The sequence below is a fragment of the Mesoplodon mirus genome (assembly GCF_964341445.2).
Source record: "Mesoplodon mirus genome assembly, chromosome: 18".
In the NCBI taxonomy this organism is placed as follows: Eukaryota; Metazoa; Chordata; class Mammalia; order Artiodactyla; family Ziphiidae; genus Mesoplodon; species Mesoplodon mirus.
Window position 1 is genome coordinate 48,993,538 of NC_138994.1, and position 139,251 is coordinate 49,132,788.

At 54.2% G+C, this 139,251-nt stretch overlaps 5 protein-coding genes across 11 annotated transcripts in view; 3 read left to right on the top strand and 2 right to left on the bottom strand.

Moving 5' to 3' along the window:
* The first annotated feature begins 2,475 nt into the window (after positions 1–2,475).
* Positions 2,476–31,552, top strand: TEKT1 (tektin 1). 3 transcript variants are annotated; one of them, XM_082605017.1, is made up of 9 exons: positions 2,476–3,014; positions 4,537–4,743; positions 8,050–8,215; positions 10,341–10,469; positions 11,021–11,164; positions 13,290–13,512; positions 18,438–18,634; positions 19,069–19,150; positions 31,306–31,552. In XM_082605017.1, exons 2-9 carry the CDS (start codon positions 4,554–4,556, stop codon positions 31,423–31,425), a joined length of 1,251 nt encoding a protein of 416 aa, XP_082461143.1. In that variant the 5' UTR covers positions 2,476–3,014; positions 4,537–4,553; the 3' UTR covers positions 31,426–31,552. The 3 variants fall into 3 exon arrangements, with proteins under 3 accessions (XP_082461143.1, XP_082461141.1, XP_082461142.1); XM_082605015.1 differs by lacking the exon at positions 31,306–31,552 and having other exon boundaries at positions 19,069–19,308; XM_082605016.1 differs by lacking the exons at positions 2,476–3,014; positions 31,306–31,552 and adding an exon at positions 3,168–3,239 and having other exon boundaries at positions 19,069–19,308.
* A 1,360-nt stretch (positions 31,553–32,912) lies between these two features.
* On the top strand, positions 32,913–35,640 carry GGT6 (gamma-glutamyltransferase 6). The gene is given in 4 exon segments (XM_082605014.1): positions 32,913–33,158; positions 33,739–33,941; positions 34,456–34,588; positions 34,590–35,640. Coding segments are annotated over 4 exon segments (1,356 nt in total). The 5' UTR covers positions 32,913–33,024; the 3' UTR covers positions 35,476–35,640.
* A 1,047-nt stretch (positions 35,641–36,687) lies between these two features.
* Positions 36,688–52,228, top strand: MYBBP1A (MYB binding protein 1a). The gene is made up of 26 exons (XM_082605006.1): positions 36,688–36,966; positions 37,162–37,260; positions 37,986–38,069; positions 38,159–38,233; positions 38,334–38,441; positions 39,344–39,519; positions 39,673–39,840; positions 39,948–40,065; positions 41,839–42,134; positions 42,762–42,872; positions 43,427–43,552; positions 43,739–43,906; positions 43,994–44,093; positions 45,708–45,804; positions 45,903–46,054; positions 46,416–46,502; positions 46,581–46,739; positions 46,825–46,995; positions 47,090–47,247; positions 48,294–48,534; positions 48,756–48,881; positions 48,969–49,037; positions 49,624–49,737; positions 49,949–50,050; positions 50,936–51,084; positions 51,260–52,228. Exons 1-26 carry the CDS (start codon positions 36,703–36,705, stop codon positions 51,849–51,851), a joined length of 4,110 nt encoding a protein of 1,369 aa, XP_082461132.1. The 5' UTR covers positions 36,688–36,702; the 3' UTR covers positions 51,852–52,228.
* On the bottom strand, positions 52,169–94,400 carry SPNS2 (SPNS lysolipid transporter 2, sphingosine-1-phosphate). 2 transcript variants are annotated; one of them, XM_082605007.1, is made up of 13 exons: positions 87,871–88,414; positions 73,262–73,327; positions 65,188–65,324; positions 59,838–59,989; positions 59,546–59,612; positions 58,086–58,228; positions 57,625–57,777; positions 57,317–57,506; positions 56,921–56,986; positions 55,078–55,176; positions 54,825–54,988; positions 54,341–54,387; positions 52,169–53,773 (listed from the first exon to the last, which is right to left on the bottom strand). In XM_082605007.1, exons 1-12 carry the CDS (start codon positions 88,238–88,240, stop codon positions 54,345–54,347), a joined length of 1,650 nt encoding a protein of 549 aa, XP_082461133.1. In that variant the 5' UTR covers positions 88,241–88,414; the 3' UTR covers positions 52,169–53,773; positions 54,341–54,344. The 2 variants fall into 2 exon arrangements, with proteins under 2 accessions (XP_082461133.1, XP_082461134.1); XM_082605008.1 differs by lacking the exons at positions 73,262–73,327; positions 87,871–88,414 and adding an exon at positions 94,383–94,400.
* Positions 94,401–97,396: 2,996 nt separating this feature from the next.
* The window catches only part of SPNS3 (SPNS lysolipid transporter 3, sphingosine-1-phosphate (putative)), a gene marked incomplete at its 5' end in the record, with an annotated part of 44,919 nt that continues 3,064 nt past the window's right edge, over positions 97,397–139,251 (bottom strand). The window contains 11 exons of one of the 4 annotated variants that reach the window (XM_082605009.1): positions 97,397–97,787; positions 98,705–98,876; positions 98,977–99,075; positions 105,712–105,777; positions 125,214–125,403; positions 130,318–130,470; positions 131,321–131,469; positions 132,181–132,247; positions 132,960–133,111; positions 133,656–133,792; positions 138,559–138,624. In XM_082605009.1, coding sequence (XP_082461135.1) covers positions 97,699–97,787; positions 98,705–98,876; positions 98,977–99,075; positions 105,712–105,777; positions 125,214–125,403; positions 130,318–130,470; positions 131,321–131,469; positions 132,181–132,247; positions 132,960–133,111; positions 133,656–133,792; positions 138,559–138,624 — 1,340 coding nt within the window. In that variant the 3' untranslated portion in view covers positions 97,397–97,698. The remainder of the gene's footprint in view (positions 97,788–98,704; positions 98,877–98,976; positions 99,076–105,711; positions 105,778–125,213; positions 125,404–130,317; positions 130,471–131,320; positions 131,470–132,180; positions 132,248–132,959; positions 133,112–133,655; positions 133,793–138,558; positions 138,625–139,251) is intronic. The other 3 variants (XM_082605010.1, XM_082605011.1, XM_082605012.1) reach the window with 3 other exon arrangements.

Below are 139,251 nucleotides of genomic sequence, written 5' to 3' on the forward strand. Positions count from 1 at the left end.
CCATTATACTGAGGTTTCTTTTCTTTATGGTTCCTCTATTTATTATGGTCATTATCTTCCTCTTTCTGGATTTTTCACTTTTGCTCTCATCTTTTTTTTTTCCCAAAAGAGTGTAAATTCAACTTTTAGAGCTGTCCAAATATATCTTTATTTTGCTCTTATACATGAGGTGTTTTGACTGGTTATAGAATTTCAGATTTAAAATCATTTCCTCTAGAATTTTTTTTTTTTTTTTTTTTTTTCGATACGCGGGCCTCTCACTGCTGTGGCCTCTCCCGTTGCGGAGCGCAGGCTCAGCGGCCATGGCTCACGGGCCCAGCCGCTCCGCGGTATGTGGGATCTTCCCGGACCGGGGCACGAACCCGCGTCCCCTGCATCAGCAGGCGGACTCTCAACCACTGCGCCACCAGGGAAGCCCTCCTCTAGAATTTTGAAGACGTTATTCTAGCATCATTTCTAGCAACCCGTGTTATAGACAAAAAGCTGTATACCTATTCATTCCTTTCTTCCTTACTCTTTGAATAAAGAAATTGCACCAGAATAGAATGTATATACATACAGAATAGATGCACATATAATGTGTATGTATGTGTGTGTGAGAGAGAGAGAAATAATTATTTCAGGTGGGTCTTTCAATCTAAAGACTTGAGTCTTAAATTCTGTATGGCATCACTTACATGTAGAATCTAAAATATACAACAAACTAGTGAATATAGCAAAAAGGAAACAGACTCACAGATACAGAGAACTAACTAGTGGTTACCAGTGGGGAGGGGGTGCAATATAGGGGTGGAGGAGTGGAAGGCACAAACTATTCGATGTAAAATGGGCTCAAGGATGTGTTGCACAACAGAGGGAATATAGCCAATATTTTGTAACAACAAAATGTAGATGGAAGGTAACCTTTCAAAATTGTGTAAATTTTTAATTAATTAAGGTAAATAAATAAAGACTTGAGTCTTTAACTCAAGGACATTTTCTCTCTCTCTTTCCTTCATCTTCTCTTCTCTATTTTTCCCCCTCTGGAAGTTCCACTTGACAAATATTAAATCTCCTGAGTCTATCCTCTCGGGCTTAATTTTCCTCCTGTATTTTCCATCTCCCAGTGGACACAGTGACCTGGAGTGTTTTGCTGAAGGCCTCTTTCCCACACCTGCACTCAGAGTTGCCCACTCAGGCCTCTCACCCAGTAGGAGGCGGGCTGGGGAAACAGAACTACAACACCTTTGCAGGAAACAACGCAGTTTGGGAAACGCAGTTTTATTCCAACCAACAAAAATCTCAAAACCACTTAAAATTTCAATGCACTTTGCCTGAGTATTCCTACTTTGAATATAAGCTTTGGTTGTACACTTCTTAATTTAGCAAATTCTAAGCTTTGCGCTGCATATCTGCTTTACATTCTAATATTATTCTCTACCCATATACTGATGCCAGATACACACTGAGTTATTATTGATAATAAGCTGTTCGATACTTCCTCTATTGGATTCCTTCCTTTGCTGGCCTGTGTGGGTGCAAAATAAGATTTTACTTTTGAAAATATTTTCAAATACTTGCAATTACACGTAAACTCCAGAATAAATAGTTGCAGAGTGCTTTTTTTTTTTTTTTTTTAAGTATATCAAGAGATGCAACAGCATCCAAGTTTAGGCCTTTCAGAGGGCAAAACCAGCAGAAGAGAGTCCAGCTGGCTGGACTCAACTACAAGCATTAGTTCTTCGGTGAGGGTCTCAAGGTTTTTCTATCTCTCTCCATGCCGTGGGGAAGGGGGAGAGGCTTAAATTTGTATACGGATGCAAAATACAATGGTGACCTATGATCATAATTCATATGGCTAATTTCATGTACTTTGGCCAACTGTATCATGTTCCCAACAGGTCCAAGAAATTTCCCCTTCTGTAACCTGAGGTGCGGGGACGCCAGGGTTGGGGCCTCCAAAGGTAACCACAGGAGTCATTCAGGGTTGGCTTGCTCCATCAGGACGCCGCCCCTTCTTCTCGCCTAAGTAGGAGAGGACGCCCACCAGCGAGCACCTCCCCTGAGGCCCAGCTGCCCCGCACGCTCAGGTGCCAGACCACCTTCTTCAACTGTCCTTGGAATGCAGTGCTGGGGCTGGGACTCCGGCCCATTCCCGCCGGCTCGCCTTCCCTGAGTGGGAAATCCGGGCTCCACGCCCTGAGTACCCATTGGTAGCCAAAACTGGCGACTCTCCCAGTGTGCGGGTGGCGGCCGAGGCCACTTCACTCCTTAAATAGCCCCTTCTCTGAGGGATGGGGAATATGAATATGCAACACGAGCTCCTCCAGACACCACTGGACAGGCGGCCTGTTTAATATTCATGACGCCTCGCGGGCCCTCAGGACGCTAACAAAGGAATCGCGAGACGTTAGGGGGGCGGGCTCCACGAGCTAAAGCCTCCTCTGATTGGTTGTTCTTAGAGGGAGGTTGCCTTCGATTGTGGGGTGTGAAAGGTGGAGCTGCAAGTTTGGCATAGGGCGGGAGATTTGAATACCCATTTTCTGTGTTCCAGGCTGTGCGGAAGTGCTTTTTTTTTTTTTTTTTTTTAACCAGCACTACAACCATAAAGAACATATTCCGAGCACTGTACTCTTAGTTTGGGAGCTCCAATCCACTCATTTTCCAGATGGAGAAACTACTCCTGACTCCTACACCTGGGTTCGGCCACCGCCCCCGGCCGGAAGCTGAGGGGCGGGCCCAGGATGCGAGACCCGACCCCTCCTCCTACCTCCTCCTATTAATTCCTCGCGGCCGGGGCAACCCTAGGAATCTCTCGCGGCTAACTCCATGCAGCGCCGGGCTTGTGGCTTAGTGGTCCCGGGACGGCCTGCGGCTGCGAGGACCTGAAGGCATCGTCCAGCCCAACATCGCTGTACACCTGGGGAGTCCGAGACCCAGTGAGAGCAGTGCGGCCCGAGGTGGCCCAGCCCGCAGCAGGACCAAGGCCAGTCGCAGGTCTCCTGACTCCCAGCTTGGTGTCCCGCGTCTTCGTGGTAGGTTGAGATGGCCGAGCATCTGGCCTGAGCGCTCCCAGGCCACATCCCCTTGTCCCCGGCGCTGGGGGAAAACACAGAACTCGCGCCTGCACAGAGCCTTCTGGGGAAAAAGCAGCTTCGCGGCAGACCCCGCCCCTTTTGCCCTGGTGACGCGTCTCCGGTTGCCATGGAGACTGCGCTGTTTACAGCCCAGTTCTGCAAGAACCCGGAGCTCCGGTTGGGGTAAGGAGGCTCCCATCCCGAAGTTGTGTAGTAGTTTTTTGTGGCGCTGAGGGTAAGCCCCGGCCCCACACCACCAACCCTTAACTGCAGCACACAGACCTACCCAATGCCTTGTGCCCATTGGTATCAGCCCGAATTTAGGTTTAACTTCGACCTCAGCCCTAATTTAGATTTCTCTGGGAGCTACTCAGACTTATCCAGAAATCTTGGGTTAAGTTTTGAGCCCCACACTCACACTTGGCCGAAGCCATAGGAGGGACTGGATTAGGAGACCCCATGTTGTCAGAGGGAGCCGGGTGGCCTGGGGCTCAGCCTGGTCAAGATTTGACTCTGGGTCGCTCCTTGTATGTTTGAAGGACTTCAGAGATCCAGAAGCCTTTAAGAGCAGGCGGTCAGATCTATATTTTGGGTGAGGATGTTGGTGGGGGCAGTTTTTAGCCCTGTCTGAGGACGGCAGTTCTCACAGAGCTGTGTGCAGATGCGATGCGGAAATGTTGGTCTTTCTGCTGCTGCTGGTCTCTGCCTGCTGCCTCCTCATGTGTCCCTCTTCTTGTTCTCTCCTTTTCTTTGTCCTGGGAAGGTGTTGTTTCTTTCATCTGCTGAACAGGCTCAATACCCAGTTGTCAGTTTACAGATGTCACAGTTGTTCTTTATTTTTTTTAAGAAAACATGTCTGGGTTCATCTGTTTGGCAATACCTACTAAAACTGAACACTGCCTTATGACCCAGCAATCCTAATGCATTATAAAAGTGCACGCATATGTTCAGCAAAAAACACATTGTCTCTAAATGAGAATATTCATAGCATTCTCATAATAGCACCAAACTGGAAACCCAAATATCCATAAACAGTAGAAGAGAGAGACAAATTTTGGTATAATCATACAATGGTATGCTACACAGGAATGAGAATGAACAAACTACAAGTATGTGAACAATACTGATAACTCTTAGAAGCATAATGCTGAGCAAAAAGAAGTCAGATATAAAAGAGTACCTAGTGATTCCATTTATATTAAGTTCAAAAATACCAAAACTAATTTATAGTGTTAAAAGTTGGAATAGTGGTTACTGTTGGGGGGAGGGGGTGAAGAATAGTGATCAGAAAGAGACGTGAGGTGCTGGTAATGCTTATTTCTTGATCTGGGTGCTGGCTGTACAGAGGTTTTCATTTTGTGTACAGATTATGATTTATGTACCTTTTGGTATGAATGTCACACTTTTATAAAAACTGACATTAAAAAAAGGACAACTTGCTTTCAATGAATCTAAAAAAAAAAATTCTGCTTTTGATCAGGACTTTAGAAACCTCAAATGGCCAGACTACTACAACATCCACCCAAGTTCTTGCCCTCAGAGTGGCACATTGCTAACAAGAACCAATACCACAGAGCAGAGGCCCAAAGGTCCCGGTCCGAACGCCTGGTGGCAGAAAGCCAGAGGCTTGTGAATGAAATTGAAAAGACCACAAGAAAATCTCAAAGCGATGTGAACAAGAAACTAGGTAAGATAACACATTTGGTATATTTGTGAACATGTTTGGATGATACTCTTGAGGTATGGCGATACTGTCATTTGCATTTCACGTTCAGGAATGGCAACGTATTATCTTGAAATATTAGGGAGAAACGTGTATTCTCTGGGCTCTGTATTTAAGTTCACTGCCCTAAGGTAGAGACATGGTAACCCAGTCTGATTTTCAGCTATTCATCAGCCATTCTTTTACTGATTCGATACATATCTGTTGAGCGTCTAAGAGCATCTATGGACTAAGCCCTGGGAATATCACAGAAGATGATCAGAGCCTCAGTTTTTGAGGGGCTTCTGGATTGAGGAGGAGAAAGATAGAAAAATGAATAATCAAAATATAACTAGATAGGAGCTGGGGGAAGGGGTACAGAAGTGAGGGTGGAGTCTGCCCTGGAGAATTGGGAAAGACCTCCTAGAGAGGAACATTTTAGCTGAGTCTTAAAGAAAGAGTAATACTCTCTTGACAATCTCATTCCTACGAACACAATGTAAAAGGTGGTGCCCTTAAATAAGCAAAACAAGAATAAAAATAAGATGAAACAAACAAAAACCCCAAATGCCAAAAAGTGATAAACCAGAGGTCACAAACTCAACAGTCTATCAGAGTTGGGCAGGTAACATAAGGGTTTGAATAAGACTCCTAAGACAATAGGGAGTGGTGGGGACTGAGGGTGCCTGGAGAACATCTGCTCCATCAAGTTCAACCCATTTTTTCCCAAGAAAGAATATGGGCCCAGTGTTGCCGAGTTCCCTGATTTTTTTTTTTATTTTATATATTTTTAGAAAATCTGGAAAGCTGGAATTTTACCCACTTTTTATTTTATTTTATTTTATTTATTATTATTTTTTTTTTTCTCTGTATGCGGGCCTCTCACTGTTGTGGCCTCTCCTGTTGCGGAGCACAGGCTCCGGACGCGCAGGCTCAGCGGCCATGGCTCACGGGCCCAGCCGCTCCGCGGCATATGGGATCTTCCCAGACCGGGGCACAAACCTGCGCTCCCTGCATCGGCAGGCGGATTCTCAACCACTGCGCCACCAGGGAAGCCCTACCCACTTTTTAAATGCTAGCAATTGATTTGATATATTTATAACACTGGGCAGGATGAAAAAACACATCTATAAACAAAACCTAGTCTAATATTTATAACACTGGGCAGGATGAACAAACACATCTATAAACAAAACCTGGTCTAAGGGCTGCTAGTTTTCAACCTCCAATGAACCAAAACTTCATTCAGGCCTGCAGGGTTAAATGTTAGGCTTCTCCTGATGGGTTGATGCTTACTCCTGATACCAGCCTATAGGTAGGCCTGATCACACTAGACAATAAAGCATGCTGGTTGACAAGCCGTGCCCCTGCAGACAGAGCTCCCAGTTAGTATTTTAGCATTTTATTCTCAAATATGACCAGATGAGGATCACCAAATATGTGAGGGAAGGTTCTAAAATGGCAAACACTGAAACAAACAAAACTAAAGAAAGTACACAGAGCAAAAGAAAAAATAACACTATAAGATCCTCAGGGAATTTAGAAAAGACATTGCATCTATGGAACAAGAAGACTCTTAAAAAAGAGAACATTCAGAGAAAAGAAAGTGTTCTTGGAAATTAAAATATGAGAGCAAAATATTTTTTAAGTCAAAAGAAGGGTTGAAAGATAGAGTTGAAGTATCTCCAGAAAGTAGAAAAAAAAGACAAAGAGATAGATAGAAAATAAGAGAGAAAAGACAAGAAAATTGGAGGATCCATCTGGGAGGCTCAATACCTATAGGAGTTCCAAACCCTCCTACACTGTTGGCAGCAATGTAAACTGGTGCAGCCACTATGGAGAACAGTATGGAAGTTCCTCAAAAAACTAAAAATAGAACTACCATATGATCCAGCAATCCCACTCTTGAGGATATATCTGGAGAAAACCATAATCTGAAAGGATATATGCATCCCAATGTTCATTGCAGCACTATTTACAATAGCCAGGACATGGAAGCAACCTAAATGTCCATTGACAGATGAATGGATAAAGGAAATGTGGTACATATATACAATGGAATATTACTCAGCCATAAAAAAGAATGAAATAATGCCATTTGCAGCAACATGGGTGGACCTAGAGATTGTCATATTGAGTGAAGTAAGTCAGACACAGAAAGACAAATTATCATATAATATCACTTATATGTGGAATCTAACACATGAACTTAGTTACAAAACAGAAGTAGAGTCACAGATGTAGAAAACAAACTTATGGTTACCAGGGGATAAGGGGGGGGGAGGGATAAATTGGGAGATTGGAACTGACATATACACACTACTTTATATAAAATAGATAACTAATAAGAACCTGCTGTGTAGCACAGGGAACTCTACTCACTACTCTGTAATGGCCTATATGGGAAAAGAATCTAAAAAAAGAATGAATATATGTATATGTATAACTGATTCACTTTGCTGTACACCTGAAACTAACACAACATTGTAAATCAACTAGACTCCAATAAAAAAAATTTTTTAAGTTGTATAAGAAAGTAAATTTATCATAGTAGCATGATATCATGGTTTGGGTATAAATAATATTTACATACCTACAATAATATAAACAAACATTAAATTATTATTTAACATGGTGACACAGCTATATTGGGAAGATTGAAAGATCAGAAGTGTGTTGTATAAGTCGTATAAGAGCAAACTCTTATCTTTCATCATAGGAAATCAATAGGTAATCTTAAAACTGATAATGAATAAATAGCAATGTAAGCAAATGCCAGAAGAAATACTAAAAGTGTTTAAAAAGCGGTTGCTTCCAGAAAGTGGGAGTGGGTAGGGATGGGTCTGAGAATTGTAATACTTGTAAAACTATTTGACTTTTCAAACAATATATATTTGTGTCTTTGACAAAATTAAAAGTTATTAAAAACAGTGGGCTTTGAAGAATTAGAGTCAAGAGTGTAGAATGGTCTTTGGATTAATTTGATGTTGAATGTAAGAAGAAATATATTCTTATTTCCTTCCTCCCCTCCCTCCCTCCCTCCCTCCCTCCTTCCCTCCTCCCTCCCTCCCCCCTCCCTCCTTCCCTCCCTCCCTCCCTTCCTTCCTTCCTTCCTTCCTTCCTTCCTTCTTCCTAATAAACTCAGAGATGTAAAGATGCCCCAAGTAGCACAACTCTAAGAAGAAAAGAAAGTATCTCGGGTAGGTTTACAATAGTCTTCAAGTTTCTAATCTAAGAGTTGGTTACATTGGAAATAGATTAATCCTGGTGTGACTTCTCTGTGTGCTTCAGAGCAGAGGCTTGAGGAAGTCAGGTTCTGGAAGAAGGAGTTAGATGACAAACTTGAGCAGCTGGTGCATGCGACCGAAAATCTACTCATCTATCAGACCAGATTGGGGAAAGCCCTGGAGAGCTTTAAAGAGCCCTTGCACATCACTGAGAAGTGTCTGGAATACAGGTAGGAGGAAAGGTTCCTCTAATGAATCATCTGTTGTAAGAAATGGATTGCAAAGAGGTAAAAGCTGACTGTGCTAGGTGATGGGTTAGAATGAGGCAAATGAGCATGTGTTCTTTTAGAGCCTGAAATTAGCTCGGCATGCCCAGGGTGCTGGGCAGTGGAAGGAGCACTGGACTTGGCTCATGTCAAAACTCTGCTCTTGACTAACTTAAATATAAGTTAGGACTGGGTTTGTCAGTGGGTAATCAGAAAAGGGCAAAATAACATTGAACTTAGATAATTTCTTTCTCTCTCACATTTAAGGAGTCTGGAGATAGTTCAGGGTTGGCATGGTGTGCCACAGTGTCAGGCTTCCAGGCCTTTCCTATCGTGTTGCTCCACTATCTTGTTGCTCCATGTGCGTGGCTTTTACTCCCAAGGTTACCTTGTGATTCACGATGGCAGCTGGAGCTCCAGCCATTATGTCTACATGCCAACAAGTCAGAATAATAAGGGTTTGGCATTCACCATTTCTACTTGTATCCCGTTGACCAGAGCTTAGTCACATGGCCACACCAATAGAAACTGGGTGATGGTGGTCTTTATTTTGGGCAGGCAGAGCAGATACAGTTACTAGAGGACAAGTCTGCTCCTATACACAGAGCCACATGGAAGCACTTTGTAATCCAGAGAGCGCTGTGCAAACATACCTTTTTACTATAATTTCCCTCCTATAAGTCCTATGAGTAGGATGATCCTTTTTGCTCTGGGGTGATGCTGATTTGCAGACCTGATGCCTGTCACAGCCCTAGGTGGAGCACTCTTCTGCCAGCAGAGCCCCCTGCAATCGAGTGCGTCCTCCATACTGGCTATTGAGCGAACCCTCCCAAATGCAGATCTTTCCAGGCCACTCCATGCTTAAAATCCTTTCATTACAATGCTTTGCCCTAGTACCTTCAAAATAAAGTTCAAACTTCTTAGCTTCAAAAACAAGGTCCATCATGGTTGGGGCCCCAGTGACCCCTCCAGGGCCATATCTCATCCCCAACAGTGGGATGTACTTAGGGGTGCTGAGCTGCTTGCAGTTTCCCAAATGCACTGTGACTCTGTCCATACTCTTCCTCCTTCCCAGAAAACCCTGTTACCTCAGTGAGCTTAGCCAGGACCCCCTCTGCAGCAACCAGGCAGCAACCTCCCAGCCAGATTTAGAGAGTTTGTGAGGCAAAGGGAAGTAGCAGGTGATCAAAGAGGCCAACATCCATTGGCTCAAGTCTACACCTAAGGGTAACTAGGATGTAGAGGACATACATGGATTGAGTACATGCTCCTCTGTGGAAGGTACAGTGCTCTCTGCTTTCTTATCTCCTTTGTCCCTTGCCACAACCCTAGGAAGTACTAATAGTTATCCCCATTTCACAGATGAGGAAACCAAGGCACAGATAAGTTATCCAGCGTGCCTGAGGTCACACAGCTGGTGAGTGGAGACTTCCTCCCTAGCACTGTCATGCAGGTGGAAAAGAATAAGCTATCAGACAGTGACTGATCAATTTTGGGAGTAAGTGGTTAAAAACATGAGTGATGCCCAGTTAGTTCTGTGGCAGGGGGTGAGTTACGTAATCTCTCTGAAACTCAGTTTCCTCACCTGTACTTGAGAGGGTACGTGAGAAGGAATATCCGCATGAAAATCTCAGCACAATGCTTGTCTCATAGTAAGTGCTCAGTGGTGGGGGTACTATTAATTTTGGCATCATTATGACTATTACTATTGTTACTATAAAGCATCTTTTTGGATCCAATCCTTGTCAGAGGACTAGGATCAAGGAAGGAAACATATGTCTTTAAAATTCTAAGTCAGAAGACAGTGTTTCCAATAAACAGGTAAAAAGTAAAAGGCTTCAGAACCGATGGCCAAATTGAGGCCAAAAAGTCCAGCTGGCATTTTTCAGACCAAGTAACCAGTCACCGATTAATTTTTCCTCATTACATTTTGGATATTTTGAAGTCGCAGAGACACCAACTAATGTACATCCCCCATCACATCCTCCAGATGGATTTGGTCCAATTGTCCAGACAGTTTTAAACGTCAGCAGATTTTGAGTTGCCTTCCTCCGCGCGTGGGATGACCATCCACCTCTCTCTCGGTCAGGGAGAAGCGAGTTGGCATCGACTTGGTCCACGATGAGGTAGAGCGGGAGCTGATCAAGGAGGCTGAGCTCATCCGGAGGGCGATGGCCCTGCTGACCCACACCCTGGAGGAGACGTCCGAGCAGATCAGGTATGGCCATGCGGGGCCTGCCCTCACATCTCCATTGGGCGTTATCTAGAAAAGGTGGTGCCCACCAAGGCCGTGCTCCATGGCCCAGAAAGAATGGGATTTAATACCCTACAAGCACTTTCCATGCCCCAAGGTGGCCCGGGAACACTCAGAATGAGACCAAGACAACCTCTCATGCGTGACAGTCACCCTCTGGTGGCGGGTTGGGGTGCGGCCAGATTTCACCCGATTGTAAACTGGAGGACACTGGAGCTGACCTCTCACAAACAGGATGCCACAGTGGTGACATCAGAAAATGTCACATTTGGAGGGAAGATCTTGAAGTCCTGGCTTGGATATGTTAATGTGTCACCAAGTGTCTAATGGTGTGTGTGTGTGTGTGTGTGTGTGTGTGTGTGTGTGTGTGTGTGTGTTGGGGGGATGGGAAGGTGGGAGGAAGTGTCGCCATATTGCACTAGACTGTCTTCATTTTCCATGGTCTCCCAAGAACCTGGTATAGGTGCCACCTAGGCATTCCAGAGGGAGAAACCCAGTTTACCTTCTCCCTTCAGGCTGAACCGCTCTGCCAAGTACAGTCTTGAAAAGGACTTGAGGGACAAGTTTACAGCCCTGACCATTGATGATATCTGCTTCTCACTCAACAACAACTCGCCAAACATCAAATATTCTGAGAACGTCGTGAGGGTTGAACCAAAGTGAGTGGGTCCCTGCTGGCCTCGCCCTGCTGGCCTCCTCCCTGCTGTGTGTCATCCTAGTGCTTCTCAGAGAGGCAGGCAGGACCTAGCACATCATCTGAATGCAGGCTGAGAGCTGGGAAGAGGCAGGCTTGGGGCAAAGGCGGGCGCTGAGCAGTGAGTACCCTGACACAGGACCCAGGGGCGCCTCGGTCCTCCGGGTTGCCCCCACTTTAAGAAAGTCTGACATAAAGAAAATTTTGGCGGGGGGGCCATACCGTGCAGCATGCGGGATCTTAGTTCCCCGACCAGAGTTTGAACCCACGCCCCCTGCAGTGGAAGCGCAGAGTCTTAACCACTGGACCACCAGGGAAGTCCCTGATATAAAATCTTTAAACCTTTCAAATTTATTCATTTACCTATTTACATTTTTAACAAGTAAAGGAATTTAAAAATGTAGAAAGGGCAAGTTAATAATTTCCCCATATCTACTCCTTTCTATCATTACACCCCCTGAGATAACCAGTGTTATCTGTATATTCTTACAAACATATGTATACACTCACCTACACAAATAAATTTTGTTTCTTTACAAAAATGGGATTGTACCATGTACCTTTTCTGTAACATCTAACTTACATTTTTCAAGTAACATTACATCACAGACCTAACTCATTCTAATTTTTAAAACGTTCTTTTTGAAGTAAAACATACATATAGAAAACTGCACAGGAGTTCCCTGGTGGTCCAGTGGTTAGGACTTGGCACTTTCACTGCCGGGGCCCGGGTTCAGTCCCTGGTTGGGGAACTAAGATCCCACAAGCCATGTGGTGCAGCCAAAAAAGAAAGAAAGAAAAGAAAAATGCACAAATAATAGTAAACGGTTTAATGAATTATTATTTTAGTTATCTTTTGCTGTATAACAAGTTACCCCAAAACTTAGCAGCTTAGAAACAATAAACGTGTGTTACCTCCCAGCTTCTGTGGGTCAGGAGCACAGGCATGGCTCAGCTGGGCGCCTCTGGATCACATCTTACGAGGTTGTAGTCAAGGGGTCTGCTGGGGCTGCAGTCTCATCTGAAGGCACAACTGTGGGGGGACCCACTTCTGATCTGGCTCGTGTGGTTATGACAGGCCTTGCCACCCGAGCTGCTCCACAGAGCTGTCCCAGGATGTGGCAGCTGGCTTCTCCCACAGCGAGTGATCCAAAAGGAAGCAAGAGAGAGAGGGCAGCTGAGACAGAAGCCACAATTTTCTTTCAACCTAATCCTAGAAATAACCTCTCATTATGTCTATTCAGGAGAGATGAGTCAATGAGTTCATCACACAACTCAAGGGGAGGGGCCTATACAGAGGTGTGAACACCAGGAGACACAGGGGGTCATTGGGGACCATCTCAGAGGCTGCCTCTAGTCACACAGCAAACAATCTCCATGTAACCATCAACCAGGCCAAGAAATAAAACATTACCACCAACACCAAAACCTCCACCCTGTCCCCTCTTGATGAATACCTCCTCTCTCCTCCCCAAAGAGAACCACATTCCTTATTTCTAATAGGTTTGTTGTGCTTACTTTTGCATTTATTAAATAGCATCATGTATCTCGTGTGTCCCTTTCCTTCCAGCCAACATTATTTTGAGATTCCTCAAGTGTTATATAAAGCAGTTCCTTGTCAAACTAGCAATTTATTCATTTCTTTATAGCATTCCAGTATGGACTCATGTTCTCCTATTTTATTCAGTGTGTTATAATCTGTTACTATTATAATTTACTTTGATACTTAAATTGTCTCTACCTATGTGATCTTGACGAAGTTACTCCATCTTTCTGAGCCTCAGTTTTCCTCATCTGTCAAATGGGGGTATGAAAGTTAGCTCACTAGGCCATCGTGAGGATTAAGTGAGAGGATGTCTGTAAAGTGCTAGCCCAGAGCCTGGCACAGAGTAAGTAGGTTTCCCCAAAGTGACAGTTATTGCCACTGACAGACCGCCATTCGCTCTGCCTAGAGACGGGGAAATGTTCTAGGTGCTTCTGATGGTGGAGGGAGGCTTAACTTCCTGTGGGTTTCCAGTAGCTTGTCCTACCCCCATACCCACACACCCAGCCCAAACATGCTATGAATGAATGCATGGGTCCTGTTTCAGCTCTGTGAGTCTGGAAGACTGGTTGGACTTCTCCAACACCAACGTGGAGAAGGCTGACAAGCAGAGGAACAACTCTCTGACGCTGAAGGCCCTCGTGGACCGAATCTTGTCCCAGACGGCCAACGACCTAAGCAGGCAATGTGACGTGGTGGACACCGCATTCAAGAATGGGCTGAAGGAGACCAAGGATGCCAGGGACAAGCTGGCTGCTCATCTGGCCAAGGTGAGCTCCCTGGGGGGGCCATGGAAGAGCACCTTCAGAAGGTTTTACCCTGTAAACCTAGAATGGCCTTCAGGGCTTGTGATCCTGTGTACTAAGGAGTAGAGGTCACTCAGCTCTCTCCATCTTAGCAGCAGGCTTTGGGCTTTGGGGGACTGGAGCGGGCCTTGGCCCCACTCTGGGCCTCCTTTCGTACTCATTGCTGCAAAGAACAGGCTGTCTCCCCTCTCTAGGCCTTAGTTCATCCTTCTGTGGAGCATAGAGATGCACCATATGCTCTTATACGTTCTTTTTTTTTTTTTAATTTATTTTTATTTATTTATTTTGGCTGCGCCAGGTCTTAGTCGCGTCAGACGGGATCTTTGTTGCGGTGTGCAGGATCTTTTAGTCACAGCATGTGGACTTAGTTGCAGCACGCGGATTCTTGGTTGCAGCATGCATGCAACATCTAGTTCCCCGACCAGGGATGGAACCCAGGCCCCCTGCATTGGGAGTGCAGAGTCTTACCCCCTGGACCACGAGGGAAGTCCCTTATACGTTCTTTATGACTCTGAAGTTCCGTGAGTTGAGTGCAACCGATTTCTCCAAACCCAGATGCAACTTTGGGATTCTGGCTTGTTGTCTGGTTATCCAGCTGTTTGCTGGTAACTGGCTCCCAGAGGAGAAAAAAGCCCCTGATTTATAGAATTTGCAGATTTCTGTGGTGTAAATTCTTCCACCATGGTCAGTTTCAAGTTACCCATTTAACACAGGTCTGGCAGAATTCCTGAATGTTTAACAACTGGAGCCCAATAAGCCGGCTCTAGCCCATGTCCCTCACCAGCAAGGACCGCTGGATCCTGAGCATATAGGACCATCCCGCAGGCTAAGCTCAGGGACACTGGGTAGAGTCCAGTGGAACAGGGGCTGAATTTGGACTGAGGATCTGTGGGCCCACATTCCAGCCCTGCGACAGACCAGCTGAGTGACTTAAGCAGATGCCTCAAGCTCTCTGAGCCTTCCGCCTCACCTGTAACACTGGGACAGCTACAGCTACCTGATGTGGCCACTGCTGGCCCACTCCTTGCTTTTCACTGATGGTGAAGCAGCCATGGAGAGCGGAAGGGACCCCAGGTGGCAGGTGCATCACTGGCAGCCTGGGACTCGAGCCCAGGCCTGTTCAACTACCAAAACCTTGTCCTTCTGCTGCATTCCTCCCTTGCCTTCCATGAACCCAGAGTCTAATTGTAAGAAAAGGTTTATCTCTGTGATGAGCAGGGCAAACCAGAATGTCATCAAAAGTTACACTGCAATAGTCCGCAAAATGACAGGTAGAAGAGCCTTGTGGGTAAGCGTGTAGAGCCTGGAGCCAGACAGCCTGGGTTCGAAATGGGGCTTCAACACTTGCTGTGTGATCTTGGGGAGGCTACTTAATGTTTTGTGTTCTTTTATGAGATGGTCAGTCAAGTGCAGCCATAAGGAGACAGGGGGCTCAGGAAAAAACAAAGTTTATATTCACAGGTCCTAGAGACAGGAGGCAGGGCCCCCCATGCAGGGCCACATGGAGAACACACTAGGGTGGTCAGGCGGCAGATGACAGGAGCAAGGGGAAGGTGGAGGCCACAGCCTTTATTGGGGTTTCCTCAGGACGGGCAAGGCAGGGCAGCGGGAGCGCTTTAGGATCAGCTAGTGTGAATAACCTCAGTGGGCCTTGGACTATGGAATGGTCCCCAGTTGCCTGGCACCCGGCCCTGGGATGACTCAGGCAGAGCAAGATGGCCTCCTGGGCTGAAAGGGCAGAGAGAGGAGGGAGGGCTCTGGGCTTGCAGATCCAAGGCCTGCTCAGGCTGGTCCTTCGCCGTCTCTAAGTATTGAAGAGCCCAGGGAGGGGCAGTTTCTCCCAGCCAGAAAGGTTTTTTATGATGTCAGAACATCATAATGTATAGAAATTTAAAAACATTTATAATACACTTAAGCTGCCTGTTCCTGGGACTTCCCTGGCAGTCCAGTGGTTAAGACTCCGCACTTCCACTGCAGGGGGCACAGGTTCAATCCCTGGTCGGGGAACTAAGATCCTGCATGCACATGCCACGCTGCGCGGCCAAAACAAAAAAAAAAAGCTCCCTGTTCCTTGGTTTCCTCATTGATAAAATAGGGACAGCAACAGTACTCACCCCCCAGAGTTGGTTAGGGTAAAATTAGACAGCCCAAATAAAATATTTAGAACAATGCCTGGCACATACCGATTTTATACACACACACATATATATACATACCTTTACATAGTTTATACGTATAACATAATAGATAATCAATAAAAACTGGCTGCCACAGCAGCGACTAATAGGAACAGCAACAACAGTAACAGTAATGATGATAAACGTAGCCAAGACCAGTCAAGAGGCTTCCTGGCGGAGTGAGGACTGAGTCCAGGCCTTGAACGATGGATCTGAGATAGGAAGGCAGCGGGGAGGAGGGTCCCCACCGTGAGAGAAGAGGCAAGAAGCTGGGCTTTGCAGAGGCCCGTGAGAAGCCCCGTCCTGCCGGAGGAGATCCTGCAGGAGCTGGGAGCTGTGTGGCTGAGGCCTTGGCAGCAACATCTAAAATGAGCACCCAGGGACTTCCCCGGTGGTCCAGTGGGTGCGACTCCGCACTCCCAATGAGGAGGCCCGGGTTCGATCCCTGCTCGGGGAACTAGATCCCACACGCGTGCCGCAACGAAGATCCTGCAACTATGAGCCCGCATGCTGCAACGAAGATCCCACGTGCCACAGCCAATAATAAATAAACATGTTTTTTAAAAGTAAAATAAAATGAGCATCCAAAATGGTCTGGACAGGCTCGAATGATGGACTAAAACAAATCAGGTGAGATTGCCTGCCCCCACCTGGAGATACCAACCTAGGCTCTATGAGAGAAGGCTCCAGCTGGCTATCACCTGGCCAGAAGCCTCCGTGGTCATGAAGAGGCTCGGCAAACGGAGGCGACTGCCTCTAAATTAAAGGGTAGGGATGGGCTTCTCTGGTGGCGCAGTGGTTAAGAATCTGCCTGCCAATGCAGGGGGCATGGGTTCGAGCCCTAGCCCGGGAAGATCCCACATGCCGTGGGGCAACTAAGCCCATTCGCCACAACTACTGAGCCCACGTGCCACAACTACTGAAGCCCACGCGCCTAGAGCCCGTGCTCTGCAACAGTAGAAGTCACGACAATGAGAAGTCCATGCACTGCAACGAAGAGTAGCCCCCACTGGCCACAACTAGAGAAAGCCCGTGCACAGCAGTGAAGACCCAACACAGCCAAAAATAAAAACAAATAAATTTATAAAGAAAAAAAAGAAACATTAAGCAAACCAGATGTAATGTGTGGACCTCATTCGAATTCTAATTTAAACATGCCAACTCTTACCGAAACAAAAAAAAGGACACTGAGGGAAATTTGAACACTAGATTTTAGATAATAATAAAGAATCCTTCTTTCGTTTGTGTGTGATAAAAAATATTGTCATTATGTTAAAAGAAAAAAAAAAGAGTCCTTATAACTTAGAAACACATACTCAAGTATTTAAGATTGAAATGATATAATATCTGGGAGTTCCTTTAAAATAAATAAGCTGATGGCAGGGGTGCATAGAGGGCATTATAGATGAAACGAGATTGGCCATGTATTGATCATTGCTTAAATTGATGATGGCTCCATGAGGTTCATTATACTACCTACCTTCATGTATGTTTGGAAATTCCCATGATGAGAAGTTTAAAAAGAAAAAAAACTTAAGGAAGAAATAAAATTTTAAACTAGTGAAATATTAATCTAAAAACCCGAGTAGCTTCAAAGGAATCTTTTCTTTGCACAAAGCTACCATCAAAGAAACCAACAAAACTTGAATTAAACTGCTCACCCTTTCTTCAGGCTTCTAGGGGGCAGAACTGGTACTGAAACAGAGCAGGACCCTATGATCCTTGCTCCCCTCCCCCCATGTCCTCAGCCTGCCATCTGTCTGTGGAAAAACTTCAGCCAAAGAATAAGTTTAATCAGAGAAGTGAGAAAATGCAGAAACAAAGGAAAACAGTCAAAGGAGACCAAATAATAATAGTTTAGTCATTGAGCATAGTCAAGGACCTTTAGTTCCTCCTCAACAGCTGTAGGTAATATTCTGAGCCATAGCCTGTGAGCTGTCTTGTACGTACTGAAACCCCCAGCAGATGGAAGAAGTTAACTACATGATGACCAGACTGTAGCCATGACATAAGCTGACACAATTCTGAGAATTGGTCTCAAGGAAATGGGAACAAACCGACCCTGGAACTGAAGATTAAATGTACTCAAAACAATCAAGATGATGCTGGTCAGACCACCGATGACCAATACCAAGGTGACTGTGCTGTTTCTGCATGTAGCCCCCTCCCTCCATCTATAAAAGCTCTTGCCCACTGATTGTCTGGTTGTGCTGGGGAGTTGGCCTTTGGACAGGCGTCTGCCCTCCCCGCCCGCCCCCCTGGTTGCCGGCATTCAAAATAAAGCAAACTTTCCTTTCCACCGACCTGGCCTCTTTAATGGTTTTTGAGCGGCGAGCAGCCGGACCCCACCTTCAGTTACAGTACTACTGGGTGGATTGGTAAGGAAATAGGCAGCATCCCACTCATGATACAAAGGTACTTTATACCAAGGTAAATGGGCAGCCTTCAGCCTTTGCTGAGGGAATCCACATATTTGGGAAGGAGAAGAGACAACAGTGGCCACTTGTGTCCATTCCATCTGTGAGGTTCTAAGGTTGGGTGAGTTACCTTGCCCATGAGCAATCACTGCTGTAGTGAAGAGGGATCAGACTCTTTCTGGGGTCCTGCTTGGGTAGATATCGGAGGTCCCCTCTTCCTAACCTCCTAAGGGCATCTGCTGTTGAGTTTTGAGGAACACACCCTGGCCTCACCTCCTCTAATCCTTTTTGTAAGGTCATGGAAGAGATTGCCTCCCAGGAGAAAAATATCACAGTTCTTGAAAAAGCCATCCTTGACCAAGAAGGACCTGCCAAGGTGGCTCATACACGCCTGGAGACCAGGACCCATCGGCCTAATGTGGAGCTGTGTCACGATGTTGCACAGGACAGGCTGATCAGGGAGGTCGATGAGATCACCCACAACGTCGCAAGGTAGGCACAGGGCTACTGGGGCTCCATTTAAACCTGGCCTGTGAGCAGGGTTAGGTGATGTCATCACGGGTGATGCCGGGTGGGCATAAAGGCCTTTGCATCTTTCATGTTTGAGGGGTTCTTTTCTAGAGGGCAGTCTCTCCTAACTCCTGCCAATTGCTGCCATGCAGGGAATGCGTCCCAATGTTTACATTTTTCTGAAGTCCAACTCCAGATGTTTAGGTAAAATCTACAGTTTTAAATATTGGCAGTTCATGGGTTTGTCTGCCTTGTGAACATGGCCCAGGGCCACCAACTTGAAATCTCTGTCTTAAGGAGGAGAAAGGAGGAAGACACATCGATTTGGATCCTGCACTGAATATATGAATACATTTTCCCCCCTGAAATAGTGATGTAGAGCCATAAATTATTCCCTCGTGTTCTTCCTCTTCTAGATTAAAGGAAACATTAGCCCAAGCTCGGGTAGTACTGCAAGGCCTGAATCGCAGGCAGCTCGCCCTGCAGGAGGAGATCCAGGTCAGAGAGAATACCGTCTACATCGATGAAGTGCGGTGTATGCATATGAGGAAGTCCATCCCTCCAAGGGACGGGGATGACCACGGGGAGTGGGCCGGGGGTCTGCATCCGGACCCTGTCTGCTGAAAGTAGGGTTCTCATTAAGCCATTCTCATTAAACAGAGTCATAAAACCGTAGAGCAGACCTCTCATTTCAGGTGGGCAGAACTTCCAGTCAGCCCACCAAAAAGTCTTGGCTGGGGTTCCAGGCCTGCTCGGGGCCTGAGATGTGGGTGCAAAGCTCTATTCTGCTACTGCTGTGGTGCTGTGGTTGTTTAAGGGTTAAGTTCCATGGATTAGCACAGGCCATTCTGATCACAGGACTTCAGGCCTGGGGGAGGGGTCCAAGACATTTTAGTTCAGATTTATTTCAGTTCAGAAGTTGGGCTGGATCCCCTACTCAGACCATGCCCATCTTACTCACGAGAGGACCGGCGAACACTTCTCCTGGCCCTCAAGATTCCTTTTCCCTAGAAAACAATGTGGTGGTTGCTGACTTAGACCCCTGGCTGGTCCACGGGATGCATGTTCAGTTCAGACGGAACTTAGATGAGAGAGGAGCAGCCCTGGGTCAGGAGTCCCCTGTAAGCCTTCCCAACACCTGTGGGTGTCTCTCTGGGCCTCTTTCTCTCGGGTGAAATTGAGACAGGCTGGGACCTGAGACCCTCTAGTGGAGTGATTGCACCTGAGCAAACAGTGGAGTGATTGCACCTGAGCAAACATCTCCCCCAGCAACAGAATACAAAGAAACTGTAAGGGACTAAAAATAACTGCATGCACAAAAAGGCCACAAACCAACTGCTATTTCTGAGGTGCCGGGAACAAAAACAGGGTACTGAGTATGATCCCTGCCCAGGGCACCACCAGGGGGGCTGGGCAGACCACCTAAGCCACCCGTCTGTCCCAACCCACTGACCCACCCCCGTTGTTACCCATTTAAGGAACCAGCTTGAGCCCCCTTGGGGAGCGAGCAAGGGCGCCTGTTACTTGCTTTCACTCCCTCGTGCTGCAGCACTAGTCCCAGTCAAGCCTCGCCTGAATATCTTATCTGGCTTCTTATTGATTTCTGTTGATTAAAGAGTCCAAGAACCTGTGTCGGTAACGAAGAGGAGGGATAGGACCCAAGGGCCCTCCAGCTCTTAGGAAGTTAGGGGGTGGGGAGCGGGTGAGCCAGGTTGCTGTTTTCTGGGGTCATGGTTACTGACTCGGGTCCCTGGACTCTTTAATCAATAGAAGTTGATAAAAGGCCAGACGAGAAATTCAGGCAAGGCTTTATCGGGCCTCATGCTGCAGCACAAGGGAGCGAAAACAAGTCACAGGTGCCCTTGCTTGAGGAGGGGCAGGCATTCAGATCCATTCAGACCTTAGTCTCGGGATTGCCAGCCTGGGAAAGAGGAAGGCGACGTTCCTGGGCTCAGTAGGTAAGCTTTTCCAGTAGGCCGTCCTGTCGCACCACCGCGTGAAAAGGATTTCTGGCTTTTGTTTTCTTTGCTGAACGTAAACTGCATTTGGCGTTGGTTTTCTGACCAGTTAGTAATCATTCGTAGTGGTTTTTTTAATACTCAAGTGACAGTAAAAGAAAAGAAAAAAAATTCCTCCCGTTCTCGCCACAGATTCAAGTCAGTGGCTAAGAGTTTGGGTTCTGGAGTCACACATAGCTCAGTTCAAGTTCTCCGGTCACACCCGCCTCCTAGGGCGCCTGTGGGTGAGACAACCCATGAGAAGCGCTTCACAGCTTCACACAGAGCCTGTCCCGGGGGTGGGGGGCGGCAAGCAGAGAAGGGACAGTCCGGACGGTCTAGGGGTTCTGGGGCTTGGGGACCGCTTGGATATACAGGGCGAGGGAGGGAGAGGGGCCAAGGACGGCTCCCCGGTTTCTGGCTTGGGTATCAGGGTGAATCGGGGTGCCTTTTGCTGAGAGGGAACTTGGGACGCAGAGAGCTGGGCAGTGAGAGTGGGGGTCAGGGAGTGAAGGTGACAAGCTCACATGTTGAGGGCGAGGACCCTGTGGTGGGGAGGAAGGTCCAGCTGCAGCCAGAGGGCGGGGAGACATTTGCAGACAGGCGGCAGTGGAAGCCAAGCAACGCGTGGGAGTTTGAAGAGCTCGGAGGAGGGGTCTGGGCCTGAGCCCCGGAAGACACCAGTACTTCCCGGTTGAGTGAAGACCCGGACCAACAAGCAGGCTAAGAAAGAACCTCCGAGGGGCTGAAGGAAGCCAGGAAAGCGTAGCATCACAGGTGCCACAGTAGGAGAACGTTTGGAGGCCCTGGTGGTCAGTGTAGGCCAAGAAAGGAAAACATGCTCTAGATCTGGCAATTAGGCAGTCGCCAATGACACTTGGCCAAAGGCAATTTCAATAGAGTATTGGAGGAAGAAGTCAAGAAGTGTAGATGCTGATTTTTGAAAGATGCTTATCTTATATCAGGATGTCTTTGAAAAGAAAATTGGTAACCTCTGCTCTCTGCTGGTACACATTCTGCCTCAGGGACCAAGAGGCCGAGAGGTGGGAGCAGAAATAGGGAAACATTTCCTCTTTTATCACACGTGAGCCGGCAGTCAACATCATAAGGCGCCATGTTAATTTCTTTCAACTTGGCCTGTGTCCTTGAAAAATCAGTGTGTCTTGGAAGTCATAAACATTGAAGCTGTGAGTGCAGACTTTGAAAGTATCTAGTCCAACTCAATCATTGTACATTTGGGAAAACTGAAGCCCAGAAAGGAAGTAGCAGAGTGCTAGACACAGCTGTCCTGCAACATTCACGCCTATTGTTGTGTTTACCTTTACACATGAATTATGTGATGAAGTTATCACAGAGAACCAGATGCTGGCTTGGTTTGAGCCTCGTTGAAGAATTGTGGCCCTGGCATGCTCTGGAAATCCTGAAGACAATTTCTTTATGAACTATTTCCCATTGCATTCCTTAGGTCATAATTGGCACTTAAGTGGATGATCTCAATTAGGTACGAAGACTCTTTAATGGGGGGAGTTAGCATCCCTCAAATTTGAGACAGTTAAAATTAAGGAAAGGATGGCTTTATGTTAACAGAGATTAACCTGTCAGTAGTAAGACAAAACAAAGAGCGCCTGTTTCTCAAGCTGGTACGCACCCTGTTCTCTCACAATCTCCTGATACCATAGGAAAATCCTTAGTATTTGAGCCCTTGAGGTCTATTCGTGGATAAGTGTCATCTGTGAGCATCATAGAGTGAAACGTGCTGGGTCCCTGAGGGCTAAGTCTTTGGCAGGAGTTGATCACTCTAAGAATCTGCTTACATTTCTCAGACCCTTCTGGGGACGCCTCAAAAGTTTAGCTACTGGGTGGTGAGTTCCAGAAAAAGAGAACGTGTGAATGGGCAGAATGTCATGGGATCCCTGTGGTCTTTCAGCCCAACTCCCCAGTTTTATAGATGAGGAAACAGGTTCACAGGGAACTGGGGGAAAGCAAGCTACTTGCCCAAGGTCCCTGTAAAGGTTCAGGCAAGGCTGAACTCCTGGCCCCAAACTCAGGGCTGTTCTCTCTATGGCCTGAACTAACTCCCCGGCTCCCAAAACCTTCTTCTCTGAGAACTGCACGCCAACATACACAGGGAGGGCTCCACAACCATGTCCATATGATAGATATACCCTGCCCTCCCCAGCCAAACTGCTCAGCAACCCATCAGGGCTGGTCAGAGTCGGCCTCCTAGGAATCGGGATTTTGAAACAGAAACGCATAGAGGCAGGAAATAACGAGAGGATCTAGAGATCTAGAGAGGAGGGTCACTAACTCCTGTGGCCGCATCCCCAGAGCTCCCCTGGGTCCTCTCATGCAAAGAGGTGAACAACCAACTCTTTCCATGAGATGCCCCAGTATAGTCCCACTCTTGGCTTTAGCTCTTAGAAGTGTTTTGCTAAGCTTGCTCAGTTAAGAACCTTAACTAATATACCTTGAAGGAGGGCTTCCCTGGTGGCGCAGTGGTTGGGAGTCCGCCTGCCGATGCAGGGGACACGGGTTCGTGTCCCGGTCCGGGAAGATCCCACATGCCGCGGAGCGGCTGGGCCCGTGAGCCATAGCCGCTGAGCCTGCACGTCCGGAGCCTGCGCTCCGCAACGGGAGAGGCCACAGCGGTGAGAGGCCCGCGTACCGCAAAAAAAAAAAAAATATATATATATATATATATACCTTGAAGGAAAGCGTGAGTGGCGTGAGTGGCCCTGCTGGGATCAGAGCCTGCGGGCGACACGCCTTCTGACTGTGCAGACGGCTCTAAGTAGGCAACAGGCTGGCCTCTTGCTTGTATTCAAATTCCTGCACAAATTCCCTTCTCAGAGACTGCCCCCCTCAACTCAATTCAGCCGGAACCACCGTATTTGCACCATCCAGCCCTGCTCCTCCACACGCCCCGCCCTGGTTGGCTGGGTCAGCAGTGAGTGCTAATGGAAGGTGGGCCAATGAGCCCCTCTCCTGAGGAATTTGGTCTTAGGACCAGGAGATTTCAGTTCCATCCGGCTGCTCTCTAGATGTAGGCTTTGGAGGGTGGGTGACAGCTGCTGTCTATCATGTGGACGGGAAACAGCCAGTTTGCAGCTAGAGAAAAAGTAGAAGCTGATGCACCAAGAGAGAGAAGAAAGTGCTCCCTGCAGCCCTCCTTTTCTGGGCTCCAGGCAGTTTCTGAGGCCCTAGGTTTCTGTGAGACACTCAGGCATCCTTACACTGCTCATTGATGCCCAGTGGTTTTTCTGTGGCTGCCACCCAGGAGAGCTGGAACTCTCACAGGCCATACCACTCAGCTGGATAAGTGGGCGGAGAAGGCTGGGTAATTAAGGGAGTTACCCTTGAGTGGGATCTTGATGAAGGAATAGATGTTTGTCGGGTGGAAAGGTGGGGCAGGGGTGGATTCCAGGCAGTGGCACGGCACACACAAACGCAAGGGGTCTCAGAGCTGAATATATTTCCCGAGGAATTGTGTGTAGGTCTCTATAAAGGATGCTACAATTGCAAAACCAAAAGGACCTATTATATAGCCTTGCAAGACAGGTCTGCCACTGGTCATGCCAACAATTATGACAACTGTTAACGTGTTGAGTGCTTATAATGAGTTTCTTATGCAAACTGTTACTATCCTCGTTTTACAGGTGGGGAAACTGAGGCTTGAAGGGGTCACACAGAATTCAGACCCAAGCAGGCTAACTCTAGCACACGTGCTCCCGAAACCATTATGCCCCATCATTTAGTAGCAAGGAGAGATTTTTTAGATGGAGTGATTCAGTCCCAGATTTAGAGACTGAGCTTAAGTTTCCCAAATCAGACCTGAGAGATTAATACCTTAATTGATCTTGGGAAGTCTGTTTCCTGTGATGACCTAAACTCTACTCTTTGCCTCTAAGTTTGTTTTTGTTTTGTTTTGTTTTTCTGCGGTACGCGGGCCTCTCACCGCTGTGGCCTCTCCTGTTGCGGAGCACAGGCTCCGGACGCGCAGGCTCAGCAGCCATGGCTCACGGGCCCAGCCGCTCCGCAGCATGTGGGATCCTCCCAGACTGGGGCATGAACCCGTGTCCCCTGCATCAGCAGGTGGACTCTCAACAACTGCGCCACCAGGGAAGCCCACCTCTAAGTTTGGGAGGGGGTTGGTGACCTCAGGTCCAAGGTGAATAATGCCCAAAGTGATCTTCTGTGTTGAGGAACCACAGCCAGGGACTCAGTTTCCCAAATGTGGAAGAGTTAGGAAAATTATGAAATCAATCATTGCCTTCTAGATCTCCTAACCACCTGCATCTGAGACTACTTGTTGAACCTGATTTGGCTTTTGGGGACACATCCTGTCAGTAAAGGGCTGGGGCCCCTGTACAGCCCCTGGACTTCGTGCTCCAGGATGATCAGCTACGCACGGTGCCCCAAGGCGGAGCACACAGGCTGCCTAACCCAACAGCCGTGCCCAGCCCCCAGCCTCTCCCTCACTCTCCTCCCTTACAGAGGATCCATGAACTACGTTTCCAGCCACCCTTGCAGCTGGCGGGGGTGGCTGTGTGACTCAGTTCTGGCCACAGAGGCAAAAGCAGAAATCGGCTGGGGGCTTCCAACGAGAACTTCCACCACTGGTGCTGGCCCTTCCTCCCCTCCTTCCTGCCAGGACAACGGCTGAGGTGTTTCAAACAGCCCCTGGATACCATGGGGAAAGACCAGGAAGGGCACATAGATAACGAGCCCCAAAGCAAAAGCAGCAGCCAATTAACTCTAAACTAGTGAGAAAAATAAGCCCTTATTTGTCCAAGCCATTGTTGGATGCACTGACACTTAGACCAGAATGTAGCCTGACTGGTAACCCCGTCTCAGAGCTAGAGTGTGGACCCAGAGACCTATCAGCTAGTGCAGGGTTTTAGTTTCTGTTTCTGTCTCTCTCTCTCTGTATCTCTGTCTCTCTCAACTGTTAGCCCCAGAAAACAGTGCCCCTTGTCTATACCACCAGGGTGGGTTGAGGAAAGATCTGTTCCCTCCCCTTCTGCAGTGGAAGAGAGAGGCAGGAGACAGGCACTCGTTATTATTAGCCTGTCATATATCAATAAAAGGGCTATAGATAACCCCTGTGTTGTGTGTTGACCCCTACGGTGTTTACTTCATAGCAGGCTGGGATCCATTAGCTCAAAAGCTCCCCCTCCGGGGGCCAAACTCAAATTTGTACACATCCAGTTGCTTTAAATATAGCCCTAATGAGCATATTTTCAGCCCCTTAGCACCTGCCTGCTTTACACACCCTGCAAAACTTCACCCAACATCTGCCAGCCATAGATAAGACAAACCCCAGAGCTACAAAAGACCCCAAGCCACTGCTGCCCTTTAGAGTTGTCTGACCCAGAGACCTACCTAGACACATAAACCCCCTCTTGGAGTCCCTTCTCCCCCGGGAGGTCCCTTGCCCTCTTCCCTTTCAGGGGGTGGCCCAGCACTGCTATCCCTAGAACGTCTCCCGCTATGGGGGACTTCCCTTGACTGCAGTCCTGTCCCAGAGCCACGCTCATATAGCTCATTGTGTGCCACTACCATCTAGTGGTCATGAGTTTTTTGTTTTGTTTTGTTTTGCTTGATCAGTCCCAAATATTTGAACTTACCACCACTTCTCACTAGGACTCCACACGATGAGGGGTGGGGAGGAATCATTCCCCAGTAGAAAATCTGTATGCTATTGGGAAGGAGTGAAGAGAGAAGGCATTCGAAAACATGACAGACCCACTACAGGAAGTAACGCCAAAGATATATGAGGCGCTCAGCACCAGGAGAAGACCGGTACCCAGAGGCAACTGGAACACTTTTTTTTTTTTTTTTCTTTTTGCGGTATGCGGGCCTCTCACTGTTGTGGCCTCTCCCGTTGCGGAGCACAGGCTCCGGATGCGCAGGCCCAGCGGCCATGGCTCACGGGCCCAGCCGCTCCGCGGCATGTGGGATCCTCCCAGACCGGGGCACGAACCCGTATCCCCTGCATCGGCAGGCGGACTCTCAACCACTGCGCCACCAGGGAGGCCCTGGAACACTTTTGACAAAGATTAAAGCAGTGAATAAAGAACTAGATGCTGCCAGGAAAGGGGCAACGGAGGTGCTTCCTGATTCAGGCTTTCTTGCTTTAGAAATATTCAGAAAAGAAATTGACCAAGTAATGACCTCTTACTGGAGCTGAACTTCCCCAATTCTAAGTCTGGCTCTAAGACATACTCTTCCTCTACTGGCAAGGGGCACACATGTGGCCTAAGCTCAGCCAGTGAGATAACTGACCTCACGTCTGTTCTTCTGCGTGAGTGACTTCAGTATTTGGAGATGAGAATCCTGGTTCTATCAAGAGACACGTCCCTGGTCCCCACTTCAAGCCGTGTAGGATGTTTGCTGCCCTCCAGGGACTCCTAGAGGTATGTGCCTCAGTCAGTGTCACTAGTTGTAAGCAAAAGACATACTTCTGCCTGAATTAAATAGAAAATAAATTTATGAAAGGTCTGTGGGCACAGAAAGTGGTTGGGTGACGTGGGGAGCTATTCAAGAACTGCCTCAGAGGCTAGGCATCCAGATCTAATGCTCAAAATCATGGGGCAGAAATGTCTGGTGAAGGCACCACTGTTTCCATCTCATCTGGGCACCAGATGCCCCAGCTTGTATCCCTGACACTGAACATTAGAAGCTGTGCTGCCATCCTTTTGAGGCTAGAAGAAGGTGAAGGTGTACTGCCATCCCTACCAGGTAAAAACAAAAGACTTCTGGATTCTCTGCTTATTGGGGTAGAGAATAGAGCATTTGCCAGAGGCTGTGTTCATTTTCCTCAATAAAGAAATACCTGGAATAGCAGCTGCAATTTGACTTAACTCTTGTTACTACACCTACTGTAATTTCCCAAGACCCATCTGTCTTCTGCATTATACAAACCACTAAATTAAGTTGAAATAGGAATCAGTACCCCTCCATTTTTCAAGTCTTTAATGGTAGCATTCATCTTTGCAATTCTTCCAGTATTGATTTGAGTATTCTGCTTATAGAGGGAGCATTGAAGAGGGAGGCTTCCACTTGGCTCTTACCACAATAGAGGCTCTTACTCTATGAATCTGAGAAATAATGTAAAGATTATGGTAGTTGCAGAGCATATTATTCCAACTGTGTACTGAGAAAGTGTGGAAATAGCTACAGAATGAGTGAAGGATTCCACCAGCTCTATCTTGGTCAAATTTCCCTTTAACTGTCATAAGTCCTCATTTTAACAGGTGGACCACAGCAATAATGATTTAGGTATTATTAGCTCAGAGCCAGCATCTAATAATCCCTGAAAGATAAAGGTATTTGTCTTTCCCAAGTGTACAGTTATCTTAGCAAGTGGCATACACCCATTCTAACACTGCCTCCTCTGTCTGTTGAGGCTGTTCCTGACTTGCTCAGAAACTCTTTTTGGTGATATCTGCAACTATAATCACCGGGGCTGATTTTCGTAATTTTTTTTTAATACCAATATTCTGGTCACATCACAGAGTCACCTTGCAAGGAAAAGCCAATTCTTCCACCCCTACCACACTTCACTGCCTCCAAATTTATAATCAGAGTCAAATCTCAGCATGTCCCAGGGTCCAATTATAAAGTCATGTGCACATGTGCATGCTCACACACAGCAGGTCTGAGCCAGAGATGATGAGCAGGAAAGTCAGCTTGAGGGGACTGGAGAAAAGCTGACTGCTGGGCCCATATCCTTCCTTGCCTCTTTTTGTAGGAGCAGCCTGGGCTGCTGGAGGACAACCAACCTCTGGCTGTTCCCAGGCTCCTCACCACCCTCCCCCAGCACAGAAGAGATACCCAGTGAATGCCTGGTAAATGCACCTATGAGGGTATTAGTAGAAGCAGCAATTCTCAATTCTCAAACCTGGCTACACATTAGAATCACCTGAGGAGCTTTAAAAACTATCCTGATAACTGAGGCTCACTTCCAGAGATACTGACTCCATTGGTGTGGGACTGGAGAGTGGGGGGGGATTAGCACATTGGTATTTTTTTTTTAAGTCCCTGGAAATGATTCCAGTTGCAGAAATCACTGAACTAGCGGGCTAGATAAGGCAGTGGTTCTCAACCCTGGCTGCACGTTGAAAACACCTGGAAAGCTTTTTAAAAAACTGATGAGGGCCTTCCCTGGTGGCGCAGTGGTTAAGAACCTGCTTGCCAATGCAGGGGACACAGGTTCGAGCCCTGGTCCGGGAAGATCCCACATGCTGTGGAGCAACTAAGCCCACGCACCACAACTACTGAGCCTGCGCTCTACAGTCCGTGAGCCACAACTACTGAAGCCTGCGTGCCACAGCTACTGAAGCCTGTGCACCTAGAGCCTGTGCTCCACAACCAGAGAAGCCACCACAATGAGAAGCCCGCGCACCGCAACCAAGAGTAGCCCCCGCTCACCGCAACTGGAGAAAGCCCGTGCACAGCAACAAAGACCCAAGGCAACCAAAAATAAATAATAAATTAATTAATTTTTAAAAACTGATGAATCTCCAACCTAAAGAGTTTGATTTAATTTTTTAACTGGTCTGCCTGGGTATTAGGAGCTTTTAAAGCTTACAGGTGATTCTAATGTGCAGAACCATTAAGATAAAGTTGAGAACTTTTAAGAGAATGAAATCATCAATATAGTCATTGTTTTGTAATAACTTTAAATGGAATATAACCTATAAAAATATTGAATCACTATGTTGTACACCTGAAACTAGTATAATATTGGAAATCATCTATACTTTAATAAAAAACTTAAAAAATATGGAATTCCCTGGCAGTCCAGTGGTTAGGGCCTGGGTTCAATCCCCAGTTGGAGAACTAAGATCCCACAAGCCGCATAGTGTGGCCAAAAATAATAATAATTAAAAAAGAAATGATGATGGGCTTCCCTGGTGGCGCAGTGGTTGAGAGTCCGCCTGCCGATGCAGGGGACATGGGTTCGTGCCCCGGTCTGGGAGGATCCCACGTGCCGCGGAGCGGCTGGGCCCGTGGGCCGTGGCCGCTGGGCCTGCGCGTCCGGAGCCTGTGCTCCGCAACGGGAGAGGTCACAGCGGTGAGAGGCCTGCGTACCGCAAAAAAAAAAAAAAAAAAAAAAAGAAATGATGAAGGCATGAATCAACCTATGGTCCTACACCTTACACTCAGAGACACCTGTGCGTGCGTGCGTGCGTGCGTGTGTGTGTGTGTGTGTGTAGTTGCAGGGATGAGGCTTATCCATTATCATCTTAGCATTGTAGATTGAGGCTCTGTGGTCAGGCCACTCAAGATGTCTTCTCTTGCTCTCTGTACATCCCCTGCTTGACCAGTCCCTGCTTAACCTACCCCCTACTCACATGACTACCCAATCCTCTTAATCATAGGGCTTAATCAGTAACTACCTACATACTTGCCCCCTGCCCCAGCCGCTGGTTTCCCTGGTAACTGATGAGTCAACCTGACGTCAATTCCCCCTATAAAAGGTAGCCTCCTTCTTCCCTGAGTAACGAAGCTTGTCGTGTCCTGCCCGCCCGCTCGCTCGCTCGCTCGCTCGCCGGCCATCCGCTATCCATGGTGGGGTGCCCCTCCAGGACTTTGCTTCAGACTTGTAAGATTCCCTACCCAATAAATCATTTTTTTTTAATTTTTTAAATTTTTTTGTGGTACGCAGGCCTCTCACTGTTGTGGCCTCTCCCGTTGCGGAGCACAGGCTCAGGACGTGCAGGCTCAGCGGCCATGGCTCACGGGCCCAGCCGCTCTGCGGCATGTGGGATCTTCCCGGACTGGCGCACAAACTCGTGTCCTCTGCAACGGCAGGCGGACTCTCAACCACTGTGCCACCAGGGAAGCCCCCCAATAAATCATTGACATCTCTGTCACTGTCTCTGGGCTCTTTCTTTGGTCTCATAGGTGGGTAATTGCAAGGCTTGTAGACCGGACTAGACCCAGGTTTCTGGAAGCTAGTTCCATTCCCAACTCTCACTGAAATGATTGGCACCATTTGCCCCTTGGCCTGACCACTATTCACCCCTGAAGCCTGTCTGGTATCTAACTGGAGCTTAGCTAATAGGCATCTCCGGAGGTGTGGGGCAGTGCTGTCCAGGCCCAGGGCTATGGGAATGAGAAAGACCACACAGGGAAAGGTCCCCCAGACCCAGTCAGTGGAGGTCTTGGTCCCCAAGAGTTTGCCAGGGCATAGTTCTAAGGACAGAGGAATGTTGGCTGGACAGGTGCCAAAGAATGTCTGCTGGACAAAGGGAGCCAGTGCTAGGAGCACAGAGGCCAGTCTGAGGATGCGGCATATAGACACACAAGGTTCCCAGCTGTGTTTTCTTAGGAGGGAAGGCCTGACCTTCATTCTGACACTATAACCTTCCCACGTTGTATTAACAGGAAGTGAAATCAAATTACTTTATGAAATGAACACAGATGGTAATTGTGACCCTCCCACACCCAAGCCATGGCAAAATAAAAAGTTGGCCACCCTATGCTGCTATCTCCAATTGGTTGGTAGGTTATTGGTCCAAGAAATCAGAAAATCTAGAAACTGACGGTTTTTCTGGTGGGTTGGGGATGGAAACCAGCTTGTAGTGGGCTGAGGGGGAAAAACTGGGAGGCAAGGAAGTGGTAACAGCAGGTGTGTATCTTTTGTAGATCAGTGCTCATTCAGGACTGGCTGCAGCAGCATCACCTGGGGGTTCCGAAAGCAAATTTCTGGTCCCTACCCCAGACCTACGAAGTCAGAACCTCTGGGAACGGAGCCCAGCAATCTGATTTTAAAAACTCCCAATGCACACCAAAGTTGGCCTCTTCACAAGCAGGTAGAGTGGTTGAGAGAAAGAAGTGGCTGGAGAGCCGAGTGAGATGAAAGGATGATTTTTGTGGCTGTGGTTTTAATGGAGAAAATACTCCAGCTTTTAAAAAAAACTTTTTATTGAAATGCAATATACCTCCAGAAAAGTGCCCGTGTCACAAATGTACAGCTGGATGCACTTTCATAATCAGGAACCCACGCAATCAACCTCAGATTGAGAAACAGCAATCACCAAGCATCCCAGAAGCCCCCTCTGCCTCCTCCCGACCTGTAATGGCAGAAACTAGTCTCACCTGTTCGTGTACTTGATACAGATGGAAGCAAATGGGATGTGCTCTTTCGTCCCTGGCTTCTTTCAGTCGTCGTGTCTTTGTAAGATCCATCTATATCACTGCATACAATTGTAGACCCCTCATTCTCACCGCTGCAGAGTATTGCACTGTGTGACTACAATCATGCTACTGATAATGGGGGTGTAAGCTTTCCAATGTGGGGCTGTTCCAACTAGTGCAGCTATGAACATTTTAGTACATGTCTGTTGGGTACATACCAAGGAGAGGAATTTCTGGAGACTCGACACTTTTAAATGTTGTTGAGAAGGAACCAGCAGAGAAGATGTGAAGCTACAGGAGAGAAGGGGTCAATGAGTGAGGTCCCTGGGGAAGCAGGAGGTAAGTGGGAGAGGTCGGGGCCAGAACCAAGAGGCAGGGAATAGGCTTTTCCATTGGAGCGGGGTGGAAGGTGGGTTTGTAGTTGGGGGTGGATATAGAGGGCTCTTTGTGTTGGCTTTGATTTGTTATGTGAAGTGGGAGGACAGATGATCTGCTGAGAGCACAGTGGAGGGTTTGGGGCGCTCACAGCAGAGCGTGGTCAGCAGAGAGATGACTGGAGAACAGATGAGACTGCAGCAGTCTTTGGAGTTCTATGATTTTCCCACAGAACTGCTTGACGTGAAACCCAGAGTGAAGGAATATGGAAACACCTGGTTTCCAGGCTGCAGCTCCTCAAGAGCCCTATGGCGCCACCTGCTGGATAAGGGCCGCATGACGTGCCCAGGGAGGTAGGTACCTTCACCACGCAAGTTGCTCCCCAGATAGGGAAACCCAGACCCCTGGGTGGCCTTAGGCTGAGCCTTGACCCAAGCCAGAGACCAGAAACCCCCATACCAGAAACTAGTTACATGCTGAGCCCTGATCCAAGCCAATGTACTGCAGTTCTCACTCAAGCTTCCCGTCCCTAGATTAGAGCCTTAACAGGACCAGATCCAAAGGCTGTATCCCGTAAAGGGAGGGGCCTGCAGGTGCCCTGGGTCTCAGGGGCTGTGGCCCTAGGACTGGGCTTCTCCTTCCCCTGACGCGGTCCCCTGCCACAAGAGCCCCTCGGGCCCTGTGCCCTAGTGGGGCAGGCTCACTCACAGCCTCCCTGGCCCCGTGCCCTGCCCAGACCTGTTCTAGATTCCATACCACCCTTCTCCAAGGGTGCCTCCACCTACCCACCGGCTCAGGCTCGGGCAGGGCCTCCCAAGACTCAGCCTGGAAGGCGGGCAGGCACCGTGGGCCATGGAACCCACAGCAGGGCCTGTGCTCTACCAGAAGCTGCTGGTCTGGGAACCAAGCTTGGAATCTGAGGAGGAAGAGGGGGAGATATTGGAGCAGCTCATTCCAGATCTCTCGGGGCCCCAGGACTCCTCTGGGTGAGTCAGGGAGGGGTCTGGGCACCCAGCAACTCAGGACTGAGGCTGGCAAGTCCCTCCCTCTGGAGCCCCTAAGGAGCGCCAGACAACCCCCTGCTTGGCCAGCTCTAGGAAACTTCTGGTTGAGTGGGGGGACCCCCGGCTGCAGCCCCAGGCCTGGCCGGTGCCAGTCAATCCAAGGTCTGTGCGTCTGAAGGAACATTGATATCAAGTCGGCCCTGCCGCCTGCTCTGCCAAAGGCTCCCAGCTCCCACCCCCTGGTGCACGAGGCACCTGCTGGGCAGGTTGGTCCTGGCTACACCTGGCCAGGCCCTGCTCCTTAAGCCTGCCAAGCCCCCTTCAGGCATCCCTCCAGACTGGCTGGACCTACCTCTCCAACCTCCTCTCCAGAGACTCAGTTTCCCCCAAGCTCTTTCCCATCTCTGTGTCTCCAGACATGCTGTGTCTTCTGCCAGGAGGCCCTTTCTCCTCAGCAAACTTATACTCCTCCTGCAAGCAAGACCAAACCTTTTGGGAATTGTTTGCTGGGTTCTTGGGCGTCTGCCTGCCTGGTCCTGGCTCGGGACATCCCTCTCTGCAGGAACAAGGCTGGCAGTCTGCCCGGGGCCTGGGCCCAACTGGTGGCTGCCCTGCTGCTGCTGGCCGTTGGCTTCTCCCTGGCCGTGAGGCAACTCCACAGCAGCGGTGCCTCTCTAGGAACCTTGGGCTCTGGGGCCCCTCCAGCCAGTGGGCACTCCCACAGGCCTGGCGTGTACCACCGTGGCGGCATCATCAGCCCTACAGGTCAGTGCTAGGAGCAGCTCGGGGGAGGGAAGGGGCCGGGGTCACAGGTCCCAGTCCCAAGACAGTCCCTTTCTTGCAACCGCGTGCTCCCACCTGGGTCGAGAGCTGTTTGCCGGGGGCAACGTCGTGGATGCTGGAGTTGGAGCAGCTTTGTGTCTGGCGGTGCATCCTCATGCCCCAGGGCTAGGTCAGTGACCCACAACCCCAGCGAGCGACCCCAACCCTGGGCATGGTCAGTAACTTGGAACTCAGGCAGTCAGTGGCCCTTAGCCTTCAAGGCTGGCTGGTGAGTAGGACGTAGGACTTGGGCAGTAGCCCCAACTCTAGGCTGCGACCCTCGATCCCAGATCAGTATGATCTTGACCTCAGGCCTGGTTATTGATGCCTGTCTCCAGGCCTAGTCAGTAACCACTAACCCCAGGCTAAGTCAGTGACCCTTCACCTGGGACTACTGAGTGCCCCTGACACCAGTCAGTGCCCCGGACCCCTGTGTGACCCCTTTGTCTCCTCCCAGGTGCCATGTTCTGGGGCCTCTTCCATAGTAGCTCCTCAGGCAACTCTACCGCCCTGACGTCAGGCCCGGTCCAGACCCTGGCCCCCGGCCTGGGGCTACCCTCGGCTCTGCCTGCCCTGCATTTACTACACATGTTTTGGCTGCCTGCCCTGGCCACACCTGCTGGTAGGCCCCACTATGCTGGCTCAAGAGGGCTTTCTGGTAGACACATCCCTAGCCAGGGCTCTGGCAGCCCAGGGCACAAAGGGCCTCTGTCCCCTACTTTGCCACACTGATGGGACTCCCCTGGGCCCTGGGGCCCGAGCCACCAACCCCAAACTGGTAGCTGTGCTCCACCGGGCTGCACTTGCCCCCGCCCCAGACCTTACTGGGGATGCTCTACTGAGTCTGCTGGTCGGAGACCTGGGGCTGGAGGGCCCCTCAGCTAGGCCCATACCCACCTTGGAGCCAGCACTGCAGCTACCTGTGCCCCAGGGCATCCTGTTCACCACCCCCAGCCCCTCAGCTGGCCCGGAACTCCTGGAAGTGCTGGAGGCAGCTCTACAGTCCGGGGGGTGCAGCCCTGCCCCCTGCCCAGCACCCCTACAAGCTGCTGTCAGCCCCGGGAGCAGTGTCCTGGCCACCGTGGACAGCAGCGGCTCTGTGCTCCTTCTCACCTCCTCGCTCAACAGTTCCTTCGGCTCTGGACGCCTGTCCCCAAGCGCCAGGGTTCTACTCAGCAACCTGGTGGCCGAGTCTGCAAACAGTGCCTGGGCCTGTCCCCTCATCCTTCTTGACAGCTCAGATGACACAGAGGCCGGCGTGTTGGGGCTCGTGCCTTCAGGGACCCCTGCAGCTGCCAGAGTCGTGACTCACACACTGCTCAGCCACTTGGCTGGGCCCCAAACCCAGGCCCAGCAAGGACCAACAGAGAGCCCCGGAGCTTGTGGCCGAGGGACCCTGCTTCAGGTGACAGCCCATGCAGAGCACGCCCATGTCTCCAGTGTCCCCAGTGGCTGCTGCTCCTTTCAGGGGTTTTAAGGTGGGGCGGTGCCTGGCAGGGTGGGTGGGAGTAGGGGTCTCAAGCCTGGAGGCCAGGGCAGAGCAGGCCCAGCAGCAATGGAGTACATGAAGAGTGTGCATCAATCATGTGCCCACTGCTGGCTTAGGCCCTCAACTTCTGGCCTGATCAGTCGCCTGGACTTGAGTTTTTTCAGCTAAGGAACCTGAGGACAATGAGGAAAGAACACCACGGCCTAGGGACAGCCCTGAGTTCAGATCCAGCTCTGGGAAGGACAGGTGGAAAAAAGCCACGCCCCTCCCTAAGCTCTGGGCCTCTGGGCAGGGCAGGCAGGGCAGGCAGGCATCTCTGTGCTCCCCTTCAGGCCACGCTCCGCTGATCTCCCTCATCTGGGCTGGAAACAAAGATCAAGCCTCCTGGACGCCACGTGCCATTCCTACTTCTTGGTTACTTTCGTATCAGCCTTTTAGGCACCTGGTGTCTGGGCTTCGCCCATGGGCAACACAGGAGACCCCTACCCAGGGACACAGAGCCGGGCTGGTGTTTTTCTGCTCACCTTCTGACTCCTGGGGCACCACACGTATCAAGGTAAACCACTTATTCTCACTTTCTGAAACAACAGAGCAAGGAAGGGGTTGAGAGGATGAGTAGTTGGGTGTCTCAGGGGATACAAAAGGGGCTGGAGCTGCGTGTGTGGAATTTCAAGGCCAGGGCTGGCCCTCACCTCCCCGCTTCCCAGAGCGCCAGGGTCTCTGAACGACAATCCTTCAGAGACAGGTTCTCAAGCCAAGAAACAGGGGTGGCCAGTCGCACTCCTCAGCCGCACTGTAAAGAGGTATCTCTGATTTAAAGAACTCAATCCCACCACCTCCCCCTCACTGCTCCCCCCAACGAAGAGAATTCTTCCCACAGCTCAAATGATACCACAGTCTACCCGCTGATGTTAGCCCCAAACCTAACATCCCTCTCTTTTCCATCACCCACTACCAGCTCCAAATTGGCTGGAATTTTCTCACATTACCTTGGTCCGATCCACCTGGTCTTCCTGCTTCTACTCTGCTCTCCTACAATCCATCCTCCACACAGCAGGATAATCTGTTTAAAAGTGTAAGTAGGATCAAGCTTTGTCCCTGCGTAAAACCCTCGGGTGATTCCCCATCACAATCAGAATAAAATCCAAACTCCTGATCTCCGTGAGAACAGAAGAGCCAGGCCGCCCCGCCCCCAGCCGACCCAATTCAGTGCGCATGCGCCGCGACCTGACCTGGAAGAGGCAGTCTTCAGAGCCCACGTGTTCGACAAGCATGGCGGAGACGGAGAGTATGGACGTCGCTGAGCCTCCGGCTCCGGGAGAGGCCCCGAAGGGTGGCGCCCGGCCTGCCGACCGTCATGGCCTGCTCAAGCACAGCCGCGAGTTTTTGGATTTCTTCTGGGACATTGCGAAGCCGCAGCAGGAGACGCGGCTTGAGGCCACGGAGAAGCTGCTGGAGTATCTGCGCGCAAGGCCAGAGGTATGGTGGCGGGACCTGGGGCAGGGGGCTGTATAGATCCCGGCAAAGATGTAGCGGCGGGCCCCAGGAGTTGGGCCCGAGGTCATGTGGTCGCGAACGTGGAGGCCCAGGTGAGCGCGCGCCGAGGAGCGGGGATGATTGGGTGCCGGGCGGTTCTTTTCACTGGCCCACCTGGGGATGTGCTTGGTTCCTCAGGGATCATCTGAGCTGAAGTACGCCCTGAAGCGCCTAATCACTGGGCTCGGGGTCGGACGAGAAACAGCCCGGCCCTGCTACAGTCTGGCCCTGGCGCAGGTGAGGTGGCGGCTCCTGGAAGGGGTCCAGCCTTGCTGGTCAAAACGGTGGGGGAGTGAGAAGGGTAGATGTCCCAGCTGCAGGAGAAGTGGCAGCCGAGAAGTTGGTGGGGTGGCATTCGAGTTGATGGGGGAGGTGTCCCCACGTGGACGCGGAGAAAACTGCATGAGCACGGCCTGTGTGCAGAGAAGCCCAGGCAGGTGCAGTGGAAGGTTGAGTTCGCTTTTGGGTACGTGGGTTGACCAGCCTCTGAGGTACATTTACTGGGGGTAGTAAGCTTTGGGGTGGGTTCTCTTACCTCTGCAGGGTTCGGGACCCTCTTCTCCCAGGGGGCACTCAACTAATTATAGGCTATCTCTAAGGAGTCTGAACAAATGGAAGGGCTGTAGAGACCTGGTCCTTGAGGATCTGCCTGGGGGGAGCTCAGAGCAGGCTGTGGGGACAGAGGGTTTGGGAATCGCAGTTGAGCAATCTAGCGGCCCAAGGAGGTACTTTCGGAACCCCAGCTGGGCATGAGGTAGGGAGGCAAGATTCAGGTCCATTCACAGCTGTGTTCTATCATCAGTACTGCTCAGAGGCGGGTAGGCAGTTTCGGAGGCATCCTTGGGGTGGGAGCGGGGGTCCAAGGCCTCTGGGCAGAAGTTGAAGGGAGAATTGGGAGGAGATGGAGGCCTTTGGGATGTGGCTGGGCCACTCCTCCGGAACCCCTCCTTTCCTCCTGGCAGCTGTTGCAGGCTTTTGAAGACATCCCCTTGTGCAGCATCCTGCAGCAGATACAAGAGAAATACGACCTGCAGAAGGTTAAGAAGGTGAGAGTTAGTGGCTCCGGGGAGGTCAGCAGCCCCGGGGTTGGGGAACGCTTGGGTCCTTCTCACCAGTGCCTGGAATCCTTTTCTAGGAGATGGTGAGACCTGCTCTCTTTGGAAACCTGTTTGGGGTGCTAGCCCTCTTTCAGTCAGGCAGGCTGGTGAAGGTAAGAGCTTTGGGGGTTTTGGGGTATGTGGACTGGCTTGGAGTGGTGGGGGGGAAAGGGCATGCCCTGCTCACACCCTCTCTGCCTCTGGGGGTACCAGGACTCAGAGGCACTGATGCAGTCGGTGAAGCTGCTGCAAGTCCTGGGCCAGCACTACAACCACTTGCAGGAACAGCCCCAGAAGGCCTTGGTGGACATCCTCTCGCAGGTACGGGGCCTGGGGTAACGCTGCCTGTTGTAGAGGAATATGGAGAAGACGTGTGTTTACGCATAGAAACGCAGTACTGTCCTGCGGAAATGTGCGTGGCACTTGACATTTTGTAGTAACTACATTTAAAAAGTGAGAAAGAAATAGGTATGGTTTATTAGACTAAATAAAACATGTTACTGTGTCTAAAGTATTAATGTGCAATCAGTACAAAAAAGCTGTAGAGGTAGTTTACATTCTTTTAAGTGTCCAAAATCCAGTGTATTGTACACTTACAGCATATTTCCATTCAGATTAGTACATTCTAAGTGCTTGGTGTCCACATGTGGCCAATGGCTGCCATATTGGATAGTGCCGTTGTAGAACAGTGCCTGGCATGTGCCTGGTGGGTTCAACATGTCTACCATTGTTTTGGGCAGAGCTGGCTCCTCGGGGGTCCCCACTGCCCTGTGTGGGGCATGGAGGTGGGCTCGTACCTAGAATCCTTTGCTGCTGAGGAAAAGGCAGGAACCGGTACATCCCAGGCCGAGGCTTTCTGCACAGCCGTGGCCACAGAGCCAGAAGGACCTTCACGTGGGGCACCTCGTATAAGAAATGGGCTAGTTCTGCAAAATCCAAGAGAGGAATAATTAAAAGGGTGGTCTAGGGCCAATTAGCATCAGTGGAGTGCTTGTTTAAAACCCAGCTTCAGGGACTTGGGAGTTTGAGCTTTCTAAGGAATACCCTCTGATTCTGATGCCTGGCAAGGTGGGTTGTGGCTGTCCCTTCTTGGGCTGGCACTGTGACAGGGGCCTCACGGGAGCCTGGCAGGTGGAACAGGGCCCAAAGGAACTCACCCCACGGGGAGAGACAAAGGGTGCCATGAGGGGCGCCCCCTCCCTCAACCCATGTCCCCACGCCAGATCCCAGAGGCCATGTTGCAGGAGGTCCTGCCGAAAGTCCTGAAGCCCGACTTGAATTCAGTACTTGGTTCCCCTGAGCACCTGGAGCTCTTCCTCTTGGCCCAGCAGAAGGTGCCCAAGAAGCTGGAGAAGCTGATGGGACCGGTCAACCTGTTCTCAGATGAGAGCATCCCCAGGTGTGAGGGAGGCGGGGAGATGGGCTCTCTGGGCCTCGGGGCTGCCTCTCCATCCACGGGTTTGCGCCATGGCCTGGGGTCGGGTGTCCACCAGGCCCCTGGCCCTATCTGTTTAGGGAGTACCCCCTGAGTCCCCTCCGCCTTCCTCTGCAGGCTGGTGACTGTGATGAAGATGGCGGCCACCTCTGTGAAGAAGGAACGCAAGCTGCCTGCCGTGGCTTTGGACCTGCTCCGCCTGGCGCTCCAGGAGGACAGCTTCCCACGGTTCTGGAAGGAAGTTGTGGAACAAGGGCTCCTGAAGAAGCAGTTCTGGCCGGCCAGGTGCGTGAGTGCTTGACCTCTCTCCATCCCTTCTCCCTGGTTTGTTAAGCAAGGGATGGGCCAGGGGTCCAAGGGCTCTGACCAGGCTCTGTCCTGTGCCCCCTTAGCTACCTGTGTTTCCGCCTGCTGGGCGCGGCCCTGCCCCTGCTGTCCAAGGAGCAGCTGCAGCTGGTGATGCAGGGGGACCTGATCCGCCATTACGGGGAGCACATGGTCACTGCTAAGGTGGGTGCGGCCCCCTGTGGCCCAGCCCTGCGAGTAAGGGCCAGGTGACTGGGCTGCTTCCAGCCAAGAAGTGGGCGGGGTGGGGGGGCCTCCTCGGGTCAGCTGGCTTCTGGAAGAGCGGGTTGCTCTCCTGCTGTCCGTGTCAGTGGTCTGCCTGGGATGGGCAAGCACAGCTGCTATTGGGAGGACCTGGGACCCGGGTGTCCCTTCTCTCTGCGTAAAGTGAGCTACGTGAGGGCTGACCCCCCCCACCCCCTGCCTCTGTATCTACACACCACTCCCCCTGCCTCTGTATCTACACACCGCTCCCCCGCCTCTATATCTACACACCACTCCCCCCGCCTCTGTATCTACACACCACTCCCCCCGCCTCTGTATCTACACACCGCTCCCCCCGCCTCTGTATCTACACACCGCTCCCCCCGCCTCTGTATCTACACACCGCTCCCCCCGCCTCTGTATCTACACACCGCTCCCCCTCCTCTGTATCTACACACCGCTCCCCCCGCCTCTGTATCTACACACCGCTCCCCCCGCCTCTGTATCTACACACCGCTCCCCCGCCTCTGTATCTACACACCGCTCCCCCCGCCTCTGTATCTACACACCGCTCCCCCCGCCTCTGTATCTACACACCGCTCCCCCCGCCTCTGTATCTACACACCGCTCCCCCGCCTCTGTATCTACACACCGCTCCCCCCGCCTCTGTATCTACACACCGCTCCCCCGCCTCTGTATCTACACACCGCTCCCCCTCCTCTGTATCTACACACCGCTCCCCCCGCCTCTGTATCTACACACCGCTCCCCCCGCCTCTGTATCTACACACCGCTCCCCCCGCCTCTGTATCTACACACCGCTCCCCCGCCTCTGTATCTACACACCGCTCCCCCGCCTCTGTATCTACACACCGCTCCCCCGCCTCTGTATCTACACACCGCTCCCCCGCCTCTGTATCTACACACCGCTCCCCCCCGCCTCTGTATCTACACACCGCTCCCCCTCCTCTATATCTACACACCGCTCCCCCTCCTCTATATCTATATACCCTGCCAGCAGTCCGTCCAGACCTCCCTCCACCCCCAGCTAGTGTTACAGCGAGAACAGCCATCATGCCTGATGCTGTTTTTTTCCCCCCGATGCTGTCTTGAGCAGTCTGCGCACCCCACACTAAGCTAAGTGCTCCACAGGAGAATCAACTGGTGCTTAAGAGCACGGAACCCCGGACCTGGGTCTGCCAGGTCCCCGTCCTGACTCCACCGCAGCTGGCTGTGTGACCTTGCTCAGCTTGCTTCCTTGCTCTGTGCTGCTCCTGCTTGCCCGCGAGATGGGAGGAGCGGGACCTTCCTGTTCGCAGGAAGTGCTGCTGGGTTTGTTGGTACCTCGTTTCATCTTCACAGCCAGCTTTGGAGAGCTGCTGTTGCCCTCTTCTGGGTGAAGGACAGGCTCAGAAAACACAGAGCAGGGGTTAAGAGCACGGGCTGGGGGGCCAGACTGACTGGAGCCGGATCCCAGCTGCACCACTTGGAGCCCTGCGACCCTCAGAAGTTACTTGCAAGCTTTCTTGTGCCTCGTTTTCTTCATCTGCAGAACAGTTAGAGGGGCCCAGGGCAAAGGGTTGTTACAGAGATTAAACTCGGGGGCGCCTGGGCAACCCAGCTGGTACAAGGGAGGGTGCGTCCTGGGCCTCAGTATAGCCTGTTGTGGACGAAGCTGGGGCGCTGTTGGGTCCCTCCTGGCTGGTGACCCCGGTGCTGTGCCCAACTCTCGCAGCTCCCGAGCCAGTTCAAGTTTGCTCCAGAGATGAACGAGTACGTGGGGGCCTTCCTGAAAGGCTGCCAAGATGACCCCGAGCGGCAGTTGGCCCTGGTGGTGGGCTTCACGTCCGTCACCAACCAGGGCCTCCCCGTCGTGCCTACCTTCTGGCGGGTCACGCAGTTCCTGAGCGCCCCCGCCCTCAAGGGCTACGTGGCCTGGCTGCGGGACATGTTTCTCCAGCCCAACCTGGACTCCTTGGTGGACTTCAGCACCAACAACCAGAAGAAAGCTCAGGACGCTTTGTTCCATGGGTGAGTGGGCCTGGTGGGGGGGGGGCCTGCTGCCCCCAAAGGCCTGGGCCCTCCCTTGCATGGTACCCTGGTTCCCCAAGCCGGGAGAGGTGGGGAAGATCCAAGCCTTCGCTCTTTTTTTTTTTTTTAATTTACTTATTTTTGGCTGTGTTGGGTCTTCGTTGCTGCGCATGGGCTTTCTCTAGTTGCGGCGAGCGAAGGCTCCTTTTCGTTGATGTGTGCAGGCTTCTCATTGCCGTGGCTTCTCTTGTTGTGGAGCACGGGCTCTAGGCGCGTGGGCTTCAGTAGTTGTGGCACGTAGGCTCAGTAGTTGTCGCTTGTGGGCTCTAGAGTGCAGGCTCAGTAGTTGTGGCGCACGGGCTTGGTTGCTTTGCAGCATGTGGGATCTTCCCAGACCAGGGATCGAACCCATGTCCCCTGTATTGGCAGGCAGGTTCTTAACCACTGCACTACTAGGGAAGCCCCCGAGCCTTTGCTCTTAAAGGCCTTGGTTTTCTCACACGTGGCCCCGTGCTGGTGATAAGAGCATTGGGGGATCTTGATTGGTTTTTCTGTCTCCAAGATGGGGCAAGGGGGCACTGTTTTCGCCATCCCTAAACAGCTTCCGGACTTGCCTCCTGCCCACAGGCCTGAGCGAGCCGTGTTCCGGCTACGGAAGTGGATCATCTTCCGCCTGGTCAGCGTCGTGGACAACTTGCACGCGGAGAAGGAGGAGGCCTTGATTGAGGAGGTGGCCAGGTACCGTCATGAGATGTGCTTGAATCCGAACTCCCCACGGGTGCAGCGGCCTCTTGTCTGGTCCTAGTTTGGGTCCCCCTGGAGCCAGGAGCCTGGGGGTCAAGTCGTCCCTGCCCCTTAGGCAGGAGGAGATTTAGGGGAATTCCTTGGGGGAACCCTCGGAAGGGGGGGTCCTCAGAGGCTTGGGCTGGCTCCACCCTCCCCAGATGCCTTTGCGCGTCGGCAGTTTTGGGGGGGCTTGCCTCTGCATCTGCCAGGCGCCCCTCCCGCCCTCCCTGCAGCCCTAAGAGAGGCAGAAGCAGTGGTGCCCTGGCTGAGGCCACACAGCCTCACATCTTGGTTCTGAGGGAGGGATGCTGGTCCTCTCCCCAGTTCGGGCTGGGCTCTGTTCTGCTGGGGATCCAGACCTGAGAAATGTCTGCTTTTTCATCGTCAGCACCTGGCACCAGGCCCTCGGTGAGGGCCCGAGGATGGGCTGGTCAGAATGGTGTCACTGACTGAGGGTAACACGGGTTATTCTCCCTCCCTCCCTCCCTCCCTCCCTCCCTCCCCAGGTTTTGTTTTTTCCACTCATTCTTCGAGACAAAGAAGCCCACGTCCCAGATCCCTGAGACCGAGCAGCACTTCTCTCACCCCCTGGACAGCCGGACCCGGGAGGTGGTGGGCACTGCCTTCTTCAGGTGGGCGCCGGGCAGCCTGGGAGAGGTTTGAGGGTGGGCAGTGGGTAGGAAGGTGGCCTCGGGGCGCTGCTCCTTCCAGTTCGAGGCTGTGGCCTAGTGAGTTCCAGTGGGTCACAGTGTGGGGATGGGGTGGGGTGTGGCCTTGTTCACCAGCCCAGCCTGTGACCCTGACCCTGTCACTACCAGCCTGCTGCAGACTCTCAGCACACAGTTCCGGCAGGCGCCGGGGCAGACACAGGATGGGCAGCCCTGGACCTACCACCTGGTGCAGTTTGCAGACCTGCTGTTGAGCCACAGCCGCAACGTGGTTTCCCTGGTGGCCTTCACCACGCAGCAGCGCCAGGCCTGGGACCGGTGAGAGGGCGCAGTTGCCACAGCATGGGTGGGACACTCGGGGGTACTGACGTTGGCCACAGTGCCTGAGGTGCCTGTCTCACCCAGGACGCTGAAGACTCTGAAAGAACTGGAGGCCCAGTCCTCAGAGGCCAAGGCCACTGCCTTCCAGCACCTGCTACTCCTGGTGGGCATACACCTCTTCAAGGTATGGCAGCCTGGGAGGGAAGGGGTTACAGACCTGGGGTCCGCGGTGGCCAGGAGAGGCTCTGGAGTGTTGAAGTTGGCAGGTTTCCTAGGCTGACTGCTCCTGGCTGGAATTACAGCCCAAGGAAAAAATCACTCCATCCACTTACTGGGCACCAGCTACACCCTGAGCTTTCCATGCAGTGTCCTTTGTTTGTAATCCCCACGGTTTTGAGGCAGGCACATCTTTTTGGCAGGTGGGGTAACAGGTAAAGTAACTTACCCTAGGCCATACAGCTGTTGGCTGGGATTCAAACAGGGATCTGACTCCACTATCCCACAGGACCTCCCCAAACTGCCTTACCAGAGGTGATGGATGTAAAGGAGAAGAGGGGGTCTGGCTCTGGGCATACCGGTCACTGATGGGGGCAGTTCTTCTGTCTGTCGGTGGTCAATTGGAAGTGGGGTCCTGATTTTTCTGTCTAACTCTCACACATCCAGACTCCATAAGGAGTGGGTTGAGGGTAGCGTGGTTTTGCCTGGTGCTCCCCACGTGGTGGTCTGTGCCCCGTCACTGCATTCCTCACATTGTCGCTCATACCCTTTCTCATGACGGGTCCTCTAGAACCAGCTGTGTCTCTCTTTCTATTCTTTCCACCAAGAAATCTTGACCACGTTTGGAGTTGACTGCTGGCAGCTCTTTTGACCCTCGTGGCTTCTTCCCGGCCCTGAACCCTGGTTTCTCTGAAGGTTTTCCTCTTGCGTTGTGTGGGCTGGCTCTTGTGGGGCTGCTTCAGGTCTTGAGTAGTCTGAGGAGACGGGACTCCCTCCTGGCCTCTTGGCTGAGGTTTTTGCTTCCAGGTCTTGGGCACTCAGCCCAGCCTGTAGACGAGCCGTGTGGGTAACGATCGGTCTCGATGCGCCTTCCAGTGCTTGGCACTGGGCCTCTGAGGAGCCTACCCAGACGCTGGGACCTCCGAGCTTGACTTGGGTAAAAGGTACCCAGCCACAGCCTGGAAGCTGGAGGCACAGGTGGCCAGGACTTGGGCCCTGTTCTGGCCCTCGCTCCACCACCCCTGCCCCAAACACGGACACTGCCCTGCTGCAGTATGGAGGAAAGTCTGCCTTTTTGGTACCGACAGTCACACAGGTTATTTTCAACTCACCGGTCGGTGGCTGGAGTCTGAGCTTATTCCCCCAGCAAGATGGGTTTAAATTTGTTAAGATCAATGATTTTCAGGTCTTTCTCTGTAGCAATGTCGAGCCTGGTGTGGGAGGAGAAATCTAGAATTGCACATCAGGAGGCTGGGACCTGCTGGCGCCCTGTGAGCCTGACCAGTCCAGCCTTGTCAGGATCTCCACTGCTCTGGCATCGGTGGGCAGGTTGGGCTTCACGGTCTCTGAGGGCTCTCAGACCCTGTGCCTGCGTGTTATGTGTAAAAGGTCATCAGCTCTCGGGCTGCCCCTGGGGTCTGGCTGGGGTCCTGTGCTCCAGATTGTGAGGGTGACTGGCCAGGGCAGCCTGGAGTCTTCTAGGCCTCAGATGCCAGCTCCTCCCACTTGGCCACCCCTTCTTCTGGCTCAGCAAAGGCTGGGAATGGGGCCTGGCTCCTGATTTCTGTCCTGTCCTGCACAGTCCCCCACAGAGAGCTGTGACCTCCTGGGCGACATCCAGACCTGCATCAAAAAGAGCCTGGGGGAGAAGCCCCGTCGGACCCGTTCCAAGGCCACCAGTGGGTCATCGTCCCGGGGGGGTAGCGGGGGCAGGCAATAGGGACCCGGCATGGGGCGCTGGCGCCCTGCCCAGACTCAGCCCTTTCCCTGCTTGCAGACCCACAGGAGCCGCCGTGGGTGGAGGTGCTGGTGGAGATCCTGCTGGCCCTCTTGGCCCAGCCCAGCCACCTGATGCGCCAGGTGGCCCGAAGTGTGTTCGGCCACATCTGCTCCCACCTGACTCCACGTGCCCTGCAACTCATCCTGGATGTAAGTTGGGGCCTTTGGGGAAATGGGTCCTGGGATGGGGCTCTCCAAGCACTGGGCTGCACTAGGGCTGCCTCATTGCCACGTCGTCCTGACTGTAACCTGCAGTGTGTTCGGGGCCTCTTTCAAGGTCTCCTGCTGTGCACCCTGACCCTGGGTTTGCCAAGGGCTGATCGGGTTTATCAAGGAGGCACTGGAGGGGAGTGGCTTTCTCTCCTGGGCTCCATCTTCCTCCCTGAAATGGGGACCTTTGGCCAAGACCAGACGGCCGTGGTCAGGGAAGGCAGTTGAGAGGGCCCAGGGGTCTGAGGCGGGTGAAGGGGCCGGGGCAACAGATGCGTCAGCCATCTGGGAATCCCGGCAGGTGCTAAACCCCGAGGAGAGCCAGGAGGAGGACGACAACGTGGTGGTCACAGACGCCTCCGAGCAGCAGTTGCTGGGGGATGTGGAGGTACTTGCCAGCAAGGGGCAGGGGGTGGGCGGACACGCGGTGAGTGGTGGAGAGGCGTGACACGCAGCCCACCCACAGGACAAGAGCTCGGACGAGGGTGAGGACACGGGCAACAAAGACTCGGAGAGCGAGGAGGAGAGCAGTGACGAGGAGAGCGACGAGGAGGAGCGGGATGGGGACGTGGACCAGGGCTTCCGGGAGCAGCTGATGGCGGTGCTGCAGGCAGGGAAGACGCTGGTGAGCAGGAGCCGGGCTGGGGGCCCTGCGTCCCTGTGCGTCTCCTGCACGAGGCCGGGCCGCTCACGGGGCATCTGTTCCTCAGGGCGGAGCCGACGGCGAGGACGACGACGAGCTGGGGGATGAGGCCATGATGGCCCTGGACAAGAGCTTGGCCAGCCTCTTTGCCGAGCAGAAGCTGCGCATCCAGGCCCGGAGGGACGAGAAGAACAAGCTCCAGAAGGAGAAGGCACTCCGGCGGGACTTCCAGATCAGGGTGAGCCCGCTAGGCGGCCCCAGCCCCACCCTCCGTCCAGTCTCCCTCTGCTCCCGTCCCCGCACCTGGCTGAGCCCACCCTTCCCGGCTGCAGGTCCTGGACCTGATCGAGGTGCTGGTGACCAAGCAGCCCGAGAACCCCCTGGTCCTGGAGCTGCTCGAGCCGCTGCTACACATCATCCGGCGCAGCATGCGCACCAGCAGCACGAAGCAGGAGCAGGACCTGCTGCACAAGACGGCCCGCATCTTCACGTGAGCGCGGGCGGGCCCCCGGGGAGCTGGGCCTTTGGGGTTCCCTGGGTAGAAAGGGTAGGAGCCAGGATCCCCGAGGACCTGCATCATTTAGGAAGTCTCACGCAGCTCTGCCCCGCCCGTGTGTTCTGCAGCCCTTAGCATGGGGCCCCCAGTCCCATCCCTGCCCTCGGGGTCACCGAGGCTGGGAAACCCAACAGGGCGTCCAGCGGCGACATTCTGGGCCTGTGGCAGGGGCTGGATGGGAGACAGCAGGGGCACCTAGCCCAGGCTGGAGGTGCCAGGGAAGGCCGCCTGGGAGAAGTTGAGGCAGTGCAGGGAGCTGTGGGGCTCCTCAGGCCCAGAGGCCACAGGCGCGGCAGAAAGGTGTGTCCACACGGGAGCTGGTCAGGCGCAGCCAGACTCGAGAGGCCCGGCCCTCGCAGAATTGGGAGGCCTTGGAGGCATTTGCAGCCAGGAGGTGGGCGAGTGGGTGGCGCTAGAGTAGGGAGCCCAGCAAGAGAGCCGGTGCAGCGTGGCAGGTAGAGAGCAGAGGAGGTGGTGGAGACAGAGGCCTAAGGACCTGAGGTGCCGAGCGTGCAGCGCAGATCAGGTGGGGAGGGGCAGTGGACAGCGCAGCCCCGGCCCACGCCCGCTGCAGGCCCAGGTCCCACTTTCTCAGCTAGTTCTCCCTCCCACTCCGCCCAGGCCCGCAGGGTCCTGAGCACATAGGTCCTGGGTTTTGTCTTAAAAGGAGCCTGGAAGCCACCATCCCCCGGGGGACGGGTGTAGATGGGGCTGTGGCCAGATCGGGCTGTTGGCCCGTGGTGGAGCCTCACCCAGGGAGCTGGTTTCCCTCCGGCTTCTCCTCAGAGCCCATGTGCACGTGGCCCCGGGCCTGCCCCTGTGCCCTTGGTCAGACCCCTTTCTTTAGGTGTTTGTTTCCTGCCTGTGAAATGGGGCCTGGCGTCCCTACCCTGGGGTTTGGCCCTGCCGTGGGTCGGAGTCGGGGTGGGGGAGGGTAGCATCGTGACGAGCTCTGGCCGCCCCCGGCTCTCCCCACCCAGGCACCACCTGTGCCGCTCCCGGCATTACTGCCGCGACGTGGGCGACCGCGTGGAGACTCTGTACGCCCAGCTGGAGCGGCTGGTGCAGCAGGCCGGTCGCCAGGCTGATTCCTCCGTCTCCCTCTACTACTTCAACGCCTCCCTCTACCTGCTCCGGGTCCTGAAGGGCAACACTGTGGGCAAGTCCACCTGCAAGGCCCAGAAGAAGGAGAAAGCCGGCACCCAGCCCCAGGGCCCAGAGGTGAGCAGGCGCTGGCCTGGGAAGGCTCAGCCTGGAAAGTCCAAGCCGGTGGGAGCCAGTCCCAGGAGGCAGCGGGACCATCTGCCCATTTCACAGATGGGAAGTTGAGGCTGTGCCTTCCCCGGGACCCAGCTTTCAGCCTTCTGAAGGCAGCCCAGGCTCTGCTCCCATGCCAGGGCCCCCTCCCTGGCATCACACCAGCTCTCTCTCACGTGGTGCAGGCTGCCAGCTGCTTGGATTTGAGCCTCGTGACCCCGATCTACTCATCGGCACTGAGCTCCTTCCTGACCAAGCGCAGCAGCCCGCTTACAGCTCCCATGTTCCTCAGTCTCTTCTCCCGGCACCCGGTGAGTTGTAGTGGCAGGCCGCCCCCTTGGGCCCCTGCTCGGCCCAGTCCTCACAGCCCACCTCACAGCCTGTCCCTCCCTCCGCAGATGCTCTGTAAGGGCCTGCTCCCCGTCGTGGTCGAGCACGTGGCAAGCCACACGCGGCCCCGCCATCAGGTAAGGGGCTTCCCAGATCCCAGCTGAGGGCCTGTCTGAATTCCCCGCTCCACTCCTGGCTAGCTGGCTATTTGTGAGGCCCAGGAATGCTGCCCTGGGCGGGCCAGAGGGTGGGCCCTGCCCCTCCAACCTGGCCAGCCCCGCCCCTACTGTAGGCCCAGAGCAGCTGGGGGTGGGGGGGCCCTTCCTGTGTGGCCCGAGCCCACGAGCTCCTCCAAGACCATGCTCTGACCTGCGGAGAGGAAGCCCCGGGCTGATGGGTGTAGGCCTGGGGATGGGGGTGGGACGATGGGGCTGGAGACACAGGAGGAAGACGCACTGAGTGAGTGGAGGGGCAGGAACCCTGTCCAGCTGGCTGATAGCCCTGGCTGCCCCCCAGGCCTCGGTTCTCCCACCTGCCTGAGAAGAAGGGGCAGGAGCAGGTGAGGGCTGAGCCCAGAGCTTCTGTGGCGACAGCACCTCCCGCGTGGCCTATTCCAGTGCCTAGCAGGCTCCTGGAGCTCATGGGGTCCCCCCCGCGGTTCCCTCAGCCCTGGCCCAGCGTGCCGAGGCTCCTGGTGACCCCATTCCCCCCACCCCACCCCAGGCCCAGGCCTGCCTGCTGCTCCAGAAGACCCTGCCCACGCGGGAGCTGAGGCTGTGCTTTAAGGACCCCGAGTGGGAGCAGCTGCTGGACCAGATCCTGGTGAAGGTCACTGAGGTAACAGCCACGGGGCTCCACTCCCCCACCCACTGGCAGTGGTTCCCTGGGAACCAAGGGGCAAGGGTTGCTGGACCCTGCGCCTGGGGGCGGGTTGGGGGTCCCCCCAGGGAGACATTTCTCTCCTTGGCGCCCTAATCTCTTCGTGTGGGCAACAGAAAGGCTTTGGGCAGCTCGCTCGAGGGGCTCAGCCTGGCTGCCTTCTCCTTAGACCCTGCGGACGCTGGGTGAGGCCGAGACCAAGTCAGGGCGCCAGAAGGAGCTGTCCTCCTTGGAGCTGCTCAACGTTCTCTTCAGGAACATCCATCACGAGGTGAGCCTGGGCTCGGGAGGGAGGGCGCCATGCAGGCAGGGCCGGCAGTCTGAACAGAGGTGAGGGGGCAGGTGGGGAGCCAGGTGGGGAAGGTTCTGGACGCCAGGGTCAGGAATCGGGGCTTCGTGTGAGGGGCGAGGGTGCCATAGCCAGTGCCTGGCCGGGGTGGGGTGAGCTGGGGGCTGTCGCTATGCTCCAGTAAGAAAGCCGAGAAGGGGCTGGGAGGGCTGGTGACCACGGGAGGACGCGGCTGTGAGCACGGAGCCCAGGTTTCCGGCCCTTCGGAGGCGGGCCAGGGGTGGAGAGCGTGAGACGCTCAAGGGGCCGCTGTGGGCAAGGCTCTGGTTCCTCCAGCCTGTCCCAGAGGGAGAGGTTTGGGGGTCCTTAGCGTAGACACTGATCAAAGCCCAAGTGCGGGACAAGCTTCCAAGAGGGTGCTGCAGGGAGCAGACAGGGCCAGGGCCTTGCAGAGCGGCAGGTGGACCTGAGAAGCCACGCTCAGAGGGGTAGTAAAAAGCCAGGAGAGAGAGGGATGTTCTGGAAGCCAGTGGGTTTCAAAAACAACCCATTCAGCATGTGACGGGGAGGGGCAGATAGGAGGAAAGGCATTGGCAACCCTGAGGTCACTGCATGGGGCACCCCGGAGGTGGGCGGGCCTTCGGGCTGTGGGAAGAGAACAGAACATGGCACCTGGGGCTCTTTTTTCCTTGCAAGGCCAGAGAGACTAGGGATGTACAGGCAGAAGGATTGGCTGAGGGTCCAGAAGGGGGCTGGCCTCACAGAGAGGCTCTTACCAGGCAAGGGTGGGAGGACGGGGACCAGAAGCCAGGGAGAGGCCGTGCCTCATGTGAGCATTGCAGCCACAGCCTCCCTGCCCCTCCGCAGAAGCTGACCATGGACCTGACCGCTGTCCTGGGCGTGCTGCAGAGCCGACAGCCGAGGCTGCAGCAGGGGCTACAGCAGGGGGCGCACTCGGCCGGGTCCAGCCGCCTCTATGATCTCTATTGGCAGGCCCTGAAGTTCCTCGGAGTCCAGTATGTTCCGGGAGAGGGGGCCCCCACCTTGGGAGGGGCTGGGAAGACCCTCACATTGCAGACGTCCTGATGTGTGCACCGCAGTGTGGGAGCTTTGGGCAGCTTGGGGACCACGGACGCAGAGGTCAACCCTGCCCTCACCACATACTTCTTTCCTTTGCTCACTTCCTCCCAGGCGTCCCAAGTCAGAGAAGAAGGATGCCAAGGAAGTCCCTAAGGCCACGCCGAGCCCTATTAGCATGAAGCGGAAGAAAAAGGGGTTCTTGCCAGAGACCAAGAAGCGTAAGAAACGCAAGTCCGAGGGCGCCACGCAGGAGGAGGCAGCTAAGCCTGCAGCCGCCGGTGGGGACCAGCCCCCCAGCACTGGCAAGAGGAAAAGGAAGATCAAGCGCAAGGCCCCAGCCCAGTCCCAGGTGCATGGGATGCCTGCCTCCAAGAGTCCGACCCCAGACCCCCCTGCCACAAGCCCGACCCCAGACCCCCCTGCCACGAGCCCCAGCAGCCCCGCCAAGACCCCAAAGCTGCAGAAGAAAAATCGGAAGCTGTCCCAGGTGAGCAGAGCCACCCCCGTGTCTCCCGAGTCCCCCAAGGAGCCTGCTGCCAAAAAGCGTCAGAAGAATCTGCCCCAAAAGGGGGTTTCAGGCAAGTCGCCGCAGTCCGCACTGCCTCGGAGAAAGGCCAGATTGTCTTTGGCCAGCAGGAGCCCCAGCCTCCTCCAGAGCGGGGCCAAGAAGAAGGGGCAGCTGAGGAAGGCGAAAAAGCTGTGAGTGTCCCCATCCGCCCCAGAGACGCCTGTTTGTTCACCGCGATTTTAATACACAAGCCACTGTGTGAGGTTCTGCCTTCCGCGCCTGGGGTGGTAGGTCTGCCAGCCTGCCAGGAGGTCCCGCCCCTGTGGGCCTGGCCTCAGAGACCCCAGCCCTGGGCTGGGCCCTGCCGCTGCTCTCAGGCACAGAGCACGCTTGGGACCTTGGCTCCCCGAGCGGTGTGGCCAGGCCCAGGGCTCTGGTGTCTGGCGGGTGGGGTACAAGTGTGTCCATGCCTTGTACCCCTGAGGCTGGTTTCCTGCGGGAGCCACCGGGGCGTGACTTAAATATCTTTATTTCTTCATTTACAAGAGGAATATATTTGGCTTCTCTCTTAAGACTCTGAGATTCACAATCAGCAGCTCTAAAAAATAAAGGAGCAGTTTGGCTTCCGGAGGGAAGAGGAAGCAACACTTGGACCTGGTTCTTGTACAACAAGAAAACATTGCTGGGGCCCCAGGTGAGGCCGGGGTGGGAATGGAGGCCAGGCTGGTCTTTGGGGGAAGCCCACCCCTTGGTTAGGGGCCCCCCCGCCCAGGGTGCCCCAGAGCTTGGTGGGGAGGGGCTACTCCACTAACTTCCCCACCATTGAAGCCACACCAGCCAGTCAACTGTGGGCAGAGAGCACTAAGCTGGCTGGCTCTTAGGGTCTCCTGCTGGCCACACGGGGCCATCGAGACCAGAACCACCTTGATTCCAGCAGAGGTGCCGGGAGGGAGTGTGTGAAGCAGAGAGGATGTGATGAGCTCCACCGGGGAAGCTGGGGGGCTGGTGAGAGGTTGGCAGCTGTGCCCCGGCGTGTGGCTCTGAGGGCGGGGGTGTCTGGAAAGGGCTGCATTTGAAAGCAGCTGATGCTTGCGTGGAGGTGGCTCTGGCTGTTGGCCTGTCCCGATGTGCCTCAGCCTCCACCAGCCTCGGCCCTGGGCCAGGAAGCTTAATGGAGGGCTGCTTCCTCTGACAGCCAGAGCCCTGGCTGCTGCCCCACAGATTCTGGGAATTGTCCCCTGGGTGCTGCCCCTGGAAAGGGCCCAGCCTGCGGGCCAGAGTCAGTTCCTGGCTTCTGGGGGGTGGGGGTGCTATGGTGGATCCAAGGAGCCCTGTAGGCATGGGGAACCCCCAAAGGTCTCAAGCCTGGGGCACAGGTGGTGTGTAGCTGCCGCCAGGGCCTTCACTCCTGGTGACGCCGGCTCCCTGTCAGGACGGTCCCCCACCTGGGAGATCTCCGAGCTGACAGCCAGCCCAAGGCAGCAGAGACAGATGTCCTCCAGAGCGACCAGCCAGGCTGGGAAGCGCCTAGCAACTTGGGTGCGCTTCTCTGCCAGGTTGAGTCCAACGTCCAAGAGGTCAGAGGCGCAGCTGACAGGCTGTAGTCCTCACACACCAGGCCCTTCAGGGAGCCTCAGAGCCAGAAGTGCCACCCTGAGGCTTGGGCCACCTCTTCTCTGTGCAGTCCAGCGGTCATCGTGTCTTCAAAGCTGCAGAGAGCACCTTGCCCAGCAAGCTGTGTGGGGAAGTCCAGCCCGCCGGCCCCAGAGTCTGGGGAGGGCAGAGACTGCCCCAGGATCACATAAACCGGGGACAAGCCAGCCTCTGTCCACATACCCACAGTGGGCTGTCTTCTTCGTGGGCCCCAGGGCCCCTGCAGCCCAGACCCAGGCCTGGGGGTCTGTCCCAGGGTATGGTTCCAGCACACACAGCCTTCCAGGTTAGTTGAGGACACAGCTTCTTGGAGCCAAGGCCACTCAGCAGTCCCAGACCAGAGCCGGTGGGCACCCAGCTGTGGGTCACATGGGAAGCTTCGGGACAGCCCTACAGGGCCAGGGCGTTGGGGGACACCTCCCAGGCTAGGTAGGAGCAAGGGTTCTTCATTGTCCCAGTAGCACCTGGAGGGAGGGGGTCAGAGGTCAGGTGTGGAGCCCATTCCAGAGCTTCCCTCTTTCATGATCCTCCCTATGAGGAGAAACAGGCCTTTCTCTGGGCTCTGGTGGCAATGAAGGGTGTGGGTCTACTGGAGCCAAGGCGTGGGGCAGTGACCTTGGATTTCGCACTGCTGGGAAGCTGCAGCCCCCAGAGGAAGGTCGAAGTAGGAGTCAGGCCCTGGCACCTCTAGGAGGATTCGGGAGGACAGGATCCAGAAACGAGCAGGGAGTTCCTGGCCAGTCCCCGCCCTGACCTATGCCCCCAGCCCTTCTGAGGAAGGAAGAGGGAGCTGATTTAGTGGAAGAGGGAACCTGCCCCCCTCCCATGGGTCCACTGGTCAATCCCGGCAACATTTCATGAGGAAGAGGACCAAACCCAGGGTCGGGATGTGCTCAGGTCGGAGGTGACGCAGGAGCTGCTCCTGCTTCCAGAATACCCTTCCACGGCGAGCTGAGTGCTCCCCCTCCACTAACCCTGCCTCTTCCCTCCTGCAGGGAGTCTCACCCCCAGCCCCCCTGTCCCACACTCACTGCCTCAGACTTTCACAGATGCATGCGGCATCACCAGCTGGTTCACCCTGGGGGAGAGACGGGCGGGGGTCAAGGTGGCAGATCAGCGGGGGCCTGGCCCGGGCACTGCTCTGGCGCATCGCATCGCGGGGGCCGGCGGACCGGATGTGCTGGGCAGGGACCTCGTCAGCCCCAGGGGGAGGTGGGAGAGCCCAGGAGTGGGGAGAGGAGAGACGGAGAGAGAGAGGAGTAAAGAGGAGAAAGAAGTCAGAAAATGAGAGGGAAAAAGAAGGGGCGGAGCCCCAACCCTGAAAACCATTCATTCCGAAGACAAACCCGCCTAGAGCCACCACAAGAGCCCCGGGGCCACCATGGGCTCCCTCTCGTGATGGAGGCAGCATCTGGAGGGCGGGAAGGCCTGGAGGCGGGGACCTCGTCAGCCAGATGACACCCCCCGCCCCGCTTCCGCCTGTCCCAGCAGGCCCACCCTCACCCCCCCACTCACTGCTGCTCAGCCTTGGCGCGGTCGCCGAGGAAGAAGAGCGCGGTGGCCAGGAAGAACATGCCGCCCAGGACCACGACGAAAGGGCAGAGCATGAGGGCGTAGCCCAGGCTCAGGAACTCCCAGAGCGGGGAGTCCTTGGTGCTCTGGCGGATCAGGTCGGAGATCTGGGGGACGAGGGGAGGGGGTGGAGGTTAGGGCGGGGCCACCTCCCAAAGCCCTGCGCCCCAGCCGCCCCCCCGCCCCCAGTACTCACAAAGCCGATGAGGTAGGGGCTTCCGGCGTCCCCCAGCAGGTGGGAGGTGAAGCTCTGCAGGGCAACAGCGGTGGCCCGTCTGGTGGGGATGACCACACACTGTGCAAGAGGCGGCAGGTCAGAGGCCAGCGGAGTCGGCTGTGCCCACCTGGCCCCATCCCAGGGGTCACGGCACTTCTGAAGCTCCCATGGCCTCAGACTCACTCCTGCCCTGGAGTCGTGTTGCTCTCCTGGGCCCTCACCCCCTCCTCCCCAGCTCCTGAGAGCAGGCTGCCTTAGCGTGTGCACGTGGCCCTTGGCGGGGAGCCAAGTGCACCGGTCCCAGGGAAACCGACACCCCGGGGCACAGGGATCGCAGGTGGCAACCTGGCCTCAGTCTTGCCCTCACCTCCCCACAAGCTAAAGGTCCATCTTGGTTTCACCTCCGTGGGGACCTGCCAGGGCCTGGGCTGGCTGGGATGGGTGATGGTGGTGAAGCAGGACCCTGCCTAGAAGAGCCTCCACTTTTACCCCCAGCACGGACTGCCAGAGCTGCTGGGCCCCCGGAACCTCCGCCAGACCAAGCAGGCCCTGACCCACAGGGGCTGCAGCTCCAAAGCTGGGCGGACTAAGGTCAGACGGGCTGGTGGCAGAGGAGCAGGGGGCGGGCAGCAGCCACCTCAGCGGGTGCCCTGGACAGCCCCCTGCCCCCGAGCTCAGCTTCCTCATCTAGTCAGAGCCCCAGCCTTTGTGGACAGTCTGAGAGCAGCTAGTGCCCACCGGGCACCCAGTTACTGGGGGGGAGGGGAGACCTGGATTGCGTGGCCCCATTTCCAAGAATAATTAGTCACTTGGCTGTGACACTTAATAAAATGGGACATGATTTCCCTGGGGCCCAAACCCTGTCAGCATCTGGGGCTGCCCCTGGGGCTGGGGGCAGAGGATGGGGTCCTGCCTACTGCCAAGGGCACTTGATTCAGGCAAGCTCACTCCAACCTTCACTCCCACATGTGCAGTGACCCCCACCTGGCACTGAGCTGAGTCAGACCTCCCGCCCATCACACCTTAGCCAGGGACTGGGTGAGGGGGGTGGGTGTTGGAGAGAGACCACCCCCGGCGAAGCACAGATACAGGGAAGCTCGGGCGGGGCCAGGCAGGCTTCCTGGAGGGGAGCTAGCAGGGGCCCAATGCCCAGGCAGACTGATCTAGGCTGACCCACATTCTGGCACCAAACCCCAAGTGCCCTGAAGGTGGCCCCATGAGGAGTCCTTCCTTCCCCTGGCCCCAGGGCCCACCCTGGCACCCCCTCCACCACCCCTGCCCCAGACTGCCGCTTGTTCTCGAGGCCACAGCCCCCTCCTGCTTCCTCCCAGGCTGCTCCCGTCCCGCCCAAGGACACAAGCCCCTGCCGCCGCTCAGATGGCTCTTTGTCCCTGGCCGCCTGGTCTGGAGCCCATTGTTGGCCCCGTGAAGACGGTCTCTGTCTGCCCAACCCAGCCACGGGCACTCGGGCAGGCGCGCCTGGAACCCGGGCTGAGCCGGGAGGGCAGAGTCCACGGGAGCTCAGACCCTGGGGGTGGAGCGCTGGCAGACAGCACCACTCCAGTGCCAGCCTGGCACTGCCAGCCTCCCGGCCACAAACCTGAGCCTCCAGACATCGCCCTCGGCACCCAGTCCCCACATCCTGCCCTTCTGCCTGCTCAGCTCTGATTCCAGGCCCTGCCCCGATGCAGACCCCCAAATCTCTGATCCCCTCTCCCCTCACAAGCCCGGCGCGCTCTCCCACCCCTTCACCCACCCTCCCCATCTGCCCCGAGAGGTCGAGAGGCCCCAGTCAGCACGAGGCCACCTTGGCCTGCCTCACCATGAGGATGTCCGCAGTGATGGCCCAGTTAGAAAACAGCAGCGTCTCCCCTACAAAGATGCAGATCTGCCCGGGAGAGACCAGAGCAACCATCAGGGGGCGCTCTACCCGCCACTGGCCCCAGGCTGCTCCCTGCACCCTGGCTGCTGGCCGGGAGCCCCCAGAAGCCTCTCCCCGGCTCCTGGCGGTCAGGCACACGGGGAATTTGTGGATTATCTACAGGCTTCAAGCCAGGCCCACCGCCCTGGACAGAGCAGGGGGAGACTGAGGACTGGAGCCTCGCCCTGGGGGAGCCTCCCCGTGGCGGGGGGTCCTACCCCCCCGCCCCAAGTCAGACTGCATTTCCTCTTCCAGAGCCCAGCTCCCCCACCACCCTGGCACTCCCACCGCACTCACATAGGCCCCCACGATGCTGCTCTTGGCCGCCACGAAGATGAGGCAGATGAAGATGGCGGAGCCCAGCATACCCACAGCGCACACCAGCGGATCAGCCCGCTGGGTCCGCAGGCGGCACCAGCGTGTGGCTCCTGCGCCCGTGACCACCCCGAGAAAACCCGTAAAGCAGGTGATGGCCCCAAAGATGAGGCTGTGGAGACAGAGGACGGTGCGGCACGGGTTAGGGGGCAGGGCCGGGGTAGAGGGGCCGGCGGCCTCCCTCACCCCGCCGCCATCCCCACCCGCCCACTGAGCCCGCCTGGCCGCACCTGTCCTTGGCCGCACAGGGCGGGCTGCTGCACGTCTCCGCCGCCTTCTGCACAACTTGGGCGCGGTGCAGGTAGAGCGGGATCCACATGCCCAGGGCCCCTGTGGCGAAGGACACGGCCGACGTGGCCAGGGAGGAGAAGACGTAGCTGCGGCTGGGGAGAGGCCGGGGCAGCAACACTGAGCGGGGGCCAGCATCCCCGCAGCTGGCAGGGTCAGGCCCAGGAGGCAGGCTTTCCTCCCTCACTCCTTCCCCCAGGGACAGAAGGCCTCAAATGCCTTGCCTACGGGCTCTGGGGGTGAGGGGGCTCTGGCTTCAGGGATCATAACCACTAGTGGCCCCAGCACTGTGGACAGGGAGTCTGGCCGAGCAGGCTGCGTGGGCCAGCCTGCAAGTTGGGGCCCTCTCATTTCAGCGCCCCTCCCTCCCTCTTCCCACCGGACCCCTCCCAGCAGCACTCACTTGCGGATCAGGGCCTTCATGTCTCGGAGCCATGACGTCCGGGCCTTGAGCTGGCCCCCGAGCTGGTCAGCGTGGCCTCTCTTAGTGGCCGGGACCAGGACGAGGATGAGCGTTCCTGTGATCATGCCCAGGATGGGGGACACCTGGTGGGTCAGGGCGCACCAAGTTAGGACACCAGGGCCCAGGCGTCTTTGTCTCTGCTGCACCTGGAAGGGGGAGCAGGCCAGCCACGCCTTCTCTGGGCCCCGGGCTCCTCCTCTGGGCTAGTATCTGCCCAGCCTTCCTGACTGGGCAAAGCCACTGGGGGTGAGGCTAGCATATGGGGCTTGGGGGCTCAAAACGGGCTGTGCCGACCAGGGGAAGGAGGGGAGAGAGGACTGAAAGTGACAGGGAGGGAGGGATGGTCAGATGGATGGAGGAGGGGGGACAGATGGCTGAATAGTCAGGTGGATGGATGGGCGGGCGGACGGACGGATGGATGGTTGGATGGATAGATTGCTGGGTGGATGAATGAACACATGGAAGGAAAGGAGGATGGATGTGTGGATGGGTTATGGGTGACGAGTGATGGATGATGGGTGATCAATGGAACAGAAGGAAGACAGGTGGGCGGGCAGACATGGAATGATGACTGGGAGGAGAGTTCCTGGGGACTCTTGCCCCCCTCCCCGGGTCTGGGAAGGTTTCCCAGGCCAACTCCTCACCCTGGTGGGGGTGGGGCACTGAGAAGGGACTGGCTGCGCATGAAGCTTCCAGCTAATATATCAGGTAGCTTATCCCGTGTGCGTTCCAGGAGAAGAGAGGCTCAGGAGCCCCTTTGGGTCTTCCCTGCATCCTGCCCAGTGTCGAGAACAGAATCTCCAAGCCCCCAGGCCTCTCTCCAGATGGAAAGGGCACATCTTGGGAGTCTGGATTCCAATATACCAGTTCCTCCACCAGCTCCTGAGAACAGGGAACTCTGTACCCACCCCCACCAGGCCTGGGAGCCCATGGTCTGGGGAGTTCCTCTCCATTTGCCGCCCCCCCCATCAAAAAATTCCACGGAGGCTGCTTCCTTCCTGCTTTTGAGGAAAAAACACTTTGTCTTAAGCTTCCTCTCCTTCACAAGACTGGGGATCTCTGTTTCCTCTGATTGCACTGTCCTGGGGCCTTGGCAGACTTGTGCCGAATCCTCCTGCAGGACAGGAAGTGGCTCCAGACCCCGGGGCCCTCACACAGAGGTCTCGTCTCAGCCCCACCCCAGCACAGGGCCACAGCAGGAAGTGCCACCGTGAACGTGGAATTTCCTTCGTCCTCACAGACTGGGGCTCCTGAGTGGGGCGAGTCTGGCACCCTTCACACCTCCAAGTGAACTGATGGAGAAGAGCCCAGGCCCGCGAGGTGGGAAGCCTGGCGGCTGAGGCTCTGTCCCTGAATCTCTGGGTGACCCTGGGCAATGGCTGGTCTGGGGGTGTCCTTACCCGCAAGGCCCAGTGCCAGTCTCCGGCCGCCTGCTTCACGCTGGAGCCGGTGATGTAGCCCAGGCCGCTGCAGAGAGGACGGGACGGTCAGGCAGGGATGGGCAGGGCATCGGGGCAGGGGATATGCTCACCAGTCTAGGAGGCCCCCGCCCCCTCCCGCCGCCCCAGCCAGCCTGGGAGCTGGTCCAGGCGCTTCTCAAGGCTGCCTGCCCACGTATTTAGGTCACAGAGGGCCAAACTCCAGGGAGAGGGAGTGGTCAGAAATCCGAAGGGACCTGGCCCGGATCCTCACCTGCCCAGAGGGATGGCGAAGTAGAAGACAGACAGCATGAGCGTGCGCGTGTTCTTGGTGAAGAGGTCGCCGATGATGGTGGGCGCGATGGTGGAGTAGCTGGCCTCACCGATGCCCACCAGCCCGCGGGACAGGACCAGCAGCCAGAAGTGCTGTGGGGGAGGGCGGAGAGCGCTGGGGGGCCCGCCTGCTCCCCTGCCTGCGCATCCCTGCTCCCCGCTTTGCTCCCTACCGGGCGGCAGGGCCCAGGAGACAGGAGAGAGGGTGGAGCCCAACCCCTGCCTCAGCAACGACTACACCCCAGGCTACACCCCAGGCCACTCGGGGCCTCAGTTCCTGCCTCTGAATAGTGGGTCGGACTGGGTCTAGCTGGCCCCGTGCTGGGATGGAGCTGGACTTTCAGGGGCTGAGAGTTGTAGGTTTGGCGGGGGACGTAAGCCTGTGTCTCCACTGCCACCCCGACCCATTGGGAGACTTCCTCCCTGGGTTCTGGCCCCATCTTGGGAGCCTCAAGCTGCCCCTACTCTGTGTCCCACCCCCTGACCAGGCAGCTGGGCCGACCCTGGCAGCACTGAGGACCCAGTGGAAATGGGGGGTGGGCAGGGCAGCCCAGTGGGCTCAGTGCCCCTCCCCCATACACACATCAAAGAGCAAAGCCCAGCTATGCTGGGAAGGGTGGGGCCATGCCAGCTGCCAGTGGTTCTACCCCTTTGATGTGGACCCAGCCCCTCCATCCCCCCAGCTGCCCAGGGCCTGAGCACCAAGCCTGGTCATTTTTCCCCGGCCCCACCCCGACCACCCATCCGGCCAGCACTGCCCACATCCAGCCCTCCTCTGGGTCTCCCTGTTTCTGCACATCTCTTTCCCGGCCCTCTCTCTGTGTCGCTGGTCCTGCCCATCCATCTCTGCGCCTCTCGTTTCCATAGTTCATTCGCTCTCTCATCCTCCATCTCTGAGTCTTCCTTCTCCTGGCCCCTTGCCTGTGCTTCTTTCCCTGAGAAGCATCAGCCCACAGCCTTTACCTATTTTTCTGTTGGGTTCTTTGTCTTTCTTGTATTGGTTTCTGTTAGCGTTTTATATATCATGGGAATTGACATTTATTAGATAGGTCACAAATATTTTCCATCATCTTTCTTTCCACTTTGTTTATGGGGAGTCTCATCGTACAGAAGCTTTATTTTGTGTTGTTCAATTTGATGCGGTCCAAGCTGTTGATTTTCCCTTAATGGCTTCTGGCTTTCACATCTTGCTCAAGAAGGCTAGTCCATCCCAGAATGATACAAAATATTCGTTTATCTTTTATGTTTGTTATATTTTAGAAAGAGAAAGAGAATGGGAGTGATTTCCTTATTCTCCTTCGTACAAGAGCAGGCAGATAAGACCTCTTTGACAAGGGATCTGATAGATTCCCCACTCCTCCCCCAGGAACTGGCTATCTTGTGCATTTGTCACGACTTCCTCTTTACCTTTGCCTGCACATACACGTACCAAGGAACAACATTTAGTGTCCCCTGTGTGCTCTCAAAAAATAAACATAAAAAGACAATCCCTGGGACTTCCCTGCTGGTCCGGTGGTTGAGAATCCACCTTCCAGTGCAGGGGACGCGGGTTCGGTCCCTGGTTGGGGGACTGGGAGCCCACATGCCGCAACTACTGAGCACGTGAGCCACAACCAGAGAGCAGCCCACGTGCCGCAACGAAGATTGTGCGTGCCGCAACTAAGACCTGACACAGCCAAAAGTAAAATAAATAAATAAGTATTTTTTTTTAAAAAAGACCATTCCATGTGTCTTGTCCCACAACTTGATTTTTTTCCCTCATCTTTTGGAAACCCATTTCATCTGGTTAATATAGATCTAGTTCATTCATTTGCTGCTAAGAAGCTCATAGTATGAATACACCCCATTCTATCTGGGCGTCCCCCAAGTCGAGGTCATTTAGTTTCTCTTTTTTTTTTCTATTACAAAACTTGCAGCAAACATCCTTATGTGTACCTGTCACTTTGTGTCCACGAGCTGGAGTTTCTCCCTTAGGCATATACCCCCAAGTAGAAGGCTGGGCTGTGGGGTGTACACAGAATTTTACAAAATCCTGCCCCACTTTGCTCTCCAAAGAGGCTCTACCAATTTACACTCCCACTGGTAGCTTGAATAACACGTGGTATTGTCAGCCTTTTTAATTGCCGGCAACCTGATGGGTGTGAAATGGTAACTCACTGTTGTTTTAATTTGCAGGGCCCTGATTACTCAAGAAGCCGAGAACCGTCTCTTCCTACACATGTTGCCTTTTGGGGGATCTTCCCCTGGAGATGCCTGTCACTATCCTTTGCCCACTTTTTCTACCGGGTTGTTTGTCTTTTTCTTGTTGAATTATAGTTCTAGACTTTTATGGTTTGCTTTTTACTTTACTTTCACCTAGCTGGGATTTATTTTGAAGTATGGTTAGAAATACAGACCATCCTTTATCTTCCATCCAGATGGAGAGTCAATACTCCCAAAACTATTTATTTGAGATGCAACTTTCATCCTTCACTCAATTCCCATAGAAAGGACGACTCTGTTTCCTTGATCTCTTAGTTTACCCCTCTGCTGTTTTCATTAGAATAGCCATGTTTTGATAACTGATAGGACAAGAGCCCTTTCATTGTTGTTTTCACAATGTTCTTGGCTGTTCCTGGGCACTTTCTCTGCCAGATTTACTTCAGAATCACATTGCCAAGGTCCACCAAAAACCCCCATGGCACTCGGATTGTGACTGCAACGAACTCATAGATTAACTGGGGATGATCCGTCTGTTTCGCTCTCTGCCTCTGCTCATCTTCTCTCCCCATCTCTCCCTTCCTTCCACACACCCAGGGTGGGGCCCAGCCTTGACATCGTGGTCCTGTACTCACTGGTCAATCCCAGAAGCAGCCCCAGAGGTCAGATGATGAGAAGCCTGGTCAGGGGCAGAACAAGACCCAGAGGGGGTCCAGAAGCTTCTTCTGGTCCAGTCCCCATTTTTGACTGTGGCCATCAGGCTCTACCTGACGTTCTAGGCCTGGGTTGTTTTTTTGTTTTTTTTTTAATTTATTTTTGGCTGCATTGGGTCTTTGTTGCTGCACACGGGCTTTCTCTAGTTGCGGCTAGCAGGGGCTACTCTTCATTGTGGTGTGCGGGCTTCTCATTGTGGTGGCTTCTCTTGTTGCAGAGCACGGGCGCTAGGTGCACGGGCTTCAGTAGTTGTGGCTCGCAGGCTCAGTAGTTGTGGCTCGTGGGCTCTAGAGCGCAGGCTCAGTAGTTGTGGCGCACAGGCTTAGTTGCTCCGTGGCATGTGGGATCTTCCCGGACCAGGGCTCGAACCTGTGTCCCCTGCATTGGCAGGCAGATTCTTAACCACTACGCCACCAGGGAAGTCCTAGGCCTGGAGCTTATTACCTGGCCTGACCCTTCTCTATGAAGCTGCCCCATGAAGCAAACTTGTATCCCCCAAACCTGCCAGTTCTCTCTGCCCTCACCTGCAACCTCCTCTAGATCAGTGTAAATCTGACTCACCACTGCCCTTCTTCAGACTCTTCCAGGGTCCAGCACTTCCCTCAGGAGAAAGCTCAGGCCTTCCAACCTGGCATTCAAGGCTCTCCATGACCTGGTCCCTGCCTTCCTTTCCAGCCAAAGCACTCTCCTCCTCAATCTATTAACACACTCCACCATTTCTGCCTCCATGGGGCTGCTCCCTCTGCCTGTGCTATCTTCACCAAAAGGCCTAACCTCCCTGTCTTGCCTGCCCAGCTCAACTGCCACCTCCTCCAGGAAGTCTTCCCTGACCACATGGATGTCAGAGACTGCTCTCTCTTCAGTGAGGACTTTCAGCATTTTGCTTATCTTGAAGGCTCTGAACATGGGAGCTCCTGTCACATCTTCCCATCCCCAGGCCTGGGTGCTCCCAAGGCCAGGGTCTCCTCCTTTGTCCCCTAGGCTGAACGCTCCCTGAAGGCAAATCCTGGTCTTCTCCCCCTCTTTTTTTTTTTTTTTAAAGATTTAACTTTATTTATTTTGGGCTGCTTTGGGTCTTCATTGCTGCGTGCAGGCTTTCTCTAGTTGCGGCAAGCAGGAGCTACTCTTCATTATGGTGCGCGGGTTTCTCATTGTGGTGGTTTCTCTTGTTGCGGAGCACGGGCTCTAGGTGCACAGATTTCATAGTTGCAGCACGCGGGCTCTAGAGCTCAGGCTCAGTAGTTGTGGCGCATGGGCTCAGTAGTTGCGGCATGCGGGCTCTAAAGTACAGGCTCAGTAGTTGCGGCACATGGCCTTAGTTGCTCCACGGCATGTGGGATCTTCCTGGACCAGGGCTCGAACCTGTGTCCCCTGCATTGGCAGGCGGATTCTCATCCACTGCGCCACCAGGGAAGTCCCTCCCCTTCTTCCTCTATCTCCCTCTATAGTAGCCATCATGTGATTGTCTGTCCTTTGCTTGAAGACCCCTAGTGACGGGACACTCACTACCTCTCAGAACAACATATCTCCTCATTGGAAGAAAGAACAGAAATAATGATTTGTTGAAACCTGCCATGGGTCAGGGTCTGGACATTCATGAGTTCAATTATTTCTCACAACCACCCTTCATACTAAGAAGTATTATCCCCAATTAAAGATGAGGAAACTGAGACTCAGAGAAGTTAAGTTTCTCCAGATCACAAAGCTGAGTGGACAACAGAATTGGGAAATTCAAATCCAGAACTGTGGGAGCCAAGTAAGAAACATCTTCCTTCCTGGGAATTCCCTGGAAGTCCAGTGGTTAGGACTCCACACTCTCATTGCTGAGGGCCTAGGTTCAATCCCTGGTTGGGGAACTAACATCCCACAAGCTGCACATTGTGGCCAAAAAAAACAAGAAAGAAAGATCTTCCTTACACTGATCTAATGTTTGTCTCCCTAGGACTTTGACCCAGGGAGTTGGCTGATGGTCGGACAAAGAGCAAACTGTGTGAGGCCTAGAGAAGGGTAGTGATGTATCTAGGGTCGCACAGCAAGATGATGGCAGAGCCAGAACTAGAACCCAAGGGTCCTGACTCCTTGGCCAGACTTGCCCCCCGATCCTTGCATCCTCTCCGAATCAGAAGCAGCTCAGAGAGAGTCAGGATGCCATACAGGGCTGTGAGTCCCTCAGTTCAAGGCCAGCACGGGGAAAGCCCAATCGGTAGGGCCAGTGTATAGAAGTACCCAAAGACCCCCCTCATCCCACCATACTTGGACCCAATGGGCTGGAACCCCAGTCTAGACTAGGTCAGTCAGACTTGCCACCCACTGGAGGAACCAGGACACACGGACGGGATGAGCAGGAATGCCGGGTGGAAAGCCCGGGCAGGTCTTACCTGCTGCGGGATGAAGGAGCTGGAGAACGTGACGGCCGACCAGAAGAAAATCCCACAGCTGAGGATCACTTTCCTGTTGAAGCGGTCACCCAGGTAGCCAAAGATGGGGGCAGCCACCATGAAGCTGCAGATGAACACTGCGTGGGGAGAGGAGAGCCGCAGGTGTGGCACACGGGTCTCATGGCTGAGCCCGCCCGCCCAGACCACCCAGCGAGAGGCCAAGTGCCTGCTGAGGAAGCAGCCGCTGCCTGAGAGGGGCAACCTCGGCCAGACCTGGGCCCTGGGGAGGCGGGACAGGCCTCTGGGTTAGGAGACTCCACGACCCCATCCTCTTCAACGCCCAGGGGCAGGTGAGCCCTTCGGGTACTTTTTAAAAGAGTAAAGATTATTCGCTGAACATTTTCTACTTGTCAGGGGCTGTGCTAGGGGCTGACCACACAGCATCTTGTGTATCTTTCCGACCCCCATCCCACCTCACAGATGGGGAGACACTCAGAGAGAAGTGACTTGCCTAAGGCCCCACCGGTAGTAAATGTCCCAGTGGGGATTTGACCCCCTGTCTGACTCCAGAGCCAGTGTCCCTTATACTTTGCCATGCTACTCTCCTTCTTATACTTGAAAAAGAGGTTCAGAGAGGGAAAGGGACCTACCCAAGGTCACACAGCAAATTGTGACAGAACTGGACCTGGAAACCCCAGTCTCATACCTGCCAGATCACACAGCCACCCTCACTCCCAGCAGACTGCAGAGACTTTCCTGACATTTGGAAACATTGTCATTCATTTGTTCATTCATTCATTCATTCACTCATTCATTCATCCATCCTTTCATCCATTCAACAAAGACCAAAATTCCTAGACTCTTGGAGTTTTCATTCTAGTGAGAAACAATGAAATAAAAAATATAGTATGTCAAGGGGTGACACATGCTAAGGAGGGAAAAAGGGCAGAAACAGGAGATAGGAAAAGTGTGTGAGAAAAAGAAAACAGATGTTACAATTTTAAATAGAAAGGTCAGAGGTGACATTTCAGCAAAGGCCTGGAGGAGATGAGGAGACAAATCATGCAAATATTGGGTTGAGAACAGCAAGTGCAAAGGCCCTGGGGCAGGAATGTGCTTAGCATATTTGTGGAACAACAAATAGACCAGAGTGGCTGGAGCAGAGGGACCCTGGGGCAAAGGCCAGATGGGGTAGGGCCTTGTGGTTCACTGTGGTGACTGTGGCTTCTACGGGTGAGAAAGGAAAACACCAGAGGATGCTGAGCAGAGGAGTGATGTGACCTGGTTTTGTTCTTCCAGAACAATAGAGCAGCAGAGTCTTTAGAGGACCCTGTGGGGATGGCACTACCAGTATGGGAGGGGACTTCGAGGTCCCAGGGGGGATAAAGAGTCCAGCAACGCAGGGTAGTTGCTAGGTCATGCAGTGAGGCAGCCCCTGATTCCTCCTCCTGGAAGGCAATCCCACAGCTGACGGGCAGATGGCCAGACAAAGGCCGGGTGGGCAGATAAGGTGGCCGGCCAAGCTAAACATTCACAGGGTCTGGCTGTTCCCTCACAGACCTGAGCCCCTAGGAGAAGAGACAGAGGGAGGGGAGGAAGGAGGCAAGGAGGGGAGAGCAGGCTGGGCTGGTGCAGCGTGACCATCCCTCACTTATCCCAGGGAGCAGGACGGTGAGCGTGTATGGGTGTGGGGGGCAATCTCTTAATCCCAACTGCGTGATTGGGGCCTCGGGCAGAATCAGCAGAGAGGTGCACAAATCTGGGCACCAGAGACGCAGTGCCTGGTCTTGAGTTCAGCTCTATTCCTTCCCAGCTGGGTGACCTTGGGAAGGTCACAACCTCTCTGTCGCTCAATTCAGTGGTGTGCTGATAAATGTTTAGCAACTGGCTCTCCAAAAATGAGGCAGGGGGCGGGAGCCCTGATGTGTAGTGTTTGCCCCTTTTCATGGTGCAAATACTCCCACCATGGCCTGATTTCAAGCTACCAATGTGATGTCACTAATCAGAGTTGGGAAGAGAGATGCAGTCACAGAGTTGTACATAGAGTATTTCTACCACCTAGATCCAACAGACATAAATAACCTTAAGAAAGTAAATAGTGAAAGGTAGCAAAATAATTAGGGGGTGATGAATTCTGAGTGTTTATTACCTTTGGGTTTTTTTTTTAATAGCTCTTTGGAGTATAATTATACAAAGTATAATTGTATAATTGCTTCACAATACTGTGTTTCTGTTGCACAGCAAAGCGAATCGGCCATGTGCATACACATGTCCCCATATCCCCTCCCTCTTGAGTCTCCCTCCCACCTTCCCTATCCCACCCCTCTAGGTCATTGCGAAGCACCAAGCCGATCTCCCTGTACTATGCTGTGATTTAATTGTAAGTTTATATAATTTAGTTTGTAATAACGGTTGTGCTTAACAACCAGCTCACACAATTCCTGAAAATTTAACAATCAACTCCCATGAACCTAAGCCACCTCCAGCGCGCCAACTTCTTCATCTGTAAAATGAAGATAAAAATAGCAACTCCCTGCTTGCTCTGAGCCCTGGACGAGATAATGTGTAAGGTGCTTAATGCCAGGCCCTGCCCATGCCCAGAGTGGGTCAGCCTTGGTCAACACTGGGCCCTTGTTTAGATCAGTCAAGGTAGAAATTATTTCCTCTTATCTAGAAAAAGAATTTTTCCTGCTGGGTCTGTCTCCCAGGACCTGCCTGAGATCAGACCAGGATATGGGCTGGAAAGAGATTTCAGTCTCATCAGGACTTACACATGTTAGGGGAGAAGGAAGAATTGTTCCCTCTATGCCTGTCTGTATTAGGTAAGGAGTGGGAAGAATCAGAATAGGAGTTGCCCCCCTGTCTGGCCAAGGAGCAGACCCTGTCCATGGGTTGCCCAGCTTAAAGAGTTAAAATGCCAGGGAACCAGCAAGGAGGGCCAAATCCTACCAAGACAATGAAGGGAGGCTTCATAGAAGCAGTGATGGCGGAGCAGGGCACTGAAGGCTGCATAGGAGTTCACCGTGATGATACTACTTAAAATCAAGTATACTAAAATATAAATTACAAATCTTATAAGACTGTATAATGGTTAATGAGGCATAATGCTTATTGTTAATAATAATTGCAGTTACCGTTCATGGAGCATTTACTACAGGCAAGGCCCAGGGATGTGCCCTGGACATAAGCACAGATGATCTCATTTGATTCTCCCTATTATCTTCATCTTACAGAGGACACAGTAGAGGCTAAAAGGAGTGACATCACACAGCTCGTGTGGGGCTAAGAGTCCTTGCTCTAAATCACACCACAGGCGGCCAGGCTGGGAAGGCGGAAGATCCCAGCTGATGTTCCAAAGGTCACAGAAGGTTCAGGGTGTGTCGGGGACAGCAGGAAGACGCATGAGGCTGCGGGCTGGGAAGGTGATCGAGGGAGGAAGCAGTGGGAGATGAGAGCACTGAGGGAGATGGGGCCCTAACCCTAGTGCCCGGTTTGGTGTTAGTTAGAGGGCAGTAGAGATCCACAGCACACGGTTCTCCCCCTTCAAGGAGGAGCACTGGCCAAGCCCCCACTGGGTGGGTGCAGAGGGGCTGAAGGAGGTGAGCCAGGCCTCAGCCAGACCTCAGCCATCCTGGTCCATCCCTATCCTCCTGTCCACAGCAGAAGCGGAAGGCAGCCCCCCCTAGTGCTTTCCCCGCTGGCTTTCTGCCTGCTCTTCTGGGTGGGCAGAGGCACCTGGGACTTCAGATGGACTCCTGCTGGGGTAGCCACACCCCATCCCCACCCCTGTCCTGCCAAAGGTCACCAAGTGCCAATCTGAGTTTTACCGTCTGTCCCATTGTACAGCTGGGGCCACTGGAAGGTGGAAGAACTTGCCCAAGATGACACAGCAACCCTCCCGACCCTGGACTCTCTTGTCTCTCAGGGCCTTTCCCTTGGGGACAAGGGAATCCAAGGTCAGCAGGGAGACACAATCCATCTTTCCAGCCCTCACTTCTGCTCTGGGGAGCCAAGAGAAAGGGCCTCTCCCGGCCCTCAGGGTTGTCACAGGCCAGCAGAGAGGGCTGAACACAACTAGGTAGGGCCTGGAGGGAAAAAAATTCCTGGCAGAAGGAACAGCACAGGGGCTTCCCTGGTGGCGTGGTGGTTAAGAATCCACCTGCCAATGCAGGGGACACAGGTTCGAGCCCTGGTCCGGGAAGATCCCACATGCCGCAGAACAACTAAGCCCGTGCACCACAACTACTGAGCCTGTGCTCTAGAGCCCGTGAGCCACAACTACTGAAGCCCACATGCCGCAACTACTGAAGCCCGCGTGCCTAGAGCCCGTGCTCCGCAACAAGAGAAGCCACCGCAATGAGAAGCCCGTGCACCGCAACGAAGAGTAGCCACCACTCGCCGCAAGAAAGCCAGCGCACAGCAACGAAGACCCAATGCAGCCAAATAATTAATTAATTAATTAAAAAAAAAAAAAAAAGAAGCAGCAGCAACAGCACAGGCAAAGGCCTGGACAGGCGACCCACGTCCCAGATGGGGGCGCAGACCCTTCTCCAGCCAGCAGGAAGCTCTGCTGGAAATAAAGACCAGCCCGGCCTAGAAGCTTCCTGGGCTCAGCACCCACAACCCCACAGTCTTTGTCTGGTTGAGGAGAGCTTTCTGGGCAGACTGGCTGCCCCACCCCTGGTCTCAGCAGGGCCAGCTTTCCCGGCACGAGGACATCCTGTGGTCGGGGTGTGGGGAAGCCCTCCGTCAGCTCACGTGTGCTGAGCCCACAGGTCTGGGACAATGGAGCCGCGGGCAGGGAGCCAGGGCAGGGGGCAGGGCCCCGGAGGGCCGAGTGGGAGGAGTCAGAGCCCCTGGCTCACCCGGAGAAGCTGGGGCTGAGCCTCACTCCCTCCTCTGCAAGATGGGTGATGCGCTCCTCCTCACAGGGCCGGCAGGGGGTCATCCAGGAGACAGGGCTTGGGCAGCATCCCTGAGGCGCCACCCACCTCTCATGGTGCTGGCTGAAGGCCTGCTCCCGTGGGCCTGCCGAGGAGGCCAGCACCCAAAGCTTGAAACGACTCCCACTGAGAGTTCTGCGCCCCTGCAGGCAGCCCCCAGACCACCTGCACTGCGAACCCACGGAGCTGCTGAGAAGGCAGCCCTGGAGCAGAAGCGGGTGAGGTCTGCACTGGGGGAGCCCTGAGCCCCCAGACTGTGGCCTTGGAGCCCATGTCCAGCCCCACCTCAGCCTGGGCTGAACCAGGGCTATTTTTACAAAGTCCGGATCCGGCCAACTTGTTTTTTGGAGGAGACTCGCCATCCTCCACATCCTGTGGGCAGGGAGGGTGCTCGGGCAGGCGTGGGGTGGGTGGGGTCAGGCTCTGCCACAGGCCGGCAGGATGATGGGGAGGACCCAGAACAGCCGGCCCCATCGGTACCTGGAAGCCCACCAGACTCAGAGCCCCTACGGGAAGAATGGGAACTGCTCCACCTTCAAACTCCGCTCAGAATATAAACCCTAGGTTGGCCACTGAGGCCTCAGGGAGGGAGGTTCTCGGGCCTCCCTTCTAACAGGAGGGTCCTGCGGGGAGAGCCACCGGGGCCGCCCAGCTCTGCCTTCAGAACCTGAGTCTCTGTCGAAGCGGGAGGATATTGCCAGGCTGGCCACAGTGAGGAGGGAGCAAGGCCAGAAGGAGACTCAGCCCCAAAGCACAGGCGCTGTCTGGTTTCAGTCTGAGCTGGCTCTTCCTCTGTGCCCCCTCTCCCCCTGCCCCCGCCCCCCCATCCTGACACTTCCTTGTGATGCCACGAACCCCAGCCCTGAGTTGGTCCCGAGGGGAAACAGCAGGGGCAGGCCCAGGCCGAACTCTCAGCCACCCCACGCACCACCCCCATCCCTGTCTCCTGGCCCAGCAGCTCCTGGTGCCCACACATAAGCAGGCATCCCAGCTGTCAGCCCTGGCCCTTTGATCTGGGCAAGCAGCAACACCTAGCTCTGACCTTATCAGAGAAGAGCCAGGTGCCTGAGGCTGAGGCCAATCAGGTGACTTGCCTGGTAGCCCATTGAGTCACATCCTGGTCTAGCCCACCTGGCTTCTTGGCTCAGTTGGCCAGAGAGGCAAGGACACTCTGGGGAGCCATTCCGGCTGTGCCCAGGGTAGGTGGTAGGGTGAGGGCCACAGAATAATGACTAGAGGGTCTCGGAGAGCGCTGGGAACTCTCACCATGGCCCAGAGGCACCCACCCCAAGAACACTGAGATGCCAGACACTCAGACGCCTGGGATAAGCCTCACCAATCCAGCGGCCATCTGTGCCCCCATCCCACGCCAAGAGGACCTCATACGCAGAAGTCCCAATGCCAGGCCTGCTACTCTCTCACCATGAGACCTTCAACAAGTCATTTCCCCTCTCTTGACCTCTGTCCTTCCATTTGGAAAGTGAAGCTGACCAAAGGGGGCTTGTAGGAGGAAGACTCAAACAAGATGATGCTGTGGATGATGTATCCCCCTCCGGCCAGGTCACCAGGGATAAGAAGGACACAGCCTGGGACATAATTGAGGCAGCGCTATGACCCTCGCATCCCTCCCACCCGCTCCCTGGGCGGCTGCACTGGCCCTGACCTCGTATCAGTGGGAGTTGAATGGAGGAGGCCAGAGCAGATCAGTCAGCAACGCCAAGAGCAGGAGGGGGATGAGGCTCGGGCTGGGTCCCCAGTGACTCAGGGGCCACGGAGGAGGGGGATGGGCAGCCAGGCTCCCTCCCGCCCTGCCCTCACCACTCGGCAGCCTGATCCCTCCCACACTTCCATCGGGCTTGAACTCTGTCTCTCCAGCTGTAAGTGCTGGTCACTGCATTGCACGGAGCCCGGGAGGCTAGAGGAACCTGTCCCGGGCCCCGGGGCAGGATGACTTGCTCTGACCTAGCCAGGGAGGCCAAGCAAGGGGGGCGGGGGGAGGAGCCATCAGAGGGGCTTGGGCTCACATCCGGGGTGGAGGTGATGTCTGCAGGGGCAGGGACCTGGGCGCCCTTAGGAGGAGCTGGACGGCACAGCCTTGCCCTAGTCCTAGCTCGGTTAATTCTCACGTATTCGGGCTGAACCCTGGAGCTTTCATCTCCCCTCTCTGAGCCCCAGAGGCCCCATCTGGGAAATGAGGATGGGCAGTGAGCCTAGCTGAATGGCTGTGGCTCAAAGAGGCCGTGGAGACCTGGCACAGTGCGTGGTGGAATGCCACCCAGACAGGTCAGGCAGGCTCCTGGACAGAGCCAGCCCCTCCGCCCCTCCCTCCCAGGGGAGCCCGGGAGGGGACGGGGTTCCCAGAGTGGAATGCAGACCATGCACCTTCGCAGCCACATCTAACTGGGCCTCACAGCCAGATGGACTCCAGAACCAAGGGGAAATCAGGGCCAAGGGAGCTGGCCAAACAGCAAGGTCAGGGCCGAGTCAGAACTAGCCCTGGGATGTAATACTGGCTCTGAGTCTCTGCCCAGGCCTGAGAGTCCTGCAGAGGGCACAGCCGGCAGGGCCACAGCCAGTGGAGGGCCAGGAGCTCAGGTCCTACAGGACTACACAGCAGGCAGGGCAGCCACAAGGTTGACATGGACCCTGGAGGGAGGGGCAGAGGTTGGAATAACTGCTTAATTACCTGCCACGCTGCCCTGGCCCAGGGGGGCTCGGGCCCTGCCTCTCCACCAGTCCCAAGGCTGGGCCCCGGGGGTTGAGGGGCCGAGAACCTCAAGACCAGGGCTAGTCTGGGACCCCGGTTCTCAGGCTCCTGCCCTGGGTTTGCGAGAGGCTCTGGGGCTGACCAGCTGGAGTTTCCTGTTTTGGCATCTGAGAGGTGATTCCCAGGTTGCCTGCATTCCTGTATCTCACCCACAGGCCCTCAGGGCAGGTGTTATTTGCTTTGTTTCACAAGAATAGAAGCAGAGGCTCGGGGAAGTGGTGCCTTTTGTGAGTGGCAACAGGTGGGATTTGGACACAAAACTCACGCTCTTTCCAGCGACTCAGGGCCAGGGAAGAGACAGGCAGGGAATCCCCACCAGGTATTAGAAAGCAGGAGGGGGGCCAGGGCGGGAGGTGGGCCTCACCTGACTGCAGCAAGCCGGCGCCTCGGTCCTTGACCCCAAAGTGCTGCTGGATGTCCAGAAGGACACCTGGGAGGAGAAGACAGAGGGTGCTTACTGGCGACGCCCGACGCCTGGGTGCCCCCATTCGCACGCCCCGCCTAGGCGACCCTCAGCCCCAGCCCAGCCCTCTTTCCACCTTGCAGGGCCCAGCCTGGCCCCATCTACAGAACTCCACCCTGCCGAGTTTAGCCAGGCCACTAGAAGCCTTGGAGGCCAAGCTTCTACCCTGAGGTGCTCACACTGGGGATAGGACCACATCCCCTCACTCGGCCAGTGTGGGGTCCAAGGCGCAGACAGGCGAGGCTCCTCCATGGTTACTCGGCCCAGTGGGGCAGCCAAGCCTCCTACCAGCCTGGCCTCTTGCCCATCTGCAGCTCAGCCCCAGACTAAGTGCTGGGACCCCAGACGTGGACCCTGCCGTCAGGGGAGACCACTAAGCCCACAGCCCGGAGAGTGGGTGGGCAGCCACTGAAAGCTGCAGGAGAAGCCCCCTGGCCAAGGGGAGGGCGGAGAGGGCTCACAGGCAACACACACACCCGCTCACCTGCACGTGTGCACAAACATGTGCTCCCCCAGCTGTCCTCAGGACAAAAACCAGGACTCCCAATTTTCTGATGCAGGAGCCCAGAGGCAGAGGGAAGCAGGCGGGGCTCCGGGCCTGCTTTCCTCGGGGAAGCGGAGCCCTCGAGGCCACGTCTGCCCTTCTCCCAACTCCCAGCCACCCCTGCGCTCTCGCTCTTGTTAGGGCTTTTTACATCAAAGCGGAGGCAGCAACCAGAACAACTAGAAACGATCGACAGCTGTGGACAGACCCAGCCGTGGTTGTATAGAGGCCAGCAACTGCCCAGCCCCCTCTGACCTCGTGCAGCCCTCAACCAGGGCTCCTGGGTAAGCCCAACCCCCAGCCCCACAGCTCCCAGGGCCCCTGCCTCAGCTTATCTGAGGACAGCAGGAGGCTGGGCCACAGGCCAGAGTCCCCCTGACCCCTGCACGTCTGCACTGAGAAGGAAGAGGGGAGAAAGGAGACAGGGCCTGTCTCAGGAGCTCCCCATGCAGGGGACAGAGGAAGGGACCAGGACCTTGCCTTCGGGGGACTCCCAGAACTATTCCACACAATGATGATGATGATGTCAGCATTTAAAATGATGATGGTTTGTATTATTGAGCATTAAGTGCTTCATTAGTTTGACCCTCACACAACCCTATGAGGCTGGTACTGTCATCTCACTGGATAGATGAGGAAACTGAGGCACAGAAGGGTAAGCCACATGTTCAAAGTCACACAACAGGGAAATGGGTGAAAATGGAATCTCCAAACACAGTACGAGGGTCCCGTCCAGTGGCTGGGGCTGGGGAAAAAGCCACTGTCCCCCCACCCAAGACCCAGGCATGGGATGCTGAGGGATTTCCTGTTCTAGCAGCCCGACAGCCAAGAGCAGCTGGTCTCCTCCTTGTTAATATCCAGAGTGGATTCACCATAATTACCCATAATGAAGAGGCTGTGTGAGACTCAGCTAATGACTTAATAACCAGGGCGGGCTGTGACTTTACCTTGAAGGCAGAAACCAGGGGCCGGTCCTGGGCCTGCGGATGGCAGGTCCACCAAGTGGGATCTCTGAGGTGCCCCGACGCGGCCTCAGAGGCCCTGAGTTCGATGAGGCCCTGTGGGTGGCATGGCTGGGCCCGATCTTGGGGAACCACCCACGCTCACCTCCCGGCCTCACAGCCCACTCCCAGTCCTGAGCCAGGGCCTCTGTAGCCTCCTGATCCAATCACATCCCTCTCTTACAGAATCACCTTCACCTGTGGCTCCCCTGCCTTCAGCAGGCCGTGGGGCTGCAGGTTCAGCCCCGCCAACCCCACCCTCCAGCCTCACTTCTCAGGACACCACCCCGCACCCCATACCCTAGCCACTCCAAACTACTCATGGGCCCCTGACTACACACACTCCCTCTTCTTACCCTGGTGCGATTTTGTTGGCTGAGCTAATTCTTGCCATACCTTCAAGACTAGTTTAGATGCCTCCTCTTCTGGGAAGTCTTCCCTAATTTCTCCCCCTCCCACCACCCTCCATAAGCTAGTTGCCCCCACTCTCCCCTGTCCATCCTTGTTTTAACACTTGTCACACTAGGATTAGTTTGTTCTACAGAGAAGACAGAGAGGGACACGGATATGAGCTCCTTGGATCCACTGTGGCCGGGAGCAAAGAACCACTAGTTGCTGGTTCCTGCTAAGTCCCAGGTACTACGTGAGGCTCTACAGAGGCTATTTCTATCCCTGCTACCCAGGCTTATATATGACTATCATCCCCATTTTACATATGAGGAAACTGAGGCTCCAAGAAATGAAATAACCTGTCATACAGCACATAAGATGGCAGGGGTGAGATTTGAAACCGGGTCTATTATCAAAAACCAAAGCTTGTTTTTCTGCCACAAGCCTCTGCGTGGTTCACTCTTGCCCCCCAGCCCGGGGTCCGGCACACAGTGACTGTTTGTGCCGTGGATGCACAGGTGGATGGGCGGGGGCCTGCCTCACCCCCCACTAGATCAGGAGCCCCCTGAGAGCTGGGACCATGGCAAGTCATCTCCAGAACCCAGGACAGGGACCATCACAATTTAGGCGTTGGGTAGACGGAAGGATGGATACAGTCAGGAGATGGTAGGAGGGTAAAAGTCCCCCTGGGCCCTGCACTGTGGGTCCCCACCCATGGCCCAGAGGAGGGCGTGGATCTGCAGCAACCACAGGCCCACTTTCTGGGAGGGAGGCCATATCAAAATGGTCATCATAAAGGTGGCATGGGTCCACAGCAAATCAAAACACTCTTGCTTCCTCCCCAAGGCACATCCTAGCCATCTGACTGGACGCACTCCCCCAACCATGACTTTAAGGGCCAGCATTTGCCTCTGCCTCCAGGAAGCCTTCCTTTTTTTTTTTTTTTTAAAGATTCTTTTTTTTGATGTGAACCATTTTCAAAGCCTTCATTGAACTTGCTACAACACTGCCTCTGTTCCGTACTTTGGTTCCTCGGCCCTGCAGCATGTGGGATCCCAGCTCCCTGACCAGGCCTCCAACCCATACCCCCTGCATTGGAAGGTTAAGTCCCAACCACTGGACCGCCAGGGAAGTCCCAGGAAGCCTTCCTTGACTTCCTCTACTAAACAGAGTTCCTCGTAAGGGGGAGGAATATTTCACCATACCCAGATGGGCATCCAGGGTCCCTGGGAACTCCTGAGCAGTCTAGACACCAAGGCGCGGGCAGCTTTGGATGTCCCCACCCCAGTACCCCCCAGCAACCCAGTCTTGGGTCCAAGGCCTGAGTTCCAGGCAGAAGGCCAGAGAAACCCTTCCAGGGAACAGGGCCTCATACAGGCCGTAAGACCCTAGGTCAGGCCCTGCCTGAGCCTTTCTCGGTTGTTTTCCCTCTTCAAGGCCTGCCAAGGGCCATGGCTGCAGGCGGGTGAGATCCCACTGGCCACTGGTACGGGAAGCGTGTGTCACAGCAGCCCGGACCGTTGTCTCAGATTTTCCTCTGGGCTCCAGGCAGGCTTGGACCCACACACCCTCTCCCTTCCTCACCACAGCCTTATTTTTAGCCTCTTTCCTGGAGGCTGAGGTTTAGCGGGTCACAGGACAGGCCTCACGCCCAGGAGCTCAGACCACGCCCACTCCACCAGCCCCACCAGCCCGGGGTGGGCAAGGCGGGGCTCCCACCACACCCACAGCCCCCCTCTGTCCCACGGCCACAGGTCCCGATCCAGGCCTCTCCAGGCAGTCGCCCCAAATCCACAGCCACATTGTCCTCTGCCCACAGGGTCCTCCTCCCTGAGCCAAGAAAACATTCTGGAAAAGCAGGAGCACCTGAATTTTCTTACCCATTGACCCTAATTACACCCCTCTCAAGCCTCCAAGGGGCTCTCCTCTTGTCCAAGGCCAACTGCCCCTCCTGCCCCCTGGATAGCTGGCCCGGGTCAGCCGCTGCTTGAGCCGTGCTGTCAGCATCTCCCTTACTCCTGTCTCCTGCACATCAGCGCACAAACGTGCTCACCCCTCTCTCACCCTGGTGGTAAAAACAGTCCGGCTCATCCCCCCTGCCAGCCGCTCTTTCTCTCTCCCCCCTTCACAGCTGAAGTTTTTTTTTTTTTTTTTTTTAGTTACCTGACCAGGGATTGAACCCAGGCCATGTCAGTGAAAGCACCGAGTCCTAACCACTGGACGGCCTGGGAATTCCCACAGCTGAAGTTCTTAAAAGAGTTCTCACCCCTCCCCAACTCGATGTCCTCATCTCCATCCCCACCCTGAAGCCAACTGCCTTCTGGTGGCTCAACCCCACAGGCTCTATCATCTCTCAGCATCCCAGCCACCTGGACCCCGATTCCACGGCTCCACCACCTACCTGGTCCACTCCCCAGACCAGACACCTGGGAGTCGACCATGACACCCCCCTTGCCTCCCATGAATGGGCCCCAACGATTCTCTCTCTCCTTCACCAACTGCCTCCTCCCTGGACTCCCTGCCTCCAGCCTCTACTAGCCCATCCAGCATCCCTCCTGCAGCCTGATCACACAAGCACTTATCAACTTCCTGTTAAGTCCTGGGCTGGGGTTTCAGAGACCACAAGACAATCTCTGGACTCAAGGAGCTAAGGCTGTGGCACAGTGGTTGTCAACTCTGGCTAGGGCCCAGAGTCACCCACGAGGTCTTCAAAATCCATTGGCCCAGGTCCCTGGTTCAGTAATACTGCTGCTAACAACAATAATATGGGTGTTAACGTGTACTGAGTGCTTACTACACGCCAGACACTGTTCTGAGAGTGTAACCAAATTAGGTCATTGAGGGTGGCTGCCCAGTAGAGCTTAGTGGCTCCCTATTGCCACCCAAATTAAGCCCAGACTTCTAGCATTTGAGGCCTCCGTGATCCAGGTCTGCACAATCACCCTGTCTAGAAGCCAGAGCCAGGAATCTATTAACACTCTGCCCAGGTGATTGGAAACCACTGGCCTGGCTGGTCTGAAGCCCCTGTGACTCAGATATCATGGCCCACAGGCCTCCAAGCCTTGACAATAGCCATGCCCTCTTCCTGGACTGTTCATCTCCACCTGCTAAGATCCACCTCATCCAGGGCCCAGATCCAAGGTCATGTCTATCAGGGTGCTGCACCCAACTCCCTCCTTTGGGGCTCTTGTTGAGGAGGTGCCTGTAACTTTGAAGGCACCCCCAGAGCTGGATGGAATCTGGCCCGACTCACCCATCTGGCTGGTCACAGATACAGTGATCCCCCATCACTGCTGGTCCTTCAATAGCCCCTAGAAGAGTCAGGTCCAGAACCCAACCTGCTGACATCACAGAGTCCTCAAAAAGGCCAAGGTGTAAGAAGAAACCCACACTGACCTCAGGACCCCCCAGTTCAGACGAGCCTCAGATGCAAGGCTGGGACATGATCCTGAGGTCTCTTTCTGGCCTGTCATCCAGGGCAGGCCACCTGGTGCTCACGTTCACTCCCCAAACAGTCATCATCCCCCCACGTTTACCCCACCTCTCTCAGAGCAGCAGGCAGCATAGCTGAATTTCCAAGAGCATGGGCTCCAGAGCCAGACCATCGGGGTTCCAATCCTGGCTTCTCCACCTTCCCTGCTTTGTGACCTTAGGCAAGTTACTTAAACTCTCTGTGCCAGTTTCCTCTTCTGTAACAAGGTCTAATTTTAAGATCTGCTGTACATGGTTGTTGTGAGGTTTAAATGGGTTGATCCATGTAAAATGCTTAGAATGGTGCCTGGCACATAGTAGGTAGTCAATAAATGTTACAAACGTTATCATAGATCATGAAGATCATCATGGAGCAACAGCCCCAGCTGTGACCAGTTCCCAGAGAATGGGAATTCCCACCTCAGCATTCTTTTCTCCAAAATGGGGGCAGGTGGTTGGAAAGACAGGACCTAGGGATCTGAAGGGATAGGTGATGCCTGCCATTGGCTGGTCCTTCTTGGAGGGACCCTGGTTCCCCTGTGGAGGCCTCAGGGCTGGCTCACTCTGGAAGTCTCACCCCTGCTCCAATGCAGGGCCACAATTCCCATCCCGGTAATTATAGGGGCCTGAGGGCCTGGCTCTGCTGACCTGGCTCTGAATGGCTAAGGCTGGGAAACCACAGCCCGGCCCCGCCAGCACCCACCCGCTCCTTCCCAAGCCTAATGGGGACGGGCCAAGGCAGTTCCTCAGCTAGAGACCCGGGCTGTCAAGCACACTCGCTTCTACCTGCCCCAGAGCTTCCACAGGGCAAGACCCTCCCCCCATCCCCCAGGGACAAACTGAGTGACCTACGGGAGCGTCTGGCCCCTATCCTGAGCCTCAGGTTGCCCATCTGAGAGTGACCTAGGATCCCTATACATCCCTGCTGGGTCCATTCTAAATCTTAATCGTGTTTGTTCTACATGTGCTCACCCGCCTACCCCCATGCCTGCCTACAGATCTGGGTCATCTGTCAGGACAGCTTAGTGGTCATCTCTGCAGGGACCATGAGAATGGGACCCCTGGCCCACAGCCTCAGCCCCTCAGAGAGGCCCCACCCCCTCCCTAGAAGACTTAAGCTCCAGACTTGTCCCCATAAAGAGCACCCCATAGCACCCTTCCCTACCCAGAGCCCTGCCCACAGACCCCACCAGCCCAAGGCGAGCAGAACCACCCCCAGAGCTCAGAGAGCCCTCCCTCCCCATCCCCCCACCTCCATTCCCACCAAGCCTCTCTGCCCAGAGTGGGCGGGGACAGGCAGCTGGGCCTCTGGCCTGTGGTTCTGGTCTATCATTTGGGGCCAGCTTTCCTGGAACCAGACTCGGCCTTAGCAATTTGGGGGCTTTGCAGGGCCACTCCTTTCCCATCTCAGCCTCCCCGGCCCTGTTCTGGCTCAAGGACTCCCAAGACCAACAGGGGCCGGGGACAAGGTGGCCACACCCTTATCATGACCCACGGAGGGTGTGGCCTGTGTGGCCACAGACCTGGGATAAGTCCAGGGTATGGGGGGAGAGAGGGTGGGGAGAGATAAGAGGCCTCAGAACGGTGCGGCTCAAGCCCACGAGCCCTCAGCCTCCTCCCTGTGTGCTGCTCCAGCGGCCCAGGCCACCAGCAACCCCCACTCCCGCTTCTCAGCTGGAAAACTGAGATTCAGAAGGCGAAGGAAACAGAGCCAGGCAGGAGCTAGGCCGAGCGGACCCCTAAGCGCCCCAACCTGGCTTGTGTTCACCACCTCACCCCAAAAAGCACCAGAAAAGAGGTTGTAGCTAGCCCCCTCTCAACATCCACACCAACCGCCCTCACCTGGGGGCTAGAAACAGTGTGTGACCAAGTAACACCCTCCCTCCCCAGGCACGGCCCTTTACAGTTTACAAAGCATACTGGTGCTCCTTGCTGCCTGGGACCCCATTTGCAAGTCCATGCTGGGCAGTGAAGGGACCAGGAAGATCCCACGGAGCTACCAGGCTGTGAGGGTGGACCCCAGCCAGGTCTCTATGGAGGCAGAGAACTGAGGGCAAGGCAGGAGGCTGGCTAGTGCATCAGTCCTGCCTCTTTCTTGCTCTAATATAAATGCTTCTGCCCTCTGCCGTATCTTACCTAGGGCTCCTTTCACCAACCACGCCCAACTACCAAGAGAGGGCCAGGCCCAGAGCAGACCAGCGTTCTGCTTCACCCCACCTCGCAGTGTGACCTGGGACCAGCCCTTGGCCTCCAGTGCCCTACCTGCAGAAGAGACCAGACGAAGCCACCATAGTGCCCTCCTGCATGTACAGGAGCCATTCTGCCCAGCATGGGGCCAGGGAGCCCCATTGTCAGGGCTGCGGGCTGCACAGACAGGGACCACACTGATCTCTGCCCCCACTTCCTTCTCAGAGACATGAGGCCTCCAGCTCATCGTGTCCTACTGAGAACAAAAGGGCAGCGCTGGCCACCACGAGAGAAGCCCCAACCTCGGCTACAGGGGCCTGGTCTTTGTCCAGGGTCGTTCAAACCTACCAGTGCCCCTTCAGCCCAGAAGGATGGGCTTTGGGGACAGGCAGGGCTGGGTCAACTCAATTCTGCCACTCAGTCGGCCAACAAGAGCCAAGCCTGTGCCAGCCCCCCACACATATTGGGGACACAGAGATGACCAGGCTCAGCCACGTGAGTCTGAAGGGAGACAGCCACCCTGTATGGGGGTAGCTGCCGTGATGGAGGTGGGCAGAGTGGGGGGGTGTAGGGAAGACTTCCTGGAAGGAGGGCAGAGACACCACTGAGACCCGGCAGCAAAAACTAAGGTTGGGGGGCTTCCCTGGTGGCGCAGTGGTTGAGAGTCCACCTGCTGATGCAGGGGATGCGGGTTCGTGCCCCGGTCCGGGAAGATCCCACATGCCGCGGAGTGGCTGGGCCCGTGAGCTATGGCCGCTGAGCCTACGGAGCTTTGCTTTCCGGAGCCTGTGCTCCGCAACGGGAGAGGCCACAGCAGTGAGAGGCCCGCGTACCGCCAAAAAAAAAACAGAAAAACAAAAAAACAAAAACAAAACTAAGGTTGGCCGCTGCAGCATCTAGGGAACAGTCCTGGGTTGTCCTGGAAAAGGGAGGTACAGGCAGAGCCGAGCTCCAGAAAACAAGAGTCCCTGAGACCAAGTCATGTGCCCCATACTACCCTTGAGAGCAAGACCTTGACCACCACAGAAAAAGAGGAACGAAATCATCTACTGTGGATTCACAGCTCAGAGAGGGTCAGGATCTGCCTCAGGTCACACAGCAATTCTGATAAAGCCAGGAGTAGGAAGCTCAGCCCAGGAGACTGTCAGGGCCCAACCAGGAGCCCAGCCCCAGGGGCCTGGGGATCAAGACAGTGTCCTCTTTGCCTCCTTTGCTCTCATCCCCCTTCTGCCCTCAGGATTTCAGGCCCCCACACCCAGGCAGAAACAAAGCCACTTCCTGTCTGGGGAAGGGACGCGGAACTCCTCCTCTCTGAGCAGCCTCACTCTCAGACCAGGCTGTACCCTGCAGCCTGCAGCCTTCCGGCCCCATTCACAAAGGGAAAACTAAGGCACAGGCTGGGCCAGTCACTGGCCCTGAGTCCCAAATCAAGGCAGTGAGTTTCAAAGCACTTCTCTGACAGGTCAACGGCACAGCAGAAATGCTGTTAGAACCAGCCAGAAAGCGGCCAAGGAGGAAAAGGAGCAAGGAAATGGGCTGCTGGCGGTTAGTCACTGGGGCACTGGCATTCCAGGCCAGCCCAGCGGTGCACCTGGACGCTGACCCGCCAGACAGGCATTCTGGAATGTGGCCCTGGGACACCCCGCCCTATAGACCTTACGTAGTGCTGAGTTGGTGGTGACCAGGGCAGGGCCACTCAAGGGGACAAAGCCACCTGAGGGGGCAGGGCGGAGTGGTGTTGATATCCTTATCCACAAAGATAGACACGGAGCTTGGGGACTGACCTGGCTTCTACGCACTCAGGTGACTCTGTAAAAGGCCCTGAGCCTCTGTTTCCCCAACTGTCAGCTCTGGACAGCCTCAACCAAGCAGACAGAAAAAGAGCTAAAAGCCCGTGCCTGGCAGCCCCTCCTGCGTGGAGCCCAGGTGTTTGGGGAAGCCTCCAGTCCCTGCCAGGCCTGTGTTCCAGGCTGGTTCCCTGTACTACTCTCTCCTTCTGGGTTTGTGTTAGTGAGTGGTTGCCATGGATACCGGTCTCAGCTTCTTTGGCAGAAAAGGACTCCCCCAGGGCAGGGCTTTGCCTCTCCTCACCAGCCCCTGCTCCGCCCAATTTCAAGTGCCTGGTCTGCCAGGGTACGGGATCAAAGGGAAAGAAACTACGTCTCACGAAGAGAACAGGTATCCCAGAGAAGTTGGGGGAGGATCTCAGCTTTCAAATAGTTATTCACCAAACGTGAACAGGGCCTGCCCAGCTCCCTCTTGCTGGGCCTGGTTCCAGGAGCAGAATGCTGCCACCTACACCCTCAGCTCTGCTTCCATTTTACAGATGGAAGAATGGGAGCCCAGGAGCACAGGCAGCTCCGGCACCAGGATGTAGAGCTGGTAAGAGGAGACCCAGGACCCTCGCCTGAGAGACTTCTTCCTTCTCCTGACCTGGCATCCAGGAGTGGGCTCTGAATGGAGAGTGGGTGGCTGCCAGGCTCACAGGGGCTTGGGGGAGGGTGCAAGAGCCACGTGCCCTAGGGGAGCTCAAACTGCTGCTGTTAAACTGAGCTGAAACTCATCTGCCCAGAGGGCTTCTGCCCTGGCCAGCAGAGTCTCTGAGTTTCCAGGTCAGAAGCAGGGGGTATGCTCTGTCCTCCCCCTGAGAGAAGACCACACTGGAGCGTTCTGGTCCTGCTCCGTCCCGCCATGTGACCTTGGATAAGTTCCAGCATTCTCCCGGTGTCAGTGTCCTCATCCACCCAAGGAGGATGGGGCAAGGGTTTAGAGGCAGTTTCCGGGCTACATCACTTTCATCCAACTGAAACAATGCTCAGTAAGAAAAGCAAGAGCGGGAACCTGGTCCTTCTCACCTGCTTCTGAGGCCTGCTGCCCTCAGGGGGGTTCTGAGGGGGAGGGGGAGGGGGAGGAGGAGAATGAGGAGGGGAGGAAGAGGAGGAGGATGGGGAGGAGGAGGAGGGGAAGGGGGAGGAGGAGGGGAGGGGGAGGAGGAGGGGAGGGGGAGGAGGAGGGGAGGGGGAGGAGGAGGAGGAGGGGAGGGGGAGGAGGAGGAGGAGGGGAGGGGGAGGAGGAGGGGAGGGGGAGGAGGAGGGGAGGGGGAGGAGGAGGAGGGGGGAGGAGGAGGAGGAGGGGTGGGAGAGGAGGAGGAGGAGGGGAGGGGGAGGAGGAGGAGGAGGAGGAGAGGAGGAGGAGGGGGAGTAGGGGAGGAGGAGGAGGAGGAGGAGAGGAGGAGGAGGGGGAGGAGGGGAGGGGGAGGAGGAGGGGAGGGGGAGGAGGAGGGGGGGAGGAGGAGGAGGGGAGGGGGAGGAGGAGGAGGGGGAGGAGGAGGAGGAGGAGAGGAGGAGGAGGGGGAGTAGGGGGAGGAGAACGAGGAGGAGAGGAGGGGGAGGAGGAGGGGAGGGGGAGGAGGAGGGGAGGGGGAGGAGGAGGGGAGGGGGAGGAGGAGGAGGAGGGGAGGGGGAGGAGGGGGAGGGGGAGGAGAACGAGGAGGAGAGGAGGGGGAGGAGGAGGGGAGGGGGAGGAGGAGGGGAGGGGGAGGAGGAGGGGAGGGGGAGGAGGAGGAGGAGGGGAGGGGGAGGAGGAGGAGGGGGAGGAGGAGGAGGAGGAGAGGAGGAGGAGGGGGAGTAGGGGGAGGAGAACGAGGAGGAGAGGAGGAGGAGGGGGAGTAGGGGGAGGAGAACGAGGAGGAGGGGAGGAGGAGGGGGAGGAGAACGAGGAGGAGGGGAGGAGGAGGGGGAGGAGAACGAGGAGGAGGTGCCATAATTAGCCAGATAACTGGGGGTGGCGCTGGGAATGCTAGGGCAGAGGCAGAACCTCCTGGAGTTCCCAGGATGGAGATCAGCCCTGGTGAAGAAGGGAGGGGTTTGCCAACGCTTCCTGAAAGGAACTGTCAGAAACTGAAAAACAGGAGGGCACAGTGGCCAGGGCACAGCTTGGGCAGAGCCATGGAAGAGCAGGGAGCTGACATTTGTGAAGCTCTCCTAGGAGTCTGGCTTAAGAGATATTCTCATTTATGCCACACACCCTGGGAGGTGGAGGGGAGGAAATGATCACCCAGAAGGCTCAGGAGACATCCCCAAGGTCACATGGCTGGGAAGTTGAAGAGCCTGGATGTGAACTCTGGCATCAAAGACTCTAGACCTTCACTGTCCACTGTGGTGGCCCCGAGCCACTGTGGCTGTTGGACACCTGAATAGCAACTAGTCCAAACTGACGTGTGCTGTAAATGTAAAACACACTGAGTTTCGAAACTCAGTATGAAAAGTAGGCGAACTATCCCATGAGTAGCTTTTATATTGATTACATGTTGAATTATGTTGGATATATTGAGTGGAATAAAATACATTATTAATTCACTTCACCTATTCTTTTTACTTTTTTAATGTGGCTACTAGAAAATTTTAAATTATATCCATGGCTTGCATTATATCCCTTTTGGACAGAGCTGGTCTATGCCATGAAAACAGAAATGCACAGGAAAGATTTAAAGGAAGAGAGTGGGAACTCACCCACTTTTTGATGGGGGAGGCAGGGCCAGATGGTGAGGTTCTCAGGGATCAGGTGGGCGCAAATATCAAAGATGACTGTGCAGTGGACTGTCTGCCTACCCTCCTCTGTCCCAGCTGGACAGCCAGCAACAGGTGGACGGGGGCCAGGGATGACCATTCCCCTGTGGTCCCCCCAATTTCCCAAGATACATCAAGCCATAATAGTTGCCATAGAAACAGTAAATCTTCCTGAAAACTGAACTTGGCAGCAAGGGGGTGGTGGTAGGAGAATCTACCATAAAGAGAGAGGGAGGGAGCCAGGCTTATCCGGAGAGGAAATCTGTGTATGCTGTGTGTTGGGGGCAGGGTGGTGCATGAGCTCCCACCCTGGAGGGACAGGGAGGGATGCACAGCTCAGGCGGTGTTTGCACAGAGCTTTCCGGGCCTTCCTCCCTACTGCCCCACCCCCCCTTACCAATTCACCAGAAATTTCCTATCTTGTTCTCGCATTCTGACTCTGGGACGCAAGTGGGGGTGGGGGCAGATAAGCACCAGCCCTCCCTGATCCCACCGTCGCACCTCAGTCCCTAGCAGAGTCGGTTTCCCTAAGAATATCAGAGGGGGTGGTCAGGGGCATGAAAAAACAAATTGGAGTGTGTTACAGCACTAGAAGCAGGCCATTCATTGCCCAGCGGAGAGGGTGGGAAACAGGCAGATCGAACAGCAGCTTTGTCGCGCGCTCTCCGGGCCATCTTGGACAAGGGCCTCGGCTTGCCCATCTACGGACAGAAGTCGATGTTGCACTAACTACAGGCGCCCCCCGTGTTCTCTGACTTCTCCCCACTTTAGGGTGGCACCTAAGCTCCCAGGTCCCAGGCAGCATGGCACATGTGTGTGCCATGCGGCTGGTGCACTTGGGAGGTGCTGGGTACTCCTGCTCACCAGGCCAAAGTAAGAGCCCCTTGAGCTCGACCTGGAAACTGGTGCCACTGGTACCCACTTCCAACTCCCCGCAGGGAGGGTCAGAGAGATAAAGGGTTTTGAAAGTGGGAGTGGGGGAAGGCGGAAGCCTCTGCTCTCCCATTAGAGTTCCTCCTTCCACTTGACACAAAAGCCCATTCAACAGAGGGGGAGACTTGAGTCCTAGGGAAGGGGACCCAGGTGGCATATGTTTTATGGTTTAAGCCAGAGCTTGCCTCTCTCCATGGGTACAAAGTTAGTTCTCTTTCGAGTCTGTCCAAAATTCCTCCCTCTTTTTTTTTTTTTTTTTTTTCTAGTTCCAGATTTTACTAAGCTATGGTTAGGCCAGCATGCCAGGATGTCAGGTATCCAGTCACTGCTCTCCCATGGCAGAGAGCCCCCACATGCTAGCCTGGCCAAAGTCTCTTTCTCTCAAGGCTGCACCCTTCCCACCGAGGGGCAGCTCAATTTAGGAAAACCCCCTGTTCACAGGCACCACCACCTCCCCCCTGCCCCCCGCCCCAGAACTATGGGAAGGGAGCGAGGAGACTGGAATCCCAGAACGCCCTTTCATCCCCAAAGGGCCTGAGGACCAACCACCTTACAAACGGGGAAACAGACCTAAACATAGGCTAAGACCGGCCCAAGGTCACACACCAAGCACAAGGGGGAAAATCCGGGGCTAGAACTCAGTTGTTCTATCTACCTCTAGCCCCTCCCCAAGGTTGATTCCCGGAGATGCTCACAGAGGAGGAGGCAGCCCCAGTGGCCCGCGCCCTACCCCAGGCCCCAAGCGACACAGAACAGGGGGAGGCGTCTTCGGGCCTCTAGCCAGGGCCAGCTGCAAACCGCATCCTGGGTCCCCAGGCGCCGCGGACCCGCCCCGCCCCTCCCTCCGCTCCCCGCAGCCCCAAGCCTTTGTCAGCCACGCGCTCACACGCTCACACACACATCCGCGCCGCCCGCGAGCACACACTTGGTTTCCCCTGGCACACACCCGCAAGGGGCGCGCGCACTCGCCGCACGCACGCAGGGGAGTGGAGACGGCGGAGGAAGGAAGGAACTGACCGGCTACGGACCGACAGACAGCCTGGGCTGGGGGAAGGGGAGGAGAGGCCCGGGAACCTGAGGCTGGGGCGGATGGGGGCGCGGAGGCCAGAACGCAGAGAGACGCAAAGGAGACTCTCTAGCAGAAGAGGACAACGGATAGGACGTCAAGGGCTGGCGAGGACGCGCGGGCTACTCCAGGGGTGGGGACTCCCCCAACCCCTGGCCCAGGGGTGCGGGGGCCGGTCCCTGGATTGGACCAGTAGATCTCAGGGCATCACTTGCCCAGTTGTGCCTGAACGGAGGGCCCTTAGGGACCCCACGAAAGGCTTGGATATAGGGGGCCTGGGACCGAAGGCTCCCCGAGGTACCTCGAGGCAGAGGGTCCTGGTTCTTGGGCTGGGTGGGGCACTCGCTCACCTGCTACGGTGTACCTGTCCAGGTAGTTGAGCACGTTGCCCAAGCTGAGGATGGCAGCGGCTGCCCCCCGCCCGCGGCCCAAGCTGGCTGGTTTGGGCTGCTGAGCGCCGAGGCCCTTGGCAGCGGCTGCGCAGCTGGGGGTGCTGGGGGTGCTGGGGGGTGCGGAAGGGGCCCGTCTCACGCTGCCCGACAGCGTCTGCACCTCATCGTCGGCGGTCGCCACTCCAGCGGCGCCCGCTGCCCGCGCCCCGCAGCAACCGCCACCGCCGGCCCCTCGCTGCGCCCCCCGGCGCCGGCGCCGCCGCTCCGCGTCCGCCTCCTCCTCCTCCGCGCCGCCCGCCGCCGCCGAGGCGCATTCCAGGCACATCATGCCGGCCGGGACCGGGGCGGCGGGGGGCGCGGGGGGCGCGGGGCCCAGCTTGGGCCCACTCAGTGCGTGTGTGCGCCGAGGAGCCGCCGCTGCACCATCCCGGCCGGGCCCCGTCGGCTCCTGCGCTCCGACCCCGGCTGCGGCGCTGCCACCGTTTCAGCCCGGTGCGCCGCGGTCGCCGCCGCCGCTGCTCTGACAGCTGCGGCCCGGCCCCGCCCACCAGGCCCGCGCCCAATCAGCCCCGGGCTCGGGCCACAGCCCCGCCCCGCACGTGCTGCCCCCGGGGGGCGGAGGGGGAGGGCCGGGCCGCAGAGCCCCTCCCGCCCGACGGGGGCGCAGTCACTCTGGAGCCGCGCGGCCGCCGAGGCTGACGAGGACACGGAGGGGGTTTGTGGGGAGCTACGGAGCTAAGAGTAGCGTCCGGGAAGCAGGACTTCCCAGCACCCACTCAGTGCCCTCCTCGCTCCCTACCGCGGCGGAGACTCTGGGAGAGAGCTGAGGGCTAGAGCTCAGGGCATACGGACATCCTGGAGAGAGGGTCTCAGACGGTTAAGTCAGGGGCGCGGGTAGGAGGACCCGTGGCCTTTCCAGCAGCTACTCACCCGCCATGATTTAATCAGTTCAGGGAGGGCTGCGTAAGAACCAAGAAGCGTGACGGGTGGGGGGTTGGCCCGGGACCCAGGCCTCCACCAGTCACAGAAGGCTATGTCGCCCACCTCTCCAGGGAAGCTCAGATCCAGCCCCCTGCCGGGCCCATTCCTGTGTGCACACCGAGACCCTACCCCTGCCCCTCAGAAGGGCAGCCCCTGGCAGAGAGAGCCAGGGCTCCAACCGGCCCCCTCCCCCACCCCCGAAACAGGGCATTGAAAGGGGGTCTTCTCTCCTGAGGGCACGGCAACGGGCAACCGCAAGCATCACACTTCAGCAGCACACGACAAAGCCCTGAATGGGAGACAGGAGGCTGGGTCCTAGCCCAGTTCTGCCCTGGTGTGTGACATGACCCTAGACAAGACCCCTAACTTTCTCTGGGTCTCAGTTTCTCTCTCTGGGGGTAGATAGGAGGATAGGGTTTAAAGGGTCTGGAAGTCCCCCAGGTCCTCCCTTGGGGGAGCGGGGAGCCCTGTCTCCTGTGCAGAGTGGTCAGGTAGTTTCTGTATTCAGGGCCACAATCTCCACTCTCACCCATCTCAGAGGGGCTGTGGTTTTGGTAAGCTCCCTCCGCCATTCATTTGTTTGCAGCTTAAATGAAAATCCTGTACAGAGTGCTGAGGACAATGTTAGAACTAGACAGAGCCTGGGAAACCAGAATTATTCACACACAGGTTCCAGGGCCCATAAATGACCCTACCATGGACATGCAGCTAGTTGGCAGCAGGGCTGGTGCTGACCCAGGTTGGTGCAATCACTTCGGCCTGGGCTGGGAGCTCAGATCCCACTGCAGGCTGCTCCAGAGCCCACATCCATGGGCAGGTGCATCTCGCGAAGGTGTCGGCCACAGTGAGTCATGGCATAGCCAACGGGTGACACAGCACAAGGCACCCGTCCCCACTCCCGCCCCACTGTCTCTTGTGAGCAGAGTTAATCCCCAAGCTGGTGCTTCTTGGCGCCTTCGAGGTGTATTTTAAATTCTGCAAAGTGACTAAAAATAGGCTTCGACGTGTTGGGTATGAATGACTGTGACGGGAGGGTTAGGAAAATAGATTTCATTCTGAAAGTTGCCTTGCTGCCTCTTTCCAGCTTGCTGAGCGCAGGCCTGCAAAGCTGGATGAGGGAAGTTCCACGGGGTGGCCCAGGATGGCAGGTGATTCAACAGGAAAGGACAGACCTAGGAGCTCCGTGGGATTGGGACTGAGCCCTGGCACTGACTTTCATAACTGTGTGATGGTGCCAGCTAAAGGACAGTGCCCAGCAGGGGGATGTGGCCAGCTAGGGGACTGTCCAGCAGTGAAGAAGGCAGAACCATGGCTCTAAGCCCAACACCATGGTCCCCTTCCCACTCCCCAAAATTCCTCATCCTTTCAGCCACAGCTCTGCCCAGGGAGCAGTTTTAGGCCTTAGCCGGGAAGGGGAGCGTTCCCTTTCCGTGGCACTGCCTTTCCACCACTGAGTAGGCTCCGGAGCAGGGGAGAATTGGCAGAGTTTTGAGCCTTTCAAATTTGGGGGACCTCTAAGCTGCCACCAAGCAAGCCAACCATTCCCAGTCTGTGGGTTTTTCTGGGATTTTAACTCAAAGGCACTCTCTAGAGTGGGTCCTTAGGTGGGATAAGGGGCCACCAAAGGCACAGTAATGGGGAGGAAAATAAGCCCTTTTGGGCTGTATGGCCCTGGGAAAGTCACTGTGGCCTCCTGAGAGCCTCTGGGACCATCAGCTATAGAACTTGTAGGGTTCTTATCTTCATCTCACAGATAAAGGGACCCAGGGAAGAGAAGTAATCTACCTAAGGTCACTAGTAAATGATGAGGCTTGCACTAAACCCAGGTGTGTCTACCCCCTAATCCAGTGTTTCCTCTACTGCCCCATAGCGATGCTCTTAGCTTCTCCAGGACAGAGCTTTCTCATCAACGTGATGGGAGGCTGAACTCAATGATGGCTAAAGGGCCTTCTGATACTCATTCATTAGGTCTAGACCATAATTTCAAAACAAACGGGGCACATTTCATTAGCGGCCAGTGTCCCAAGGGCAAGTATGTTTGGGAAATGGTGGGATAAACACAGAGAATTAGGTTTCCTAACTGAGGAACTTTCCAGAGTGTTTAATCTGAGAGTGTACACTCTGGAGTGTACACATGGGAGTCTCCCATGGGGAAGTTTAGGCTGCCATGTCCCCATGTGTACTAGACCACAGAACATCTCGTAAGATGACTACAGCTTTGCAGGACACACTCTGAGAAACACTGGCTCCCCCACGGCTGCTACCTGGGAGCTCAGTCCACCTCCCCTCTGCCCATCTCCCTACACAGGAGTGTCTCCAGGGCTCAGCCTCAGTCTCCTCCCTGCTCACATGGCACACTCTCCCTTGGCAGCCTCTCACCCATGCTTGGGCTTTCAACAATTATCCACCTCCCTAGGACACCCCAACCTCCATCTCTAGATGTGGCCTCATCTCCAAGCACTAGGTCCACATGCAGTTTCCTGCACTCTCCTCCCTAGATATCCCCCAGCACCTTGAACTCAGCACATCCAAGACTGAACTCACCGTCTTTCCCCTAAACCTGCTCCCACCCAGGATCATTTATCTCTTGACAAATAGCAGCAGCATCCACATTGTCACTGAGCTGGAAACCTGGGAGCCATTTGGGACTCCTTCCTCTCCCTCAACTCCCACCTCTAGGGCCTGTCCATTTTTTCTCTTTAATATCTCCCAGTGTCCCAATTGCTCATGGACTTAGCTCAAACCTTTCCATGTCTCACTTGGACCCTTTTAAAGATGAACACCACCTGTTCCAACATTCCCCTCCAGTCTTTTTCATTTCTTTTTTTTTTCAGCCACATGTGAAATCTTAGTTCCCCGACCAGGGATCGAACCCACAGCCCCTGCAGTGGAAGCATGGAGTCTTAACCACTGGACTGCCAGGGAAGTCTCCCCTCTGGTCTTTTCTTCATATTTTTTGCCAGTAATTTTCTAAATCACACATACAACCCTACCACTACCTTGCACAAAACTTTTCCATGGCTCCCCACTGCCTACAGGATTAAAAATATCTGAGTTGCTATCTATGAAACAGAAACAGACTCACAGAGAACAGACTTGTGGTTGCCAAGGGGGAGGGAGGGTGAGGGATGGATGGATTGGGAGTTTGGGATTAGCAGATGCAAACTATTATATATAGAATGGATAAACAACAAGGTCCTACTGTATAGCACAGGGAACTCTATTCAATATCCTGTAATAAACCATAATGGAAAAGAAAATGAAAAAGAATATATATATGTATAACTGAAACACTCTGCTGTACAGAAGAAATTAACATGACATTGGAAATCAACTATACTTAATAAATTTTTAAAACATATCTAGGGCTTCCCTGGTGGCGCAGTGGTTGACAGTCCGCCTGCCGATGCAGGGGACACGGGTTCGTGCCCCGGTCCGGGAAGATCCCACATGCCGCGGAGCAGCTGGGCCCGTGAGCCATGGCCACTGAGCCTGCGCATCCGGAGCCTGTGCTCCGCAGTGGGAGAGGCCACAGCAGTGAGAAGCCCGCGTACCAAAAAAAAAAAAACAAAAAAAACATATCTAAATTCCTTAACATGATCTCCGATAACCCTTCATGACCCATGCCAATCTCCAGCCTCAGGTCCTACTGCCCATCTCTCAAAATTACACTCGTCTACACTGAAAATTGATCTCCCTGAACCCGCTCATAGTTATGATACTTCCTGGAGCCCAGAGGAGTGGCAGGAATTGGGGGCAGTTGTCTCTAGTCCCTGCTCTCCCCTCAACACAAAAGCCCTTGTCCTACTAACACACTGGTGGTTCAGGACCACGGAGAGCGTCACCTGGGCAGCCCCCTCCCCTGGCTTTTTAGTCCTGCTCTGCCTATGCCGTCTACCTAGGTCACTCCTCCCATGAGTCCTTCAGAAATCCAGCACAGCCATGACTTCCTCCAGGAAGCCCTCCCTGACCTGCTTGTTTACACTGTCATTTCCTCCCCTAGGTTACTTGAGTAACCTGTGTATCCCTCCTCCATCACACCAAACTCACTGTGCTGATTATGTTTGTACATGCGTCCACCACTCCCCCCCACCAGCCCAACAACAGATCGTGAGCCTTAAGGGTCCATACGCTGTCTGATTCACTTCCGCTGTCCAGGACAGAGGAGGTGCTCAGAGAATGTGTGTGACTGAATGAGTAAATGACATTTAGCAGGTGCTCAGTAAGTGTGCGCTGATTTGCATCATGGATCTGTTGCTCTGCGTGACTCAGAACCAGCCAGATTCCTCTCCGGGCCCTTCTGGTAAAGGCATTTTCTCCCTGATTGACTCCACCCTCCATTAACTTCCCTGTGCCATTTCCCTCCACCCTTTGAATACGTTCTCCACAGCTCACCACCCACGGGTAGGGAGAGGACACCTCCTCTCTGCTCCTGCTGTTGCCAAGCTGGGGACTCTTGGAGCCCCTCCACCCCCCAGCCTGGGCCTGCCTCACGAGTTCTGCTCAGAACGCCTCGTCTCTGCCTCTCTCTCCTGCTCAGAACAGATGCCTCTGAGCCCCACTAACACAGAAGTTCCTGTTCTTTTGAACATTCTTAACACTTTCTGAATTATAGACGCTCCAATCTCCTTTGATCATGGACTCAGACTATCAGAAGTGAAGAATCCCTTGAAGGACACTGAGTCCAGCCTCTTCCCTGTCCCATGAGAGGCTGCATCTGAGAGAAGGCCAGTGGCCTGCCCAAGATCACTGTAATGGACACAGTCTTTGGTTTTTGTGGGTTTTTTTTTTTTCCGGTCTTTTATTCTTTCACTGATGTTTTATTTTGATGCTCAATGTCCATTTCCCTTCCTAAGTGCACCCTGGTTTCCTGGTCTTAATGGAGCTATAAATCAAGGCATGGGCATAGGATCCAACTGGACTCTCTCATCCAGGGCTTTAAATCTTGAGTAGGGTGGAAAAAGAATAGGGAGAAAATGTCCCAATAAGATGGCCCCAGAGCCCTGGCTCCTGAATCTCCAATCTTCCCATAGATTCTGTGAGCTCCTGAGGTCTTCAACAAATCCCTTTCTTGCTTAAGATATCAGTCAGTTTCTGTTGCACACCACCCTACAACCTTAACTGATGTGGTCACACAGAAAGAGCACGTGCAGTCCCATACCTCCCTGTGTCCGATAAGGCTTGGCTCCAACAACCTCTGGTTGCCTCCTGCAGCTGCATTAAACCAGAAAGCTCACAGGCCCACCCAGGCATGGAGGAAAGATAGACTCTTCAGGGAATGAAACAGACTGATGTCTGGTGTTGCAGGGGGACAAGCCAGGATTAGGGTGACCATCTCGATGCACGTGTTTAACCCTCCAAGCCTGAGGTCAGGGTGGAAGAAGAGTTTTCTCATCCAGACCCTATAAACACCTCCTCACATGCTCACACACCAACACAGAAATGAGCACGCACAGGCACATGCACACTGACCAAACACACCTGCATACCTGGATGACACCTGGGAGCTGGAACGCAGCGTGTGTCCAGGAAGAGCAATTAACACATGATGTGAGCAGATCAGGTCAGAGGGCCTCGTCCTGCTCAGCAGTGTGTTCCCCAATCAACATTCCCAACAAGTGAGTCCAGAGTTTCAGGGACTGATCACCCAGCAAGTGCCCTGTTGGCCAGAAAGGTGTGTTCTATTGACCACTCCTCCTGCCTAGCCTGGGATCTCAGAAACCTATACCTGTGACCTCAGCACAGTGAGGTCTGGGTGACCAGCCCCATAGAGGCAAGGGGTGGGAGCTGAGTACAGCTGGGGTTGGGCTGCTTGCAGAACAGATACTGGTCTCCTCCTCCCAGAGTCTGCCAGCCCGCGCTGCTCCTGCCCCGCCTCAAAACACTTTGGATGATAACATCGTATAAACTCCTGGTGGGGCATTTTGTCTAACTCAGTCCCAGAAAGCACCACCCTGCCCTGCCTGGCAACCCAAACCCCAGAAAGCACTTGAGTCAGAAAGAACTACCCTGATTATAGGATTCAAGCTCCAGCTCCTCAGCTGGCATCTGAGCCCTCTGGTCCCAGCCAGTCTCTCCTGCTTCCTCTCTCTCCCCCAAAATACACATACCCCCTCCTTCCTGACCACACCACACCTCTCCGTGATTCATCACATATCTTCTGCCTCACCCCCTGCACCTCTGCCTGTTCTATCCACCAGGGATTCCCTTCCCCACACCTTCTCTGGCTATTTACCAGCTCCTAGGCTGACTCCTCAAAGCTTCTGAGGCATGTAACCCCTTCTTCTGCCCATAGGTGTGCCTCACTTGGCCCAGCCAAGTGTTTCCCTGTTCCTTCTGGGGCTGTGAGGTCCAAGGGCAGGGTTGGAGTCACTGCCCAACACCAAGATGGGCACCCACTGGTACCAACGCAAGTTTCTGGAACTGGCATAAATGAGGTTTCTGATCTTTCTCCCCAGCCTGAGGACTCTGAGGTGGGAGAGGTGGGGGTAGCTGATGACTCTTGGGAAGCCCTTGCCCATCTCCTGGGAGCTGAATCTCACAGGGGTCCTCCCCAGGATTGTAGGGAGGAAGATCCTGGAGCTGGGCTTCTGTGGACCTAGACCCAGCCCGTGAGAAATCACATGAGGTCTAGGTTAGAAAAATCACATTCAACACACCTCTTAAATATAGCTGGGGAGTCTGCAGCTCAGAGAGTACAGGAAGTGGCCTGGGTCACACAGCCAATGAATCCCGCACAGACTGACTGCCTCCTTCTCAGAGGAAACCAAGTATGATACTGTGATTTCTAATAAGAAATATATATTTGGTCTTCATCCTGTTTCTGGCACAGAGCTCCTAAAACCCTTGGAGTTTCCTAGGTGATGAGAGCCCTAAAAGTGTCTTTCCTTTGTTAAGGAGGTGACTTTTGGATCTCACCTAAGGATGAGGCTGCTTGCCAGAGAACCAGCCTTGTGATTAGAAGGTTGGAACTTTCAGTTCCACCACCCCCGCCAACTACTCCGGGGAGGGGAGAGAGGCTGGAGATTGAGATCAATCGCCAGTGACGATTTAATCAATCATGCCTAAGTAATGAAGCCTCCGTAACATCTAAAAGGACTGGGTCCAGAGAGCTTCCAGGTTGGTGAACAAACACGTGGACATCTGGGGAGAGTGGTGCCTGGAGACAGCATAGAAGCTCCACGCCCTTTCCCCATACCCTGTCCTATGCATCTCTTCCATCTGGCTATTTCTGAGCTATACTTTATAATGAACTGGCAATATAGTGAGTAAATGGGTTTCCTAAGTTCTCTAGCACATTAATGGAACTCAAGGAAGGGGTTGTGAGAACCTTGGATTTGCAATTGGTCACAGCCTGGACTTGTGATGGGCATCTGAAGCGTGGCACAGGGGTGGCAGGGACAGTCTTGTAGGACTGCACCCTTACCCTGCGGAGTCTGATGCTATCTCTGGGTAGATAGTCTCAGAGTCGAGTTGAATTGTAGGACCCCCAGCGGGAGTCAGAGAATCGCTTGGTGGTGTGGGAACGGCACCCCTCCCCCGCACCCACACTGTAACTGGGTGCAGAACCCTTACCATGCATCCTCATGAATCCTTTCTCTCCTAACTTCAGGGCCAGCCGTTTCAGGAGCGCCAAGCATCAGATCGTGGGTGGAGGGGGAGGTCACCCTGGTGACGGCTGCTCCTGAGGGGGTGCTGAGACTTGGGGGTGAGCGTGGCAGGCGCGGACTGAGCGGGAGCGTCCAGCTCCTGGACCCTGTCCCATCCAACATAAGGGGCAGGGAGGACACCACAGGGGGGCAGGGGTGGAGCAAGCAAGGGTCAGGAGGTGAGTGTGAGTCTGGGTCACTGCTCAGCTGGTCACAGCTGCTGGGAGGCAGGCCCAGCCTGGTACACCGAAGGTGGCGATTAGCAAGTGAACAGTGATTGCCTGGCTGGGCACCAGGGCAGGGGAGACCTGCTTATGCTCATGGCGGAAAGAACACGCCTCCCCACTGCTGCCCGCCTGGAAGCTGTGGATCTCCTGCGGGGCCCACTGCGCCCAGCTGCTCCGAACCCAGGGGCAAATATGTGTCCCAGCGAGCCGGCCCTCCCCGTGGGGGAGGAGGCCGGGATGCAGAGCAGGGCCCTCGTGCACAGCCATGCCAGCCCCCAGCGTGGGTCTGTGCAGCCCTGGGCACTCCTCTGAGTGTCTCCTTGGTTCCTGCAGCCACACTCCCACAGCAGCACGGGAGCAGAAACCTCTCTTCAAGACTACTGATTCAGCCCCCACTTTAGTTCAGAGGGTGATGCACGCAGAGGGCTGCCCTGTGCCCTCCTGACCCTGCAACTGGGGAACCTGGGTCAGAGCAGGCGGTCCAGGGTGGGGACGCCCAGAGGCCCACGCTGAGCAGCCCTGCATCCTTGGCCCAAACTGCCCACCTCCTCGTCTCCTGATTCTAATCCCAGCAGAGACACCTTGAGGCTATAAATAACATAGGTCTAAAGGCCTATATCCACGGGCTTTGTACTGACCACACTTTAATTGGGCCCGCTGGCAGCCAGGCTGAGGGCCCCGGGCTGGCGTGGCCTCGTGCTGGGTGCAGGCACAGGCTCAGGCCTCCCACCGAGGGTGCTGACAGCTCAATTCCCAGCCCAGCCGCAGGCGCTGCCAGCTCTCTAGCTGGGAGCGAAGAAGTGGCAGGTGCAGCTTGGCCAGGGTCCCGGAGCCGCAGTCAAAGGTGGGCAGAGGCACTGATACAGTGGAGGCCGCCCAGAAGGGTGCGAGCAGGGTGGGTGGGACCTCCTCGCTGCAGGGCAGGGGCCTCAGGGGTCCTCTGGGGAGGCATCTGTGCTAGGAAGCAGGCATTGGCTCTCCATGGCCTCGCTGTCCACGTCCTTGCTGTCGGGGATCCCTGTGGGAAGAAATCGCTCAGCCAGCCCCAAAGGAGGCAAAGGTGTTTTGGGACGAGGCCTGGGCACAGTCTGTCATGAAATCCTCTAGCTTCCGTTTTCAAAATAAATTCCATATCCGACCCGTTCTCCCCACCTTCAATGCCACCACCACGGTCCCAGCCCTGCTGCTCTCCCCTGACGGCTGCAGGGCCTCCTATGGTACCTCTGCTTCAACACTAACCCCCTACAGTCTGTTCTCAACACAGCAGCACCAGAGTGGTGCTTTTAGGATGTAAATCAGACACCTTGGGGCTTGTGCACTGGAAACCAGAAAGCAGCTCACATCTCACTCTGTGTAAGGCCTCAGTCCCTACAAAGGCCCCCAAAGCCCCCACGCTCTGGTCCCATTACTGTCACCCTCGTCCCAACCACTGGCCCCCTTGCTCCTGCTCCAGCCACACTGGCCTCCTTGCCAGTCCTCAAACACATCAGGTCCATTCCTACCTCGGGGCCTTTGCACTAGCTTTTCCCCCTGCCAGGAGCACCTTCCCCCAGATAGCTGCATGACTCAGTCCCCACGCAGTGCGGACCTCTCTGACTACCCTTTCAAAAACTGCAACCTGCCCCCACCTGTTCCTCTCTCCCCACTTTCCTGCTTTATGTCTCTCCATAGCACTTATCACCTTGAACATACTCTATCTTTTACTTCTTCTGTTTGTTTCTTGTTTGTTTCGCTTCATGGGGGCTCGGACTTGGTGTTCACTCCCCAGCATCTGCAGCCTTGCCTGGCACATAGCAGGGACGTAATAACTATGGGTGAATGAATGAATGAATGAACAAATAAATAAACTAGCCAGGGGCTCAGCAGGTGGGTGGTGATCCTTGCTCCTATAGGGTCAGCCCTGAGCCTGGTATGGGTGCAAGGAGGCAGGGGTACCTGTGCCTGGCTGCCGGGCCTGGGCCTGGTCTCTCTCCAGGTGCAGTGCAGTCAGCAGGAAGCAGCCACCACCCAGGGCGATAATGAAGGTGCAGCACAGGAAGCTCTGTTGAAGGCTGAGGAAGCGCTGCAGGTAGGAGTCGGGACGCCCAGCCAGCAGGGCGCTGGAGATCTGCAGAGGAGACAGGCTGGGTCTGTCGGGCCCACCAGACCAGCCTCCAGGCCTTCAAGTGCACTTCCTCCCTGGAGCCCTGCCATCCACCCAGCCTTACAAGTCCAGTGAGGTAGGGGCTGCCGGCATCTCCCAGGATGTGGCCCACTGTGATCTGAAGCGCCTCTGCTGTCCCCCGGCACCTGGGTACCACCACGGACTGCAAAACACAGAAGCACCAAGAGAGCTCCCCAAGCGAGGGCAAGGAGTAGGTGCCCCCTCATGTCCCCCGGCTGCCAAGGACCAGCCTGGTGGGGTGACAGCCTGGCCAAGAGAGTGGGATGGCAGGGGGTCGACGACCCCAATGCCTGAAGCCCCACCACTGAGCCTTCGGGTCGCTTGGAGGCTCAGGAAGGCTCCCTGGTCCCCTGGGATGGAGCTGCCAGGTCCCTGATGAAGGCCACCCCTCTTGAGAGTTCGCTGTTAAATCAGAGTGACCAGGCATGGCTGTGACAACAGTGATGGGGCAGGTGTGTCCCAGCTCAGGGGCCCAGAAGGCAGTAGTGTGGGCTGTGGGGTAAAGAGCGGGTGCACAGCTAGGCGCCTGCACGTGTGGGTACCTGGGCGGAGTGGTGTGGAGGGCTCAGCCCCCATCTCAAGAAGCCCCTCTGGGCAGAGACCGAAGGCAGCCTTGCTGAAAAGGCCCACTTGGGAGGTTAAGAATATGAATTCTGGGGCTTCCCTGGTGGCGCAGTGGTTAAGAATCTGCCTGCCAGTGCAGGGGACACGGGTTCCAGCCCTGGTCTGGGAAGATCTCACATGCCGCGGAGCAACTAAGCCCGCAAGCCACAACTACTGAGCCTGCGCTCTAGAACCCCCCGAGCCACAACTACTGAAGCCCGCGCGCCTAGAGCCTGTGCTCCGCAACAAGAGAAGCCACCGCAATGAGAAGCCCACACACCGCAACAAAGAGTACCCCCGCTCGCCACAGCTAGAGAAAGCCCGCGCGCAGCAACTAAGACCCAACACAGCCAAAAATAAATAAATAAGTTTATTTTTTTAAAAAAAAGAATATGAATTCTGGAGTCAGATTGTCTGGGTTCCAGTCCCACACCCCCCACTCACTAGCCGTGTGACTTGGGGCAAGTCACTTCACCTTTCTGTGCCTCAGCCTCCTCATCCCCATATGGGGATAATAATAGTACCTACATAAAGGGTCACTTTCATTATCGTTCCTCATCTGATACCTGGAGAACATCAGGCTGAAATAATGCCCTATGATTCTAAGGGGCAGGAAGCGTCCAGGCATTTGGACATGCTGTGCCTTCTGCTTGGCAAGCCCTCCCCTCCCTGGTCCAGCTGGAGCATCCCCATTCGTCCTTCAGGACTGACCTTTGGGCCACCGCCTCTGTGAAGCCTTCCCAGAGTTCAGGTGCCTGCCCTGAGCTCCCCCAGCTCGTGTGCACCCCTAACTGAAGGCACATCCCCCTCAGCTGGAAGAGTTCATGGTCCTCCTCCCCTTACCCTTACATTGTGCAGCAGCAAAGCTCCTGCCTAAGTTCTCTTGGGGTCCCTGGGGTTCAGCAAGGCACCAGGCACAGAGGGGACTAGCTGAAAGTTTGACAACTAAATAAGTCAAGTAGAACCATCTTGGAGACTGGTCTCAGGAGAGGCCCTGCCAGAACCCAGGGCTGCAGCAGGGGAGGGGAGGGAGGCAGGAGGTTCAAGTAGAAGCCACACGGTCACACAGTCCCAACAGGGCAGCCACAGGGAAACTTCCCACCCCAGAGCCTTAGCCCCAAGGCCTAGTTGTCCATAATCCGAGCCCATCATGATAATAATTATTAACATTTATTAAATGCTTCCTGTATGCATTTTCTGTATCTCATATACATATATATTTTTTATATATCCACTCAACCAACCCATGAGGGAGATACGATTACTAGCCACATGTGACAGATGAGGAAACCCTCCACAGAGAGGGTGAGTAACTTGCCCAGGGTCACCCAGCCAGGCAATAGCAGGGCTGAGATTTGATCCCAGGCCTTCTTCTCCAGGGTCTGACCTTTGACCATTCTGCTGTTAGAAGCAAGAAGGAAACTTTCCAGCAATATTTACGCATTTTTTATAGAACATTTGGAAAACAGTGAGAAGAACCAAGAGGACAAGCTCACCCTTAGCCCTGAAAACCGCTCACTGGCAGCGATATCGGGGAAGGGAACTCCAGACAGGGGACGGTGTGAGCCAAGGTGTGAAGGCCAGAGCCCGGGGACTGGAGGGAGGGCTTTGTGGGTGGGCAGGGCAGAGCAGCAAGAGTCACTCTTGAGGGTGACCGGCTGGTCCCGGAGTCACCGGCGCTGAGCCACTCTGTCCAGGTGGCGAGAGAGGCCGGGCCTCCCACCCATCACCTGGACCTGCCAACAAGCCTGAGAAGGAACTGACCACAGCTTTGCACCTTCCCCAAGTGCTTCCTTCTCACCCCATAATTATGTGATTACTCACTGGTGGTTCTGGGCAGAAGGGCAGGGCCTCCTAGAAGATGGACTCAGTGTCCAAGAAAGTCCATGCAGGGGCTGCCTGGACCCTCCCTTCCTCCCCTCCCAGGAACTCCAACCTGCGGGTCCTGGACCAGCCCCTGATGCCAGTGGCGGGAGACGTAGGTCTCCCCCTGCCTGTTCTGGGTCCCCAGGGTCTCCATGTAGCCAGGGGCCAAGGCTGGGCCCCACCAGCAGCTGGAGAGCCCAGCAGGTAATTTTAGAAGTTCAGAGGCTTTTGGGTTCCCCAAACTCCAGGCTCACTCTATTCCAAGACAAAAACCCCTCTGTTTTTGACTCGCCCTTCTTAGAAGAGCTGTTCCCTTTATAGCCAGAGGCATAACCAGCGCCAATCAAGGGCATGCATCAAGGGAGTGCAGAAAGTCAGTTACTGGTTACTGCACCAGTCACCAGGTGCAGACTCCCTGGCAGCCTGCCTCACGTTCCCCACTCAGCCTCCCCACCCAGACACCCCTGGGAGGGTGAGACTGACAAGTGAGCAGACAGCTACCTCGGGGCAGCAGGCAGAGCAGGGAAGCACGGAGACCGGCCAGAGGGAGAACAGGAGGGTGACGACCCCCCAGCGGGAGGGGGTGGCGATGTGCTGAGGAGGTGGGAGGTGAGCCTGGTGGCGGATTTCCAGCAGCCTGAGGACAGACCTGGAGCGAGTCCCCCTTCTACCCTACTCCCCACGGTTGGCGGTGGGCAAGCTGGAGCGGAGCCCAGACAGACAGGAGGGTGGGGAGGGAGCCAGAGACACCATCAGTAGGTCTGGGGAAGCAGGGAGCTCATCTGGGGAGACACACTCTCCAGCCTTCCAGGAAGCAAGGCGCTCCGAGGCCCCGCCGGGCAGGGGGAGGTTGCCGGAGGTGGGTCTAAAGTGGGTCTTGGCTGTAATCAGCCAAGGTCCTTTTTATTAACTGACCCACCAGGAGGGAGGGGCTTCCCAGCGTACAAAGAGTGAGCTCCCCGTCAGAGAGTAGGTGAACAAGGGGACGGACTGCACTAGTCAGAGTGTCGCAGAGGGTTCACGAGCTGGGGAGCTGGCTACACTAGACCAGTGTATTCCAGTGCGTTCTGAGGAACGGCTCTACCGGGATCACGCAGGACATTGGACAGCAATGCAGATCCCTCGACCCAGCACAGACCCAACTGAATCAGACTCTGAAGACAGAGGGCCTGGAAGCTGAATTTGTAACAAGCTCCCCCAAACCTGATTCTTAGGCTCAGTGAAGTTTGGGAACCACTGAAGAGCCCCTGAGGTCTCTTCCCCAGAGAGAATCTGGATTCTCCTCCTTGTGGATAAGCAGATCAAAGAGAGCCGTGTCCCTGAGGCAGGACTGACATGGGGCCATGGAGCCCACAGCAACCCCTCAGGAACGTGCGTGATACGGGCTTAGCTCACTCTGCCTGCGTAGCCTGGGCGTAACTGGTAGGTAGGTACCACCTTTCTACCTACTGCACACTTGAGCAAACCAAGGCCAGCCAGAGAGGCGCAGGGCTGGGAGTGGAAGCAGGTGGACTGTTCCAGAATCCTGGCTCCTGGGCTCTGCTGCCCTCTCACCTTCTGTGCTTCAGGAGCAAGGGCAGCCAGCAGGGACCTCCCTGCACTTCCTGCCACACCAGTGTCGCCACACTTCCTGCCCCTGCCTGGCTCCAGGCTGCTTCCTCCCCAGCCCCATCCCACCCCCTGCTGGCCTCTCTCCACCCATCTCCCCTCCGGCCCCCTGGAGCCTGCTCCTGCCTCACCTCTAGAAAAGCAACCCCAGCTACCTATGACCTGCCAACTCCAGCTACCACCCTCTCTCTCCTCTCTCCCCTGCGCAGCTTCTTACGCTCCAGGTCACGTCACCTCCCACCCTTCCTCACCCTGCCCCCAGCTGCCGTCTGTCTGCCCTCCGCCCCACAGCTGGGAGCCCCCCACTGCCAGAGATCACTCCACCCTGGAGCCTTCCCCCCCTCTCTGTCTGGGGACTGAGCTCCCAAAACCGCAGGGACTGGTCCAGCTCCGGCCACCGAAGTGTCACAAGGCTGTCCTCCACTGAGGGGCTTTGGGAAGGTGGGGAGGCAGGGGAAGGGGGGCTGGAAGCCTTCCTGGGATGACACGCCCCACTAAGCTTTAGGGGCTGGAGGCCTCCAAGCCAGGGGAGGACCGTGGGGAGCACTAAGTAGGCTGGATCATGTCCAGCCTGGCCCCCTGGGCAGTGCCAGCCAGCTCCCCAGCAGACCCAGATGGCTCAGACTATGGCTGACTGGCCCCCTCACCCCTCCTCTCCTGCCCCCAGCCCACACACAGCTCTACAAAGAGCCTGGCTCTGCCAGGTTAATCATTCTTGCAAACACAGACACAGTGGGCAGGGTGGGGGACACACAGGCGCAGTCTTCACATATCTGCAGGGCTGCCGTGTGCAGCAGGGAGCAGGCTGGGGGTGGGGACGTGGAGGAAGCTGCAGGGGGCAGGATTCAGAGGACAAGTGGGCAGCCCCACTCAAGACAACGTTTGCCTGGGACTTCTCTAGCGGTTCCACACTTCCAATGCAGGGGACACAGGTTCAATCCCTGGTCGGGGAAGTAAGGTGCCACATGCTGCACAGCTTGGCCAAAAAAAAAAAGGACATTTGCCAGCACGATTCCACATACTGAGGGCTTTCCTTCAGGCTATCTTGCTTACCCCACCAGGCTGGTTATGATTACACCCTATTTTTTTTTTTTTTTTTTTTTTTGTGGTACGCGGGCCTCTCACTGTTGTGGCCTCTCCTGTTGCGGAGCACAGGCTCCAGACACGCAGGCTCAGCGGCCATGGCTCACAGGCCCAGCTGTTCCGCAGCATGTGGGATCCTCCCGGACCGGGGCATGAACCCGTGTCCCCTACATCGGCAGGCGGACTCTCAACCACTGCGCCACCAGGGAAGCCCATGATTACCCCTTTTTATAGACTACCCCTTTTTATAGACAAGGAAACTGAGGCCCAAGGCCATTCAGCAGGTCTATGGCCAAGTCTGGGATGGAGCCCAAGTCTCCTGCCTGGAGGGAGGAAAAGAGAAGACCCGCCAGCCCTGCAGCTGATACACCCACCCAAGAGTCAAAGACAGGACAGCCGTCTACATCCGCTGAGCCTGGGCTGAGAAGAGGGCCAGAGCATCTAGACAGAGAGTGAGCCTCCCATCCACAGAAGTATTCAAGCAGGTTTTGTTGGCTAATTAAATGACTACACTTCCCCACAGCCCTTTCAAACTCAGATTCCAGGATGCCAGGATTTCTCTGGGAGATGGAAGATGAGAAAGTAGGAACCGCTGACTTGCTATCAGAATCCCAGCCAGCATTCTCTGTGCCAGGCACAGGGCAAAAGCTTTACACGGATAATCTCATTTCACCCTCATGATAATCCAGGAGGTATTTTCATCCCCATTTTCCACACAGGGAATCTGAGGCTCGGCGACACAAAGTGACTTGCCTAGGTCACACACAGCTAGTAGGTGGCAGAAGCAGGACTGAAACCCAGGTCTGTTTCCGGAATCCAGGTTCGTGCCCCTGCACTAGACCCCCTTCAGGACGGCGCTCAGTCGACTGCAAGCTGCTCTGGTTCCCTCACGCCCACCCAGCCCTGGACTACCAGGAGGCAGGAGGAGGGCTCTTGGGGTGTCCCTAGGTCTGGGACCCTGTGTAATCCACAAGGGCACAGCCCTTCAGTGTTCAAAAAATTTCCCTGCACATCTCCTAGAAGGAGGCAGGGAGGCTGGATGGAGAGTGTGAGGCTCAGGGAGGGTCCTGCTAGACTCTGGACCTAGCAGTCATGGGGTCAGGATAGCATCAGCCCTCATTATAGCCTGAGCCGGCCCCTTGCCTTGCAGCTCATGATATGGGAGCTGGGGTGGCCTGGACCCACCTGGGTTCAGTGGCCCTGAAGTCCAGCATCCCTGTCTGCACACCCAGAGTGGAGGCCAAGGAGCCTGCTTGCTGAGAAGAGCAGTCAAGAAAGAGGGAGGGAGGCCTGGAGTCAAAAAGCCCGGGCCCCAGTCTTGGCTCAGTGCCTCTGCAGGCTGTGTGACCTTGGTTCAGGCACCTACCCTCTCTGAGCCTCCATTTGCTCATCTACAAAATGGGAGTGATGGTCAAAGGATATGTCTGAGACTGTCAGGGAGGCCCCTGGTCCAAGGTGACTGTTCATTGACCTTGGTCCCCTACCCCATGGTCTCTGAAGCCCCTCCTGACCTCTAGGCCACTCAACAGCAGAAGTCCAGCCCTTAGCAGGACAGACTCCAGCTGCCCCTGCTCAAGAGGCCCTAGGACCAGCCCTCCGTTCCGACTCCCACACCTACCAGCAGGATGTCAGCAACCACGGCCCAGTTGCAGGACAGGAGCAGCTCCCCGAGGGCCAGGAACACCTGTGAACACAGGGTGGCCGGGATGAGGCTCCCTGGATCTCAGTCACCAGCCCCTCCCCATGCTGTTTCTTCCCCCCTGTGGAGAAGGAGACTGAGGCTGCCCAGAGGAAGGACCCATCGAGACTTACTGGGGTGGGTGAGGTTTGCAACTGTTTTCCCAGTTGCAGCAGCCTCCAGAGTGGGTAGACATTCCCATCTGGGCAGACTGGCAGCCATGACCCAGAGAGGAGTGCCAGGGCCTGGGCCTGGCAAGAGCACTCCCCCTGATGGACGGCCCCCAGGGTCTAGCCACTGAGGTCACCCAGGGAGGCAGCCAGGACTCCCAGGCCACGTTTAAAGGTGGAGAAACAAGGCACTTCCCTGGTGGTCCAGTGGGTAAGACTCCACGCTCCCAATGCTGGGGGCCCGGGTTCAATCCCTGGCCGGGGAACGAGATCCTGCATGCGTGCTCCAACGAAGAGTCCGCATGCTGCGACTAACAAGTCCACATGCTGCAACTAAAGATCCCATGTGCCACAACTAAGACCTGGCACATCCCAAATAAATAAATAATAAATACAAAATTTTTTAAATAAATAAATAAATAAACAGAGGAGAAAGGTCCAGGGCTTGCCCACCCTCCCCTTTGTTCCCCTAAGGCCTATGTACACTAAGGAGGTGCCTACTGCATGCCAGCCAGACTGCCCAGTCTAGGCCTCCTATCAACAGCCCCTCCCAGGCCTTCCCCTTCCCAGACCCCGAGAGCGGCACAGGGACGTGAGCAAGGCTGAGACAGTAAACTGTGCCCGGGTCAGGGCCAGGCCTTGTCTGAGGTCGCCAGCTGGCCCAGGGCAAATCCATCCTGAAACACGAGGCTTCCGGCCCCCGTCCAGCGCCCACCCCCACTCCGGGCACCTGTGGGGCCGGGATAACCTTGTGTGCCCACCCTCCGCCTCACCATCTGGAGGCTGCTGTGTGCCTGTCTCTCCCAGCTCCCTGAACCCCCTACCTCGTGCCAAAGGATTAGGACAACCCTCATTCCACTCACTCAAGAAGAGTTTAATGAAGCAGCAAGAAGGAGGGGAAAAGTCTCATTTCTCAGAGCTTCTAAGGGCTTATTGCTGGAGTGGAATTAGTCATTCCTGGAGTCACGGGGCTGTGCCTGGGGCAGCCCAGGCTCTGGATCCCAAAGGCCTACAAGCACCCAGGACCGCGGAACCAAAGGGCCACTGCCTGCACACTGACTGCATGCCAGGCACGTCCACTTTTGTCACCCATCCAACTCTCAGCCACCTCATAAGACACGTATCATTACATCCACTCCACAAATGAGAACTCAGGCCCAGGGTCACACATCAAGCCACTTTCTGGTGAGCCCCTCTCCCCTGCGGCAAGGTGAGGGACAGGAAGCTGTCGGTGAGGTCGGGGGGAGACTCCGAGAGGTCCCAGAGACCATAGTGCTGGGTGAGGCTGGCAAGAGGGAAGTCAGAGGAAAGCCCAGGATGGGGAGGGCTTCCAGGTGGAGGTGGCATTGAGCAGAGCCCCGAAGGATGGGCAAGATCAGCATGGGTCTAGAAGAGCCCCAAGGCCGTGCCAGGCAGAGAACCCTAGTGAGCAGAGGCGAGGAGGCAGGAAGGCACCCATGAGGCTGGGCGGGCAGGAGTGTGGCTCAGGGCTGCGGAGAGACGGCAGGACCCACTGGGAAGGGGGAGCAGCGGGTGTCTTCTCCCAGTCTCACTAGCCTTTGGCCCTCCACAGACTGGGGAACGCTTGAGGGCAGGGCGGGCCTCCCTGTGGGAATCAGGAAGTGGCCAGCTGGCGAGCTTTAGGCGGGGCCCAGGCAGGCTGCAGACCTGCATTCCAGCCCCACAGGGTCTGCCAACCCGGCCTCCTGGGACCAACGTGAGGGCAGCTCACACCCATCCTTCCCTCGACTCCCACATCCACCAGGACTGCCAGGCCACTGCCCTCCTCCCACTTCCAGCTCAAAGGCATCCTACCCTCCATAGCCGGGGCCCAGCCACACAAAGCCTGCTCTCTGCGGGTGCTGCGGTCTCCCCGCTGCTGCCCCACACCCACGGGACATGCTGAGATACACCTTTTCCTTCCGCCAGCTGGAGCAGGGTGGATCCTGACCCCAAAATAGGGCCAATCGGAGGGAGGCTACAGCCACAACGGGGCCTTTCAGGCTGAACAAGCTGCCTGAGGATGCCAGGTTTCCTCAGACACACCTGGAAACCCACCCCAAGCCACCAAATCCCCGCCTCCATGCAGAGGCTTTGAGGAGCGAAAGGCCCAGCTGGGGAGAGGCCACCTCCTAATCCCGTAATTACAGAGTCTCCTGAGGCGGCTGCCTGGGCTCAAGGAGGGACACCCCATCAAAGAGGTGTGACCCCCTGGAGGGACACCCCATCAAAGAGGTGTGACCTGGCCATGTGGGGCCACCCTTGGCGGTCACCACCCTCTGGGCCTTGGTTTTCCCAACGCTACTACGATAGGGTGGCCCAGTGCCCCAGCAGCCCCCTCCACCACCAACAGCCTTTGCTTTTAAAGCTGCAAGATAACTTCAGTTGGTCCCACAGGCTGCGTGCAAATCAGGTCTGAGAATCCAGCGGCCCCCACGACCAACGACCAACGCAGACTTGCGTTCCGCAATTAAAAAACAAAACAAACAAGAAGGGCCCTGGTCTGAAGTTAAGTCACGGTGAAGAATGTAGCCAGCCAACCGTTCAAAGCTCCTCCCACATGGGCCCCTCAGCCCCCTGGATGCCCTCTTCTGCACGGCCACAGGCCCCTCGCACTGACCAGGTCCCCAAACCTGCTCTCTCCTCCTGTCCCCCCACGTTACTGTCCTCGCCCAGGGTGCTTGAGGTAGCCAGGATACAGGACCCACCCACAGACTGGCTGCCAGCAAGCTGCCCAAGCGGCCAGACATGGAAAGGGGGAGGCAGGGGGCTCCTACATGCCTTGCTTGCCTTCGCACCCCTCCAGACACTGATTCCTGTCCATTCTGCATCCTAAATGTCCCTCAGATCTGCCCCCTCCTCCCGGCCACTGCTGCTGGCCTGGTCCAGGCCTCCCCCGTCCCTCCGCCTCTCCAGTTTCCCAGGCCCCACCATCCCTCCGGACAGCAGCCCCGGAGGGGACTTCCGAAAGGGAAATGGGAAATCTGCCCTCATCCCCTTAGTGCCTGTTCATGGTTCCCTGCACCCTGACTGCGTCTCCCTGGGTGATAGGGCCTGGGAATACCGCCTGAGAAGCGTGGAGCCCCTCAACCCCTGGCCTTTCCATTTCAGACTCAAGAGGATTTCCCCCTCGAGTTGGGGCGGTGATGATGCATATTTCTGGCCTTAGTCACCCCCGGCCAGAGAGACGTACACACACACACACACACACACACACACACACACACACTGACACAAGCACATGCACTCACATAATACACAACCACACAAGCATGCACAGACACGTGCATCCTCAAGACACACACACACACACACACACACACAGGAGCTCCAAGACCCATGCACACATACCTAGACCCATAACCTGGGACACATACACAAAACTCACACACCACAAAGACACATACATAAGCAGGTAACAGGGATGACATTCTAAGTATTAAAATATGTGTGGCAAGAGTACCAACCAAACAGACAGCGGCTGACGACCCTCGTACAGAACTTGCTGGAAAACAGCCTAGCATGTACATGTGCATGCTTGTGGTCTTATAATGTGGACAGCAAGTTGTGCACAATCACATGGGCACACACACACATATACATGTACACAAACATGCTCTTGCTTTTGCACTCATGTGCATACCTGCACTCGGACATGCACACACTCATACCTTCACACACAAAGACACCCTCCTCACGTACACCTACACGCACAGGTAGGCATGGGCAGGGAGCAGGATGGAAGCTGGAGCACCTGCCCCAGAGGAGGCTCAGCCTCTGTGGAGTGGAAGGGACAGTGTCTTCACTTTGGTCCATCTCAGTCTTCCAACTGGGCAGTAACTGATCTCTGAACTGCAAAGCGTGGATTCTAGGTGCCCCCAGGTAGGGAGAAAGCAAATGTCTCCCACGGGCTTGTGGAGACTCAGGCAGAGGTAAGGCCGATCCTCCCCTTGCACAGGTCAACTCTTCACCCAGTGTGGTTGAGCCAGTCAGGATGCAGGTCCCCGGCACAGACTGGCCACTAGCAAGCTGCCAGGCTGGCTGGCACGCTTTTCCCCTGGGCGTGCCAACCTGTAATTGCAGGGACTGTCTTTAGGGCACAAAGGTACCGCCCAGCTCCCATGGGCCAGCAAAGGCCCAGCAGCCTGGTAGACAGGCAGATGGGGAATGAGCTCCAGTCCTCCTGGAGAACCCAGCTGACACTGCAGGCTCTGCTGCCCATCCAAGAAGAGACACCTGCTAGATCCTGGCAGGGAAGTGGGGTCCTCAGAGGAAGGGTAGGTGGGCCTCTCTCAGCCCCTCGGAGGCAGCCTCTGGCAAGGCCCAGTTACTTCAGCCCAAGACACAAGAGCAAAAGGGCTGGGACTTCCCTGGTGGTCCAGTGGCTAAGACTCCACGCTCCCAAAGCAGGGGGCCTGGGTTCGATCCCTGGTCAAGGAACTAGATCCCACATGCCACAACTAAGAGTTTGCGTGCCACAACTAAAGATCCCGCATGCGGCAACTAAGACCTGGCTCAGCCTAAATAAATAAATAAATAGACTTGTCCAAAAAACCCGCAAGGGCCAGGTGGTAGGAGAGATCCCCCAAGCTGGGGCACCTGCACGGCCCAGCTGTCTGGGCCACCCAGGGGTGAGAGCAGGTCTCATAGCCAACCCTGGAATCCTTAGCTGACCCGGACCACAGCTACAATGGACACACATCCTAACTGCTCCCTGCCAACCATCACGCAAGACTCCCTTGTGGGCACCAGGCTCGGCAAATCCTGGGCCTCCATCTCTGGTCCTTGCTCAGGAATCACCAAGGCTGAGAAGGGCAGCATCCCTTCCCGGATGCAAAGGCCTCAGTGACCGCCAAGCTGGCTCTGCTCTGTGTCACGGTGGCCACATTGCTCCTTGGGCCAGTAGGGAACTCAGGGTTACGATCTAGTTTGGGCTGGAAGGAGCCTTAAAGATCATCTGGGGCAGCTCCTGGGTAAAAACGGAGGGTTGCAATTGCACCATAGACTTCCCTTCCCCCAAAAGTAAAAAATAGTGTCGGGGGGTGGGGGGGGAAATGTTTTTCACCAAAGGAAAAAAAAAGCCTAATGAGGTAAGTATTAAATATTGGCAGCCAAGGCAAAAAACCAGATAATTCTGGAGTAAAGTAGAGAATATAACCCTTCTCAGCTCCTCCCTCCCCAGAGCTATCCTCCAAAACCCCAACATCTAGAGGGAAATAAGCTGAGCAGGGGTCCTTTGTTTCCACTCTTAACTGAGAACCAGTGGGAAAAGCTGCTGGGGAGAAATGGGTAAAAGTGGAAAAGTGAATAAATGACTCCAGTTACTAACTCCACATAAGGCCTAAAAACAGTAATTTTTTACTGTTTTTTACTGGGCCTAAGGCCCAGTAATTAAGTAGAATGAACCCTGTGATAGAGCATTTACCTAAATCCCAGGAGAGAGAGCAGAGCCCAGGTGTTCTAACAAAGCCCCTCCTGCCTTACCTGAGCCCTGCAATTCCCTCAGGCAACAGAAAACCTAACACTCAACTCTCAAACTGCAGCCCCTTTGGGGAAGAGAATAGTCACAGAGAAGTCAGGAAGAGAGTAGAAGAAAAGAAAGAGTCACCCACACTATATCAAAGCAAATTCAGTATCAGAGCAGAGTTGCCCACACCCAGGCTAGAGAAAGCACTCAGTATGTGAACTATGCAAACATACAAAAAAAAAACAAAAAACAGAGAGAGAAAGTGAGAGAGGGAAGGAGGTAGGAAGAGAGGAAGAGAGGGAAGAGAGAAGAAAGAAAGAAAGAAGGAAGGAAGGGATGGAGGGAGGGAGGAAGGAGAGAAAGAAGAAAGGAAGGAAGGAAGGAAGGAAGAAAGAGAAAGAAAGGAAGAAAGAGGGAGGGAAGGAGGGGAGGGAGGAAGAGGGAGGGAGGGAGGGAGGGGGAGGAAGAGGGAGGGAGGGAGGGAGGGGGAGGAAGAGGGAGGGAGGGAGGGAGGAAGAGGGAGGGAGGGAGGGAGAAACAGAGGAAATGGAAAGGGGGAAAGGTGGAGAAGGAAGAAGAGAGAAAAGGAGGAAGGAAGAAAAAAGAACCCAACCTAGAAGACAGATGATAGGAGAAGGAGCAGAGGAAATACCTTATAATTGTTTCAAACTATATTGAATAGTAATTCAATAAAGAGCTCAAAAATGAAATGAACCCCCAATAGGATGAGATATAAAAGGATATTACAGACTTAAGGGAATAAATGGAGGAGCAAAGCAATAAACAACATTATTACAGAACTAATAAATTAAAAACAGTCAGAAACAGAATAGACATCAACCAAAGTAGAATCACCAATATAGAGAAAGGCTTGAGATAATCACACAGATTGACTGATTTTTAAAAAACACAAAGAAGAAAACATTGGGACCTCCCTCGTGCTCCAGTGGTTAAGACTTCGCCTTCCAATGCAGGGGGTGCAGTTCGATCCCTGGTTGGGGAGCTAAGATCCCACACACCTTGTGGCCAAAAAAAAAAACAAAAAAACAAAAAACATAAAACAGAAGCAATATTGTAATAAATTCAATAAATACTTTAAAAAATGGTCCACATGAAAAAAAAACTTTAAAAAAGAAAAAGAGAAAACATTTAGAGAGAAGTAAATGATATGAAAGACAGGTAAAGTAGATCAGGGCTGGGACTAGAGCACGGCAAGTGAGACACATAGGGTACCAAATTTAAGGAGGTACTCAGTCTCTGGGTTGCACAAGTGTAGGGTTAGCCCCTGGGAGTGAGTGCCTCCTTAAATTGTGTGCCCTTATGCCTTGCTGTCCTAACCCTAGTCCCAGCCCAGAAGATGATCCAACACAGGTAAAAAAAAAAAAAAGCTCAACAAATAAACAAACATAAGAAATATTCAAAGAGATGAGAGGGGGAAGGAGGATACTCAGTACTGATTCAGCAGATAAGAACACTGTTATGAACAAACTTTTTTTTTTTTTTTTGGTTGGTACGCGGGCCTCTCACTGTTGTGGCCTCTCCCGTTGCGGAGCACAGGCTCCGGACGCGCAGGCTCAGCGGCCATGGCTCACGGGCCCAGCCGCTCCACGGCATGTGGGATCTTCCCGGACCGGGGCACGAACCCGTGTCCCCTGCATCGGCAGGTGGACTCTCAACCACTGCGCCACCAGGGAAGCCCTATGAACAAACTTTTATATGATATAGAATAGTTAGCATTGAGATATATCCTAGCTGTTGTAAGCAGCTTCTAACATGGCTCCAGAGACCCCTGCCTCTGTATCTCACCCTGGGTGTGGGCTGGACCTAGGGATGTGCTTCTAATGAGCAGAATACAGCAAAAGTCATGGGATACCACTTCCGTGATTAGGTTACAAAAGACCGTGACTCCCCTTGATAGACTCCTCTATTGCCTTCTCAGCCTACACATATTCAGGAAGGGAGCTGCCATAAGAAAGAAGCCAACCTAGCAAACGAACTGAGAGCAGACTCCAGCCAATAGCCAATGAGGAGCTGAGGCCCTCAATCCAACATCACAGAAGGATCTGAATGCGGCCCACAACCACTGAGTGAGCTTGGAAGCAGATCCCTCCCTAGTTGAGACTTCACATGAGACCACAGACCCTGGGCCAACGCCTTGATTGGAGCCTACAAGAGACCATGAAGCAGAGGACCCAACTAAGCTATGCCTGGATTCCTGACCCACAGAAACTGTGAGATAATACATGTGTGCTGTCTTAAACGACCACATTTGGGGATGATTTGTTACACAGCAAGAGATAACTAATACACTACCTAAGCCACTGAATTTCAAGAATAAATAATGTAATCTTCAGGTATCCAGATGAAAAAGTGAATCGATATAAAAGATTTTTTAAACTTCATTCTTCACAGCAATATTTCATACGAAAAGACAATGGAACAAATGTTTGCAAAGTAATGAAAGGAAGAAAATGTGAGCCAAGAATACCATACCCAGTGAATTGTTGTTCAAGAAAAGAGGGAAAGAGGAGAAGACAATCTCAAACATAAATGAACCAAAGGAAAACCACCTCTCTAGCCCTTTTTGGTTTGGAAAGGGGGACAGAATGGTTTAAAAACTATTTAACCACAAAATCTACTCAGGAGTTGAACCAAAATGAAGAACTCAGGAATGGAGCATCTATGCAACAGATGGAGAATGAGTATTGAATCTATTTAAATCTGAGACTACTGTTCCAGATCTAAGGATTATGCTTAGAGAAGAGACTGTGAGTGTTATAAATCTAGAAAAAGTAAAAATAATAATATAACTAACAAAAACCAGGAGACTGGGGAGAGAAGAAGGGGGAGGCATAAGAAAGCTGATCAGGATTCATGAATAAGTCCAAAGTTTTAAAATTAATTTGAAGTTAACCAGGTCCTCTGATTTCACTTCAATTTCTTCAGGTAAATTCATATAAATGAATTAAACACTATATGATTCTATTTACACAAAATATCCAGAATAGGCAAATCTATAAAGGCAGAAAGCAGATTAGCAGTTACCTAGGGCTGGAACAGAGGATGGTTAGGGGAAAATGGTGAATGATTTATAATGAATATGAAGTTTCTTTTTTTTTATAGGAAGCCCAAGAAATGCATTTATTCTATTGTCTCATAAAGTTTCTTTTTGAGGTGATGAAAATGTTCTAAAATTGATGTGGTGTTGATTGCAAACCTCTGTGAATATACTAAAAACCATTAAATTTTGTACTTTAAATTGTATGATACCTGAATTTCATCTCAATAAATCTGTTTTTAAAATTACCAGATAACCTCAGTTTAACAAAAGTATTTCTAAAAACATAAATCTGGGTTTATATACAGAGACACATATAGAAGGATGGTCACATCACAAAAGTAGAAGCAAAGAGGCCAAGATGTTAAGAGTAGCTGATTCTAGGGGATGAGGAAATGGAAAATTGTTATCTTCTTCTTTGTGCTTTTCTGGTTTTGCTTTTATTTTTTTTTAATTTCCCCCAAATAAAAATAGAAAGGTCATTGATAGAGTGTGGTGGATTGAACTGGTGGTCTCATCGCTTGATTTCACTGTGATAGCATGATGCTTCCATATCCTTGATGTGTCGAGTCTCCCAGAGTGTGATCCTTGGTCCTCTTCTCTTTTCTATCCAAGCTCAGGCCTTTGCTGATCTCATTCAGTCTCACGGCTTTACATAACCAGCCTAGACCTCTCTCCTGAACTCCAGACTCATATATTTCCAACTGCCTCTTAACATCTGCAGTTGAATGTCCTAAAAGGCATCTCAAATTCAACATGTCTAAAATTGAACTCCTAATCCCACCCTTTCCAAAAAAAAAAAAACCAACCAACAACAACTCCGTACTTCCCTCCAGCCTTCTCCGTCTCAGTAAATGGCAACTCCGTGTTTGCAGTTGCTCAGGCCCAAAACCCTGGAGTTGCCCTTGACTCATCCATTTCTCTCACACTCCACACCCAACCCGTCAGGAAATCCTGTTGATTCTACTTCCAAAACGTACCCAGAATCTGACCACTTCTTCACACTTCCTCCATAAGTAGCCCAATCCAAGCCACAGGCATCTCTTGCCTATAATATTGGAAAGGCTCCTAATGGGTTCCCCTGTCTCTTGCCTTTGTCCTTTTTCATTCTATTATCAACACAGCAGCCAGAGAGACCTTGGTAAACTATGTGGTAGGTAGTTACAAAACAGTCCCCAATTAATCATGCTTCTTGGTATTCACACCCTTGTACAGTCCCTTCCCATGGTGAAACCAGGTCAGTTTAACACCTTGCTTCAACGAATAAAATAAGGCAGAAGTGATGCTGTGCTGTTCCTAGCCTAGGCCTTAAGAGACTTGGCAGCTTCCACTTTGCTTTCTTGGAATGTGGCCCTGAGACCACCATGTAAGTAACCGGTTTCACCCAGTGGAAGACAAGAGGCCACATGGAGGAGAATGGAGGAGCCCCAGCTGACGGCCAGACACGAGTGAGGCCAGCTTGGATGTCCCACCTCACCCAGTCTTCCAGGTGAAGGCGGCCACAGGAGTGAGTACAGGTAAAACCAGGCAAGAAACCATCCAGCCAACTCACAGAATCATAAGAAATAATAAATCGTTGTCTTAAGCCACTACGTTTTAGGGTGATTTGTTACTCGGCAATAGGTGACTGATACAAACCATCAGTCAGAGCATCACTTCTGTGCTAGAAATTCTCTAGTGGTTTCCCATTTCACTTAAATTGGAAGCCAAGTTCATTCTATGTGCAGGGATCCACACAATCAGTGCCCCACCCACCCCACCCCACCCCCGGCATTCCCTCTGACCTCATCTCCTTTGCTCTACCCTGGCTCGCCCCATTCCAACCACGTTTCCTAGAAGACACCAGCATGATTTCTCCCTCAGGGCCTTTGCACTTGCTCTTCCCTCTGCATGGAGAGCTCTCCCCTACTCCACCCCTGTATCCACATGGCTCCTTCTCTCACTTGCTTCAGGTTGCTGCTGAAGCATCACCGTCCCCGTGAGGCCTCCCTGACCATCTTGCACAACCCAGTCCCTCTTCTTGTCCACTTTCCATGCTCTGTTCTTTTCCACAGAGCTCATTGCCATCTAATATACCACTTATTTTACTGCATACATATTCTTGCCTGTTTTGTTCAATGCTGCATCATCCTCAAAGCCTAGAACAGTGCCTGGCACACAGGAGGTGCTTGGGAAATATTTGATAAGTGAGTGAACATTTCTGCTCATCCTGGCTGGGACCTGCCTCGCAGCCACCTCACCATGGCCTCAGCTCTGTTCCTTGAGACCTCTGCTCCCTCGGCCCGTGAAGCCCGGCAGGGTTTGAGGGTGAAGACCCCCACTCCCAGGTTTCTCACCTGTGAAACAGGAAGAGCGGCACAGAACCAGAGACACCCTGGGCGGGGATGGGGTTACACCTGTGGGGTTTCATGGCCACATGCCCAGACACTCCTCCCCGTAATGTTAGATGCCACTGACCCAGGGCTCAGTGAAGGAGGAACCCTTGGGGCATGTAGCAGACTGTGTTTTCCCAAAACAATCACTGTAATATTTCCACATGCTCTTTCAGATCACTGCTAGTCTCCACCAAAAAGAGTGAATCCGTTCTCTCTCCCCTCGAATCTGAGCAAGAAGTTGTGGCTCAAGTGAAGAACAGAATGCAGTGAAAGTGATGCTGTGTAACTTTCAAGGGCAGGCCATCAAAGGCCACACAGCTTCACCTGGCTCTCTCAAGACTCTAGTCCTTGGAAGCCGGCCACCATGTTGTAAGGAAGCTCAGGCCACATGGGGAGGTCACAGGCAGCTGCTCTAGCCAGTAGCTCCAGCTAAGGTCTCAGCCAACAGCCAGCATCAACCATCAGGCGGCCCTCAGCCTTTGACAATCCAGTTCCCCCACCCCCATTCTGCATAGTTAACCCCAAGTGGAAAAGAGATATGTCAGCCCCACCCCCCCACCTTGCCCAAACTGCAAATTCGTGAGCAAAATAAGTGTTTTTCTTATTTTAAACCACTAAGTTTCATTATGTACCTATACTAACTAGAACAGGTCCAAAAGTTCATTTAGCTCCTCAATGAAACCAAGGGGAAGGTATGAGCACGCCCATTTTACAGCTGAGAAAACTGACTCTCAGCAAAGTCAAGATCTTGCCCTAGCTCACACAGCTAGTAAGTGAAGAAGCAGGAACGATGTCCAGGTCTTTCAGATGCCTCAGTGCATGCTCATTGTCATCCCCCAACTCCTGCTACTTCCTCTGGACCACAAAGCCCACCCAAGGGGGGATTGCCAATGTTCAGCCACATCCTCCAGCTACCAGACAAGTGATGATGGAGCTCCTACCTTGGGCTCAGTCTCTCCTCTGAGTACAAACCCTTTCTCCTCTGAAGGGCAGCGGCTCTGGGAAGAAGGCCAAGAAAGACGGTGTGAGCCAAGACCTGCTGTGTGTGTCTGGAGCCCAATTAACAGCCAAGAAGTCAAGTTCCCCTGCCAAGGGGACTGGAAGGAGGGAAGAGATGGAACCCTCTGCTCCTGCAGGTGGGCCCCAGGGAACGGGCTCCCCCACGGAAGGTCCCAGACCAGATTTTATATGCTCAGGAAACCTTATTGCCATGAAACATACAGCACGACTTGGCCCTACTTCAGGAAATTTGAGGACAGGCATGCCCACGATGCCTCCAAAAACCCTTCCTTCCCACGCAATGCAGCTAGAGCCCAGAAGCAGTTGGATGAAAGCTATAGGCAGCTGCAGACACACATGTACACGCACATCCCACACAATTATCTGCTTGCCTTGATACATGTGCATGTGCACACTCATGCACAGACATGTAGGCAAAACAGCATACATGGACACACTCATACATACTACGCATATATAGAATGAATTACATGTATAGGCAACATACATAGAGCATGGCTGTACAGACGCAGAGGTGTATTCACACAAAAGCACACATATCTGCACTCATATTCACAGACCTGCACATAGTCACACTTAGATGCAGGCACACACTAGCAGTACACATGCCCACATTCCTGTGGGCCTTCCCAGGGAGCCCTATCAATTTCCCCTGGAGCCTATCAATCTCCCCAGAACTGGCAGAGAAAGTACAGGAAGAACTTTGGTTCCTACAATCTGAGAAGGTGAACGATGGATGGACGGATGGAAGGAGGGACGGATGGATGGATGGATGGATGGATGGGTGGATGGGTGGATGGAAGAGACTCAAGTGATTCTTTTTTTTTTTTTTTTTTAGTTTCTGCTTTATAATAAATCAAGTGATTCTTCCTATTTTGAAGCTAATATGAACAGAAGCGAATTCCTCAGCCCCCTTTGGACACCGTTTCTGATGTTGACCCCCATAGGTCTCCCACACCTAATGACAATCCTTCATGGTAGACTGCAGCCAGTTCCCACCCACTGAAGTTTTAGGGATGATGATGTCATGTCCCATAGACTCCAGACTCCTGCATCCAACTCTACTAACACCTGTACTTGGACGTCAACCTCCCACCACAAACTCAGAATGTACAAAACCAAGCTTGCTCATCTTCCCCCAAATGCCGCTGTTCCCGCCTACTTTCCTATCTCAGTTAATGGCCTCTCCCTCCTTCCAGCTACAGAGGCTAATATCCTAGAACTCACCTTTGACTCTTCTCTCTCTCACACCCCACATTGAATCCATCAGGAACTTCTGATAGATCTACCTTCAAAATATATCTATAATCCAACCATTTCTTACCACCTCTGCTGCTTCTGCTCCTGCACCCCACACCCTCATGGGAAGTATATATATATATATATATATTTTTTTTTTTTTTTTTTCTTTTTGCGGTACGCGGGCCTCTCACTGTTGTGGCCTCCCCTGTTGCGGAGCACAGGCTCCGGATGCGCAGGCCCAGCGGCCATGGCTCACGGGCCCAGCCGCTCCGCGGCATATGGGATCCTCCCAGACCGGGGCACGAACCCGTATCCCCTGCATCGGCAGGCGGACTCTCAACCACTGCGCCACCAGGGAGGCCCGGAAGTATATTTTCAACAGAGGAGTCAGAGTGATTCCATTAAACATAAGTCAGTAATAGAAAAACAATAGAGAAAATCAATACAACCAAAGTTGGCTGCAAAACTGACCAACTTTTAGTTACACTGACCAAGAAAAAAAAAAGAGAGAAGACTCAAATTACTAAAATCAAGAATGGGGCTTCCCTGGTGGCACAGTGGTTGAGAGTCTGCCTGCTAATGCAGGGGACACGGGTTCGTGCCCCGGTCCGGGAAGACCCCACATGCCGTGGAGCAGCTGGGCCCGTGAGCCATGGCCGCTGAGCCTGCGCGTCCGGAGCCTGTGCTCCGCAACGGGAGAGGCCACAACAGTGAGAGCCCCATGTATCACACACACAAAAAAAGAATGAACATTATTACCGACCTTACAGAAATTAAAAAGATTATAAGGGAATACTGTGAATGAAATTCCTAGAAAGATGCAAACCACCAAGACTGGCTTAAAAAGAAATAAAAAGCCTTAATTGACCAATAATAAGTAAATATTGAGTCAGTAATCAGAAAACTTCCCACAAACAAAAGCTCAGAACCAGATGGCTTCAACAGGGAATTCTAGCAAATGGCTAAAGATGAATTAACACAAATCCTTCACAAACTCTTCCAAAAAAATACAAAAGGAAGAAACACTCGTCAAGTCATTCTATGAGACCAAACAAAGACATCACAAGAAAACTACAGACCAATATTTCTTATGAATATAGATGCAAAGATCCTCAGTAAACTACTAACAAGCCAAATTCAGCAACATATAAATATAATTTTACACCATGACCAAGGGAGGGTTTATTCCAGGAATGCAAGGTTGGTTAAACATACAAATATCAATCAATGTAATATACCATACTAATAAAATAAAGGACAAACTACATGACCATCTCAATAGATGCAAAAAACATAAGCCAGACCACCCACGCCTCAGCACAAAACCTCAACTCAGCTCTCAGCCAGCTTCACCCAATGCCCACGTGGCCCTACATCATCTTGTCCCACCACCTCTCTGATCTCATTTCCCTTTCTCCTTTCATTCCACACTAACCACAGTGCCCTTCTTGCTGTTCCCTAAACCCAGCAGATACGCTCCTGCCTCAGGGCATTTATAGTTGCTGTTCCCTCTGCTTGGAACACTGTTCCCCTAAATGTCCCATAACTCACAATATTGTGAATTTTACTTATATATCTTGCCTGTTGTCTATCTCCCCCAACTAGAATGGGAGCTCCCTAAAAACAAAGATAATTTAGTCTGTTTTATCTACTGCTATATCTGTGGCATCTAAACTAGCATGCCACTTTTATAGGCGCTCAATAAATACCTGTTGAATAAATGAATGAATGAAAATAGCTGGTCACTCAACCACTCACACAGCAAGCAGTTGATCACCCCCACCCCACTCCAAGTGCCTGACACTGTGCTTCGGGCTGGAGTGCTGAGAAAGATAGGCAGCAACCTGGGCCCAGCTGGGAGGGGGTGGTCAGAGCATAAGTAACCAGGACCCAAGGAAGACAGTGCTGAGGAGCAGCAAGGATGGGAAGAGAGGGCTGGATCTAGCAATCAGGGAAGGCTCCATGGAGAGATGGTGCTCTAGCCTCCCTCGAAGGCCCAGAATGATTCGGGCGTATGGAGAAGGGAAGGGAGTAGGGGGAACAGAGGGAGAGCCCAGATGTGGAGAGCACAGGGCATATCCTGGGAATCAGGAGGGGACCTGCATGGCAGAACCACATCGAATAAGGCTACTAAGGATGTCAGGGCCGTTCATGAGGGGCCCTGAATGCCAGGATGAGGAGTTAGACTTAATTCCAGAGGCACCAAGGAGCCATGCAAGGCTTTCGAGCAGGGAAGTTTCTGTGGTGTCCCTCTAGCAGTGTGGGGAGAACAGATCGTGGTGGGGGAGCAGGAAGACATGGAGACCAGGACGGGGGCTCTTGGGACAGTCCTAGAGAAAGACAGCAAGCCGTGCACCATGACAGGACAGAGCGGACCAAGAGAAGAGGGGCGGTTTGGAGGTGTTAAAGATTTATGACTGGTGTTAGTGGGCAGGGGTGTGGGGGTGGGGGGATGGGGGGAGCTAGAGCCTGAATCTCAGAACCTTAGAAGCACAGACAGAGCCATGGAGGAGGGGGGTCTGGTCAGGGGGTCCAGAAGGAACCACACCACTTCTGGAAGGCTGGAGGTCTGGTCATTGGGGATCCTGCCAGGCCCAAACACGAGCCACAGGGAGGAGCAGCTTCCCAGCACTGGACGATGGACACATCCCAGCCCTGCCAGCCTTCCTGCCCTGCAGTCCCTCGTGTCCCAGGGCCAGCCTAGAGAAGAGATTCTCCAGCTGGCTTTGTCAGCCAAGATGCAATGCCATTTCTAGATGAGCCTCCAGCTCTGAAGATGCGCCAGGCTATGGGGCGGGGGACAGCTGTGTCCCCAAAACACAGCCAAGGAGCTGATTTCCAGAGCCAAGCAAGACAGTGGCAGAAGCAGAACTGGCAGGTGGTCTGCGGGCCCAGCCAATGCAGAGACAGGCCTTAAATGGGGCCTCCACCTGCCCAGGCCTCAGCCTCCCTGCAAGGTCAGGCCCATTCAGTCCCCACCAGCTGGAGATGACAGTCCCAGTCACTCCCTCAGCCAATAAACATTAAGGTATTTATTAGTGCCTGGTGTACGCCAGCCTCTGTTTCTTTCCCATGGGGGTGACAAGGGTCAGTGCGGCATGAAGGACAGAGACTTTGGAGTCTGCAGAGCTGCGTTAGAGGTTTATCTGTCCTACTCTTTGTGTTGCTGTCTCTGGGCCTCAGTTTTCCCATCTGTCAAGTGGGGATGAGAAAAACCCTTTCCGAGGAGGGCACTGTAAGGACTAAATAAGAGCACGTGCAGAAGGGAATGTTAACAGGACTTGTCTATTCCCCAGGAACTTCAGCGGAAACCCAACCAAGGCTGAGGACACTAGTGAGAAGCACCCACACCTTAAAAGAGGAACAAGACACACCTCAGGACTCAGAGAGAGAAAGGGAGCCGTCCCATGTGGCCCCCCAGCTTATACAGAAGAAGGCTGGAGACCCAGGCTGGGGAGGATTTATTTGAAGAGTGAGAAAGCTGAGTGAGGGGCTTCGGGTGGCCCACCCACAGAGAGGGCAGTGCCTGTCAGGAAGGACACTGGGCTTTCTCCCTGGCTGGATGCCAAAAAAATGCAGACTTTCCTACACCAGGGCCACCTGGGGTGCATCTACAAAGAGCATCCTCAGGACACCCCAACACATGTCACCTGGGAACAGGAGGATGTACAAGGGCAGCAGTAGGGGCAGCTACATCCTGAGCTCATCCAGGGGTCAAACAGAAACCAAGGAGAGGAGACAGGCTTGAGAGTCACAAGAGGGGAGCCCCACGGGGTGCCTGCCTGGGGCGACAGGGCCCAGGAGGAAGAGCTGGAAGGGCAACCCTGGAAAGGAGAGGAGGGAAACTGAGAGAGTACACAGGTGACGATGTCTCCTGCACCAGGGAATTGGACAATGCAAATGCTCGGGCCCGAGGCCCCCAGAACCCACAAAAGTGCCCCCAAGAGAGGAGTCAGCCAACATCTGGGCATCTACCACAAGGAGGGCACTGACAGTCAGCAAAACAACGCCAGACACCAATAACACCTGGCCCATTTCCGGTCATCTTTGCTGGCCTGCCCAACCCTGGAAGGGTCAGGATCCCAGGGGAGCAGTGGTCTTGGGGACAAAGGACAGAGATGGAGCAAGGAGAATCCAACCGAGTAGAGTTCCCCCTCTTCCCAGTGCAATTTTCTGGACCTGGATAGAAGCTTTATTTGGAAGTAGAACAAAACTTTTGATTTAAATGGGACTGGGCTTCATAAGTGTAACTAGAAAAGCTATGGTGGGGGCTTCCCTGGTGGCGTGGTGGTTAAGAATCCGCCTTCCAATGCAGGGGACACGGGTTCAATCCCTGTTCCAGGAAGATCCCACATGCCACGGAGCAACTAAGCCTGTGCACCACAACTACTGAGCCTGTACTCTAGGGCCCACGAGCCACAACTGCTGAGCCCGCGTGCCACAACTACTGAAGCCCACAAGCCTAGGGCCCATGCTTAGCAACAAGAGAAGCCACCGCAATGAGAAACCCACCCACTGCAACGAAGAGTAGCCCCTGCTCGCTGCAACTAGAGAAAGCCTGCGCACTGCAACTAGAGAAAGCCCGCGTGCAGCAACCAAGACCCAATGCAGCCAAAGATAAATAAATGAAATTAAACTTAAAACATTTAAAAAGAAAGAAAAGCTATGGGGTCTGGTCATGTGGGAGAGACCCACTCAAACTGGGAACAATAAAGCTGTTATTGATTTGCTTTCTGAGTCCAGCCTGCTCTGTGAACCCCACCCACACATGCAGGGGCTTCCATGTCCACAGTGGTGGGTCCCCAGGGCCTTAGGACCAGGGAGTGGGGGCGGAGGGGTAGGAAGCTTGAACCAGTCTAGCTGGGGCTAGTCTGGCACCATCTTCCCAGTATCAGTGGCTCCTTCCCATCAGGTGGGACAATCAGGGCCAGGGCTCTGGGGAGCCAGGGACACAGCAGCACACAGATAAGTGTGTATGTATGTATATGGATACACCATATGCCTGATGTATGTATATGTATGTATATGTATGTATATGGATACACCAATATGCCTGATGTATGTATATGTATGTATATGGATACACCATATGCCTGATGTATGTATATGTATGTATATGTATGTATATGGATACACCAATATGCCTGATGTATGTATATGTATGTATATGGATACACCATATGCCTGATGTATGTATATGTATGTATATGGATACACCATATGCCTGATGTATGTATATGTATGTATATGGATACACCATATGCCTGATGTATGTATATGTATGTATATGTATGTATATGGATACACCAATACGCCTGATGTATGTATATGTATGTATATGGATACACCATACGCCTGATGTATGTATATGTATGTATATGGACACACCATACGCCTGATGTATGTATATGTATGTATATGGATGTATATGGATACACCATATGCCTGATGAGACCCAAACATGCACAGAGCCCCAGTGAATTCTGATGTGAGCATAGAGTAGTCTGGGAAGGCTTTGGAGAAGGTGGCCTTTGAGTTGGGTCTTACAGCAGAACGACTTTAGGATGCACAGAAGAGGGGAATGGTGCCCCTGGCAGAGGGAATGGACACAAGCAAAGGCTGGGAGATGTGAGCACCTGTCACTGGTATAACCAGAGTGTGAAGCACATGAAGGGATGTGATGGGATATGGATCTGGAAAATATGATATCCTTAATACTGTCACCTTTAAAGCAGTGTCTGCACTGGCTATGGCCAATCTGAACCTCACTTTCCTCATCTGTAACCTGGGGAGAATTACCCTATTTCTTCTTGGACTCAAAACATGTCCTGGGAATAAAGGGGTCTCATTATCTCCAATCAAAGCATTAACCAGGAGCTCAGAGGACACACTTTAGAAAGGCTTAGGCTCAAATCCCAGTTCTGCCCCTAGCTGTGTTACTCTTGGTAAGCCTCAGTTTACTCATCTGTTAAATGGGGATAACAACGCTCCACCCGGAAGGAGGGATAAATGTAATGTACATGAAGACCTGGCACAGTGTAAGCCTATGTGAAACAGGAGTTCCCTACCCACCCCATTCCACTCCCAGCTCCAAAGGGGCCCTCACTTACATAGGAGGCCAGGAAGGTGGTCGGGGCCAGGATGAGAGCCAGGTAGAGGCAGGGGGCTGCAGCTAGCAAGCTGGCGGCACAGATGAGGGGCTCAGCCCTCCGGTTGACTTTCTTGTATCTCCTTGAAACCTCTGCTCCCAGGATGACCCCAACAAGGCCAGTCACGACAGTCAGTACCCCAAAAATCAGGCTGATGGAAAAGAGGAGAGGGATTGGTCAGCCGGTGGCGTCAGGATAGGGGTCCAGCCACCTACCCCCAGTGCGTGATCTGGTACCTACAGAGAGTATGGCTGTGGGCCCCTTCCCCTCCCTCCTAACCAATGCTTGTGGGTCCTTAGGACCCTGCTCTGGGATCCACGTACTCCCCTACCCTTCCCATCTTCTTTCCTGCCTCATCCTGGGGATGCCACTGGCCATGTGGGTGATCTTCCTAGCACCCCAGGACCCCAGCTCCCAGCCTGCCTCATTGCCAGCAATCTCCTCCACTGTTTCACCACCTAACACTGCCCCACTCAGAAATCTTAATTCTACAGTCCCACTCTGGCCCCAACCTTCTCGCCTTCCAGGCCCCAATACTAATGGAATGCAGGTAAGTAAGCATTTATTTATCGAGCTCCTATGATATACCAGCATTGTACACACCCTCCCTCTCTCTCTCTCTCTCTCTTTTTTTTTTTTTGGCCGTGTAGCATGCACAATCTTGGTTCCCCAACCAGGGATCGAATCCATGCCCCTGCAGTGGAAGCGCGGAGTCTTAACCACTGGGCCGCCAGTGAAGTCCCACACACCCTCCCTCCTTGAGTCCATCCTTCCACTCTCTGTTTCTGAACACCTCTCAAGTAGCCCCCTCTTAACTTCACTACCTTTGCCACCTACTCCTAGACCCATTTCAACTCTACTTGGTCCCTCTTTTACCTCCCTCCTGTAGAAACCTGTCCTTCTAGGACAAGCTCCATACACGTCCCCCAGAGGATGCTTTCTAGAACACAGATCTGACTATGCCCCTGCCCACCCCCTGCCTAAAATTCTCCACCAGCTCTTAAACATCCACCAGATTTGGTTCCAGCTCATTGTGGTATACGTGGCCCTTCATGACCTGACGCTGGGTGACGTCAACCACAGACCCCCCATTCCATCCTCCTCAGTCCCCAGACTAGTTGCTGTCCCCATTTCATACTTTTCACTTCTTTTTTTTTTTTCTTTTTCGGTACGCGGGCCTCTCACTGTTGTGGCCTCTCCCGTTGCGGAGCACAGGCTCCGGATGTGCAGGCTCAGCAGCCATGGCTCACGGGCCCAGCCGCTCCGCGGCATGTGGGATCTTCCCGGACCGGGACACGAACCCGTGTCCCCTGCATCAGCAGGCGGACTCTCAACCACTGCGCCACCAGGGAAGCCCCAAGCCTCCTTTTTTAATATTTATTCATTTTATTTTTGGCTGCATCAGGTCTTAGTTGCGTCACGTGGGCTCTCTAGTTGTGGCTCAGTAGTTGTGGCATGCGGGCTTAGTTGCCCACGGCATGTGGGATCTTAGTTCCCCAACCAGGGATCAAACCCACATCCCCTGCATTGGAAGACGGATTCTTAACCACTGGACCACCAGGGAAGTCCCCCAAGCCTCCTTTTAAAGAAGCCCAAAGGGATGCTGAGACTGACTAGCGTGAACTCTTGAAAAAACGAAGGTAACTAGGACCTTTCCAGCCCCTAAGTGGCTCCCTGTTGTCCTCGGGGCAGGCTCCCAGCCAGCACTGCAGGACTGGCCCCTGCTGACCTGTGTAACCTCCCCTCTTTTCTCCTTCCCTCACTCTGCACAAATGACTGGGAATTCTCTAAACTCACCCTACATTTTCTGGTTTCCCTGCCTTGGCCCACACTCTTCCCTCGGCCTGGAGCACCACTGCCCCCACCCACCATTCTCCACCTGGCCAGGATCTCCTCCCAGATCCAAACCTTCCCAAAAGTGCCAGGTGCCTGATATTACCTCCAAGGCTCCCACCAAGAGGTAAGAACATGACAGACGCAACACTATGGTTACTGACAAATTGAGTGTCACAAAAAACTACCTCTCCTCTAAAACAACTTCTGTGAAATGTCCCTCCCACAGGCTGAGGACTAATGGGTTAATTTCCCTGCCCCATCCCCTTGGTTTATAGGAGACTGTGTAAAGCCCAGAGAGGGCAGAGACCTGTCCGAGGCCACAGAGCCCCACATTGGCAGAGCCAGGATCTCCTGGCCCTCTGCTTCCAAACAAAGCATGTGTGTCCTTAGGCAGCTTAAAGGTGCTCACCGAACCTTCCTAGCCTTCCAAGCTGTACCAGGCTCCAGCTCAGCCCAGTCAAGTGACCCCAAATCCTGGATGAATGCTATCTACCTCTGAGTCCCGGTCTAAGCCAGCCTTGGCAGGGTCTCGAGACCTTTCTAAGACTTAGGATTATTCAAACAAGCGGTGTAGATGGGGGACCCCCAGTGCCCCTGAGCAGAGGTGTGGCCAGAGGACACACCTACCACGAAATGTCCCCACCCCCACAAAGCCTTCCCAGAATCAGACTCTGAGCCAAGAGGGTCCTTAAAGCCTGCAAGTTCTATGCTGACCCACAATGGCCCTGGCAAGCAGCTATCCAACTCCTTCTTACATGCCCCCAGGGGTGGGAAGCTCATTACCCTAATGCTGCCCCTTCCGTCTGGGCCCGCTCTGTATGTTGGAAGTTCTCCCTCTGGCTGAGTAGAATCCTGTGTCCTGCAGCTTCCTGCTCCGCCCCCACCCTCACCCGCGGGCTTATCCTAACTATGGAGGGTGTATTAACAGCTAGGGTCTGTGCAGAACCCGAACACCAGGACCCTGTGGTAGGTTGAATAATGCCCCCCAACCCAAGACATCTATGACCTAATCTCTGGAACCTGTGACAATATATTCCCTTATATGGCAAAATAGACTTTGTAGATGTAATTACATTAATGTTCTTGAGGTAGGGAGATTATCCTCCAATTTTTTGGTGGGCCCTAAATGCAATTACAAATGTCCTTATAAGAGGGAAGCAGGGCTTCCCTGGTGGCGCAGTGATTGAGAGTCCGCCTGCCAATGCAGGGGACACGGGTTCGTGCCCCGGTCCGGGAAGATCCCACATGCCGCAGAGCGGCTGGGCCCGTGAGCCATGGCCGCTGAGCCTGCGCGTCCGGAGCCTGTGCTCCACAGTGGGAGAGGCCACAGCAGTGAGAGGCCCACGTACTACAAAAAAAAAAAAAAAAGAGGGAAGCAGAGGGAGATTTGAGACACAGAGGACACGGAAATGTGACCGTGGATGCTGAGCTTGGAGTGATGCGGCCACAACCAAGGACTGCCAGCAGCCACCAGAAGCTAGCTGGAAGAGGCAAGGAAGGATTCTCCCCGAGAGCCACCAGCGAGAGTGTGGCCCTGTTGAACTTGGTTTTGGCCCAGTGAAACCATTATGCACTTCTGGCCTCCAGAACTATGGGAAAAATTTCTGTTGTTTGAAGCTACCAAGTGTGTGGCCATTCGTTCCATCAGCCCTAGGACCCTAACAGTTTCTCACCCAGGTTCTGGGAATAAGCTGAGTTAGAGGAAGACGCTGAAGCAGAGAATGGGGAAATCACTGGCCCAGGAATACACAGCCAGTTAATGCCTGAAGTGGGATGGAGTCCTGGTTTTTCCCCACTTTTTCAAGCTGCAGTGGGACTTTTAGGACTCAGTCTTTGCCTCTGGGGAGATCCAAGAATCTAGCTGTAGAGCCAGGATAAACATCACAATATCCTGGGACTTCCCTGGCGGTCCAGTGGTTAGGAGTTCACGCTTCCACTGCAGGAGGCATGGGTTCAATCCCTGGTCAGGGAACTAAGATCCTGCATGCTGCTTGGTGTGGCAAAAAAAAAAAAAAAATCACAATATCCTTTGATGCATTCATTCATTCATTCACTTACTGGATGCTCCCTGAGCACCCACTGTATGCCTGCTGGTGGGGAGATGTTCAAGTCAATTAACAGTACCAAGCAGTCTCCAGAGGCAACAGTACATGGAGCTTAAGAGCAGAAGCTTTGGAGTCAGATGGGTTTGAATCCGGGCTCTGCTACTCGAGTTGTGTGACCTTGGACAATTTGTTTAACCTCTCTGATCTTCCACCTCCTCATTTGTAATACACGAATACTAGGGTTTATTATTATAAAACCTCAGAGGGTTTTTCATGTAAAGGGCTTAGCATAGGGCCTGAACTAAAGTTACAGCTTATAAGAAGTAATGATGAGAAAAGGGAAGGTAGCTATGGGCAAAGGGCACAGCTTGGGCAAAGGCACAGACAAGTGACGGAGCAGGGGACATTCTGGAAATTACACGAAGCTTTCTCTGGACATCAGGGAGGGAGGTAGAGGCAAGAGAGGAGGCTGGGGAGAAGGGGGGTAGATGTCAATGCTGCCAGCAGAGAACTAGTGTCACTGAGGCCTCACAGAACACGGAGCCCTGAGGAACTCTGAGAAACCCATCGGGGCAGGATCAGGGAGGAGGAGGGGTCCGCAAGGAGACTGGAAAGCATCAGCAGGGAGAAGGAGGAAGCAAAGAAGAGAGGATTAGACATGCCCACTCCATCAGGAGCCCCTGGAGAACAGGGTCAGCTGGGGGGACAAGAGAACAGCAGGGTGAGAAGAGCAGCTTTCCCAGGACTGTCAACGCCTCAAATGAGGCAGAGAACATACAAATGCATGTGTGAAATCCCTAAGCCAGAGAAGTAATGAAGCATCCCAGTGCCTCAGTTTGCCATCTGTAAAATGGGATGACCTCACACTACGGGTCCCTCCGAAGGACAGGCCCCAAAGAAGCCTCACCCACCGCAAGTGCTTTCTGAACCCCCATAGCAGCCCAAGAGCAGGAAGACAGGGACTGGGGCCCAGAGAGGACAAGGGAACTGCCTGTGGCCGCTCAGAGCAGCAGGGTCTCTGCCCAAGCTAAAACCAGGTCTGCCACCTGCCAGCGGGCCCCCAAGTCCTGGTGTCTGCCCAGAGCTCCATGAGGCCACAGAGGCTGAATCTGGGGGCTCAGAACCTCCTGCGAACTTCCCCATCAAGAGCCCCCTGACCCGGGCACCCAGATGCCCCTCCTCACCTGTCCTGGCTGTTGCACGGCTCCTGAAAGCAGGGAAGCTGCTGCCCGTGCACCACACGGGCCTCAAACAGAAACTTGGGGGCCCAGAAGCCCAGAGCTCCAGTCACAAAGGCCATGGCTGTCACTCCAAGGGTCGACCACACAAAACTCCAGCTGTAAGAGAAAATGATCTGGCTCGACCCAGGAGAGGGCTGGGGCTGCGGGGGCCTATCTGCTCCTATCCGCTCCACTCCCCCCTCTCCTGGGCACTCAGGTCACCCTGGCACTCAGGTGGCTCCAGATCCTCCCCGACACTCCTTAAGCAGCCTGCCCCTCCCACCTCCACACCTTCCCTCCTGCTGTTCCTTCCTCCCTCCTCTCTGCCTGACCAAGTCTCCCCAGCCTGACAGACCCAAATCCAGCATCACATTCTCCAGCAAGCTGTCTGTGCTGCCCCACCCTCCTCTGAGTGCCCTCCACTCGGCTCATGGGTCTGTAACAAAGAGAGTGGGGTCAAGCCCGTGCCCCATATTTTGGTAAATCATGAGACCTGGCCATGTGGGTGACTCCTGTCTGCCTCCCCGACCATGCCTGGAACAGAGGAGGGATGCTCTCCCATGAGGCTCAGAGAGGTGGGTGATTCACTCGGGCATCTTCCCAGTAACCCTGAGAAGCCGGCAAAGCTGGAGAACTATGTCCATTGAATAAATGAGGGAAGTGAGGCTCCAAGTCTCAGGTCACTCTGGGATGAGGCAGGGCAGAGGCGAGGCTGACGCTCACAGTGTCTTCCTCCCTCTCCCGCCTCCTCTCCTCCTCTCGTATTCCGTCACATGGCTAGGGGGAGGGGGCCTCCGAGTGGGGGAGGGGCGTCTCAGTTGGTGAGTGGGAGCTCAGAGAAGGAAGAGGGTTGTGAACACTGGGGCAGTCAGGGAGGGTTCTCTGGAGGTGGAGGGAAGGAAGTCAGTGATGCTGGGACAGACAGAGGGGTTTTCAGTGACATGCAGGGACGAGCAGGGACACTCACTTTCTCCCCAGGTATCTGACGTCCTCACACCAGGTGCTCCTTGGGCCCCCAACGGTCACCACCCCCTGCTTCTCAGCAGCTCCCCGGGGCGGGTCTGGAACCAGGACAATAAGCAGGATCAAGGCCACGGCTTCCAGGCAGGGCATGATCTGGGGACAGGAGGGCCCAGGAAGCTCAGGGCCACACACTCCTGCGACGCAGGAGATCCTGGCAGTGACTGAACTCTGTGGTCCAGGCTGGGGAGGGACTCACTTCCTGGGAGCTGGTTATACAGAGCTTGACAAGCCACTGTTTCTCACCCCCTCACCCCTGAGAGGACAGCTTCTCTGGGGAGCGGGGTCCCCTTGGGATTTGACTTAACACCTGTCTGTCCTATACAGACACTACTCTATTGGGACCTGTGAGCCTGACATGGTTGAGACCTGGAGGCTTGACTACACTGACCCTGTTGAGTACTTGCTGCCCCAATAACTGTCCCTTTTCCAGGCCCATACCTCCATCTGCCACACCAGCCCTGCCCTAGTGTCTTCCTATCCCTTGTCTCATTAATCCTCAAGATTCCATAAGGTAGACTTTACTCCCCCACTCTACAGATAGGCAAAGTGAGGCCCCGAAGAGGGAGGTGACTTGCTTGAGATCACATAGCTAGCAAGCTAGCAAACTGAGCAGCTGGGATTTGAACCAGGGGCATGACTTCCAGAGGCCGTGGTCCATAGGACACCCCAAATGTCTGAGCTGCTGATGTCTGAACACCGCCCATGGCGCCAGATACTGTGCCAAGGGCCTAAGGCCACTGGAGGCTGGAAAGTCCCTGCCGGCCCAGGGGGAAAGCGGAGGGAAGAAAAGGAAGCTGGACTCACTCGGAGGGCCCAACGCCAGTTCCCAGTCAGCTCCGTCACAGCCGACCCCAGCACGTAACCCAGACCACTGTGACAGGGGGCAGGGGAAATGGGCAGTGAGGGAAGGGAGGCAGCCCTGAGGCCCCAAGGCCAGCCTGAGCCGGGGTGCCCCAACCCCAGGGAGCCGGCTCTCTGCAGCTCATTGCCTTTTTCACTGGGAAAAGTGAGCCACGTGAGGCCCAGATGTCCACTGCCCTTGGTCAAGTCACAGGTGACCTCTGGCTCCAGGCCCATCCCAAACATCCACTGTCTCTCTATCTGGGGACCACCCACCCCATCTCCCCAAGTCCCAGCCCTGCCCAAGTCAGGAGGTTTCAGGAAACCTGAGTCAGAGCTCAGGGGCCTGACTGCAAAACCCACTCTGTCCTACCCCACTATGGAGTGCATGGCCCAACCCTAAGACATTTCTCTGCCTCACATCCCAGAGCCGGCCCCTCCCTGTGCAGCCCACACTGCTGCGCTGCTCTTTCTCACCCCTTCCTGGACTGTACTACCATGTAGGGAGCATCCTCATTACGTATCTCTAACTCCCACCATAGCCTATCAGTTCGTATTATTGGCCCCATTTACAGGTGAGGAAACTGAGGTTCATAGAGGTAAAGTGACACAGTGAGGAAGGGGTAGAGTTGGGATTCCAAGCCCTTCTGTTCTGATGTCTCCTCCACCCAGCCTGGCTCCTGTTCTGACTCCTTTGGGCCTCAGTTTACCACACAGGGAAGTGGATCCAGGGTAATACCAACCTTCCAACAGGGATAAAGATGTAGAAGATGGCCAGCACTCGGGTTCGCTGGTCCCTCACGAAGAGGTCTCCCAGGACGGTGGGCGCAGTGGTGGAGTAGCTGGCAGTGCCAATGCCCACCACCCCCCGGGACAGGAAGAAAAGCCAGGAGTACTGGGCAAACAGGCACAAGACTGCAGTGAGTTCCAGAAATCACCCTCGGGGCAAGGGGACCTGAGGATTTGTCAGAGGGACCTGAGGGCATCTGGTGACACGTGCCCCAAGGGAGGAGGAGGAGATCAGGGCTCCAGACACCTCATTATCCTCCCAGTCCAGGTTCCCCAAACCACATGGGTGCCCCCTGCTGGTGTCCACAGCCACCCCCAACCCCCTGCCCTGAGTAGCCCTCTTCCTGGGCATCATCTGTGCTAACCAGGCCAGTTCCCGCAGACAGTAGCAGTTACCCTCACCCCCGGCCCCAGCACAGTCGGGCGGAAGTGAAGCCATGGGCAGCAGCGGGAGATGCCAGAGAGGAAGGCCTCTGTTAAGAAAGTCCAACAGCCTGTTCAGAAGGCCCCTCTCTCAGCCCTTAGAAGACAATCCCCCAGCCAGCCTGGAGCCTGCAGTGGAGCAGAAGCAGCTCTGCTGGGGCTGGATCAGGGAGGAAGAAGGTGGGGGAGGGTCCCCCGGGGGCCTGGGAAGGGGTGAGGGCACCTACCCGGGGGGAGATGAAGGAGCTGGAGAGGCCTGCTCCTGACCAGAGCAGAATACCTAAGCTCAGCGTCACCTTGCGGCTGTGTCGGTCGCCCAGGTAGCCAAACACGGGTGCAGACAGCAGCAGGCAGATGATGAAGACTGAAGGAGACACGCAGGGGGCAGCATGCATCCCCGGGTCAACAAAGGCGGAGGGGGGTGGGGGCGGGGGGCAGATGGGTCCAGCAGGCCCAGAAAAGGGAACCGGCTCAGACACCACAAGCTTGGCAGCGGGTGGAGGCCGGGAGGAGGAAAAGATAAGGTGAATCCCCCAATCCAATCCCCACCACTGCCCAGAGTCAGGGGGACTGGGAGGGAAGGGTGGGGGCAGGGCCCCGACTCAAATCTCAGTTCTACTGCTTGCTCACTGTGCAGCCTTGGGTTACTAACTCCACCTCTCTGAGCACCAGCCCAGCAGTGGAGAAGTCAACATCGCCCTCCCAGGCCGTGTAAACGTGAGGCAGAAGTGAACACAGAGCCCGGCGTGGAGCTGCCAGGGCCCTGTCTCTCAGAACTCACAGGGATTTTGCTCTCAAGCCCCGGCTGGAGGCAGGGCGTGGAAGGCAAGAGGGGGCGGGGGGCGGGCCAGGTGCCTGCTCCGAGCGGAAGAGCACGGTTTAGAATAAGCATAGTGATTATAAACCAGCGGCCCCTGGAGGCCGGAAAAGATTTGGTCTTCCTAAGTAGGTAAAACATTCCCCTGACCCTGCAGTTGTATTTATACCGTTTTTTAAAGTACTAAACGTTTATGAATTGGTGACTGGATTAGTGAATGCGTTTGCTATTCTGCGAAGACAAAGAAACTGCTACGTTTTTGCTTGACTGTACCACGTGGATAGCTACCTTCACTGCTTCTGTTCCTCAAATAAAATCTCCTCCACCCTCCTCCGCTGCCTCCGGGAGCCGCCAGGTGGCCTGGGCAAGCTCTGACTCCTCCACCCGGTCCCACCACCCAAGGGCCTTAGGCTTTGGGGCGCCCCGCCCAGCGTCTGCGTCTTCATTCAGGAGCACAAATGATTGATATTTCCTGAGCCCAATGAATGTCCAGATTCGTCCCAGCTCAGGTTCCAGCCCCTCCCACTTTGCCCTGACCCGCTCTAGTACTGGGTTGAGCCATAGGCAATTGCGGAAATTAAGCCAGTTTTGACCTACAAAAACGGCAGTTTAATATGGTTTGACCTAATCCTCCGCTGAGAAAGGTCTTTGGTGTGAACGGCATTTAAATATATAATAACTACTGCCAAAATAGGCCCCCCAAAAGGCTGTATCAATTTACTTGAAGAGAAGTATGTGTATTGCTTGCTGACACTTGCTAGGATCAATCGATTTATTTTTGTTCATTTAATGGTTGAAACACAAATGGCGTCTCGCTGACGTTTTAATCCGCATTGTTCTTTTTCCAGGTGAGGCTGAGTAGCAGTCTCTGTGTTCACATCCTCTGCCTATTTTTCTATCGGGCTCTTTGTTGATAATTTTCTCCCAGTCCTTTATATTTGTTTTAAGGATTTAAAATGCAAATTATGCGACTGAATACCTGGGCTCACATCCTGACCCCACCACTTCCCAGTTGTGTGACTTTGGACAAAATCCTTAACTCTCCTGTTTTCCTTTTATCATCTACAGAGTACGATAGTAATAGTATTTCCCCCATAAGGTTAGGGGGAAGATTAAATAAAATAAAGCATATAAAAGGCATATAAAGGTGACAGGCTTTATGTAAATGTCCAACAAATGTCATCTATTATTATTGTTAATTGCACTTACAGTTTCAATCACCATCATACAGAAGAATTTAGCTTTGATGTAGTCAAATTTATCAATCTTCCTCTGGGGGGACTCATTTTGTGTCTTGTTAATGCACATCTTCTTTACCTAAAGCTTATAAAATATTTCCCCAAATCTCATAAAAGTATGAGATTTGGGGTAGGGATCCTTTACAGGATATAAATACCTTAAACCTGCAGATCTCCTGGGATGGAGAAGCCTGCCCCTAAGTGGAAGGCAGGCACGCCTTCGCTCTCCAGATTAAAATCATTTCTGTGACAAGGTGGGAGTAATTAAGGAGCACAGGGTTCAGAGAAGGACTCTATAAGCAGCTACCTGGATTTGAATCCCAGCTCTGTCACTTACCAGCTGTGTGACCTTCAGCAAGCCCCATAGCCTCTCTGTGCCTCAGGTTCGTCATCCGTAAAATGGGCATAATAATAATCCCTGCCTCGTGGGATTGTTGTGAGATTAAATGAGTTAATGTTATTAAGCCCTTAGACTAGCACCTGGCACATGGTAAGGTCCACATCAGTGTCCATTTTAAATATTGTAAATCAGTTAACTAACTCCAGCAGCTTCTCTGTCCCATAGTGGTGGGGTGAGGGGTGTCTGACCACTGCTTCCCCCCACCTTCCACCCCACTCTTAGAGCTACACCGTGCCCTCTGAGTCATCGGTTTCCTCCAGTCTACAACCCTGCAGACAGACAGCAGGGTGGGTCTTAGGGCCATTGCACGGTGACCCAGAAAGGTGAAAAGACTCACCTGAGGCCACTGGGGACAAGCCTGGTCATCAGGCCTCCAAGCCCACTGCCCTTTCCACACACCTCTTTGGGCTGCTTCTGCAGAGAAACTCCTTCCCTTCATCCAATCTCAAACACACACATGCACACGCACATTCCCCACTACACACTCACAAGCACGTCCCCGTGTTCACAGGCTTCCTCCCGCTCTCTCTCATACACACAAACTTCTCCCTCCCCACAACTCACTTATCAGGGGCCTTGTAGTAATAATCCTGTTCACCATGGTAAGAACCAGGGAAGGGAAATATTGACTCAGATTCCATTATCTGTTTAATCTAGAAGGTTGTGGGTATTGAACCGAGACAGTCTCCCTTTGGCTACAATATGACTGGAAGATGAGCATCAGCTGCCTGCCTCAGCCCCGAGACAGGAGCAATTGGAAAATACAGTGGTCTAACCAGTGATCTACCTCTTTTGCTCGGTGCCTCGGTTCACAGAACTCTGTACCTTTTTGCATGTTTTCAGCTGACATCTGAGGCATTTTATCGTAAGTTTAAATAGTTGAGAAGGATGTGATTTCCAGCATGATTGTATTTTTAAACTATATTTTCATCCAAATCCTTAGGGCTGCAGATCAATCTCATTCAGTTTATGGGAAATGTCTACCATAAAGGCTTATGGGCAAAGCCAGTCCTCATTTGCCAAATCAGTAGGACAAATCAGACTGGTTGTCTATAAGAAAGATATTAAAATGTTGGCTTCATTTTTTTTATTGAAATAAATGTGTTGATACCCTTCCCTGAGACAACCATCTCACTTCTGAATTCTCAATCATAGATAAATAGTAGACTGTCACGCATGAGCTAGATAAGGCTTGGCTGGACAGCTAGATAAGGCTTGGCGCCTTGCCATCCCTGGGTTTGTAGCCTGGAGGAAACATCCCCAACTGGTTTCTACCGATGCTCTCTCTGCCCCATTCCCAGGGCCTCATCAACAGAAGCCAAACAGCCATGAGGGGTCCCTCTGTCTAGTACCCTGGAGGGTTTTATACCTAGTAAAACTCAGAATGGGGAGAGGTGTATTTTCCTGCCAAAAGTGGTGGACAGGAACTTCCTTGGTGGTCCGGTGGTTAAGACTCCATGCTCCCAATGCAGGGAGCCCAGGTTCGATCCCTGGTCAGGGAACTAGATCCCACATGCCACAACTAAGACCTGGCATAGCCAAATAAATAAATATATATATTTTTTAAATGGTGGACAGGTGAGTATTAAAGGGGAGGTGGGAAAAAAAGAGCCAGATGCTTGTTCTCAGGCAGATCTATTTTAGGAAAGAAATATACGGGATTGATCTGTACATGAATTCTCTCAAAACTGTAAAGAGGGCCTCCCTGGTGGCGCAGTGGTTGAGAGTCCGCCTGCCGATGCAGGGGATACGGGTTCGTGCCCCGGTCTGGGGGGATCCCATATGCCGCGGAGCGGCTGGGTCCGTGAGCCATGGCCGCTGGGCCTGCGCGTCCGGAGCCTGTGCTCCGCAACGGGAGAGGCCACAACAGTGAGAGGCCCGCATACCGCAAAAAGAAAAAAAAATAAAAATAAAAAAAAACTGTAAAGAACACACACGTGTATCCTGTGTTGTGACCGTGTGTGCATACATGTGCGTGGGCATGTGTGTGTCGCCATCCAGACATTGGGGAAAAGTTAATGCCTCGTGACCCCAACCGCCCCAACCTTGGAATGGGAGGTGTGGCTGCTCCCCACTGCTGGAATGTAGGCCCCAGTGGGCCCAGACCCCACCTGAGCCCATGGGCGGGGTACGTGTCTCTGTCTACCTTTTTTATTTTTTTTGGCTGCACCTTGAGGCAAGTGGGATCTTAGTTCCCCAGCCAAGGATCGAACCCATGCCCCCTGCAGTGGAAGCCCAGAGTCTTAACCACTGGACTGCCAGGGAAGTCCACTGTCTGGCTGTCTGTGTCCTAGTGATCAGGTCCGTGAGAGGAAAGCACATGTCAGAAATTCTCAACCCCGGCTACAAAGCTGAGCTTAACAGACGTGAAGAATGAGTGACCAACTCCACTCGGGAGCCTTTTCCAGCCCCGGCTCCCTCTGCTTCTTCCACAGCTCCTACCCTCAAACCCTAAGAGGCTGTTCAGGCACCAGATCTCAGCCTGTGCTGCCTCCTTCTCCGACCCAGACTGTCCCTCCCACCCAAATACCACCCATCCTCTGTGCCAACGGACTCAGTGACGCTCAGCCTGGCGCCCATTTCCCAGCAGCTGGAGATGGACACAGAACAGGGCCTGCTGAAAGACCCCTACCAAGCATGAGCCCAGGGCCCCAGGCTGGGGGTTCCCTCCTTACCTGTCTGAAGCAAACCAGCATTGCTGTCACTGATCTCAAAAAACTTCTGTACGTCCAGCAGGACTCCTGTGGGCAGACGGACAGTGTTCAGGAAATGGGAAGTTGCCTGCCCCTGCGTTTGGGACAGGCCTGCAGCCGACCAGCACAGCACCGGTATGGCACCCGGGCCCACTGTTCTCTTCCCCTCTCTCCCACACATGCACACAAACACACACACACACACAGATACAGGAGCCAGCACAGCCCAAAGGCACAGATATACACACACATTCATGCACAAGCATGACACTTAGTCATGCAGGCACACAGACATGCAGACCCACACAGCTACATACAAACAGGCACACCCAGAGACGTATACTCCCAGAGGCACCAAGACATACACGTACAGGAGCCTGCACTCACAGGCATGTAAGCCCAGTCTCATACACCTGGACATATGTACACTGAGATGTACACGTAAAGACACACGCACAGGCATGCATGCATTTGCACACGTGCAGGGCTGCCATTCACGTCATAGTCATAGTGACGGCAGCCATTCACTTAGACTACAGTGTAAATGAAAGTCCCTGGGATTGTGCAGCCCTGCTTGTATACAAACTCCAGACATTCACAGACATACATATACATGCATGAGCATGTACATGCAAAGGCATATGTGCCCTGGCCTGCACACATGCACACACAAGC

Bases quoted from the DNA above. Each gene is read 5' to 3' on its own strand.
- TEKT1 (XM_082605015.1), top strand. From the start codon at position 4,554: ATGGCCAGACTACTACAACATCCACCCAAGTTCTTGCCCTCAGAGTGG. The intron at 10,470-11,020 runs GTATGGCCATGC...TTCTCCCTTCAG, and splicing joins GAGACGTCCGAGCAGATCAG to GCTGAACCGCTCTGCCAAGT. The intron at 13,513-18,437 runs GTGAGCTCCCTG...CCTTTTTGTAAG, and splicing joins TGGCTGCTCATCTGGCCAAG to GTCATGGAAGAGATTGCCTC.
- MYBBP1A (XM_082605006.1), top strand. From the start codon at position 36,703: ATGCGCCGCGACCTGACCTGGAAGAGGCAGTCTTCAGAGCCCACGTGT. The intron at 38,070-38,158 runs GTGAGAGTTAGT...ATCCTTTTCTAG, and splicing joins ACCTGCAGAAGGTTAAGAAG to GAGATGGTGAGACCTGCTCT. The intron at 50,051-50,935 runs GTGAGCCTGGGC...GCCCCTCCGCAG, and splicing joins TCAGGAACATCCATCACGAG to AAGCTGACCATGGACCTGAC.
- SPNS2 (XM_082605007.1), bottom strand. From the start codon at position 88,240: ATGATGTGCCTGGAATGCGCCTCGGCGGCGGCGGGCGGCGCGGAGGAG. The intron at 59,613-59,837 runs GTGAGGATCCGG...TCCTCTCTGCAG, and splicing joins TTCGCCATCCCTCTGGGCAG to CGGCCTGGGCTACATCACCG. The intron at 57,507-57,624 runs GTGCGGCCAGGC...CTGTCTCCACAG, and splicing joins CCCTGTGCGGCCAAGGACAG to CCTCATCTTTGGGGCCATCA.